Below are 144,179 nucleotides of genomic sequence, written 5' to 3' on the forward strand. Positions count from 1 at the left end.
TGTTGTTTTGCTACCGTGTTGTTGTTATGTTGTGTTGCTACCTTGCTGTGTTGTCATGTGTTTGCTGCCTTGCTATGTTGTTGTCTTAGGTCTCTCTTTATGTAGTGTTGTGTTGTCTCTCTTGTTGTCATGTGTGTTTGGTCCTGTATTTATATTGTATTTATTTATTTATTTATTTTAATCCCAGGCCCCGTCCCCACAGGAGGCCTTTGCCTTTTGGTAGGCCGTCATTGTAAATAAGAACTTATTCTTAACTGACTTGCCTAGTTAAATAAAGGTTAAATAAAGATAAATAAAGTAAATAAATACATTTGAACTGAAACTGATCCCACCACAGTAATATGAATACATTATCCATTTTGTTTTTCCTGTTGGGGAGTGGCCTTGACTTTCTGATGGAGTTTATTTGACAAGTACACAAAGACAAAGCCTTTGTATAACAGCATCACTTTCTCTGTTTTTCTGAGCAGTGTGACCAACCACAGCTCTGTTCCATGCCTCAGGTCCAAAACCGTCACTCCCTGACTTTGTCACCACTGCCTCAACTCTGCGTGTCAACTAGAATCAGGGATTTTCGGAAGCGAGGGGCAAACTGAAGCTATTCAAATCTATAAATACAAATGTAGATTTTTAATTTGAGTCAGTTTGCTACAGTAGGAAATTACTCCTACAGCAACAGGACATGTGAATGATCATGTAGATTATAATTAATGGATGTTTTTGTAGGGGTTGATACATTTGTCATTAGGGCAAATCAAATTAGAAATTTTGAAGTGTAAATTGGGAACTTTAGAAGTCTTTTTAAACCTTGAATCTTGAACCTTGAACAAGTTAGAATGTTCTGCTATGCAGGAAAATTCTCAGCAACAAAACAGTGATCAAATGAAGATCCTACATCTACAGTATATGTCTGAGCTCAAGCAGTCCCATTTCACAGTTTCTCTCAGAGGATAAATATTAGCTCGAGGTCAACTGAGAAGTCTGAATAAGAAAGTACATCTTTTCACAAGTAAATAAAGAGTTCCGGACAGCTATCCTGCCTTTCATCGGTTTCCCAAGAGCATATTACCTTCCTGACCTCAAAGTGTTAAGAAATATTTCAGAATGTATCTTATCACTCCCTTGGGACTAGCTGACGGTGTTATATGTTTAGATGAGGGGGTGGATGGAGGAACCAGGCCCCTGCACCAATACACTTATCTTGTCATCCAATATTTATGTTAGGACACAATCTGCCGCTCTATAACAATGGACCCAGGGCAAAACCGTGTGAAAAGTAGAGAGCAGCCACACAGAAAAACAACCAACAATGAATATTAAAACTTAGGTTGCAGCCACCAATTCGGACTCTCTTTATTTGATGTGCACTCTGTATACGTACTGTACCAAGCATGTGTATTATTGATGTTTATAAACTGGGTGGTTCGAGCCCTGAATGCTGATTGGCTGACAGCCGTGGTATATCAGACCATATACCACAGGTATGCCAAAAAAATTATTTTTACTGCTCTAATTACATTGATAACCAGTTTATAATGGCAATAAGGCACCTCGGGGGGTTGTGGTATATGGCCAATATATGACGGCTAAGGGTTGTATCCAGGCACCCCACGTTGCATCACACATAAGAACAGCTCTTAGCCGTGGTTAATTGGCCATACACCACACCCTCTCGGGCCTAATTGATTAAATGTATGTACACTATGTGGATTATTCATCAGTCGTCCTGACTGAAACTCACTTCAAATGTCCTTGAGTTGCACCGAATCAAAATACCCCTATAAAAGCATGCTACATATAATGACAACCAAGTGGAAAAGGGTCACGGTGACATTTATGATTCATTTGTAGTTCTATGTGGAATATACAATTAGGCCTGGATGAATACAGTATCCTGTGGGTTTCAAAGTGCTTCGGCCCTAAAGGAAAAATCCACCCAAAACCACTCATTCCTATAATTTATAGTCTTAAATAACACTAACACATTTCTTCGTTATAATACAGTTGGTAGTAATGTGAAAATCGTGGAAATTTGTTGCAGCTCAAGTTGACTACAAAACCCACAATGCAATACTCTCTCTATGGGCTGGCCTGCAAACATAGCTACACACAATAATACCAAAGTCAATACCAACATGTGAGTAGCTAGTTAGCTTTAAAATCGCCTAAACAAACTGGAGTCAATTTAGGAGTCTACAATCTCACCATGTTCAATCTGCAGATCGATGTGCCTTGCAGAGTGGAGTCTGACATTCACAACAGAACCATGCAAGGCACCCTGGACTGAAGAGGCAGACAAATAGGAGATATTAGGTGGACCTCCTGTTCAATTACACAATTCTCAAGGTAGGAAAATCGCTAAAATATGACCAATGGCTCATTCGAGAGAAGGCAACCTCCCAAGTTATTACATCGGCAAATATTGAAATCTGACATGTATGATAGATGTTTTCACTATCTAAAAGTAATATTCCTATTAACTTCGAGTGTAGTGAGAGCGGCTTTATCGCAGTGCTACATCTTATCGGCAGAATTTTTTCCTGCTTGAACGGCAATAGCTTCGATATACATGAAAACATGAAATGACCCCGGGAATTGATAGGTCATTGCTCAGAGATGCAGAAAAACAATATAACATTCAAAATGGGTAAATCTTTCATCTATAATTGACCAAAAAAGACCGTAAGTTAGGTCAGAATTGCGTGTCTCAGTGTTCCTCCTGCTGGGTAGCTTATGGGTTAAGCGCATTAGGCCAGTAACCAAAAGAATTGCTGGTTCGAGTCCCCAAGCTGAATAGGTGAACAATCTGTTGATGTGCCCTTGAGCAAGGAACTTAACCCTAATTGCTCCTGTAAGTTGCTCTGGATAAGAGCGTCTCCTAAATGACTTAAATGTAATGTAAATGTTAACTACCAACAACCAAAAATGTAAGACTAAATTTATCCCAGCCCAGTTGCAGGTGTTGCAGGTGTTCAGATGCAGGTGTTCAAAAGCCTGACAACATGGTCCTGCAGATGAGTGCAAAATTAAAACCATTTGTCCTTGAGCGCAGTTGAAGGTATTGCCCTCTAATGTACCCCTGTACATTCTTGTATTATATTGTTATACAATTCAGCAGTGAGCATGTCATTCAAGTGATATTTATGCAAACCCTGATTCTGGCAAACCTCCAAAGACAAATCCCTTGAAAAAGGCACAATATATGATTGCTCCAAGGGTATTTGCCCTTTTCAGAGTCCTTCTGGCTGCTGCCTGTGAGAATACAAATAGGCTAAAGCCTTATTCCAATGAAACAAAGGACATGGAACATTATATTGGGACATTATATTGGACGTGAGTCAGTCAAGACTGGAATTATGGTCCCAATAAGAATTCATCTGAAAAATGTCCTCTGCTTGAAATCTAACATCACTTGGATCTTTGTTTCAACATGCAAAGCAAATGCCTCCTGTTTCAGCCACCGTAGTAGGACATCCAATGTTCCATTGAAATGAACGTGTTATAATGTTCTCAATGACTGTACTGCAAAATGAATCAGCAATGTAGTAGGTTTATGTATTATTGAATCTATGGTATTTGTGGTCACCAATATACACAGTCCAATCAGTCAATTTCAAAGTTGTTTTCTGGACATACGTTTGCATATAGTTACCTCAAAGTATTTGTACTTTTAATTACTTTGACTTTCTGAATCAATTTGAAGTAAATCTCAATGCCATGCTCCAGAAGTCTATCCCAGTCCAAGTCAGACCCGAAGAGTGGAAGCCACAGACGGAATAACAACATCGTACACGTGCAGACGCCACCCATGCCCAAGCACATGGAGCCCCCTGAAACACACCTCCCCACGTGTGACCAAGCTTAGTGCATCAGCATCTTCCACTAGCTAAACAAACTCCAATAGCTCACAAGGATGGCCCTGAACAAATGAAGAAGTACTTACATTCAAGACTCTTTCGTGATCCTCCAACCGAGAACAGACAAACATAGGATGACCAACCTGGGAAAACAGTGAAGCACGGCACAAGAGAGAGACAGAGAGAGAAAGATGGAGCCACGTATCCAACGGGCACTCAAAACACAACATGAGTAATCAAGCCTCCACAGTGACTCTTTCTCTCTGTTGTTCTCCCCCTCCTCTCCTTCTCCTCCCCCCTTCCCCCTTTCCCCTGATTCGTACTTGTCGAGTTGCTCAGGAGAGCGTGAAGCAGGCTGGAGAGACCAGTGCTTTGAGTGCTTTATCATGTGGATTGGACCTCTCTTCCCATTAAGCGGAACATTGAGCGTTGAGCTGCCTACTCCTCCACCACTCCCCCCCACCTTCCCTCTTCCCACTGTCCCATTCGTTGACTTCAGACTGGGACACAAAAGAGCGGGAAACCTCAGGGGGGTGATGCTACTGATTGTGTTGACAGCAGACTTGGCACCAAAGGTTTGTCCCACTATCTCTATCACTCTTTCTCATAGACATGGTGGAGACAGTGGATCCAGCTCTTTCCTACATGGGCTTGATCCCTTTTAAATCCCTTGTTGACTCTGAACATTTATCATGTGCTTCTTATAAACCTACTTCTAAAACGACTCTTAACTGTGAAATCTTATAATGAACAGGTAAACCTTCTTAAAATATATGTTTTTGTAAAGTGTAAACTTGACTATACCTGAATATGAAGTGTAAACTCCCTCAACTTGAAGTGTGTGTATCATGAGGTATTCCAGACAGTCCTTGAAGGCAGAGGGATCAGCTGGGGTTTTCTTTCCATTCAAACACACAGCAGTCTCCCTTGTTGTTCCTGGTGATAATCACGCTCTCTGTAGCGTCGCCCATTGACTTGGAAAACATGATATTGGCTCTGGGTATATCTAGGCCAAAATATTTTTGCAGCAGATTGCAGGATTTTTGAATTACAAGTATGAGGCGCGCTCCGCCCCAGCATGCATGCAGTTTGGTTGACAATGGGGGTTCAGTATTATTCACCAGAGCTTCAAATGAATGTCCTGTAGTTATGGAGCGAGATCCAAAACGACCGCTTTAGACATCTGGGAAAAGCAACAATATTTTGTACCCCCTGATGACACAGGCTGGGGATTTGAATTACCCATAGCGGTGCCAGCAGTGTAAACCTCTTACAAGATCAGGAGCATAGGCAAGCTGCAACTAGACAGCCCAATTTCCCTAAAGGCTAGGCAGGACGTGTAACTGATTTTGCTAGTATCCCTCCACCCACACGTGCAGACACATGAGAGATAATCCAACAATGTGTTCAGTTAAATTGCAATTGGTTTAATTTTATCCCAACAAAGCTAACAGAATTGGCCCACCCAACTTAAAACTGTTGTTTTCATAATCGGTTTTAGACAGTAGGGATGCAACTGTCACGTCCTGACCATAGAGAGCTTTTTATTCTCTATGTTGGTTAGGTCGAGGTGTGACTAGGGTGGGTTATCTAGGTGATTAGAATTCTATGTTGGCCTGGTATGGTTCCCAATCAGAGGCAGCTGTTTATCTTTGTCTCTGATTGGGGATCATATTTAGGCAGCCATTTCCCCGTTGTGCTTTGTGGGATCTTGTCTATGTTGTGTCCCTGCGAGCACTACATGAGCTTCACATTTCGTTTTGCGCTTTATTGTTTTCTTTGTGTTTTCACTACCTAATAAAGAGGATGGAACCATACCACGTTGCATCTTGGTCCACTCATTATAACAAACGTGACAGCAACATGGAATCTGATAGCTGGATCGGTTGAGAAGTACTCTAGTGGCCAGCTAGACAAAGACGACTCACTAAGTTTACCATCGGGACAGTGATTGTATTGCTCTAATGCTAAACAAGCAGCATAAGCGAGCTCTGGTTAGAGAAAATAGATAATTGAACATAGCTGGACAAAAGCTCTTCAAAGAGACAAAACCAAGATCAGTTATGGTTAAACTGGGGGGAAAGGAGATTCACCACCTATAGATCAGTTATGGTTAAACTGGGGAGAATGGAGGTTCACCACCTATAGATCAGTTATGGTTAAACTGGGGGGAATGGAGGTTCACCACCTATAGATCAGTTATGGTTAAACTGGGGGGGAATGGAGGTTCACCACCTATAGATCAGTTATGGTTAAACTGGGGGGAATGGAGGTTCACCACCTATAGATCAGTTATGGTTAAACTGGGGGGATGGAGGTTCACCACCTATAGATCAGTTATGGTTAAACTGGGGGGAATGGAGGTTCACCACCTATAGATCAGTTATGGTTAAACTGGGGGGAATGGAGGTTCACACCTACGGATTTGCTGACATTAAACAGTGAAAGTGGAATCCTAAATGAAGTAACTGCTCATGAAGTTCTTAAATGAAGTAAACTAAGTAAAAGCAAAGGACAATATAGTACACAGATACTAGGGTAGCTAATCTCAGAGTGGTGGGCAGGGGCATAGGGACATTTAGGTCGTCCATCCTTATCTGCAAAGCCTTTTAAAGCTAGTATCAACAACATGCTGTTCTTATCTATATTATAGCAGAAGTAGAACACGTCCTGCTGAGACTGAGCCTGTCCTAACATGGACACCGTGCAGCAGTCATCTCCTGGGCAGAGGAATGATGGTCCCTCAGAGCTACTTCAGTAATACATAGTGGCGCCAAAAACACAAAACCCAGGGCCACCCAGTAAAGAGCCAGAGCAAAAGCAACAGAGCCAGGTCTAAACTCTAAAGAGAGAATAGCATCCCTCCAGTGAATTGCAGTAGTTTGTATACAAGTGGGTGTGACAGGTTCACTGTAATACAGCTTGCTTTGGTACAGGTCAGTGGTGGGGTGAAGCATAACTCTCCAACACCAATCTGTGTCAGAGGAATGGATGGGCAAAAGTGTCCACTGGCAATGCTGTTACCTACAAGCCATTGAACAAAGACTGCCTGATCATGACATTAATGCTTTGTGTCACAGTATACATAACGCGATTTCTGAATGTGGAGCAACACAAGCCTTCATAACTGTGGACCATCTTCAGCCTCCTCCCCTCCATCCTCCTCAATCTTATGTAATATGGGTCAGAATCAAAGATGGAGATGGCTTGTATAGGACAATACACAAATCCATCCAGCTAAACACTGTTCCTGAGGGTGTATCTGGATTTACTGGGCACCAATAGAATGGGATTTGAAATAATTCAGACAATATTTTCCCTTAGAATACATACATTTTATTCCAGAAATTGGTGAATTATTTGCTGTATTATTTTGTTGGCTTGGAAAGAATAGGTCAAATTTCTTCATGACTATTGTGTCTGTCACTGAAATTATTGCTAGATTGGTAGAGTTATGAAGCAGTAGCCAGGAAACTGCTAGTGTGATCGTTAACTACGGTATTGCAGGTTAAATGGAAAGATACTTCGCAATTTAGCGGAATATTGAAAGAGAATTGAGGAGACACCAATGCCTTTACACAACATACATCTCAAGACCATAGAACAATGCTAACCAACAGCCATTCACCCATGTCAGTGGCCATGAACTGTGCAGTGAGATACTGTACAGTGCATCCCAATAAAGCCATGTGCCTAGACGGAAGCCAGCGTTGAACTCTGTCAGTCTCTGCCCATTTAGTCAGTGCAGCATGCAGGCTCTCCAGTACTTCTGGAGCTTCTGTCATATGTAGGACTGCTTCTCCTCCGAGCCTCCTAGCCCGCCAGGCAATGCCTCCGGGCTTCAGTGTGGGCGAGGGTGGGGAAGAAGCATGCCACGACCACTTACCGCCTCATGCCACTGCGACTCTCAGAAACCTTCCATTCCCTTGACCCCCGGTCGACTTTGTAATTAGCGAAGGCCAAGTCAGCTGCGGGGCAAGGAGCAACCATGGGAAGTGACCTGGAAAAATGATTCATTTTTCTCAGCTGCCCCTGAGGGGTTCGGAGGGCAGGAGGCTGGGGGGGTTGGATGGGATCGATGTGTTAGCCTTATAGCCTCCATCAAGCCGGGTTAGGGTTTGGCCGGGGTAGGCCGGCATTGTAAATAAGAATTTGATCTTAACTGACTTGCCTATTTAAATAAAGGTTAACTAAAAAAATACAAAATAAAAAGCCTACAGTACCTCTGGAGGGAAATGTGGCAAATGTGGTGTCATGTAAAGGTAGTGAACTAAATCAATAAGCATGGCAGTGACTCTCAGAAGGCAACGGTAAGTACATCACAATGGCTGCAGATTGCGCTCTGAACTTTACTGTGTTCTTCCAGACAGATGTATATATTAACATTTTATCTACACATTCAGAGGACCCTCCAGGACCCTGAGGCGTCCTCAGAGCATAGTTTCCCTTGGATTCAGTTTGGAGCCACCGCTCGCTCACTGTGTTCTACAAGCGATTTCTCGCTATTTGCTTCTTTGGGGGGCATGCTAATTTTAATTACATTCACTGCCTGTTACAGAAGGCCAAGAACAAAACCAACACAATTAATGAGTGATTCCTTTTGCTCTTTGTTCCTCCACAGTTAAGCTAGCTCAGTACTCCCCCAAGCCCAAAACGATTAGCTTTGTTTTGTTTTACTCAAATCCGCCTCTGTCATTTTTATTTGCTAAGTATGAAGTAAATATATCCTTCACAAGTTCACAAACTCTTAAAGTTTAAGCTCTGAGCAAAGGGAATTTGTATGCAAGAGATTGAGTGTACACACTAATGTCTTCTTGGACTCTGAAATGCTGTCATGGTGATACTGTATCTCTTCCAGGACAGCTCACCACACAGTTGGATTTCTCCCCCCAAAAAATTTAACTGAATAGATTGCAGATGGCCTCCATCTCCCATGTGCCACTTCACTGCATATTGGGGTTAATTAGCTAGTGAGCGCAATGATCTGGAGAAGAGAAACCATCAGACGTGTGGATGGATGTAGAGAGTACTGGGTCCTATTCATGAAAACAAACGTTACTTTTTGGACACATTCAGGTAGACTGTCCCCGTTTCCATCCATTTTTCTTCTGTTTGGTGTCTAATTAACATGACCCTGCTGTGTGACCTTCATATGAGCAACATGATAATAGTCCACCCTGGGGATAACATATATAGTACGTATGTAGCTACAGGCATTAGTAAAAACTAGGTTATGACTGTATATTTCCATCATACTAATTAATCTATGGGACGATTATGGCGAAGGACACAGATTGAACCGAGAATACTTAACTATGGTATGTTATGTTGTTTTATATTACACTGCAAATTGCAACTTTTTGGGAATAATGGGTAACACCTGATCTCAAATTTTGAACAGACACACCGGGAAACAATTGTGTGGTTAAGGGCAATGGCGCATTAAAGAGATGAGCTGTTCTTCCTTTTCCATCCCTGGACAGGATTTGTGTAATTTCTAATTCGATGTCTTTATCGGCCCATGTGTGCCACACACAACCACAGAGCTATCCGTGACACCACTGCTACACATCAAGCCCGGTAGTAACTGTACTGTAACACACCCTGCATGTGCTTGGACCACTACTACATGTTCTGCAACACTATTTTATTACACCTCTGATTGGAGTGTTAGACTGGTGGAGGACTGTCCATCAGATTAGTGACACACATGTACAGATGTGGGATCATAATTTGATCATCCTGTTGCAGGTGAACTTTCCTGCGACTCAGGACATTTAAAACGTGTAGTGTATTTGTGACCCGGTTCAGGAAACTAGGTGTATGCCGCAAGTCACGACTTCACAGGAGAGCCATTTGAACGTAAAAAATATTTATCAAAATGCGTTTTTTTGCAGAAATGTCTTTTCGAATATGTGAACTTTCTTGTTCCTTAATAACAAACTTGTATGCCAACTGTAAATACGAATACAAATGTTAAATTACAAGCCTTGTTGGTTAAGCCACAGAAAAAGTTGGCAACCTTCCTACTAGCCATGATTGGCTGAGATGAGTGGGCTGGACATGTCGAGAGAGGAGTCCGGATTGATCTCGCCATATTGAAGGCTTCTGTCTTTTTGATCTCGTCAGTCTGTGTTGGTAATCATGTCGAACGCCGCTTTTTTTAATGTATTATATAGTGGAGCTGCATAAGTGCTGCTCTCCACTTTCTGGAGAATCAGGTTTTGAAATAAGTGGAATTAGAATATGATAGCTTAAGAGATGGAGAAAACACCTGTCTCCGAATTACATCTTCAAACTAAGGGCAACCGTGGTATGGCATTCCTGACAGGGAGGGAGACGTGTCCATCATGCATGATGATGTATACAGGTAAGAGAGTTGTCACGATCTTGGAAATGAGCGGACCAAGGCGCAGCGTGAGTATAGTTCCACATATTTATTTAAGTGAAACTAACAAAACAAAATACCAAAACTTACAAAGACCGTGAGGACATACTGCCCAAACACACTAACAAACAATCAATATCCCACAAAACACAGGTGGGGAAATAGCTACCTGAATACGATCCCCGATCAGAGGGAACGATAAACAGCTGCCTCTAATTGGCAACCACATTAGCACCAACATAGAAATAGATATACTAGATCACCCCCTAGTCATGCCCTGACCTACTACACGATAGAGAACCAAGGGCTCTCTATGGTCAGGGCGTGACAATAGTCTAGCGTTGTCTAGCTACATTTTCAGATATTACACATTTCTAATTTTGACAGAAACTGGTTTCATTTCAAGCAAAAGTGTACTGTTAGCTAGCTAGCTAATGTTAGCTGGCTGGCTCCCTAGCTGACGTTATTATTTGTTTCCCCGAGCTGTTTGCTTTTCTAGTTAGAGCCTAATGTTAGCTAGCTAACATTGAACCTGGTTGGTTAGGTCCCAGCACTATGGCATTGTTGGCACTTTGTTCATTGTTGTTTAACTAGCTAGCGTTAGCTGGCTGGCTCGTTTGCAAACGTTACGTGTGTACAACACCCGTTGAATGTGGCCGGTGTCAGTAAACGACTGCAAAAAAGCGTAATGAAATTGTAGAGATGGTTAGGCTGTTTTCATGTTATCCATAGGTAAACAAATCATCGGCCAGAGCATCAAGTGTGCGCTCCGAGAGCAAAACGAGATGGATGGGGCTAAAGCTTAAGAGGGTATGAACGATGTTGAATGGGTGTAGACAAAGAAGAACTCTTCACTAGATTCCAAAGCATTCAAAATCAATTTTCTCAAAAGTCAGTTTACAAGTTTATCAACTTTCAAAGCAGAATTACTTCCCCATATTCTCTCAAATGCAGCATATGATATACCATTTTGTAGCTCCAAGTCTCTACTTGTATCCAATGTAAAAAACACCATTTCACATTTTGTACACAAGACCAAATCCAGGTAGTGAGTCACATTTGAGGTTTAGGGAAAGGGGGATACCTAGCCAGTTGTACAACTGAATGCCTTCAACTGAAATGGGGATTCGATCCATCATCCTTTCAGTTACTGGCCCAATGCTCTAACCACTAAGCTACCTGGCATTTAAAAAGGCTTCTGAAGTTTGTAATTTCCCATTGGAAATTGCAGACTTGATTTTCTCTTACAAAAAATGTGCCAACCCCTACAAAAATGTAAAATTTTTATAATCCACAATTTCTGTTGCTGAAGGATTTTTTATTTTTTTATTTTTTTATTTTTTTGCTGTAGCAAACTGGCTCAAATGAAGATCCTACATCTGTAGCCTATGGACGGACCACTACCGCATCCCACATTGTCCACTGTCGTACTATGGATAAACGCCATACCTGAGATAATGCCTCTACACATGTCACAACAACACAGATATATTTAATAGTAGTCAGTAGTCCCAGTGGTCTTCTATCAGTGTTTAGTGGTGATGATTCCAGAGGGAACATTTACTTAACAACTGTAGGCTAATCTGTAGTCCACTGGCTCATGGTTTCTAACCTTTGAAAGGTCATTGGTTGGCAAACCGTCTCAGACAGACAATGTCCTGGGACTAAGGTCATGCTGATGGGCAACCAGGACCTTTCCATGAGAGATTAATGCTAGATAGAATAAATAGAATGTGCAGTTGTTTCTCTGCTGAGGGAGATGGAGAGAGAGTGGGGAGATATATTATCCCGACTCAGGATAAGACCCAGATGCAGACAGTTCGAATCACAGATGTTTATTGACCAAACATAGAGCAAGCAAAAGACAGGACAAGGGCAGGCAGAGGTCCATAATCCAGGGCAGAGTCAGTAAGGTACAGAACGGCAGGCAGGCTCAGGGTCAGGGCAGGCAGAGGTCAGTAATCCAGGGTGGTGTGACAAGGTACAGAACGGCAGGCAGGCTCAGGGTCAGGGCAGGCAGAGGTCAGTAATCCAGGGCAGTGTCAGACAGCTACAGAACGGCAAGCTCAGGGTCAGGACAGGCAGAGTGGTCAAAACCGGAAAAACAAGGGCTAGAGCGAAACAGGAGTACAGGATAAACCACGCCGGTAGGCTTGACGAGACAAGACAAACTGGCACCAGACAAACATAAACACAGATATAAATGCACATGGGATAATGGGGAAAATGGGCGACACCTGGAGGGGGGTGGAGACAAGCACATGACGGGTGAAACAGATCAGGGTGTGACATACAGAGATAAATAAATGAGAGACAGAGGGAAGAGAGAGGGGGAAAAGAGAGCGGGACAATGAGAACTATTCCCTGATTATATTAGAGAATGTCTGTCATCCTCTCATACTCCGTCACATTTAACAAACATGTGTCTTGTATTTCTTTCATTGATTTAATCCCATACTGCACAATAAATGTGTTCACATATAGTACAGTATATGCCGAGACATTGTTCATCTCCCTGAGAAGCACAAAAAACATTCATTTTATGTATCATTGTTTCATCGGGATAGGGATTTGTTTTATGAAGTGTTTTCACAGGCCTCTATAGATTTTTAGGAACACAACAGACCTCTGGTATGGAAATGAGAGTATCAGGTTTAGTAATTTCCTGAATATGTCAGCACATACCAGCGGTTGTTTTACATGGCACATTTCTTATGATTGGACAGCACGTTGAGTTGAGCTGGATCATTTTGGGAAATTGAGAATAAACAACGGTGTGAATCATTTGAAGAGGGACTGTCATTCTCCTGCAAGATCTGAGCAAAGACCTACAGTCTGATGATCTCACATCATTTGGTGTTCCTGAAATATCTTTGAAACTCTTGTCATTCAAAGGTAACCACCCTACTTCAATCACTGCTCATGGATAGTCCACCGCTGATGAACTATTCTCATCTGGGTATTTCCGAAGAGAACACGGACAGATTGTGTTCTCTGAACCCCACAAAGAGCCTAAAGAGCCTTTCTGTATCGTCTCTATCGGATGCATGTATTTCTCCCCAAGGAGATCATGTCGAGGGTTCTTCAAATAAAAGGGGAAACCGCAGCATCCACTTTTGTTGATGCATATTTCATAACCTCTCATTTTGTATATAAATATATATTCTTATTTGGCCAAGTGGGTCTCGGAACAATGCCGTTTCAGCTCTTAGGAGGCATTAAGAAAAGCCTTGTGCTCTCAGACGAATAGTAACAATCACGCTTTGAAGGAATTAAGGGAATTGAAGGCTTTCAGAGCCACATGAAAACTTAAACACATCTCTGGCACATTTTTTGGTTTAGTGACTAAAGCCAGCTCTCAGAGCAAGGTTTACAGAGAGTTTCAACGCTTTAGATTTGTAGTTGTTTTTTGAATGTAATCGATTTTTTTTTTTTTCACTGTGTGTTACTTGCGATGTGTGTCATCAATGACAAAAGTGTATATGTTAACACAAATGTCCCACTCGGCACACACTGGTTGAATCAACATTGTTTCAACTTAATTTGTCCAGTATTGTGACGTGGAATCAACGTGGAAAATACATTGGATTTGAATAAAGTAATCAACCAGTATTGTTTACTTCATTTCAACCAGGGTTGCAAACATTGAAATTAGGGTAAAAGAGATAAAGAGATACTTTGGGATTTTGGCAATGAGGCCTGTTATCTACTTCCCCAGAGTCAGATGAACTTGTGGATACCATTTGTATGTCTCTGTGCCCAGTATGAACAAAGTTAGAGGTAGTTTCGTGAGCCAATGGTAGCTAGCGTTAGCACAATGACTGGAAGTCTATGGTTATCTACTAGCATGCTCGGAAAAACAAAATGGTATCTACGAGTTCATCTAACTTTGGGGAAGAAGATAAAGGGCCTCATTGACAAAATCTCAAAGTATCCCATTGAAGGTAGACTCAGTGACATGACGTAGATGCAGAAAGTAAACAGCATAGTGGGTCACTTTCTGCACCGACGAAGAGCGTTGAAGCGCGAGGCTCATCTTCTCTGCTGTTTTGGTCCCGTGGCTACCACAAATTATGACAACTGTCTATTTCATTGACTTTTGGACAAGTCGTTATTTTCATTCTTTCATTTATTCCTGCCTTCAATTGTCTGTTGTGGTTGCCATAGCTGTTTATCATCCAAACACTACTTACCCTATTTTTGTTTTCACAACTCCCTGGCAAGATGGCTACGCTGCACATCAAGTGTCAGTCTGGGCAAGAAATGTGTTTTCGTGAGTTCCGTTACAGAAATTGCTCATGGCAGACTGCGACTGCTCCACCAAAACAACATTCCTTAAATACACCATCAGATATATAGAGATTCAGCCAGCTGAGATTTATGGTAATCTTGCACACATAGAGAGAGAGAGAGACACACCACACACACACACACACACACACACACACACACACACACACACACATCCAAGTCAATGTTTTTTACAAACATGTCGTGAGAGTGCATAAGTAGATTAACATGAGCTGATTTTAGGTCAATTGGCCAAGTTGAAGTGTTTTCAATCAATCAATGTTTGCCTAGTATTTTCCACTAGATAGTCATTGGATGGTCATTGGTCCCGCTCACTCTGGACAACTTGGGATGGCATAGCGGTAGTTACATACATTCTGCAACCTACTATCAATCAACTTTATCAACCAGCATCCACAGGGCTGCTGTATATTGTTACCTCTACTGTGCACTTGAATGAATCAAATTATACTTCTTCTAAAACGTTCCCAGTAAAGAGTTAGATTTTTACCAGCTGAAGATGTGTGTATTTTCCCTTCACATGGAGATGTAATTGTCAGCTGTTCATTGGAACATGTTGCACTCTCGCTTGAGGCACGAAGACCCAGGCCTGGTACGATACAGTGCACTTCACTCCTCTAAGAAAGTTAGCATTGAGGGCAGCTGGGACTCCTCATACTGTACTGTAGGCTGGAGCACTGGAGCAAGGCAAATTAACTAATCCAGTGATGATGCTCAAATCTGTGTGTGGAGAATGAAGCAGCTGTTAACCAAACTAATTACCACAGATAATGACTCTTAGTTTTCAGAACAAACTCTGTCATTTGTAACACGCACACAAACCCACACGCAAACAGTGGACTGGCTGGAGTCACAGTTTCCACTGTATGTCCAGGCATTATACCATGGTTCCTCAGCAAAGTTCCACTGTCTGAAATGGAAGGAGATCCATGGAACTCCACCCTGCTGTTGGACCTGGGTCCAGTTTAGCGCTGTGTCTGGGATTGCCCACGCAGAGGGCAGGGCAGGAGAGGAGAGGACCAGATGTTGATGAAGTTATTTCTGGCTTTGGCCACCGTAATCTTGCAATTTGTAGATTAATGCAAAATGGGACATACTTCAGTTGACAGCACTCAATGTGTTGGCAATGTTTCCCTATGTTGTTAATCTTAGCTTTCAATCATTTAGAAAACAACACAACTAACAATATGGCTGACTATGAAGTAATACTACACCCAGTGCTTTGGGATGAAATAAGAGCAGGAGCTGTCTTTTTCCAAGTCCATTAGACTATGTTCACCGAAATTCACAAATTACATAATACTATAGAGACCTCTGATTATTCACTGTTACGGGTTCATACAGCTATTCCATGACTTCTCAATGACTTTCAACCAAATTTTCATGACTATTATTATTAAAGCCTACATGAAAAAGTAAGCATTATTGACATTGGAAGTCTGCTGTGTCTGATCCCATATAGGCCGACCATCTCCTGCCATTGTGGCCTTGATTTAGGTACTTAACCCCCAACAAAGTAGTACTGCACTGTTAATCACATGTTGTCAACATGTGGTCAACCCTACATCTGGAGGCTTGGCTTTTGATCCAGCCCTGAAGGTCCTGTTGAGCAGCTGATGTTTAAGCTACAATGTGGGTAGCTATCCTGGAGGATATCCTGGAGGATTGTCACATTCTGACCTTAGTTCTTTTGTTATTTCTTTGTTTTAGTATGGTCAGAGCGTGAGTTGGGTGGGTTATCTATGTTCGTTTTTCTATGTTGTTTTTTTTTGTTTGGCCTGGTATGATTCTCAATCAGAGGCAGGTGTCGTTAGTTGTCTCTGATTGAGAATCATACTTAGGTAGCCTTTTTTCACCTGGGTTTCGTGGGTGGTTGTCCGTCTGTTCCACACGGAACTGTTTCGGTTTTAGTTCGTTCACTTTATTGTTTTGTATTTCAGTTTTCAGTTTTGTTCCATTAAATATTCATCATGAACACTTACCACGCTGCGCTTTGGTCCTCCTCTCTTTCTCCCAACGAAGATCGTTACAAGGATGGTCGCCACCCGTGATATAAAATATTGCAACATTAGGCCCACAAGCAAATTCTTTTGTCTTTATGAAGTAATTCCCTCATTCAATACATCAGGGATCAATGGATGAGGTAGGCTACTTCATAGCAAGGTATCTAGACATGTGTATAATGCTCAAATATTGTTACAGCAAGTTATTTGTCAATTAGGCCATTCTTAGAATATTTGTAACATTGGCGCAAGTACATGGGAATCCCAGTTTCCCAACGTTGCAGATGTATTTAGGTTATCTACAGTGCTGGTGGAAAGGCGGCAACGGCATTAATAGTTAGTTAGCCATAGTTAACTAGTGATAAATCTGCTTCAAGTTCTGTTTTGAATTGGCTATCTATTTAGTCTGTTTGTCATTGATTTATACCCGCTGCTGAAATGTCGTGCTCTCTCGCCTCGGGCAACGGCCCACTCACACTGGCACACACCGCAGGAGGTCGGTGGCTCCTTAATTGGGGAGGACGGGCTCGTGGTAATGATTGGAGAGGAATCAGTGAAATGGTATCAAGTACATGAAACACATGGTTTGATGCCATTCCATTCACTCTGTTCCAGACATTATTATGAGCCGTCCACCCCTCAGCAGCCTCCACCGGCACAGACAGCACCTACAGACACGCGCTGAAGGGTCATTCCAATGATGGCTGAAATGTAGATTTTTGTGTTAATCATTTTTGTGTTCATAATATTTGAAAGTGTGCCTTTATGAATTACATGAACAAAAATTATAAAACTAATTTCTATGACTTTTTATGACCTTACAAACCTTAATTTGACAACTTGGAACAGCGAATCATACATATTCCGGCTGGCGCATTTTCAATCTGCCCTATCTCGAACAGACGACTGTCACACACAGATTCACAGACTAGCGGCAAATAAACTTGAGCAAAGCGGAATCAAGAAATTAAATGCCCGCTGTCCGTTGCTGTTTAACTTGATGGGTTAACTTCCTGAAGAAGTTAACAGGGTTAAAAGTGGTGAAAAGTAAGTTAACAGGAAGTGAACAGGATTGGTGGGTTAAGTTTTTAGCCTACGTTGCCTCAACCGTCCCGCAGGGGACCCACCAAACCTGAAGAATTCATGCAGATCTCGCCTTTATTCCGCTTTGATCAAGCTTTTTTGCCTCAGTGTGTGAATCTGGGCTGGTGATGATAGAGAAGCCGGTATGACCAAAGTTGTAGGAGCTGGTAAGGCGCTCAAGACAGCTCCGGCCCACATCAAGCACCGACTACACCTTAATCAAAGTTGACAGTAAAGTGCCAAGACAAATTCCTGTAATCCATCATCCCATGTCAAACTGTGCCACCAAGACCATCATCTTTGTATATGTTGCGCTAGATGATTCCCAGCCCATACATTTGGGAGTGAAATATGCCATCATTTCAAAGGCAGGTGTACAAAAACTGTTTTTAAAAAATGTAATTGGTGTCCGTGTTTAATTGGTCTGTTTTACAATGCATTTGGAAAGTATTCAGACCCCTTGATTTTTTACACATTTTGTTACGTTACAGCCTTAATCTAAAATTGATGAAGTTGTTTTTTTCCCTCAATCAACACCCCATAATGACAAATTTATAAAAAATTAAATACTGAAATATGACATTTACATAAGTATTCAGACCCTTTATTCAGTATTTTGTTGAATCACCTTTGGCAGCGATTACAGCCTCGAGTCTTCTTGGGTATGATGCTACAAGCTTGGCACACCTGTATTTGGGGAGTTTTGAATAGCACACTGTTTTACTATAAAACCAATATAAGGACAGGACATGAGACGGGAGTAGAAACTAACGTGGGCATTGTTAAATGCGTTTCACAGGACAAAATATTCCAGGCATTACCTCGATCCTGACCAATCTCAGAGTCCATGCCGCTGAAAGACATCCAGACAACACGATGCTACCACCACCATGCTTCACCAGGGACGGTGGCAGGTTTCCTCCAGACGTGACAGGTGCCTTTTGGCTAACTCCAAGGGGTATGTCACGTGCCTTTTACTGAGGAGTGGTTCCATCTGGCCACTCTACCATAAAGGCCTGATTGGTGGAGTGCTGCAGAGATGGGTGTCCTTCTCCCATCTCCACAGATTCTTGGTCACCTCCCTGACCAAGGCCCTTCTCCCCCGATTGCTCAGTTTGGCCGGGCGGCCAGCTCTGGGAAGAGCCTTGGTGGTTCTAACCTTTTTCCTTTTAAAAATGATGGAGGCCACTGTGTTATTGGGGATCTTCAATGTTGCAGAAATGTTTTGGTCCCCTTCCCCCGATCTTTGCCTCGACAAAATCCTGTCTTGGAGCTCTAGGGACGATTTCTTCAACCTCATGGCTTGGTTTTTGCTCTGACATGCATTGTCAACTGTGGGACCTTATATAGGCAGGTGTGTGCCTTTCCAAATCATGTCCAATCAATTGAATTTACCACAAGTGGAGTCCAATCAAGTTGTAGAACATCTCAAGGATGATCAGTGGAAACAGGATGCACTTGAGCTCAATTACTTATTTTTTTATAAATTTCAAACAACCTGTTTTCACTTTGTCATTATGAGCTATTGTGTGTAGTTGGATGAGGATTTTGTTTATTTACCAATTGATTGTTACGGTCTTGTCCCATCGCTGCAGCTCCCATATGGACTCAGGAGAGGCAAAGGTCAAGAGCCGTGCGTCCCCCCGAAACACAACCCAGCCGAGCTGCACTGCTTCTTAACGCAATGCCTGCTTAACCCGGAAGCCAGCCACACCAACGTGTCAGAGGAAACACCATACACCTGGCAACCGTGTCAGCGCCCAGCCCGCCACAGGAGTCTCTAGAGCACAATGGGACAAGAACATCCCTGCCGGGCAAATCTCCCCTAACCCAGACGACGCTGGGCCAATTGTGCGCCCCCCCATGGGTCTCCCAGTGATGGTCAGCTGCGACCAACCCTGGACTAAAACCAGGATCTCTACTGGCACAGCAAGCACCTCGATGCAGTGCCATAGACCACTGCGCCACTCGGGAGTTCCTTGGATTTTGTTTTATTTAATCCATTTTAGAATAAGGTTGTAACATAACAAAATTTGGAAAAAGTCAGTATGTTTTCCAGAAGTTACTATTTCTGTCCCAAAATTGACAAAACAAACATATACTGGGTTAGTTTGTTGTATTGAGTAATCTTGGCCAGCATGCTTAAGTCCACTTTTCTCTCCTGTTGTTCATTGCTTTGATATAAAACATTCAGTTTGAAATAATGAACACAAATTAAAGATAAGTAAACCGTTTGTCAACTAGGATCAGTCAACCAGAGTTGACAGTACGCTTAGCTCGCCCCTGAGAAAAATCCATCACAATTGTCTGAACCACTTTTCTCCCAATTCAATTTCAATGCAAATCATTCCCAAAAGCAATATTCACACCAACCAAAATACAGAAAGAAATATTCTGCATTAAATTCAGACAACTGGCCCGTAGTGCATTAGTCGCTTCATGTATTTTGATAGGATACAATCATTACATAACCAATGCGCTTTCATTATAATAATTATGCATTATTCAAACATAATGTCTGGGCAAAACCAAGTCCTGATCTTGCCTTGTACATCTGTAACATTAGTAAACAGATTTGTGGGTTGCAGCATATGATCTTGTATATTAATCCATGCTGAATATTTATTTGCCCTGGACAGGAGAGGATCATGAGTGAAAATGACCCCAACAACTAAAGTTCTATGGCGATGGACAAAACGTACTGTACATAAGCCTTAGCCCTCCTAAGCTATAGCCATAAGTAATTCATAAGAAATCTTTATTTCAGTATAGCTATGAGAGGGTAACTGAGAGAAGCAGTGAGGAAAAGTATTTGGAACTTTGTCCTGGGACACAAAAGGGGGGGGGGGGAAAGCACCAGCTCTGAAACATTCATGTGGACAGGAAGGAACGTGGTGATGCCTCACTCACTTTTAAATGAAACAGATTTCCCAAAGGGGAAGAATTAAGTCATGCTTACACTGCACTGTGTAAATCAATCATACACCAACCAGGATACATACAGTATTCACACACTGTAACTTGTATGATGGGTGACATTAGATACTCTCTAACGTTTTGAAGAAAAGGCTTTTTTCCCCCCTGAAATTAAGAAGTAGGATGAATCCTTGGGGGAACTTCCAAAGAAGCCATCCACTTAACGACTTTAAAGTTAATTGTCATGTTTAATGATGCTGGGTTTCCCTCCAGCTCTACGCACAGTAGCTATGAGAACCACATAGAGAGGGAAGAGAGAGATCAATGAAGAAGAGGAGAGGGAGGAGTAGGGTCACTACTCTGGACGGTTCTGACTTAGAATATGTGGACAACTACAAATACCTAGGTGTCTGGTTAGACTGTAAACTCTCCTTCCAGACTCACATTAAGCGTCTCCAATCGAAAACTAAATCTAGATTTGGCTTCCTATTTCGCAAAAAAAGCCTCCTTCACTCACGCAGCTAAACATACCTTCGTAAAACTGACTATCCTACCGATCCTTGACTTCGGCGATGTCATTTACAAAATAGCCCCCAATACTCCACTCAGCAAACTGGATTTAGTCTATCACAGTGCCATCCGTTTTGTCACCAAAGCCCCATATACTACCCACCACTGCGACCTGTATGCTCTCATTGGCTGGCCCTCGCTACATATCCGTCGCCAAACCCACTGGCTCCAGGTCCTCTATAAGTCTTTGCTAGGTAAAGCCTCGCCTTATCTCAGCTCACTATAGCAACACCATAGTCACCATAGCAACACCCACCCATAGCACACATTCCAGCAGGTATATTGCACTGGTCATCCCCAAAGCCAACACTTCCTTTGGCCGCCTTTCCTTCCACTTCTCTGCTGGCAATGACTGGAACGAATTGCAAAACTCTCCCTCTCTATCTTTAAGCATCAGCTGTCAGAGCAGCTTACCGATTATTATCTGTAAATAGCCCATCCAACTACCTCATCCTCATATTATTACTTACCCTCTTACTCTTTTGCACCCCAGTATCTCTACTTGCACATCATCATCTGCACATCTATCACTCCAGTATTAATGCATTGTAGTTATTTTGCCTTTATGGCCTATTTATTGCCTTACCTCCCTAGTCTTCTACTTTTGTACACACTGTACATAGATTTTTACATTTTTCTTTTCTATTGTGTTATTGACTGTACGTTTGTTTATGTGTAACTCTGTGTTGTTGTTTTTGTCGCACTGGTTTGCTTTATCTTGGCCAAGTCGCAGTTGTAAACGAGAACTTGTTCTCAACTGGCCTACCTGGTTAAATAAAGGTGAAATTAAAAAATAAAAATGAAACGGGGAGGAAGAAAATATAAAGTCATTGCCTGACCCGTCCAAGATGGTGGACAAGAGAGGCAAGATACACACTTGTGTATAGCCGATAAGTCATGTGTCTCTCCAGAAAATCCCCACAACCTATCTTGCCTTTATACCACAGTTCCACTCAACAACTGCTAAGTACGGAATCAATATTTCACAGAGACGACTGAAGCTCAGACCTCTCCAAACAATAGAATATAATAATAGATGCCCGTCAGGCATTGACCTTGCATTATTCATTCATTCTCTCCTCTCCAAGTAATACACATCGCACACGGGGGGATGCAACTTTAACCAAACTTCAGAGAAGTGAATCTCAACATCCATCTTTCCTATCCACAAAACCTCTGCGGCGATGTATGATGTTTCAGGCCATCTACGGTCACTAGCCCACCCGGTAGACTGAGCGGGATGCCTTTGAAAAACATCACAACTTGGAAAAGATTTCCTGTGAATCTTATTTATTCATTCTAACAATAAATATGGAGTGGCATACAACTACAGATTTGGCAACCATGCCAAAGATGCACGGTGTACCACGGGAAAAGATATGAAGGTACCTCAAAATACATTCCGCTCGTCTCTTCAAGTGGGATTAATTGAACGTTTTTTTTTTAATATGCAATTTGGTACGGCTCTAAAAATATGTGCAACCGTTAAACTCGTCTAAGTAGAGCAGATCTGTGTCTCTCCCTTCAATCAAAAGTAGCTCAACAAGAACATCAGCATAGCATCCTGATTAATATTAACATGAGAACGCGTTATCTTAATTGGAAATGGACTATGTTATGTTCTAGTGCGGCAGGCAATCTGAGCGAGTGTTGAGCCTCGACATCCAAAGTCATCAAGCAGAACAAGTGAGTTGTTCTGTAAAGAGGAAGAGCGAGGGAAAGACAGAGAACATATCACCTGTTGGGACTATATTGAGTAGTATAGAGTTAAAAGTCAAGTTTGTTCAATCATTTCAACCCGTTACCTGCACAACTGATGTCAAATGTGTCTGTGTTTTGAGAAAAACATACATTAGTGTCTATACTTATGGCTTGTCTATATAGTGTACGATAGCTGATCCTTAAACGATTTGCCTGCTGCTATCTGCTGTGCAAAGTGAGTTCTCACAGTAAATGGTGCATACCACTCCCAGCAGTCTTTTTACAGACAGGCTCACTGAGAGAGAGGTACAGAGGAATGTGGAGGAGAGCCACAGGTTCTGCTTTTATAATACTGCTCATAGGGCCGAGGCCAAATTCAGTTCGGCCACCTCTCTGCCCCTGCTCTCACATGCTCAGGAATGTTCAGTGAATGGTTTACATTGACATTGTGTGTGTGTGTGTGTGTGTGTGTGTGTGTGTGTGTGTGTGTGTGTGTGTGTGTGTGTGTGTGTGTGTGTGTGTGTGTGTGTGTGTGTGTGTGTGTGTGTGTGTGTGTGTGTGTGTGTGTGTGTGTGTGTGTGTGTGTGTAGGCCCAAGATGACCCTGCCTGTACTCAGAGTCTTCTCTTCAGCAAATACACAGCCTACTTATAATCAGGACTTCTGCTTCAGCATAATTACAACCTGCTCTGAGAGCCTATAGTTATGTGGTTTTAAAGGCGGTCGTGCCCAGAACAGTCTCTACACTCTTCGAAAAAAAGGTTACATCTAGAACCTAAAAGGCTTCTTCAGCTGTCCCCATAAGAGAACCCTTTTGGAACCCTTTTTTCTAAGAGTGTATAGTGTAGTTTAGCTTTGCCCTATAGACACACACTGGGGCAAGATCAGGTTTGACGAACTGCAAGGTCAGCAGGAGGTACCACATTGTCCTCCAAAGCAGTCCTGTCATTTGTAATTATCTATGTTCCCTTTTAAATGATATGTTACTTGCCAGAGAGTTGTAGTTTAAATGTTTCTTACTCCTCCTGTCACGCCCTGACCATAGTTTGCTTTGTATGTTTCTATGTTTTGTTTGGTCAGGGTGTGATCTGAGTGGGCATTCTATATTGTATGTCTAGTTTGTCTATTTCTATGTGTTTGGCCTGATATGGTTCTCAATCAGAGGCAGGTGTTAGTCGTTGTCTTTGATTGGGAACCATATTTAGGTAGCCTGTTTTGTATTGTGGGTTGTGGGTGATTGTTCCTGTTACTGTGTTCCTGTTTCCTGTGTGTTTGTGTTCACTATACGGGACTGTTACGTTCTTAGTTCGTTTCTCGGTTTATTGTTTTGTTCGTTGTTTAAGTATTCTGATTAAAATGAATACTCACCATGCTGCATCTTGGTCCTCCGATCCTTCTTACTACTCCTCCTCAGATGAGGAGGACGACGAACGTGACAGAATCACCCACCACCAAAGGACCAAGCAGCGTGGTAACGGGCAGCAGCAGCGATCGCAGGAATCCTGGACCTGGGAGGAGATTCTGGACGGCAAGGGACCATGGGCACAGGCTGGAGAGTATCGCCGCCCCAAGGCTGAGCTGGAGGCAGCGAAAGCGGAGAGGCGGCGGTATGAGGAGGCAGCACGAAAGCGTGGCTGGAAGCCAGAGAGGCAGCGCCAAACATTTCTAGGGGGGGGGCACACGGGGAGTGTGGCTAAGTCAGGTAGGAGACCTGAGCCAACTTCCCGTGCTTACCGTGGAGAGAGAGGGACCAGGCAGGCACCGTGTTATGCCGTGAGGCGCACTGTGTCCCCGGTGAGCAGGCATAGCCTAGCCCGGTGCGGTACATAGCAGCGCCTCGGCCGGGCTAGAGTGGGCATCGAGCCAGGTGCCATGAAGCCGGCTCAGCGCATCTGGTCTCCAGTGCGTCTCCCGGTACCACCAGTTCAGGCACCACGCACCAGGCCTACTGTGCGCCTCCAGGGTCCAGTATGCCCTGTTCCTGCTCCCCGCACGTGCCCAGAGGTGCGTGTCCCCAGCCCGGAACCACCAGTTCCGGCACCACACACCAAGCCTACAGTGCGCCTCGGCAGGTCTGAGCCGCCCGCCTGTCCAAAGCTGCCAGAGTCTCCCGTCTGTCCTGAGCTGTCAGAGCCGCCCGTCTGTCCTGAGCTGTCAGAGCCGCCCGTCTGTCCTGAGCTGCCAGAGCCGCCCGTCTGTCCTGAGCTGCCAGAGCCGCCCGTCTGTCCTGAGCTGCCAGAGCCGCACGTCTGTCCTGAGCTGCCAGAGCCGCCCGTCTGTCCTGAGCTGCCAGAGCCGCCCGTCTGTCCTGAGCTGCCAGAGCCGCCCGTCTGTCCTGAGCTGCCAGAGCCGCCCGTCAGTCAGGAGCCGCCAGAGCCGCCCGTCAGTCAGGAGCCGCCAGAGCCGCCCGTCAGTCAGGAGCCGCCAGAGCCGCCCGTCAGTCAGGAGCCGCCAGAGCCGCCCGTCAGTCAGGAGCCGCCAGAGCCGCCCGTCAGTCAGGAGCCGCCAGAGCCGCCCGTCAGTCAGGAGCCGCCCTCCAAAAACAACCATCTCTCAACGTATTCTAAAAATGTTTGGAGAACAAAGCTACTACTGCGAGTTCAATGAAGAATGGGAGGGAATGTGTTGATGGTCTATCTTAAATCCATGCAGACATAACAGAGATTTCTTTTACAACCATTTTGCACCTGCAATACAAATAATGACAGTTGATTTCATAATTCCATGTTGAGTGACATCGTTTCCGGTCAAGATGGTGACAAGTGATCCAGAACATCACTTCAGATGCTTCTGCTGTCCCACTGTTACTTACTTTCCACTGAACCGGTCATATAAACGAAGTTATGAAAAAACCTGCACCTTGAAACAACTGGTTTCCCTTCTTCTGAGGCATGCTTGGATTAATATAATCTCTGAAACAGTGTTGCACAATCTGTCATAACATCTTATTCTTCCTGTACTTCCCATGTGGGACTACACCGTCATTGCAGAACTCCAATCACCTCCCCTGAAATAACAGAAAGGTGGTGTGAAGTCATGAAGTACAATACCAACCCTGGGGTAATATGCCTGCTGCTGAGGACGTGCCGACGACGTGGTAAAATGTGTGTACAATATGTTTTGACAGCTATTACATGTAATACAGAGCTTTGTTTTAGCAATATGAGTTTAGAACGCTATCAGATGGAGAGAGAACCCTTAACACCCCTCAACATATTACATAGATTTTATCTATATGCTTTTTAATATCCTGAGTGAAAGGTATGTGCCTTATCGTGGCTGTCGGGAAGCTAGCCTGGGTGCGAGAGGAGAGGAGAGGAGAGGAGAGGAGAGGAGAGGAGAGGAGAGGAGAGGAGAGGAGAGGAGAGGAGAGGAGAGGAGAGGAGAGGAGAGGAGAGGAGAGGACGGCTTATCAAACGTCATTTCACGGAGCTTATTGGTACCTGGTAACCTGGGGATATTTAGTTGATACTCAGCACACATTCTCCATACGCTTCAATGGTGAATGATGCATTTATTGGAGGCAGGTGATGGGGCATAGAATGTTGCATGATGTTTTAATAACCATTTAAACAGATAGCTGACTGTACCTGTCTCTAGTTACCCTGACCTTCCTGTACCCAGACACCTCCATTCGCTCATATGTCAACATAGGTATGCGAAACATTTCACTGAGTATGTCTTCACAGAAGGGCTGCATCCCAAATGGCAGCCTATTCCCCATATAGTGCACACCTTTTTACCAAGGTACATAGGGAATAGCCCACTATATGGGGAATGTGCTGCCATTTGGGACGCACCCATGTAGTCACAGTTCTTATAGGAGAGAACCAATCTGTCTGTCTCAGGTCTGTTGGCACCACGAGCCAAACTGTCTCCGTTTGGTTCGCTGCCAGTGCAGCTAAAATGGAAAAAAGGACAGCTTACTCATAACAGTCTGTCCGCTCTGCATGCAAACATCTGGACAAATGAGCTGCGTTGGAGTTGCAAGGCCTTTCTTTCACGGATGTAGTTTGATGTGTTGATTTAATGGGTTTTGACTGTTGGATGGCAGGTCCTATTCACATTGTGCGACTTGATTAACCCATGGTGAAAATGTCACGTGCGACATTCCATTACTGTAGATTAACATCATATTAAGGTCATACACGACACATGTGTGAGTATGTGTCGACATTTACTGTACATACAGTAGATGAATGTATGAAGTCATGTTTGTTAAAACCAAGAGCACCGGCTCTACAATCACAGGCGAGAATTACTCAATAAACGAAATGAATAGAGGCATTGGTTGTAGGACAAATCTCACCTTTTGCAAACAACACGCAGACACGTCACGAAGGGCAGATCCCAGCTGTAACACATCACATTGGCAGTTGGCATAGTGTTTGCATTGGGGGATGTTAGTTAGCGCCATACTCCCTGCCAGATATAACAATCTCCTAGCGGGCATCTCCCTGCTGCTGCCCCGCTGGAGGGACCATTCGACCTGATTGTCACAATCAAAACAAAACAGGAAATTGCACTCAGCCGGTCAGAAGCAGCAAGGCTGTCGCCTAGGAAACCGATGGTGCAGTGAAACAGAAAGACACTGTATGTGCCCCTGATGTGACGCGGTGCTTATCAAATTGGCTTATCACATCTGTTCATCCGGCAGAATACACGGGAACACCCTCGAGAGTGTCAAGATGATTGAGGAATGTTCTCCATCATTTGTTTCCTCTACAATTTCATGCTGGCATGGTTCGTAGACTTGACTGTGAACCGGAACGGTGTCGAGGAGAGATTGACTGCATCCCTACTTGTCTTTGTGAGAGGTATTGACATGTGGAAAACACTGAACTGTCTGTACAAACAGCTAACGCACAGCTCAGACATCTTCCACGTCAAGTAACTCATGCGAAGCCGTAAAATCCGATTTAAAAAACCCTGAATAAAACAACACCTCATGGCACGACGCGACAGCAACGCGGGAGCTAACACACAGCTCAGACACCCGTACAATACATACCACCAGTGGTCTCTTCCCAGTCCCCAAGACAGAACAGACTCTGGGAAATGTGCAGTACTTCGTAGAACTCTCTTCCACATCAAGTAACTCAATTTAAAATCCAATTTTAAAAAAACTAATAAAACAACTCTTCACGGCACAATGGGAACTGTGAGACCCACACACAAACACACACACAAACACACACACAAACACACACACACACACAAACACACACACGCGAATAAACACTCTAACACACACACACACACACACACACACACACGCACACACACACACATACACACACACACACACACACACACACACACACACGCGAATAAACACTCTAACATACACACACATACACACACACACACACACACACACACACACACTGTAATGTTATGGTATTGTAGATTTTCTATTGTAATTTGTAGTAATAGAGTAATAATGTAATAATGTATTGTATGTTGTATTGATTTATTCAACGATGTCGGCTGTTGTTCCTGTTCGGACCCCAGGAATAGAAGCTGTTGCTTTTGTAGCAGCTAATGGAGATCCTAATAAATACTAAATACTGCCATGTTTGTTGCAAAATGATTGTTTTTTTAACTTCAATTTTTGACCTTCCCGTTGCATAGTTGCATCTGAATGTTCGAGATCTGTTTACGTATATTTTGGCTATCAACAATGGACTGCCAGAGACAACTACACTTTGCAGCTCTGGGCTACTTCCAAACATCTAACAGTTCCTCATTCTCTCTGGTTCAGCACAGTAGATGCATTGGGAAGGCTAAAGGAGGTTTGAGGGTTATACCTCCACTTCCTCATTTCAGCACTTCCCGGGTAACATCCATCACACAGCGCTGAGCTCTGGAAAACATCTCTGTGGAAAACGTGACCGTGGTCTGAAGTCACTATTGTCACGCTTCACGGCTACTGACAGCGAGTGATCAATGACTGGGAAAGGATGTCAAGGGAACTCTGTATGACATGTATGACATACTGTATATGATCTATGTCTGTCATAGTTCTATGTCATCTCATCTGTCATAGTTCTATGTCATATGTTATATAGCATGTTGAGCGTTTGGGTGCTTTGTTTGTTTGCCACCTAGAAGAATGTAATTTATCTTACTGTTTCTCAGAGGCAGAATCTTGTTAGACCTACTGTATGATCCAGGTACACTAGATGTTGCCCCAACCTACTCTTACCATTGGAAGGTTAAAAACATATCTGACCTTATGTAACAGTTTAACTTTACGTCCGTCCCCTCGCCCCGACCCGGGCGCGAACCAGGGACCCTCTGCACACATTAACAACAGTCACCCACGAAGCATCGTTACCCATCGCTCCACAAAAGCAATGGCCCTTACAGAGCGAGGGGAACCACTACTTCAAGGTCTCAACGCGAGTGAAGTCACCGATTGAAAGGCTACTAGCGTGCACCACCGCTAACTAGCTAGCCATTTCACATCAGTTACATTCACCCCCCTTTCGACCTCCTCCTTTTCCGCAGCAACCAGTGACCGGGTCAACAGCATCAAAGTAACAGTTTAACTTCATGGTCGTCCCCTCGCCCAGACCCGGGCGCGAACCAGGGACCCTCTGCACACATCAACAACAGTCACCCACGAAGCATCGTTACCCATCACTCCACAAAAGCCATGGCCCTTGCAGAGCAATGGGAACCACTACTTCAAGGTCTCAAAGCGAGTGACATCACCGATTGAAAGGCTACTAGCGCACACCACCACTACTAGCTACCCATTTCACATCGGTTACACTTAGAACAGTTCTTTAGGTCCAACCGAATCACTTCACTATGCTTATAAATGTTATCTGAATCAGAGTCTAATGACCAGGTACAGCAGATGTTTCCCCAACCTACTCTTACTATTGAGAGGTAAAATGCAAAAGTGACCTTAGATTAGTCTAGAGGTGTGAATCAAAGCCAAATTATATTATAACCCACTGAACCAAAAACCAAGACCTACACAGGATACTGTCCCACAACATTGATTGCACCCAAACATTCAATATGTGTTCAAGGTGAGAGAGACAGGAAGGACATACCTGAGTTGGCCTTTATCTTCAGCATGCTCACACAGGCCTGTTCCATAGTGTAAGGGCCCGCGGCAGGCTTTGATCGGACAAAGAGCAGGATATGGAACACATGTGCTTTCACATGGCGAGGGATCACAGCTGTTTCAGGGCTATCGGTGTTGAGTTGGCCTCCTAGTCATCAAGGGAGTGTGTGTGTGTGAAGGGTAAGCAGGGTATCTGTGTGTGTTGGTTTGATGAGCATGAATACGATGTAAGCCATATGCCATGGCTGTCTCAGTCCCCAGATCTCAACTGAACATTTCTAGGAGATTCTGGAGCGGCGCCTGAGACAGCGTTTTCCACCACCTCAAACAGAACACTAAATTATGGAATTTCTCAAGGAAGAATGGTGTCACATTCCTCCAGTGGAATTCCAGACACTTGTAGAATCTATGTCAAAGCGCATTGAAGCTGTTCTGGTGGCTTGTGGTGGCCCAACGGCCTATTAAAACAGAACAAAGGAGTAAGGGAAGCGCTGCTAAGGTACACATTAGTAGATCTTGGCAGACAGAAGGTGCTCTTTGGTAAAGGGGTAAATGGGTCATCAAAAAGAAATGAGGACCGAGGCACTCTTCATGTACTTACATAAAATGCCTTTATTTGTATGGCATGTTCAATGGAAACAAAGTTTTAAAATTCTGTCGCGTTTCATGTTGGTGTTTCCATTATTTTGACAGTACGTTGCTCCCTTTCCTCCCATTATCCTTTGTTGTGCATGGGAGATGAACATTGATGTAGTTGAATGAGAATGTTTAAGGCTTTTCATATATATTGATGTGACATCAAAATACTGTCTAAAACATGGACACATTTTGTGTGTGTGTGTGTGTGTGTGCGTGCACATTTGTGTATGTGCACGCTTCTGCTCGTACGTGTGTGTGAATGTGTGTGTTTGCATGTGCTTCCATATGTACAGCACAGTATGTTAGCATCAGTGTGAACATGTGTAGTCCGTGTTTGCTCCGTATCCCCTGTGGACAATGTTACGGTCGGATGGAGCACTTTCCTTCTTCCTCATCTTTCTCCACCCCTCCTCCTCTTCCTCCCCTCTTTCCTACTCCTCTTCTTCTTCCTCCCCTTCTTCCTGCTCCTCTCCTTCCTCCTGCTACTCCTCATCATCATCCTCCTGCTCTTACTCCTCCTCTTCCTCCTCCTCCTTTCTCCTCCTTCTCCCCTCCTTCCAACTTTTCTTCCTCCTCCTCTCCTTCCTCCTCCTCTTCTTCTTCCTCCTCCCCTCCTTCCTCCTCTTCCTCCTCCTCCACCACCCCTTCCTCCTCCCCTCCGGCTGCTAACAGAGCTAACAGAGCTCTGAATCACCCATCTTCCATCCTACTTGCATCCCAGCCCCCCTGATGATGTGCCCATCCACTCTGGGCACTGTTGGCCTCCAGTCAAATCAGAGTTCCTCCCTGTCCCAACCACCACAACCTCAAGCATGATGCAGATGAGCCAGTGGTAAAACACATCTGGATGATTGTTTACGAAGTATTCCAGCATTCTTGATTCACAACTGTCTCAGGGTTGAATCAAAACGCTGGCCCAAGGTACACAGCGTTATGCAGGCTATTTAGTTCATGTGGAAAACGTCAGTGGGTCTCCGTGGCAAAAACAGTAACAGAACACGAAGATCCATGATATTTAGCATTTTCTCACTGTGTGATAACAATGACACAGGGATAATTGGGTCAGAGATCTCGATTATAAACAGACAGCTAGCTGCTGGTCCTTTTTGCTAACGAGGTCCTCCTGGGCTCAAACACCCTTCATTGTGCAATACACGCACACACACGCACGCACCAACACACACACACACAGTGATGGTGAGAAAAAGAGAAGTGATGGAGAGAAAAACATTAAGGATAAGAGGCTCATTAATGCATTGGGCACCATAACACATGCAAACATGTGTTATGTAGAAAAACAGATCCACATATGCTGTAACTAAACACTCCAGTACATCAACGGTTTGTTGACCTCCCGCAGCTCACACCACCGACTGTTTACCCCCCCTGCAGCAAGAAACCAAAGGCCAGTCGGCTCATTCTGTTAGGAGGCATGTCATCACGCTCAGATAGAAAGCTGCTTTGTATTGGCTATATTTGTTTTCACGGTCCACGCAAAGGGCTATTTAGAACAAAGCTGCTGTCCGGAAAACAGACATGTCCTACGGGCCAAAAGAGACAAAAGACAAAAGAACCGGGGCCTAATATTCACATCCCATTGGGCACACACTGGTTGAATCAAAGTCGTTTCCCCTTCATTTCAATGAAATTACGTTGAACCAAACGTGGAATAGATGTTTAATTGACGTCTGTGTGCAGTGGGATAGTCAAGCATCAGTCCCCATCGCTCTCGCGTTACTAAGGCAGATTGCAAAAAGTGAGTATTCTTTATATCACAGAATCTGTAAGTAGTCAGCAGCATAGCGACTTTTCACAGTGTCCTTTGGTGGGCTCATTTGAATAGCTAGAACATTGAAATCAAACAGAAACAATGCATGGGCAAGCATTCAGATAACAGAGGAAAGCTTCTAAGGAGAAAAGTAATTGTGTGCCATTGTTTGAAGTCATTGTTTGAGCTTCGATCTTACTGGGCTTGTCGGTTTTTGGCCACAAAAGAGCTTTTGTTGTACAACTCCTTTCTAGTTGTGATAGATACCAAACAGTTCACATTACTTCTGGAGGCGGAGAAATACTCAGGAGAGAATACAGAGTCAGTCAAACCTTCTCCCTGAAGGCACAGGGGTGTGTGTGTTCATCTCTTTGAAGAAGCGTACTTTCACTTGTTTTCTCTCTCTCCTCGGTCTCTCACAGTCCCCCTCTCTCTCTCTCCCTCTCTCTCTGTTCTCTCTCCCTCTCCTCTCTCTACCAGTCCCCCCCCCCCCCCCCCCACAGCTCTCCCTCCTTCCCTCCCTCTCTCCCACCAGGAGTGTTTTGCGTGGGCAGGGTAGCAGAGCGGTGTCGGACCTCAGAGACAGAACAGAACCATAGACGGGCGTGTTCCTTCTCAGAACCAGAACCACCCCTCCTCCACTGGGCTATGGATTGAGGTCAGCTTTGGGTCTGGCTCCAAAACCATCTGGTCCCCATGGTTCCACTTTACAAGAGCCAAACCGGAGACAGAGGGATTTACTGTGGCCTGCATGCGATCATCTGCCTCCACTGTATCTGCTTGTTCTGCAACACTGACAATCTATTACAATACATGGTTAATGTCAGATGGACAAGGGCAAATAGCTACAGTGCTCCATACCTGTAGAGTACGATCACTGCTTTCCATGAACTGAGATATCCACTGGAAACTAATAGAAAAATGTATCCCTCTCTTAAGTGGTTGATGTCGGTAAGATGTACTCATTGATAACTTGAGAAAAAAAATCCTATGGTCCTCAGAATATTCAAGTAAATTGATTCATTATGTGTTGTATCCTTTCTCTCCTTGTGTCTGTGCTTACATCATGCTAAGGGGAAATTGAGCCCATATTGAGTAAGGACGGTAAGGCCTACCGCTGCCTTCTCGGAAAAAGGAGGGAAATATTCAGTGGTCTACAGATACACAGTGATTGGAATTCCGATTGGGTGAACCACAGACTTTAAAGGAAATACTTTAATCACATGCTTTGACTGCTGGTTTGGATGGTGAACTAGAGGGGATTCTGAACAGTCCATGGGACACTGCACCATTGACTGTCAACTATCTTTGAGGAAGTCCGTTTTCAGGTCGTTATACAGTCGGATTGCACAAATCAGAATGATTTTGTTTTATGGAAGCTATTTTCCACAGAAAGCTTAACATCCCTTTTAACTATTTTAAGCTAGGGGATTATATTCATTTTTTAAATGCTCAAAATACTTATAGTTGATGGTTTGCAAATAATTGCACAAAATGAACTACTGAATAGCTTAATCAATCTTCAAATGATCAAATAGTAGAGCATGGTTCTATGGTGCTCTGAAGTCTGTGGAAAATCGTTGTCTCTTCTGACCGCGTCTCTCTCTGGCTGTACTTACACACCCGATTAGCAGGACATGACCAATTAAGATGTGGGAAATGATCTCCTGGAAGTTCATTTTCAGCTCTGTTCTGTGCCGTAAACAGATTTAGGACTTGTCCTGAGCTCAGTGGGAATTAAAGCCGCCAGCATGGAGGGTTCTCATCTCAGGTTTCTAACATGGAGGTCTTGGTATTCACTCTTACCTCCTCCCTTCCACACTCTCTATTCCGCCCTCTCTCCTCCTCTCTCGTTTCATATTATTTTTCCTCTTTCAAGGTGAAGAATTGTGAAATTGTGTGACTATATCCAAATTGTTTTAAGAACGTTCGGTGATAAAGGATGATGTGGATGATTTCGAGACCTTTAGAATGACCTGTGGACAAGACGACTAAGCAAAAAGATCTAGGGTCCCCTCTTTTGGTTCTATACTGTTATTACACCGTCAAACATTCATGCATCGTCGAAATCGGTGGTTACGTCGCCACTGGTAAAAGGTGTATAAGGGCACAAGCTGTTAACCAACCAAGTACACGAAACACCTTCTTTCACGTTTAATTCCACCATGGCATATTTAAGACGACACACAATACAAAAGCTGACATAAGGTCAAAACTTGGGCCTTATACATGTGTTTGTAGATTTTTTTGGAGTAAAAACTGTTATTTCATATGTTACAGTACTGAACAGACATAATAGTTATAAAAAATACATTTTTAAATCTTGGATGACAAGCTACAAAAAAATCATTGACAACCATAAAGCAATGTGGGGTATCAAATAATTTTCAAAGAGCATGGATCTATGGCATACTTGACTCCAAACACATTGGCATTCAGAATAGTGCTTAGAAACTGTTCAAAGCGCTTTTTATAGAAGTAAAGATGGGACGCGTTTTCGACAAGTACTGTCATTTTGTCGGACACTGCAAAGACATGTAAAAATGTGTGAATCCTTGTAAATAATTCCAATGTCTGTCACACTTCAAATTCCTCTGACATGCGGACGGATTGAAACAAACATAACCACCCAAACTACCATTTAGAAAGTGTGCAATATTTGCCAGCAAATATCCACAAAACTGGGAAATGATTGGAGACTACTAATGTATTTGGGAGCAAAAAGCAACAGGTAAGTTATAGAGGCAGACAGTGCATGTAATGACAAAAGCAAGAGACTTGTTTATTTTGTTGTTGAAAAGGAGGAATCAAAAAAGCTTTGTCAATTCCCAGAGTCCAGTAGAGTAAGTGCAAATATCTAGTAAAATCCCATATCAATCAGATAAATACAGTGAGAGGTAAAGCAATGAACCTGTCAGGCCAGCAATGAACTTGTCTTTTTAATCTGCTTCCAAAAATACTCCTATGCAGCCATAACCTTGACATCAACCACCTAATGGAATGAGGGAGATCATTGGAATGAATTATGTTGATATGAGCTTGTACCAGAAGCCATGCTGTAGCAACCATGGTGAAGTGAAATCCAAAAGCTAAAAGAACAATGTTAACTATGGAATGAGAGAAAGCAGATGAGACTTTATAGACGCCCAAAAAACATTTGATGACAAGAGAGTAAAGGAATTTTGGCACGTGGCACATTACTGTACTGATCGCAATAATAGTTTTCTTTTAGAACTCAACTTGGTTCAGTAAAGCTTTGACAGACGTTATCTTGTTAAAACCACACAACACAAACATTTAGACAGCCTGTAATTTCTTTTTTTTAGCTAGGTCGACATAGAATACATTAGAATGCTTATATACAAACTGTTGCAAAAACTATACTGTGGGCTCTGTTACTTGGTGATTGACATTGAATAAAACTCTGTTCGTACAAACTCGTACGATACTTACCGGGATATATTATCAGCAAGTAAATACTTTCTGAATATTTAGCAGCGATCACTAATATATGTGATGACTTCAGTAAATAGATAAGGGTAGGATTGGTCATGTAAATTGACTGTAGCTTATCAATTGTTGTCATAAACGTTAAACCTTCCTGTCTTCAAAAGTCACCTCTACATATTACGTTCAGCTCAATTTAAACTGGGGCCGTATCGAAATGTGGACATGCAGTAATAACTGTGAATCAAATTGATCAACTTGACGTTTGAGGTATGTCTTGCTGACAGTTCCTTTTGATCCTCTCAAACAGCTCAGAGAAAGTATTTAATAACAAGCAAAAGGGCCCCCAGGATACAACATCAATCCCGGATCAATACATAGCAAACAGGAAACACTAGTGACTCCGTACCAAGTCCGTAGTATAGGCAGCAGCTGCACATGTAAACAACCCCATGGCGTCCATGTTTGGGGGGGAAGGACGGAGGGGAGGACAGAGGGGAGGGATGGCTAACACTACCCCACGGTCCTATGGTCCAGCTTACACCAGTGTCTCTGGGAGTGTGTCTGCGTTTTCCGAGGACAAGAGTTGCCAGATCTGCCATCTGTCCCTCTGCCAGTCCTGCCACTCCTGGCTCATGGGTACCATGCTGTACGTGGTGGGGGAGGCTGAGTTCTGTGGCACCGTTGGCCTCCCACCCTGCAGGGGGTGCTGGTGAAGGGATGCTGCGGGGGAGGGAGAGACAGGCTGGGCTGGTTTAGAGGCAGCAGGGGAGAGCCTGGAGGACGAGCCGCTGTACGGGGGAGGTGGAGGACGCCCTGAGAGGGCGGGACCCGAGTGGGCATAGTTAGGGCTGGGGATAGCCTGGTGTCCAATGCCCTGGGGGAGGTCCTCCGCGCTGCTGGCTGCTGATTGGCTGTCGGGGTGCGGATGGGGTGGAGTCAAAGGGTTGAGGCTCAGCAGGAGGCGCGGCCGTCCCGCCTCGCCATGAGGGCTGCTGCAGACCCGTGTCACAGGGGGGTGGGGCCTGCACTCGGCCACGCCCAGCGAGGTCTGTGTCCGTCGTACCACCTGCCTGGCATCGCCTTGGAGACAGTCAAGTCCTTCCTGGGAGCTGCGTGAGCTGCCCTCTGACATGTTGCTATGGGAACCTGGAGATACAAATGTCAATGGGAAAAGTCCGAAAATGAAGATAAGTAAAAGTCCAAAAATGTGATTGTTACATTTCAACAGCTTACCTGCATAAGGCTGGTCCTTCAGCCCTGGTTTCAGAGTGGAATGCCAGGCTCCCCAGATATTAGCATGCTCCTCTGACATAATGAACATGACCGTGTTTAGGGACCGTCATACTCATCATCATCATCATCATCATTATCAAGATTATAATCATCATCCTCATCATTATCAAGATTATAATCATCATCATCACCTCCACCACAATCATCGTCTTAATTATCACCACCACCACCACGATCATATCAACCACAGCTAAGTAAAACTGGACAGTAGCCCTCTTACCTTTTGAGACCCAGGGATTGGACCCATGGGGGTCCCGTGTCCGTCCTGCCACCTGCCTCACCAGGGTGTACTGTTCTGGGACATGAAAGAGCCTCTCTGACCCTGGGCTGGTCCCTCCCCCCAGGTGCTCAGACAGGATGGGGGAGTTGTTGTCATAGGGGGACAGCTCTCCACTGGAGACCTTGTTGGAGTCACTGGATGAGCGCCTCTCGCTCAGGGAGAAAGGATCCTCCGATCGCAACACGTCTGGACTCCTGTGGAGTGGAGGGAGGGATGGATAAGGGAGAGAAAAGGATGGGTAGAGAGAATCAAAAGATATTGCCATAGATAATGGGTTCTTCCCTTTCGCTCAACAGACGTGAACACCTGGCTAAGCGACTACTTTCCATGAGTACTCAAAATGTGTGACTGTGATATGTGCCATGGAACCAATGTACTCACTGTGATGCCTTTCTCCTGAGCAGATAGTCTACCACATCAGGATCAGTCTCCAGTAAACTCATTAGGACCTCATTCTGCAGGTCCGGTGGAACCTACACACAGATAACCACAGACATAACCAAACATGTACAAAAAATGGTTTATGTATGTAATGGCATATGATCGAGCACTAGGGAGTGCTATTGTCCAAGCCAACCTCATGGTGAAAGTGAGTCTAACTTTTTCCATCTTCACGTTTAGTGATCACGAGCCAATCAATACATGAACACATAGTATAACATTGAATACTATTAAATACCAGTCTATGGATCCATGTTTAGCAGTGTAGGGCAACTGGTGGCCCACGGGCTACACCCTTTTGTAGGTTCGTGGACCAATTTCACACCAAAAAACAAACAAAAATACTTTTTGGGGGGAGGGAAGAATAATAGAATAGATAAGGTGCAATTTCGAAACTTGGTTGTCCATCAACAATCAGTGTTTTTTCTAGATTGATAAGTCAGTCTAGCGGCCAGATATCTAAACTTATCATAAGTATGGTTGAAATACTAACCGGGTTAGTGCTCATTGATGATCAGTTATCATATTAAAAACTGCAAACATTTCCCTCCATCCTATGGAAAAATATGTAGAATTGCAGGAAATTAGCTGTAAAACTGCACATTTTTCTCTCCGCCCCATGGCAAAATTAGTAGAATTACATTTTGTTGTTGCCCCCATCAAAGTTTCCCATTCCTGATGTATAGTGTCTGGGCAATGGGCAATAAAATACAAGGGTAATAAAATAAGTGATTTGGCAATGAAGCGCGACAGTCCAAACACATCCAACTAAAGAGCTACAAACATCTTTATTGGTTTACGTCAGGACCTTCAGCAAACAACCCAGCCCAGTTGAAAAACACGAGGGATAACATTTCAGAACCTAACAAGACCTCTTTCCAGCGTCCCGCCACTACCCTGAATTCCACGATCCGAGGGGAAAACCACCTCTGCAAAGTTCAACGAATACGACTTCTGTTCAGGGAAATGGCGGGGGTGGTGTCGGAACAATCAGTGCAAGGGATTGGCCCATAAGTCCCTCTGGCACCGTCTCAAAAGCCTGTGATCTGTAGTGGTCCGGAACTGGGCCCTAAGGCCTTTAATCAGGTCCAGGATCAGCTCTAACAGCACTAACAAAGGCCCACAGAGCTTTGTTTTCATTCTATAAGACAGAGCCATTGTCTGGTAAATCCTGGAGATTCTCTAACTTAAACACAGGCTCTGTCCCATATGGCACTGTATTCCCTATGAGCCCTGGTCAAAGGTAGTGCACTATATAGGGTACAGGGTGCCCTTTGGGATGAAGATATTTTACTGAGTGGCACTGCGAGGGAGGGAGGGAGGGAGGGAGGGAGGGAGGGAGGGAGGGAGGGAGGGAGGGAGGGAGGGAGGGAGGGGAGAAAGAGGACAGGCAGAGGTAATGGAAATTGAATGGATGTATATGGACCCAGGACATAGAGAGTTCATCAAATGTGTCAGTGCTAAGCCCATGTATTTGACATGGTAACTACATAAACAGATTGAGTTTGCACAATGTAGGTTATGTAGTTGTTACAAATTCTCTACAACTGCGTCACCTCACCTGTGTACAGTGTATACAATGAACTCACAAGGGAGTCTTACTTACTGGCCAATCTAAAGTGATAATTAATTGTAGCTGGCTATTACGAATACATTACTGTAAAAAAAAACAGTACCTGCCTGTCCAATTACCATACAAGTGCAAGGTTGTATTATAAAGAGGGACTAAACAGGAGAGTGGGTAGGATATCAACACACACACACACACACACACACACACACACACACACACACACACACACACACACACACACACACACACACACACATAGTATCTTTATTCAAACACACACATATGTGCGCAGGCACGCACACACAAGGAACCGCCCACACACCATGAAGAGGGAGTGGAAGGTTGCGATCATCCTCTGGAGAACAGCGATAACAGCGGTGCTCTCCTCCGCGCGGGCCGAACTCTGCACACTGAACTCCTTGTCTGAACTCTTCTGCTTGTGAAGGAGGTTGGGACCAAAGATGGTGGCCAGGTTCAGAGAGGTCATCTTGTTCCCCGTCACCTGGAGGAGATGAGGACATAGGAATAACAATAATGCCAGCTGCTTATCAAACAGTTATATCTAAACCACTGACAGTACAGGGAGTGCATTCAGTTTTAGTGTGTCCTGTAGGGGATTCCTGCATACAGTAGCATGGAATCACATACAGCAACACTAGACTAGGCAAACAAGTGCAATTGATTGTCATTAACAAAGAGACACACCATGGAAAACAGTTCCTTTTTCATTATACTTCCTGTTTGAAAAAAAAGTATTTGACCAGATATAGCAATATATTGACCTCATAGAATACCATATTAACCTCATAGACTACTATATTGGCCTCCTAGACTACTATATTGACCTCATAGAATACCATATTGACCTCATAGACTACTATATTGACCACATAGACTACTATATTGACCTCATAGACTACTATATTGACCTCATAGAATACCATATTAACCTCATAGACTACTATATTGACCTCATAGACTACTATATTGACCTCATAGAATACCATATTGACCTCATAGAATACTATATTGACCTCATAGAATACTATATTGACCTCATAGACTACTATATTGACCTCATAGACTACTATATTGACCTCATAGACTACTATATTGACCTCATAGAATACTATATTGACCTCATAGAATACTATATTGACCTCATAGAATACTATACTGACCTAATAGAATACCATATTGACCTCATAGACTACTATATTGACCTCATAGACTACTATATTGACCTCATAGAATACTATATTGAGTTTCCTTTTATTTTCATTGAGTGCTTCAGGAAAATAATTAGCTAAACAGATTGGACAACTACAATGAAGAACAAGAGACCAAATCAGTCACTGTGCGTCAGAGGGACACAATGACATGACAATGTGTTGATTGCGCGTTCCTGAGAGCTTGTGCCCCTAGTCTCAGTGCGTGTCAGGGAGGGAGGAAGCTATACTGTTGAAACGGCAGCTTGACGCCGGTTACACACCTATCCAATCCTCTCAGATCTAGTTTCTAGGGAGGTCTAGGGGGTAGGGGCTTGTGGTTGTTTTGGGAATCATGGGGAGTGGTGGGGGTAACGGAAGGGGTCTTTGCCTCACCTCCTGTCCGTCTTTGTCCTGGCTGTCGTGGGCGTGGTTGGCCACGGTAGAGAGGAACTGCAGGAGGCGGTGCAGGGTGTCGCTGTTACAGGCTGGCAGCAGGTAAACCAGGAGCTGGGTGGCACTCCGCTGCTCCTCACAGTCCAGCACTACAGAGGAACAGGACAGAGATCAGGGGTTAGAGGTTAAAGGTTAGGGTGTCGCTGTTACAGGCTGGCAGCAGGTAAACCAGGAGCTGGGTGGCACTCTGCTGCTCCTCACAGTCCAGCACTACAGAGGAACAGGACAGGGATCAGGGGTTAGAGGTTAGAGGTTAGGGTGTCGCTGTTACATGCTGGCAGCAGGTAAACCAGGAGCTGGGTGGCACTCTGCTGCTCCTCACAGTCCAGCACTACAGAGGAACAGGACAGGGGTCAGGGGTTAGAGGTTAGGGGTTAAGAGTGAGGATTCGGTCTAAATCATTATAAATATGTCACACTCTCACATACACATAGCCAAATATGTAGACAACGACAATCACATACACAACATTTGGCACAATGTGTGCACTCTGGTAGGCTAAAGCCCAACATTTACAGAGCATACAGCATGTCTGTGTGTCATTGACTCAAGTATACACTCTTAAGTGTGGGTTTAGTGCAATCTGAGGGTGTGTCCTACTGAAAGAGGCCAACCAAGGTGATTGGGCCTAGGGAAAAGAGTGAGTCTACTACTGCACACACAGAGAGTAGTATTCATAAGTAGTGAAGTTGATGTTTCCTCACACATGGTGTTGATGAAGGCAGTGTAGAGCTCCTTGGTGAGGAGAGGGTCAGGCATGTCTCTGAGGAACTCTTTGAGCAGCGCGGCCACGTCATGGACACTGTGCTCCTCATCCAACTGGACGTCCACTCCCCGGTCAAACTCCTCCCTCAGCTAAGAGACAGAGTAAAACAGAACATGAGATATACTGTGTAGTCCACATACTTTACTGCTTATAGCGACTACAGTTAGAAAGTGAACTCAGAGAAACACTCAAACATATTCACATAAATACATTCCACACACATTACGGGGACACGCAGATACACAGATATACACAGACATACACAGGTATGCACACACCAGGTGTGACCTTGGTGGTGAAAACATTCTCACAGGTAGTCCTGGTCCAACCGGTTCTGTTCCCATACTGTATCAACCTGCTACCTCCACAATCTGACCCCTAGCATTACTCAGGATTGAAATGGGTCCACTTAGTCCAGTAAGATAAGCATTATAACCAAGTATTGTATTTGATTAAGCATTATAGCGAAGTTTGATTATAGCTTGTGTTTTATATTTTTTTTAAACTTTGTAACAGATCTAAATGTTGGCAGGAAGTAGCCTACTAATATAGGTACTTCCTGAAGTGAGAGATGGTTGAGATTTAAGTAACTTTGAAAATACGATCTCTAAGTGATGTCGATGATTTAGTCTGTAAACTGTCTCACGTGGTGACATTTTGATTCAACGCGCTGATAGCATTGTATTCCGTCAGACGATGAGATGTTGAAAATAAAAAGAAATTCCCCATCATAGAACGGAAACAACACCATTTAAGACTGAGACTGAAACTGGCTGGCACCAGTGCTTGTTTTTGCTGACTTGAATGAAAGATTGAGATCTGCCATTGTGAGCGTTGCATATGAGCTACGCAAACAGAGAACACGAGAAGTCCAAACTCGGAGAACACAACTCAGAAAACACTCAAATCTCCTTTAAACAAAGACATTGTCCAAAAACAACACTAAAACGAATGGAGTTTTCTGTCACAATAACCAAAAGCAAATGTTCAACTGACATAAAAAAAAAGGAGGGAAAATTAATAGCGAGCAAAAAAAGACTACAGAGTGAAACCACACTAGGACGATATAGGCAAAACATACCTGTCCATGTAATCTGATTCATTATGATATAAAAGGCTAATCTGATCCTAGATCAGCACTGGGATGGAAATTGAATACAGGCCCTGGGATGGAAATGAATGCTAAAAGCCCTGCTTGAATTACAAATATGGTATTAAGGCTCGACTGCGTCCCTTTGTAGAGCAGGGCCACGACTACAGAAGAGCCTGGCTCTTCAGCCGGGGACAAGTTAATTCGCTCTGCTTCCTTTAATGACATACGCTGAACTAATGCTAAGTGGGTGTGTATTCTCCGAAGCGGCGGCAATATCAAAACCAACGCATGAATATAAATATATTCTGTCAATATATCTGAATTTGAATAGCTTCTATCTATATCACAGTATGCAGAAATATAATGTAATTAGCATGGGCCCCTGTAAAAAAAAAAGAGTACTTATAAAACCATATAGTCAACCAGAACAGTCAATTAATAAAATGTGTAGTTAATGACAATCGATGCTTCAACTAAGTTAACAATACAAGATCACCTACTAATTAGATTAATTAAGTTATAAGGTGTCGCCGACCACTCACGGTGAGCTGAAACAACAGCTTTGTGCAGCAATGTGTGAGAAGTATCAAAAAGGGCCTCTCCCAGATTCTCACCTGCCTCACTCTCTTCTTGGAGCTCCCCACTCGGAATATCCCCACCGTCTGTAGCCCTGTCAGAAGAAACAGCGGAGGACATAAGTGAGCATCATCCTCCACTGGCCAAAGAAACACTCAAGCCGAATGATCACAGATGGAAGAGACGTGAAGACGTAGCCGCCATAAGCCTCCTTTCAACACAGACATCATGAACCATCAAACCTAAACCAGTGCTACTGTGGCCCATTCACGCATTAGAGAACTTTAGCGCCTAATGCTCAGTCCAGCAAGTGAGGATTTAAAGACTGCGGGATAGCGGGGGGGGGGGATGAGCCCAGGGGTCGACGTTGAGAAGGATTGCAAAGTCGGTTCACTGAGTGTCAGGAATGAATGGCCAGACACTGCTGCCTTGTTTCTACATCATCTTGGTTGGGCAGTGCAGGGCGAGGTAAAGATGTGGGGTTGGTTGGGCAGTGTACGGCGGGGTAAAGATGAGGGACTGGTTGGGCAGTGCAGGGTGGGGTAAAGTTGCGGGGCTGTTTGGGCAGTGCAGGGCGAGGTAAAGATGTGGGGCTGGTTGGACTGTGCAGGGCGGGGTAAAGATGTGGGGCTGGTTGGACTGTGTAGGGCGGGGTAAAGATGTGGGGCTGGTTGGACAGTGCAGGGCGGGGCGGGGTAAAGATGTGGGGCTGGTTGGACAGTGCAGGGCGGGGTAAAGATGTGGGGCTGGTTGGACAGTGCAGGGCGGGGCGGGGTAAAGATGTGGGGCTGGTTGGACAGTGCAGGGCGGGGTAAAGATGTGGGGCTGGTTGGACAGTGCAGGGCAGGGTAAAGATGTGGGGCTGGCTGGGCAGTGCAGGGCGGGGTAAAGATGTGGGGCTGGCTGGGCAGTGCAGGGCGGGGTAAAGATGTGGGGCTGGTTGGACAGTGCAGGGCGAGGTAAAGATGTGGGTCTGGTTGGGCAGTGCAGGGCGGGGTAAAGATGTGGGGCTGGTTGGACAGTGCAGGGCGGGGTAAAGATGTGGGGCTGGTTGGACAGTGCAGGGCGGGGTAAAGATGTGGGGCTGGTTGGACTGTGCAGGGCGCGGTAAAGATGTGGGGCTGGTTGGACAGTGCAGGGTAAAGATGTGGGGCTGGTTGGGCAGGGCGGGGTAAAGATGTGGGGCTGGTTGGACAGTGCAGGGCGGGGTAAAGATGTGGGGCTGGTTGGACAGTGCAGGGCGGGGTAAAGATGTGGGGCTGGTTGGGCAGTGCAGGGCGGGGTAAAGATGTGGGGCTGGTTGGGCAGGGCGGGGTAAAGATGTGGGGCTGGTTGGGTAGTGCAGGGTAAAGATGTGGGGCTGGTTGGGCAGTGCAGGGCGGGGTAAAGATGTGGGGCTGGTTGGGCAGTGCAGGGTAAAGATGTGGGGCTGGTTGGGCAGTGCAGGGCGGGGTAAAGATGTGGGGCTGGTTGGGCAGTGCAGGGTAAAGATGTGGGGCTGGTTGGGCAGTGCAGGGCGGGGTAAAGATGTGGGGCTGGTTGGGCAGTGCAGGGTAAAGATGTGGGGCTGGTTGGGCAGTGCAGGGCGGGGTAAAGATGTGGGGCTGGTTGGGCAGTGCAGGGCGGGGTAAAGATGTGTGGCTGGTTGGGCAGTGCAGGGCGAGGTAAAGATGTGGGGCTGGTTGGGCAGTGCAGGGCGGGGTTAAGATGTGGGGCTGGTTGGGCAGTGCAGGGCGAGGTAAAGATGTGGGGCTGGTTGGGCAGTGCAGGGCGAGGTAAAGATGTGGGGCTGGTTGGGCAGTGCAGGGCGGGGTAAAGATGTGGGGCTGGTTGGGCAGTGCAGGGCGGGGTAAAGATGTGGGGCTGGTTGGGCAGTGCAGGGCGGGGTAAAGATGTGGGGCTGGTTGGGCAGTGCAGGGCGGGGTTAAGACGTGGGGCTGGAAACTCCAACAGACTGCACCCTGTAGGGTCAGATCGGGTAAGTGATCCCTGACAAAGACCAGGATTTTGACCACATTAATAGAGCCGTGTCCAGCACATAGGAAACGTTTTGAAACATGGAGGTGCTACCTGTGCTCGTTTTTGTTTTCCGTTGCAAAACCTTTTGCTATATTGTGCCCTACTGAACAGGCCCCAGGTGTGGTCAGTGAGAGGGGCTGTGTTCATTCGTACCATGCTTCTCCAGGTGCTGGCAGCAGCTGTCCACCAGGCGAGGCACCTGTCTGTAGATAGGGTTGAGGCTCAGCCTCTTGTCCCGGTGCTTCTCCTTCTTGCTGGGCGCTTCAGCGGGCAGAGAGAGCTGCAGCGCCTCCAACAGGCGGGATTGGTTATTGTCCAGGTCTGTGATGGAGTCCACCGACATGCCCCCCTGCAGACCACAATGAGAGCATTATCAAGCTGACGTCTACTTGAGGTCACAGACACAAACACAAACACACAACGATGGAGTGTGTGCATGGAGTTGGTACAGTAGGCGTGTGGGGGGAGACCCTCACCCTCCTGCGTGCCCGCGGGGCAGCCTCGGGCGTGTTGGGCGACGTGGACTCGTTAGCTGTCTCCGAGGTGGAGCTGAGGGAGGAGTTACTGCTGGACAGCTCCTTATTGGTGGACCTCTTGGTGGCAAACTGCAGGATGGACGACACCAGGTCCGACGGGTCCTTATGCTCCTCCCTGTGAGGAGGGTCCTGACGCAGGCCGTCCTGGCGCTGCCTGTGGGTCCGGTCGTTGGCGATTACCTGGGACAGGGCCATACCGAAGGCCTGGGGGATGCATTCTGGAAGGGGAGAGAGAGAGAGGAATGTAAATACCATATTCTCAGCGAGAGAGAGAGAGAGAGAGAGAGAGAGAGAGAGAGAAATGTAAATACCATATTCTCAGCGAGAGAGAGAGAGAGAGAGAGAGAGAGAGAGAGAGAGAGAGAGAGAGAGAGAGAGTGAGTGTATTTGGTCGTGTATGCATGAAAGATGTGTGCCGCCCTCCGTGTGAATGTGTTTGTGTGTGAACGATAGGGATCTTTAGATTACGATCGTTACTGTTTTGATTGTTCTGTGATTACTCATTGAATATTTGGACGCAGGTGTTTTTGCGCACGTATCCACGTATTCCACTACATCATATTTACTTTGAGACATTGACAGGCCCACAAGAGAAAATGGAGACATTCTTAACGTGAGATATACGAGTGAGAGAAAAAACATAACAAATGATGTTTTAAGGTTTCCTGATTCAGGGCCAAATCCTAACCGGAGAAATGCGTGTGTAGCTCAGACATTTGTGTAAATCATGCATTGATGTCAATGGGAGCTTGGCACGGAAATTCAAGTTACGTACTTGGATCTCCAGTGAGGAACTCAGCCCTTACCGTCTACCCAGCTTCTAGTGGACTAATGAAAAACAACAGTGAACTAATGAAAGATGGGTGGTATTTTGCTTTAACAAGATGTATCAATTCCCCTAACAGAGACAGGTCCCTGACAGTACACTCTTAGAAAAAAAGTGCAACCTAGAAGGGTTGTTTGGCTGTCCCCATAGCACAACCATTTGAAGAAACCTTTTTGGTTCCAGGTAGAACCTGCCTTTTTGTCAAAATGTTATTGACATAGCCTTGTTCTGGTCAACGTTCTCTACCTACAGTATATTGTACTCTAAATATCCCAATTCATGTTAAGTTCAAAAGAATATAAGACACAAATTGCTGACACACATGAGGGTTTGGAACTTCAAAGCCAATGATCTGAGAATCACCTTTTTGCAGATAGAACCTTATAGTCCCAAGCTCCCGATATATATAAACAATATTAACAATGTTATCATAGTGACTAAGAGACAACACAAGAGACATGACTGACATGTCTGAGACAGAGTGATAGAGAGGAAGGGAAGGAAGACAAGGGAGAAAAAATTAGAAATTCAATTCACACAACAGAAAGAGAAGGGATTAACGGAAATTCAATTCACACAACAGAAAGAGAAGGGATTAACGGAAATTCAATTCACACAACAGAAAGAGAAGGGATTAACGGAAATTCAATTCACACAACAGAAAGAGAAGGGATTAACGGAAATTCAATTCACACAACAGAAAGAGAAGGGATTAACGGAAATTCAATTCACACAACAGAAAGAGAAGGGATTAACGGAAATTCAATTCACACAACAGAAAGAGAAGGGATTAACGGAAATTCAATTCACACAACAGAAAGAGAAGGGATTAACGGAAATTCAATTCACACAACAGAAAGAGAAGGGATTAACGGAAATTCAATTCACACAACAGAAAGAGAAGGGATTAACGGAAATTCAATTCACACAACAGAAAGAGAAGGGATTAACGGAAATTCAATTCACACTAAAGAAAGAGAAGGGATTCATTAAAATTCAATTCACACAATGGAACGAGAAGGGATTCATTAAAATTCAATTCACACAATGGAACGAGAAGGGATTCATGGAAATTCAATTCACACAATGGAAAGAGAAGGGATTCATTGAAATTCAATTCACACAATGGAAAGAGAAGGGATTCATTGAAATTCAATTCACACAATGGAAAGAGAAGGGATTAGGCAACAACAACAAAAAATCTGTTTACAGAATTGGTTTATCGCAGCTCAGGATTATCAACATGAAACAAATCTCCAATTAAACATTTCAAGACCATCTGTGTTTCGACGAACACGCCAAAAAGAGATTACTACACATGCTTCGAATTAAACAGATTAAACTAAATCTCATAAAACGTCTCATCCAGCCTATATTATCCCATAAATAAGTCAACAAGGAACCATTTCTTAACAGTACGTCAGTTTAAGACTTCTCTGCACGTAAGCCCACCACATTAGCCAGGTGGTCTTTGATCCCAGTGAACAATAAAGCCTGCACAGCTACAAGTCATTTTTAGAACAGGCTCACGGCAGTCTCGTAAACTCAATTAACAGCGTCCGTGTGATCTGGCACTACTCTAGACCTGTTCTCATTCTCTGTCTAGGAGAGAAACTAAACTATTTTAGTTTGCGTACTCAAAATGAGCACACTAAAATCAACTAATGTTACAGCCTTTAGAGCAAGTGCGTCTCCAAACCAGAACCGAGAGAGATACAGAATACAGTAAATGTTAAGCCATGTTAGGTTCAACGTGGAAACCGTTGTTGACATTGGATGACAATCTATCTTCTGGGCCGCACAAACCCAAGGTCCACCCAATCACAAGACAAAGCCATCCCCCAGACAGACTTCTGTTTCAGTCCCCGAACACATTCTGTTGCTGCAGTGCGGTGGTAGAAGGCTACATCGTAAACAGATCCCTCTCAGGAGTGAGTTTGATGCAATGTGTACCCAAATGTAAGAAAGTTCATTTACTATGGTTGTCTAAACAGCTGAGAGAGAGGCTGCTCCAGAGGCCAGCATGGAATCACATCAACCCAATGGACCACAGCACATGCCACATCATCACATATGTCCAACTCTGGTGACAGACTGAGCCAGAGCTTTGAGACAACACAGGACAGCTGGGATAGAGAGAGGGGGAGAGAGAGGGATGGGGGAGGGAAGCAGAGAGAGATCGAGGGAGAGAGGGGTATGGAAGGAAGCAGGGAGAGAGGGAGGGAGGGAGAAAGAGGGATGGAAGCAGGGAGAGAGAGAGAGAGAGAGAGAGGGGGAGGGAGAGAGGGGGAGGGAGAGAGGGGGAGGGAGAGAGAGAGAGGGAGGGAGGGAGGGAAGTAGGGAGGGAGAGTAAGCGAGTAATCATGTACAAAACAACCATATACTGTATGCTAGGTGACACAGTCCACTCTCTCTACAACCACACACTTTGAGAATGTTTACTTAAACACACACATACACATGCAGGCATTCACACATAAATACATACACACACACCCTAATGACAAAGCATTTGGCAGCCTGCATGTTCACAGCCACTATGTTTCTAACCCAGTACCTCAAGGGAATGTTTCATCGACCGCCGACCTCTCCCACAGTGAGTTTACATGACATGAGAAACTGAGAATGGGACTGCTGCTGTGATGAATTATTTACATACAGTACCAGTCAAACGTTTGGACACACCTACTCATTCAAGGGTTTATCTTTTATATTTTCTACATTGTAGAATAATAGTGAAGACATCAAAACTATGAAATAAAACAAATGGAATCATGTAGTAACCAAAACAGTGTTAAACAAATCAAAATATATGTTCTAGATATAAGTAGCCACACTTTGCCTTGATGACAGCTTTGCACACTCTTGGCATTCTCTCAACCAGATTCATGAGGTAGTCACCTGGAATGCCTTTCGATTAACAGGTGTGCCTTGTTAAAAGTAAATTTGTGGGATTTCTTTCCTTCTTAATGCATTTGAGCCAATCAGTTGTGTTGTGACAAGGTAGGGGTGGTATACAGAAGATAGCCCTATTTGGTAAAAGACCAAGTCCATATTACGGCAAGAACAGCTAAGCAAAGAGAAACGACAGTCCATCATTACATTAAGACATGAAGGTCAGTCAATCCGGAAAATGTCGACAACTTTGAAAGTTTCTTCAAGCGCAGTTGCAAACCCATCAAGCGCTATGATGTAACTGGCTCTCGTGAGGACCGCCACAGGAAAGGAAGAACCAGAGTTACCTCTGCTGCAGAGTATAAGTTCATTAGAGTTACCAGCCTCAGAAATTGCAGCCCAAAGAAATGCTTCACAGAGTTCAAGTAACAGACACATCTCAACATTAACTTTTGAGAGGAGACTGGGTGAATCAGGCCTTCATGGTCAAATTGATGCAAAGAAACCACTACTAAAGGACACCAATAAGAAGAAGAAACTTGCTTGGGCCAAGAAACACGAGCAATAGACATCCCAGCTAGCACAGTGGATCTGGGCCGATTCCGGCTGAAAGTCGGGGGACTCGGTTGAGAGTCAGACTTGGCCAACATCATTTGGCCTGATTCTGGGCCGCCTTCGGCAGTATTACTTATGGCTAGGATGCAGGGATTGAGCTCGGGCCCATTCCGGTGTGAGTTATCTGGCCCAAATGTATTACTTGGTGCTCGGGCCGATTGGGGCTACTCTCTGGCAGATGATTACACAGGCTGCTTTACATCATTAACATTTCATTCATTATTTTTCCATATTTTCTCATTGTTTCTGTGATGAAAAATACAATTAACATTTAAATTACATTCTTTATGAGTCCTGTGTAGTATTTATGTATAATGTTGATACTTTGTGCAAGGCAATTGATTAGCATTAAAAACTTTGTGGCTGGAGCCTCCCGAGTGGAACAGAGGTCTAAGACACTGCATCATAGTGCAAACTGCGTTGCTACAGATGCTGGTTTGAGACCCGTGCCGGCCGCGACTGGGAGACCCATGAGGCGATGCACAATTGCATCGGGCCGCTTCTGGGGGATTCTGGTAAGATGCCTGCAAAGTCGGCTGAATTCCAGTAGACAGCTAAGTCCGACACCCGATTCCAGGTCGATTCAATCAGTTCGAGCCCCCCGAAAGAGGGACGCTTCTAGGCCGATTCTTCATTGCTAGCTGGGATTAGACCCGGTTGAAACCTGTCTTTTGGTCTGATGAGTCCAAAATTGAGATTTCTGGTATCAACCGCTGTGTCTTTGTGAAACGTAGAGTAAGTGAACGGATGAACTCCGCATGTGTAGTTTCCACCGTGAAGCATGGAGGAGGAGGTGTGATGGTGTGGGGGTGCTTTGCTGGTGACACTGTTGATGATTTATTTAGAATTCAAGGCACACTTAACCAGCATGGCCACCACAGCATTCTGCAGCGATACACCATCCCATCTGGTTTGCGCTTAGTGGAACAATTATTTGTTTTTCAACAGGACAATGACCCAATATACCTCTAGGCTGTGTAAGGGCTATTTGACCAAGAAGGACAGTGATGGAGTGTTGCATCATATGACCTGGCCTCCACAATCACCTGACCTCAACCCAATTGAGATGGTTTGGGATGAGTTGGACCGCAGAGTGAAGGAAAAGCAGTCAACAAGGGCTCAGCATATGTGGGACTGTTGGAAAAGCATTCCATGTGAAGCTGGTTGAGAGAATTTTTGGGTTACTACATAAATCCATGTGTTATTTCATAGTTTTGATGTCTTCATTACTATTCTACAATGTAGAAAATAGTAAAAAATAAATAAAAACACTTGAATGAGTAAGTGTGTCCAAACTTTGGACTGGTACTGTATACAACGGGCAGAGCTGACGTTGATGTTACCGTTGCCCACCAGCATCAAAGAGAACCTGACATACATGCATGTTTACATCGAATAAACTGACTGCAAGGAAAGTTCCCCACAGCTTGTGAGCAAATGTGTAAGATACTTGGAGTGGTTTATACCTACATCTCTATTGGAGAGTTACCTTCTATCAGATCTGTAGTTATCACATTGCCAAATATGCCGTCTGTGATGCAGACACAGTGGCTGTATTTCAGCCCAATCCCCTTACAAGGAGTCGCTCCACTTTGCTAAATATATCCCTCCTCCCCCAGTAAATATGTCTGTGTTTTCATAGCCACTCTGCTATTCACCTGGGGCTGCGGCTACACTTTAAAAAAAGGTGCTATCTAGAACCTTAAAGGGTTCTTCAGCTGTCCCCATACGAGAACCCTTTGAAGAACCGTTTTTGGTTCTGGGGCAAAAAGCCTTTTGGGTTCCCTTTCCACAGTGGGTTCTACCCAGAACCAAAAAGAGTTCTACCTGGAACCAAAAAGGGTTCTCCTATGGGAACAGCCGAAGAACCCTTTTGGAACCCTTTCTTCTAAGAGTGTAGGGCTGTGGACTGACAAGGTTCTGTTTTCCCTGGAAACTAAATGTTCAGGACTGGGAAAACGTCTTCATAAATGTAAGTGACAGCATAAAAAGAAAAAAGAAAAATCCCAAGAAAAAATGCAAACTAGAGGGCTCCCCCCTAACCCCTGGTTCTAGTTTGCATCTGAAAATACACCCAATCCTTATCTTTCCAATATTTCCACTATCCTTATGCCTCCATTTTGAAGCACCAATAGTGAAGGGACTGCTTTCAATGTCTGCCTTGTTAAACAGTGTTAATTGCATTACCAAGGAGGATGCTGCTTGCATAGCCTAGAGATCTGTTATATTAATTTGACCAGTTTTTCACAGCAGGAAAATGTACAGTACAAAGCACTTAGTCTTTCCATAAAATACCATGTTGAGGGATTTCCACTAGTTACCACAGCCACAAAGTCAAAATTGGCTATATAAAAATAAATAAACATTTAAAAATTGCTTTTGGTTAATTTAAAGTTAGGTTAGGTTAAGGTTAGGTTTAAATACAATTTTAACAAGAGAAATTGAAGAAATGGGCAGGGTTTCTGACTTTGTGGATGTGGTAACTAGTGATAACCATGTTGAGGGTTTCACGTCAATATACCTTTATCTTTATTTTTCTCTTTCGCCAAAGAGTCCAACTTCCTCCTCAGCGACTTCTTCCTTTTCTGTCCATCTGATAAAGAAAATAATGAAAACTGTCAGTTATCTGTACACACTGATAACAACCCACACAATGGCCTGCTGTCACATTAGGTGATCTCTTCCAGTAGCATGTATGTTGGCCATTTTGGAGATGATCGAGCCAGTGGCTTCAAAGAGCATCGGTTATCAGAACACCGTAGCGATAAAGATGACAGATGAGTGTCTCCAGCCTCTGGTCCAGTGGTTTCATCAATACAGGATCAAGAGGAAAGAAACATAGGACATTCTCATTTCCTCTTGATCCTCAGGCTTTCCTGTGAAGAGGGATTATTAAGGAATCAGCCAATCAGCATTCAGGGCTCAAACCACCCACTTTATAATAAGGAATCAGGGCTTCCAGTTCACCTGAGCTTAATCCTGGAAGTGAAACTTAACCCTGAGAAAAGTAGAGAATGAGCCCCTTCAATGTAAAATATATTTTATAGCATATTCTTATACTGTTATATCAAGGTTACAGCACACCACTTAAAAAGAAAAGACTTTAACAGCAGTGGACTATTTGGACAATTTCCCATCATGCTTTGAATTAGTGTGGATCCAAATATGAGTTTCAGTTTGAAAAGGACTGAATCGTTATGAGGAAGGGAAAGAAGTGTTTTGTCAGCTGTCAACAAGATCTATGACTCCTAGCAAGAACGTTGATTAATGCACAGGAAACCTCCGGCAGCTTGGACCAGGGGTTGGAACTCTTATTGGGGAAATACCTAAAAACTGTGTCTATAGCCAGAGCGCCTCTTATCGAACAGTCGATTGATCTGTCTTCAAAACAGTCGAGATGTTATGAACTGGGCACACACTGGTTGAATCAACGTTGTTTCCCTGTCATTTCAATGAAATGACATTGGACCAATGTGGAATAGATGTTAAATAGACATCTGTGCCCCGTGGGTATGCTCTTTTATGATTGGTTTATAATCTTAACAGGGATTGTTTTTTTTCCCCATTGACTAAGTCAAATCTGTTCTTGGAACAGGTACACAGAACCGGTTGCTAAGAAACTATGCTTTGACATATCTACAGATCGTTATGATGGAATATCTAAAGACAGAGTATGAGAGAACAAGAGTGAAGAATAGAAAGGGAGCGGGAGAAAGACAGCGGGGGGGGGGGGGGGTGAGACAGAGATGCTATGAGAGAAAGGGAGCGGGAGACAGTATGTGTGTGACAGAAAGTAAGAGAGAGGAAGGTGTATGAGAGAGAGAGAGAGAGAGAGAGAGAGAGAGAGAGAGAGAGAGAGAGAGAGAGAGAGAGAGAGAGAGAGAGAGAGAGAGAGAGAGAGAGAGAGAGAGAGAGAGAGAGAGAGAGAGAGAGAGAGAGAGAGAGAGAGAGAGAGAGAGAGAGAGAGAGAGAGAGAGAGAGAGAGAGAGAGAGAGAGAGAGAGAGAAGAGGAAATGGTTTGGATTCTTGACAGTTGACTCTGCAAAGTTGGACAGTAATCCCAGGAATCTCCAGTTCTCTCTCTCTCTTCCCCACTCCAACGACTCGTGAAACAATCCAACGAGCCATTTGCTTTTCTTTTCTCTATTTTTTCAAGGATCTCCAGGCCTCAGCGAAACACCGGCTAACCCAACCCCAGGCGCAAGATAAACAAAACCCACAGTCAGTGTGCTGAAATATCTCAGTAACACATGCCTGAGGGCTTCTGGAATTCATAAGGAACACAGACAAACGCATTAAATCATCCGGGGGAGAGGTAGAACTTTTGACTGGAATGCACGCCCTGGCTAATATACAGCTCTCCACAGAGCATGACTTAGAGCAGAGCAGCAGGCTACGGCCCTATGGTACTGAGTGGAAAGGTCTACACATCTTCATGTGTAAGTGTCTTACTGACACTACATAAGACAGGAAGTTCACTCCTGAGTCTTCTAGATGTACTGTATAGGAAAACATGTGTACTGAGGTTTACATCTCAAATCATAAGTGCTTACAGCTTCCCCAAACACACTCTGTGGAGGGGAAGTTCACGGTTGTCTGCTAGACAGTTTGATGTTGGTCTCGGAGAGGTCCAAGGTGGATGTTGATGGCATATGTTTGTGAAAATGCTTGTAGCATTGGCACAGGGACAAACTGACTAGCCATATGACCAGACAGACGGACAGGCAGATGGACGGACTAGAAAGGAAGTCAGACAGACGACATTTACACACGCACACAAAAACACCTCGCTACTTTACCTTTGGGGATGGTGATCTGACAGCCCAGGTCATAGTCTTGATGGAGCCTGTTGAAGGCTACCTCCTGTAGCCAGGTCCGCTCCAGCTCCGAAAGGCTCTGGATGGCCGTCGGCGTCAGCCGTACACTCCGCCCTGACAGGCTGTTCCAGGTGAAGTCACCCTGGGGAGAGATTTTTATTCTGTCACTTGGCAGAGGAACATTTGTCAGCTAGCATCAGCTGTTCTTACTTAAAGTAGCTAGCTTGAGAGTTGGTTATAGCGCCTAAGACTACTTCCACTGTTACCACGTTCATCACTGATACTGTCACCATAACCTGACCGTGTTGTCAGATTTTCTGTTCGAAGAATGGGTCTGCAATCACTGCAATTGACCGTGATGCCCATAATGATCGAAGGCTGGTTGTTTGTAAAGTTGCAACACCTTGAAAGGAATGGACAAGTCTCGACTATCGTCACAAACAGATGTTACAGTATCGGGACAGATTGTCCTTAGATTGAAACGTCCCCAGCTCAACCCAAAGCATTTTATGCCTGAGCAATAAGCCCTAAAGGCGCACTCCTTAACTTGAAAGAGAAGCCCAGGTCAGTAAAGCTGATGGATGTTTAGGCTCAGCATTTATTTCGTTTTTTTACCTTTATTTTAACAGGGACGACATATTGAGACCTAGGTCTCAATATGTGTATACAACATAAATATACACATTATACCCAAACTATATGTGTAACCTTTATTTAACAAGGCAAGTCAGTTAAGAACAAATTCTTATTTACAACGACGGCCTACACCGGCCAAACCGGTGCGCCTCCCTATTGGACTCCCAATCACAGCTGGTTGTGAAAAAAGCCTGAATTCAAACCAGGGTGTCTGTAGTGCTCCCGCGCATTGGCTAACCGGGCTATCTGCATTGTGTCCCACCCACCACCCTCCAACCCCTCTTTTACGCTACTGCTACTCTCTGTTCATCATATATGCATAGTCACTTTAACCATATCTACATGTACATACTACCTCAATCAGCCTGACTAACCGGTGTCTGTATGTAGCCTCGCTACTTTTATAGCCTCGCTACTGTATATAGCCTGTCTTTTACCTGTTGTTTTATTTCTTTACCTAATACATTTTTTACACTATTGGTTAGAGCCTGTAAGTAAGCATTTCACTGTAAGGTGTTGTATTCGGCGCACGTGACAAATAAACTTTTATTTTATTTTATTTAGTGAAGCCTCTAGCACTGAGATGTAGTGTCTTAGACCACTATGCCACTCGGTATATACAGTGGGCCCTAAAATTACTGGCACCCCTGACTGGCAATGCACAAACAATACTTTAAAAAATAGAAACAATATAATTATAGAGATAAACTCAAAATACCAACGTGAGAAATACTGTACTTTATTAATGTTTCAATGGAACCCACCAAAATCATACAATTACTTAATACAAAACAAATTTCACCAAAATCAAGGTTTCATAATTATTGGCACTCCTCATTTAGTACTTAGTGCCACCACCTCTGGCAAGGATAACAGCATGGTCTTTTCCTGTAATGTTTGACAAGGTTAAGGAACACATTTGGAGGGATTTTGGACCATTCCTCTATGCAGATCCTTTCAAGATCCTTCACATTCTAGCGTTTGCCAAACATGCCGATGCTGTATCTGACCAAAACGTTCAATTTTGGTCTCATCTGACCAGAGCACCTTCTTCTAATCATAATTTAAATGACTTTTGGCAAACTCCAAGAGGTTGCGTCTGTATCTTGGGGTCATTAAGGGCTTTCTTCTGGCAACCCTTCCAAAGAGCCTGTGGTGGTGGAGGTGGCGTCTGATGGTGCTTTTTTTTAAACCTGGTGACCCCAAGACCTCTGGCCTGCAATTCTTTCACAGTGATTCTTGGGGATTTTGCTGCTTCTCTCACGATCCTCCTCCCTATCCTGTTGGGCAAAATGCATTTGCGTCCTCTAGCGGGGAGGATTTCAACTGTTCCATATCTCTTTTTTTTCTTTTCTTCATGGTGTTGGATGACAAAGGGATATTGCATGCGTGTTACCTCCTTTTTATGCCCTAGGGAAAAAGGAAGTGATGTCATGGCTCAATATAGTTCCGTAACACTTAGATAAACTTAAATAATTAAATGTTGGTATTTTGAGTTTATCTCTAAAATTATATTGTTTATATATTTTTAAGTATTGTTTGTGCATTGCCAGGCAGGGGTGTCAGTAATTTTGGAGCCCACTGTATATACAGTATATATACATAGCGGAGCGGACAGGTTGTATATGGCAGGTTAGGGAAAGGGGAGGAACGAGAGTGGATGGCTTGACTAGCAGGCAACTCACAAAGAGCTTCAAGATGAACTCATAAATCACCTCAATCCCTGGTTCTATGGTTCTACATTCCCCTCTGTCATCCCTACAAGATGGTGAAGAGAGAGGACAGAGCTAGAGTACTGATGTATTAGCCAGAGATCAGAGCAGGTCAGCGTTGTTCATCATGAATCTTGTTCTGGAGGCAGCTCTGCAGTGGTCACTAGCTGGCACAGCCACAAAGTCTTAAATCTGACACACACACACACACACACACACACACACACACACACACACACACACACACACACACACACACACACACACACACACAGAGTCCTCCTTGAACCGGCCTTAGTACGTCATTGAACTTCATTTAGCTTGTAATTTGTTCTTATGCAAGCCTTAGTTTTGTGCAACAACTTTGAATTCACTCCTGCTTAAAGATACAACAATACCCACCTTGTGCTTCCAAAACGCCCCAGCCAGCAGAGAGGAACAACAGCATCATCCACCAGAACAGTGAAAAACAAGGAGGTGGAAATAGAAGATCTACACAGCTGTACTAAGAGGACAGAGGCTTCTCACCCGCCCTGATACTTCCTAGCTAACGAGCATGCAGAGGAACAGCCAGATGCACTCGCTCCAATAGTTAGTCGTTAGCGTCTAGCCCTGTGTGGATGAAACCACAGCACTGTTGTTGTGAGTTCCCCACCCCAGGACACAGCCGTAAGGGGTTGGGAAGGGGGACCTTTGAAGGGGGGGGGGGGGGGGGGGGGGCAGCTGGAAAAGCAGGGGCTGCTACTCTCTTGAGCTGTTAGGCATGGCAGGGGGGCTGAATGCGATGCCTGAGCTCCAATTCCCCCCCCGAGTCCATCTATGGATCATGTATGGAATGGCTATGGAATGCTGGTACCTCAGAAATGCTGCTCCCTCCTCACCACTTGGGAGTTCTCTTCAGACTCTAACTCTAGTCTCTATGAGCACATTTACAATACAGTAAACAGGAAAGCCAGTTGACTTTGACAGTGCTTTAGTGTACACAACTCATTTGTTACGAAACAATTCAACATGCTTGTCAGAGCCATGACCCACTGGGTGAATTAAAGGGGTCAAATATCTACTATGGCTGCTCCCTTAACTACCTCAGGTAGTTAAAAATGATCAAGATCAAAAATGATCAAAAATGATCAAAAATGATCTTGTCCAATTGTATCCTCTCCGCTGTACGTACCGTAAACCTTTGCCAGAGAACCAATCAATATTGGTCAGTTTGTGTTTCATAATCTCTGTTTTCACACTTGGCTAAGGACTACAGTTGACTAGGAACTACATCTCCCAAACCCGCGAACCATCTCAACTCCTGCTCCACCCCCCAGCTCTGAGGCCCACACGGTCCTCCACACATGGCCTTGTCATTATATAAAGACAGGATCCGACCAGGCTGCCTCCCTCCACACTCTTAGTGTGTTTTAAACGTCTCTTTTTCCACTACTCACATATTATCATATGCACTCTGCCCCTGAAAACGCGTTTCCCCTTGACACAGGCAGACCTCATGGCCAGAGATACTGCTAATAGGATGAGCACCGACTGTCACTCAGAATGAGTTGTCCTCAACACATCAATTCCATTTGATTCCCCAGTGAAATCAGGAACTCAATTCAACTCCCTTGCCAACTGCGTAGAGCTGAAATAACAAGCTTACTGTATGCAAGTTGATTCTTCCCTTGCCTTTCAGTAGCGCGTTGTCATAGGTGTCAATCACGTTTGAGCTTGTTTTAGTAGCGGGGATGAGAAAAGAATTGTAAAATGGTTGTGTACTGCAATCGAGTTCTTCCATTTGCTTTGAACATCTCTATTCGACCAATCGTCAGAGGATGTGCAAGAAAACACGTTATCTAACCATAATCATATTCAGGTTGCCATGCTGCTGTGACTAATCATATCACTTAAACAACTTGGCTTATGTAATTCAATTTCGTTGAAAAGTGTGAAAGTCTTGCAAGGAGAACGGTTAACTGTAGCATACCAATGACTGTCGTGTAGGGTGGGCTATTACTGTACTGTGATTTACAGGACACGTCTACAATGACGCCTTAATTGGCAGACTGACCATTCGTTAAGCAATGTATAGAATGTATAGAGGGAGGATCAACATCTTAATCCAATCATGGCTATTCCAGACTCTCAAATCCGAACTGAGAAAATCTACTGACTCATGACAATATTCAACCTATAGGTTCTGTTCTCTCCAAGATACCTATGTGATGTATTGTGTGGGAGTGTTACTGTTTGTCAGGGCAGCCCTTTTCGAAATAGCTTTGGGGTGGCTCGGCTAATAAGGTGGGCGGTATGCGCCTTTTTAAACTCTGTTCAATGAGCGAGGACAAATTGCACAAATTGAAGCAAAAGAATATGCTTGTTTCCGTGGTAACGTATACACAGAGCCTCAAGTGTTCCGGGATACGCAGAAAACATCACCATGGCAACCATCGAACGAATGCCCAGGAAACATCACCATGGCAACCATCGAACGAATGCCCAATCGCTAAACTTGCACACGCTACCGACCTCACTGAATGGACGTATAGTAAAGAAAGTGCATCATCAGTGGAATCAATGAGCGGGTTCTCATATTAGAAGACCAACTGGAATGTTCCATCCGCTCTCTCTCGTTTCTCAGCTAAATGCAATGACCTAAAATCCTCTTCAACAACTCAGCAACCATCAGCGGTAGCAAACTGCACAGTAACTTCAACTACATCATGCAATCGAACATTTCATGGTGATCTTCAGAACACGCTGTCCGCATGAAAACCAGTGAATTTAAAGTCGGGGAGCCACAATAGCCCTGGTTGGCACTCTGCCAAAGACAACATGTTCCTCTCTCTCTATTAGATTCATTCTATTGAGACCCTGGCGGGTACAAACCTACTGCTTTAATTGAGAACACATTCATCTGATCCAAAGGACCAGGAGAACCTGGGCCCAGAAATGAGGTGTAGGATGTCACTCTAGGGATCAACACACAGTCATAGCCTATAGGTGAGAGCATAGAAATAGAGGTACGCTCAATATGGCCGCCTGGAATGTCGACTTGAACGTCCGTTCTAGTCATTCTAATTCAATTGGTAGGAGAGTGTATAAAAAGAATGTTGACTTGAATAGGAATCTTCTGATATGACTGTATTGACAACACTTGTCCATAGTGTTGGTTGCAGGACAAAAGATCACGACATCACCCCTTAAACCACAGCAAACAAACAATGCAGCATACTCTGAACCTAACTAAGCAATTCACCAGTTAGATGAATTAGTGGGCCACAGGAGGTTGGTGGCACCTTAATTGGGGAGGATGAGCTCATTGTTATGGCTGGAGCGGAATAGGTGGAATGGTATCGAACACATCAAACACATGGTTTGATGCCATTCCATTCGTGCCATTCCAGACAATATTATGATCCGTCCTCCCCTCAGCAGCCTCTACTGCAGCGGGCCGATGCGTAATCTCGCTAACGCCGGGACAATAATAGGTTATTGACACCGCCTCTGGTCCCTTTCAAGTGGTTTCATATGCATATGCCTGTACAGAATCATGTGAAGTCAAACTTTAGAATGAGAATCCAAACCTTACAAATGAACCAATTTGATCCATCTACAAGAACATTTTAAACAACGTGGTGGTTTCTTATGCTGAAGGTACAGTAGCCTATCACTCGTTATACAGAGTATTAAAGGAACTGCATACATCATACAATAAGACAACCACCTCATATTGCCAAGTGAACTTTTGCTCAACCTTTCTCGCACCACTGACCAGTACGCTACAGACCTCACTTGAGGATTTCTTTTTATAACAACAACCCCATGCGAACGTGATCGTGAACAGATGAAATCAGTGACAGCTGCTGTCCCTGTCACCAACTCTCGCCCCTCCAATTGTCTAACTCCATTGTTACTGCGTGTGTATTCTATGTGGTATTATGAACTAGAATCCAATTCATGTAAAAACAAACCTTGAAACACCCCAACACCAACATATCCCCACCACAGAGAGAGGACAGGCCCTTGGGCTCCATTAATACAACAACAACAAAAAATCTCAGTGGAGGAAAATGCACTCCGTCCGCACATGTAATTAACGGCAACATTTGTTGCCTTTGAAAATGACGGTCGGCTCTCCAACCCTCTCAGATGAGGATACCACATCACACATCTGGGGATGAAACATCCCAATCCCAAATAGACCTCCCAATCCCAATTTTGCATAGGGATACCGCCTGATACCGTGGCCAAGGAAAAATCTATTTTTTAAAGAGGGAGATGTGTTAAGAGATTGCAGCAAAGGAATGTTCCTTTTTACGTCATTGTTTTTACTCTTTATGTTTTTGTTTTACAAGTCCCGTTGACTCTGACGGGGTAATGGATTACTCGTGTAGCGCTGGAACCACACCAATGTTAACATCTGCTTGTAATTACAGCGCCGCTGGGCTAGCGAAACTCTGGTTGGCCTGTCAGAGACAAAGGATTGATGGACCCCTCCACCTGCCGTGGTCCATCCGCCTCGCTGCCTGAGAGAAAATAGTCCGGGAAACATCCTGATATGTCAACGAGCAAAAGTCAAGTTATCAGAAGACAACTGGGGGGGCTAATGAGGACGATCATATATCATAAACATTCAGTAAGAAGCAAAAACATGCCTAACTATCCTAGCTATCCAAGCACAGATATTGTGAGCCTTCATCTCATCTCGAGCATGGCTATTCACTGCAAAATAACCACGGTGAAGCAGGTGAGGTTACTACCACTGGTCTTATCAACAATTACAAAATATTTAGTGTTTCAGGGGATGGTGTGCTTCCAATGTACTATTCTAATTTGCAAATATGTGGGACTGTGACAACACACCAGCTCCAGCTCGTGACAAACATACTTGCTTGCTAATCAAGTGGAGGGGGGTCATATGAGGTAGGTTATTTTGAAGACATCTGGGTAGCACAAACTCCAAACTGTAACTACATAAGAATGTGTGCATTAGGGTAACTGAGTTCAACCCCTGAGGTTGAGGATATAGATGACGTCATTGTTACATAACATATAGAACCAAAACAACTCTGGTATCAAGCAAATGTGACTGTTAAGGTGAGGTTGTAGACATTACCCCAGTCAGGCCAGTAAGACAACATGGGTTCAATTAAATCAAAACCACATTGGCCCTATTTTTCTCCTGACAAATTCAATCACAGAATGGTTTATTACTGTAAAGTTTTATTTGTGTAAGTTAAGTACTGTAACGTTTTCCTTCAGCTATAACTTTGTGTGTGCGAGTGGCCCCTGTGTGTGTGTGTGTGTGTGTGTGTGTGTGTGTGTGTGTGTGTGTGTGTGTGTGTGTGTGTGTGTGTGTGTGTGTGTGTGTGTGTGTGTGTGTGTGTGTGTGTGTGTGTGTGTGTGTGTGTGTGTGTGTGTGTGTGTGTGTGTGCGTGTGTCATATATTTTAATCGTATAACCTCATGTAAAACTAAACCACCTCCTCCCACTGCTCTATTCAGCCTATAGCATGACCCAAGATCACTCCCCTCTCTCTCCTTCCTTCTCTCTTCTTTCCCATCCCCCTGTCCATCCAGCCAACCAGCCCAAACACTAAGGGGCTCTGGTGCAAGCGCTGCCTGCTCTCTCTTCCCCTACAGCCGAGATCACCACCGCCAAAGAATGTGTGTAATCTCCCATGTCTGCCAGCAAGCAAATCCTCTAGCCTTTAACCTCAACAGCGCAGTGAGCTAATGAACGCTCTTAATGATTCCAATATTATATGCAGAGCTTTCAATGATTAGTCAATGAGGGAAAATATGTGGAATAATGTGCAATTTTAAATGTGCAATTTGACTTGAGTGCTGCTGCGTGATTACAACTAGAGAGGAAGGCAGACCTTTCCTCGACTCTTGGTGAATTGGATCCTTTTTAAGTAGTAGTTTCGACCTCCGAATGGGCGCACAATAACAAAAGATGAAGATGTCACAGCAAACACGTAAATGTGAGGCAGGAATGCAAAGAAGTGTGTGGCGCTGGATATTAGTTTCAAAACTTGAAAAGTGGTAGCCATAAACATCGAAAATACATACAGATTGTGACTGTATGTTCTCACATCTCCTTATTCAATGTCAAGGGTCAATGAATGGATACATATTGCTACAACATAGCATGACTACTCTTTGTTTCCCCATTTTTACCACTGCATATACTGCCAGGGACCTGTGTCTTTTAAGGAAACTGATGCATAATGTTAAGGGAAAATACCACCCAAAAACGATCTTTTGGTATTTCTTTCATTAGTCCACTAGAAGCTGGGTAGACAGTGATGGCTGAGTTCCTCACTGGAGATCCAAGTATGTAACTTGAATTTCCGTGCCAAGCTCCCATTGACATCAATGCATCACTTACACAAATGTCTGAGCTACACACGCATTTCTCCGGTTAGGATTCGGCCCTGAATCAGGAAACCTTAAAACATCATTTGTTATGTTTTTTCTCTCACTCTTATAGCTCACGTTAAGAATGTCTCCATTTTCTCTTGTGGGCCTGTCAATGTCTCAAAGTAAATATGATGTAGTGGAATACGTGCATATCATACGCAAAAGCACCTGCGTCAAAATTACTTTGACTAATCACAGAACAATCAAAACGGTAACGATCATAATCTAAAGATCTCTATCGTTCACACACAAACACATTCACACGGAGGGCGGCACACATCTTTCATGCATACACGACCAAATACACTCACTCTCTCTCTCTCTCTCTCTCTCTCTCTCTCTCTCTCTCTCTCTCTCTGCTGAACACATGCATATCGCAGCCTATTGTGTTTCAAAGTGGGCATGCATCTCTGACCTCTGCCCTGGGAGCTGCACACTGATGAGCCACTGATCATATAAGGTACAGTGCTTTTTCAAAGGCTCCACAGCTGCAGAAAGTATTCCATCTCCCCTCAATTGCTGCTTCTAATCTACACAGCTAGAAGCTCCTGAGTTAAGGCAGCCAGGACAATGCCATTCCCCTTTAAAGCAACCATTATAGTAGGATTTACACATATTTATTGACTGGAGGGAGGAAACCCTAAAGTCCTAATAGTCCCACTTTAAGACAGCTTATGTAGGTTCCCTGACACATAGGTTGATTGATTTTGCTTCATACTCAAGCACTTGTTACTCGAGGTATGCACACAGTAGAAACTGGAGAGTGTTTTTTGCAGAGTTAAAATTATTTTCCTCTCGAGTAGTCAAATTAAATAATTTTAGAGTGTAATTATTAAACAATTCCAGGTAAGTACCAGTTTTTTTTTAAATCTGACACAGCCGTTGCATTAAGGAGAAGTATATCTTTAATTCTGTGAATAACACTTGTATCTTTTATTAATGTTTATTATGAGTATTTCTGTAAATTGATGTGGCTCTGTGCAAATTCACGGGATGTTTTGGAGGCAAAGCCAAATGTAAACTGAGGTTTTTAGATATAAATATGAACTTGATCGAACAAAACATACATGTATTGTGTAACATGTTGTCCCGGGAGTGTCATCTGATGAAGAATATCAACGGGTAGTGATTAATTTTATCTCTATTTCTGCTTTTTGTGACTCCTCTCTTTGGTTGGAAAATGGCTGTATGCTTTCTGTGACTAGTTGCTGACCTAACATAATGATATGTTCTGCTTTCGCCGAAAAGCCTTTTTGAAATCGGACACTGTGGTTGGATTAACGAGAAGTTTATCTTTAAAATGGTGTCTAATACTTGTATGTTTGAGAAATTTGAATTATGAGATTTCTGTTTATTGAATTTGGCGCCCTGCAATTTCATTGGTTGTTGGCGAGGGGAACCCCGTTCTAGCGGAAACCCGTTCCCAGACAGGTTAAACAAAATATCTGTTAACATGTCTCTATGCCCACCATCTCTGCCATCTCTCCTAAGCTCAACTCTGGTGGTATAAAAGCCCAGTTAAGTTCTGCACTGCAGGGGGCAGACCTGTTGAATGAGCAATTATTAATCTATGGGCGCATCTGTAGTTTTAAGGATAAAAATGAATATGAAGATATTTAGGAGCATTATTACAGTGCACTTTAGGAGCATTATTACAGTGCAGAAGATGGGAGTGGATATCTAGCATGGAGACTGACATTTGTTCAAAGGGAAGCATCAGAGGGACGACAGAAGACCAAGTGATTTTGATTATAGTTAGTCTCATTCAGACACATGAACAGAGAATAATTGTATGTGAACATCTGTATAAGCAAGTGTTTCTTAGTCTCTTACTCTTTTAGTATGTCTTAGTATTAATTCTGTTTCTGAGTCAAATCAACCCTACTTTTCATCTGGTGACATAACTGCATGCATGGCCATCCTTGCAGAGTTTCTGAGCCTTGTTTTTCATATCTTATGACACAATATTGTATACTTGTATAGAGCAGACAAACCCAGTACTCTGTAAATGTTTCACCATGTTACAGGTGGTCCAAAGGCTGATAGAGACACCTTCAGAGAGGAAACCTGTCCAACAACAGAAAGCCTGTGTTGTGAGGCCGTTGCACTGATGAAGCATACAGCTGATGAAGCAATTGTAAAGGAGAAGATGAAGCAGACCTTTGCCTATAGCCAAAAGATGGTTCATGACCCAGTGAAGTCCTCTGAAATATTCACCGCGTTTCCAAGATTCCAAGACATAGCAGGAATTGTATGTGGATCTTCAACTGCCTTGCCTTGAAACTGTCAGGACAATTGTGTTCTGTTCTACAACAGTCTGATTAGGACTGATATATTACATGACGATAGTGCCACACCATAATGTTTACTGTTCTGTCTTGACTTATTCCATCTTGTCTGCAGATTGAGCAAGATTTTAGTCTGATGTTTGGTGATGCAACCTCTGCAAAGTTCCTGGAGAAGTGGCCTACTCTCTACAAGCAGAAACCCATTGGCTGAATAGGTCCATCGGACAATTTCTTGGGCCACTATAGCTATTCTACCAATTGGACTGGTCCCCTTTACCACACGGGACCCTACAAATCCATTACGACTGGTCTACCGACGTAAACGCACGAGGAGGCTCCACACGGGGAGGCTATAAACAGACTTCCCCCGTCACGACGTCCCTCTGAGGCCCTTCTGCTAGCTTGCTACCCCGGCCCGCTAGCTGTCTGAATCGCTGTGTCTCCAACCAGCCTCACTACTCACTGGACCCTTATGATCACTCGGCTACGCATGCTTCTCCTTCATGTCAATATTCCTTAGCCAACCCTTTAGTTCCACCTCCCACACATGCGATGACATCACCTGGTTAAAATTATGTTTCTAGAGACAATATTTCTCTCATCATCACTCAATGCCTAGGTCTATCTCCACTGTATTCACATCTTACCATACCTTTGTCTGTACATTATGCCATGAATCTATTCTATCGCGCCCAGAAACCTGCTCCTTTTACTCTCTGTTCCGGATGTACTGGACGGCCAGCTCTTATAGCCTTTAGCCGTACCCTTATCCTACTCCTCCTCTGTTCCTCTGGTGATGTAGAGGTTAATCCAGGCCCTGCAGTGCCTAGCTCCACTCCTATTCCCCAGGTGCTCTCATTTGTTGACTTCTGTAACCGTAAAAGCCTTGGTTTCATGCATGTTAACTTCAGAAGCCTCCTCCCTAAGTTTCTTTTATTCACTGCTTTTGCACACTCAGCCAACCCTGATGTCCTAGCCGTGTCTGAATCCTGGCTTAGGAAGACCACCTCTGCTGTTTAAACCAAGATCTCAGCGATCACTGCCTCACTGCCTGAATCCGTAATGGATCTGCGGTCAAACGACCACCCCTCATCACTGTCAAACGCTCCCTAAATCACTTCAGCGAGCAGGCCTTTCTAATCGATCTGGCCCGGGTATCCTGGAAGGATATTGACCTCATCCCGTCAGTAGAGGATGCCTGGTTATTCTTCAAAATTGCTTTCCTAACCATCTTAAATAAGCATGCCCCATTCAAAAAATGTAGAACCAGGAACAGATATAGCCCTTGGTTCTCTCGAGACCTGACTGCCCTTGACCAGCACAAAAACATCCTGTGGCGTTCTGCATTAGCATCGAACAGCCCCCGTGATATGCAACTTGTCAAGGAAGTTAGGAACCAATATACACAGGCAGTTAGGAAAGCTAAGGCTAGCTTTTTCAAGCAGAAGTTTTCATCCTGTAGCACAAACTCAAAAAAGTTCTGAGACACTGTAAAGTCCGTGGAGAATAAGAGCACCTCCTCCCAGCTGCCCACTGCACTGAGGCTAGGAAACACTGTCACCACCGATAAATCCACTATAATTCTATAATTGAGAATTTCAATACGCATTTTTCTACGGCTGGCCATGATTTCCACCTGGCTACACCTACCCCGGTCAACAGCCCTGCACCCCCCACAGCAACTCGCCTAAGCCTCCCCATTTCTCCTTCACCCAAATCCAGATAGCTGATGTTCTGAAAGAGCTGCAAAATTTGGACCCCTACAAATCAGCCGGGCTAGACAATCTGGACCCTCTCTTTCTAAAATGATCTGTGGAAAATTGTTGCAACCCCTATTACTAGCCTGTTCAACCTCTCTTTCGTATCATCTGAGATTCCCAAAGATTGGAAAGCAGCCGCGGTCATCCCCCTCTTCAACTCTAGACCCAAACTGCTACAGACCTATATCTATTCTACCCTGCCTTTCTAAGGTCTTCAAAAGTCAAGTTAACAAACAGATTACCGACCATTTCTAATCCCACAGTGCCTTCTCCGCTATGCAATCTGGTGCAATCTGGTTTCAGAGCTGGTCATTGGTGCACCTCAGCCACGCTCAAGGTCCTAAACGATATCATAACCGCCATCGATAAGAGACAATACTGTGCAGCCGTAGTCATCAACCTGGCCAAGGCTTTCGACTCTGTCAATCACCACATTCTTATCGACAGACTCAACAGCCTTGGTTTCTGAAATTATTCCCTTGCCTGGTTCACCAACTACTTCTCGGACAGAGTTCAGTGTGTCAAATCGGGGGCCTGTTGTCCAGACCTCTGGCAGTCTCTATGGGGGTGCCGCAGGGTTCAATTCTCGGGCCGACTCTCTTCTCTGTATACATCAATGATGTCGCGCTTGCTGCTGGTGATTCTCTGATCCACCTCTACGCAGACAACACCATTCTGTATACTTCTGGCCCTTCTTTGGACACTGTGTTAACTAACCACCAGACAAGCTTCAATGCCATACAACTCCTTCCATGGCCTCCAACTGCTCATAAATGCAAGTAAAACTAAATGCATGCTCTTCAACCGATCGCTGCCCGCACCTGCCCGCCCGTCCAGCATCACCACTCTGGACGGTTCTGACTTAGAATATGTGGACAACTACAAATACCTAGGTGTCTGGTTAGACTGTAAGCTCTCCTTCCAGACTCACATTAAGCATCTCCAATCAAAAATTAAATCTAGAATCGGCTTCCCTATTTCGCAACAAAGCATCCTTCACTCATGCAGCCAAACATACCCTTGTAAAACTGACCATCCTACCGATCCTCGACTTCGGTGATGTCATTTACAAAATAGCCTCCAACACTCTGCTCAACAAATTGGATGCAGTCTATCACAGTGCCATCCGTTTTGTCACCAAAGCCCCATATACTAACCACCACTGCGACCTGTATGCTCTCGTTGGCTGGCCCTCGCTTCATACTCGTCGCCAAACCCACTGGCTCCAGGTCATCTACAAGTCTTTGCTAGGTAAAGCTCCGCCTAATCTCAGCTCACTGGTCACCATAGCAGCACCCACCCGTAGCACGCTCTGCAGCAGTTATATCTCACTGGTCACCCCCAAAGCCAATTCCTGCTTTGGCCGCCTTTCCTTCCAGTTCTCTGCTGTCAAAGACTGAAACGAACCGCAAAAATCACTGAAGCTGGAGACACATATCTCCCTCACTAGCTTTAAGCACCAGCTGTCAGAGCAGCTCACAGATCACTGCACCTGTACATAGTCCATCTGTAAATAGCCCATCCAACTAACTCATCCCCACACTGTATTTATTTATTTATTTAGCTTGCTGCTTTGCACTCCAGTATCTCTACTTGCACATTCATCTTCTGCACATCTACCATTCCAGTGTTAAATTGCTATATTGTAATTTCTTCGCCACCATGGCCTATTTATTGCCTTACCTCTCTTATCTTACCTCATTTGCACACACTTGTATATATACTTTTTCTCTTTTTCTACTGTATTATTGACTGCATGTTTGTTTATTCCATGTGTAACTCTGTGTTGTTGTATGTGTCGAACTGCTTTGCTTTATCTTGGCCAGGCGCAGTTGTGAATGAGAACTTGGTCTCAACTAGCCTACCTGGTTAAATAAAGGTGAAATAAAAATAAATAAATAAAAAATTGACCAAAGCCGTGGCCTCACACAGACAGGCGACCTGCAAGACCTGGTTCAAAATGCTGAATCCACAACAGAAGTGGAAAATGGTTTGCTGGAATAAAATGATTATACTAATGGAAGGGATCATTGTTTTTGAAAGCAAAATGGAATGACGTAACTTTCCGTGAAAATGTGTACTTTCAGGATGGGACAGTGACATGTCATCCATTTTGGTCCTTGTCCACCTTCTGCCACCGTCACCTCATGGCCTCAAGAGTCCAGGAAAAATCTCAGCCAGACACGCCAGTGACCACATTGTGAAGTTTATCAAGGTGAGGTTACAGTTTACTATTCTGTCCCATTCCTATTCCTAATTACTACTTTTAAGATTATGGACAAATCCTGGTAAGATCATGTGTAGCTGTAATTTACATTTTCACAAACTGTTTGCGAACCATGACTCATTTTAATAGCACACTAATGAAGTTCCTGTGTCACAGACTGGGACCAGCATCCAGGGGCATCTGGAGAGCATCATGGAAAGCCTTCAACCTTATCTGCTTGCTGTGGGGACCCAGAGGAGTGGGATTCACAAGTACTTCATTGTGATTGACAAACATGCAATACCTTGTAAGTCACCAGACTCTCTTGCCTATTTTGATGAGCTTTTCAAAGCTCATTTTGTCTACGGTACCTCGTACAACCAGGATCTGATAAATGTGTACAACTTCTTGCAAACCACAATTTATGAAATTGATGTTGACACCGCTAAGGTTAATCCTAGGGTTGCAGAGTTGAGGGCTCGGATGCTGCTTTGAGTTACTAAAAGTTTTGAGGTTACAAACGGTTAAAACGCAGCATAGGAAATAACGTTTTTCATTTCACACAGAAACTTTTTCATATCGTTCATCTAAAATGTTGTGTTTTGCTTGCAAAAGCCCCCAGGCAAATACTAATTCCTTGACAAAACACTTGAAGTTGGTCCACGGACTTTGTCCAGGAAAGACACTTGGTCTTAGATGCGGTCAGGCTGGTTGTTCACTAGTTTATGGCACTTTTTCTGGGTTCAGAAGGCATCTTTATAAAGCACATGAGCCTTGTTCTGATCATGGTGAAGGCCCCTCTACAGCTGAATATGGAGCAGTAAGTCATTTTGATGACTTGCCATCAACAAGTTCCCCTTCTGACTCAGTCCTTGTCGATAAGAATCTTGTAGACATCTGCGCTGCAACCATAGTTGAACTTAAAGTGGCAGGTGTAGGTGAAACAACCATTAACTCTTCGGTAATTTCCATGGAAGAGATAGTTGACAATATTCATAATCAAGCTAAAGAATATGTGAATAAGTGTCTGTCTATACAGGAGCCTATTAAAAGTGACATTGAGTGTAAAATTGATCAGTGTTTTGAAAAAAATGTAAATCCTTTTGCTGTATTAAATTCTGAAAGTAAGAGAAGGTAGTGTTATACAGAAAAGTGGGGAAGGGTAGACCCAGTTGAATAGGTTCTTGGTACAAGATTTGATACACGACGCAATCAGACTACTGGAGGCTATGATCAAATTGTTGTTACTGATAAATTTGTTTACATCTCAATTTTGAAAACATGACAGTTTATTTACAAACACCCTCATATAAAGGAGATGATGCAGACCGATTCCAGTTCAAGAAAACTTTATGATTGATGTGATGGAGATGTGTTCATGTGCCGCGCTCTATTTTCAAAACAGAACCCATTCAGATACAGCTTCTCTATGATGATTTTGAAACTGCATATCCTCTTGGATCAAAATGGGGAAAACATAAATTAGGAGCAATCTATTTCACCTTACGGAATCTTCCTCCAAAGTTCAACTAATTTATGCTTAATATTCATTTGGTTGCTTTATTTCATGCCCAAAGACATTCAAACATATGGCTTTTTCTAAAATACTTGATCCAGTTGTGCAGGATATTAAAGTACTTGAGAAGGATGGAATTATGGTCCCCTTGTATGATCAACCAGTGTATGGAACTATTGTCCAAGTTACAGGTGACAACCTTGGTCTTCACTGTTTATTTGGTGTTGTTAAATCATTCAGTGCCAGATATTGTTGCCGCTTCTGTCTTGCTGAGAAAGAGGACTTTTAGACTGAATTTGATCAAGATTCACCCAAGATAGTTATGCGAACTCGAGCACTTCATGCAGAACACTGCCAAAAAAAGGAGACAAATCCCAGTCTTCCCTCTGTGATGGGTGTTAAACGTTCTCGCATTCTAACCTCCTTGCAGTACTTCAATACATGTGAAAATTGTCCTGTCGATATTATGCATGATTTCTTGGAGGGAGTGGCCCGATATGAAATGAAACTGCTAATACTGCAGTTGATAGACAAGTACACAACATCAAATGAAATAGACAGGAGAATAAAGAGCTGTAACTATGGTTACATGGAGTAAAACAACAAACCTCCTGCAGTGAAGTTAGGAGAGGACTGATGACTTGGGGTTAAATGCTATCAAGTCCTGGTGTTTACTTCTCAATCTACCACTTCTCTTTGGAGACTTAGTTTGTCCAAATGATCTACACTGGTATTTACTGTTGCTGTTGCTTCAGATAGTAAACATAGTATTTTATCCAATGATATCAAAGGGTATTACATTTTTCTTTTAACACTTAATCGCAGAACACCACAGGTCATTCAAGCAATTATTTCCAAAAAAGAGGCTGCTACCGAAGCATCATTTTATGGTGCATTACCCCACGTGTATGCTTAAAAGTGGACCGGTTTGCATAGCTGGTGCATGCGCTATGAAGCAAAGCATAATTTCATTTAAAAACTATTAAAAAGCTTTAAAAATGTAACTAAAACATTGGCAAAAAAACACCAAAGTCAAATAGCATACAGTTGGCAGACATTTGACATGAACAGTCATGATTGGTCCAGGTAAAATGTTATCTTTAAATGTGGTGGACTGTGGCTGTAAGATGGCTGAGACTCTTCAGGTACCAATTGACACCACGGTTTTAAATATTAAATGGGCCAAACACCATGGAAATATGTATCGTTGAGGTTTAGTTGTTTGTCTTACAGTTCATTGTGAGATGCCAGTTTTTCAGAAGATCCACCATGTTGTTGTTAAAGATGAGAGGTTACTTGTTGGTTACATTTGCCCTACAGACAATATGTCTTGATGAGCACTTTAATTGATATAGAGTTGGGTGTACAACAGAGGGACCTTAAAGTAGTTGATGTTAAAGAGCTTTACTGTCACAAAGCATTTGATATACAGATGTCTTACAGTTGTGATGATTCAACTTTGCTTATTGTCCCATACTCTTTCCTGTGATTCTAAAAACTGCACAGTAAGCTCTTTAAAACCAAGATGTATTGTATTGCAATATTGACTTTTTTATTTACTTTTAATAAAGGGGGACAGATGCCAAAATGTCATTTTACTGAGGCCACAATTTTATTTTATCATCAGTGTTTTTTATATGCGAGATGTCAGTTTCACAAAATCCTCCATGTCATTGTTAGATGTATTGAATTGCAATATTGAGCTTTTTTCTATGTACATGTATTAAAGTGAACAGAGGCCAACATTTCATTTCATGTCCACAATTCTATTTTATTATCATCAGTATTTTGATGTACTGTATGTATTGCAAATGTTTTACATTTAAGAATAAAGTGCTTTGTTAAATACTGACTTCTGATTTATTGACGTTAAGTTTAGTTGTACAAATGCCAATCTTGACTGATAATATTACATTCTATATTGAGTGAATTGGCAGAGTTTTCATTTTAAGCAAAATTGAGTAAATTACAGTTTGTAGAGTAATATAAAGACTGAATAGAATAGAAATAACTCAAAAAAATTAACTCTGCAACAAGAGTAATTTTCCCTCTATTTAGACCGGGACCAAACGTTATCTTTGTTGAGTAAAAATGTATTCAATTTGAGTAAGAAATGACACTTTCCACAGATAATATTCAATTCTATATTGAGTGAATTGGCAGTAGAGTTGTTTCCATGTTAAGTTAAATAGAGTAAATTACAGTTTGTGGCGTTAAATATAAGTACTGAATAGAGTAGAAATAACTATGAAAATTGAACTCTGCAACAAGAGTAATTTTTACTCTATTTAGACTGGGACCAAATGTTATCTTTTGTAGAGTATAATTGTATTGAATTTAAGTAAAATTTACTCAGATAAATGTACTGTGCATTCCACAATGGCACCGCCGTTCTGTGTTTACAACAGAGGATGTGCTCCATTAGTTTTCAATTGTTCTTTGATGTCAAAACATGTGACCCGAGGCAATACATGAGGTTTTGGTTAGGTGAAAAGGGAGTGGCTGATCTTTAATGAAATTACCTTTGTCCAACTTAGTTAATTATAGTGCTGTGAGTTACAGACTATGCCCAAATCAGAGGTGGTAATGGCAGTATAGCTGAGGCATGTTATAAGTATGGCCTTCCAATGTGTGTCAATAACTCTAGGAACTCTTAACTGCAGAAGTTAGCTTCAGTAGTCAGCAGCTTCTGGTCTCTTTCTCCCTCTCAGCTGCTTTGTCTGTCTAGGAGGCAGCGTGTTTGCTAGCTAGCCCACTGGGTATTGGTTTCCCAAAGAACGCTCCGAGAGAACACTCTGCCATACCCACGGCATGAGAACATATCACTACATAATCCATTCCCCAAGAAATAATGTGCCACTCAATCATCCTCCTCAGTCGGGACGTCTGGAAATAAATAGAGAATCAATCAGGAGCAATCAAGCTGAACGACCATGTTGAGCCACATGATCCACTAGTTGGTTTCGGAGAAACTTTGGTTTCTAAGGTGGTTTTCTTAGGACCAAGAACTAGAGAAAAACAACAACACAATATTTCACAATATTCCACCATCAAGACTGGAGGTTTTCGGTGGGGGCCAGAAAAGTGAAACGTTTTATTTCCCTCTCTCCTCTCCTCTTTGTTCCCTTTCCTCTCTTCCTTCCCTCTCTCCTCTCTCTTTTCAGGAAACCAGTGTTTGTTCACCGGATAACAAACACACCGGGGACCTCCGGACGCGCTACACTCGCTGTGACATTTCACACCCCCTGCGAACCACTCGCAACATTTCTCCAGCCCGGACAGACTAAATCTGTGGCCCTTGTGGCCTGTTAATGTGATGCCACGGCAGCTCTGGCTCTTACGAGAGCTTCTTTAGCAAAATGGCATGGGCCACTCTTTAACAGCGCTTAAACAACGCTCAAACTAGCCCACTGTGAGCGAGCCCCAAGCCACACTGCATTCCATCCGCTACTTGGTCCTCATTTTGACAGGCCCTGGTAAAAAAAAACAGGGATTACAACACTGCTTGGTTCCACTGGGCTGGTTTAAAGCTTTGGTGACAAGGGGGGAGGCTGAGCACCAGGCAATGCCCCTTTACGAGACACATGGCACCGTTTACACTCGCTACGCGCTAAGACTCTAAGAAGCCATCAGACGTTCATGAGAATGTGATTGATGGTTACAGAGTGTTATGGCTGTGCTGACTTAAGTAGGCTGGAAATGAAGGCGATTCATAACCAGCATGGTTACGCAAGGGCCTGTAAAGTTGTTTCTCAGATGTCCTGATGGAGAGGTTATTACAGTACATTTATCCTGTCCTGTAATTCTCCTGTCAACTTTCGACGGGCCATTATTCATTCAACATACATCATGGTTTCTTTAAACTATGGTTCGGGACCCAAAGTGGGCCGTGGGCATGTGAGAGGTGGGTCGCGAGTTCTGAAAATACATCACACACTATTTCTTCTTAATTTGTGTTGTTGGAGGAGGATTTGGGTCACGGGAGGACGGTCAACTACGCATTTGGGTCTCGAGATGAAAAAGTTTAAGAACCCCTGATCTATAGAATGGAAGAACCATTGTGTCACTTGAAAACCACCTCAGGTACTTCACACTGGGCACACACTGGTTGAATCAATGCTGTGTCCACGTCGTTTCAATTAAATGACGTTGAACCAATGTGGAATAGACGTTGAATTGACGGCTGTGCTCGGCGGGTTGCTGTTGATGCATCACCACTTTGTCATGAACTGTGTCATGAATGCCTATGTAAAGGAAATGTTTGTCTTTGAACCCTGCCAACTGTACACTCAGTAGGTGATATGACCAATAGGAAAGGAATTCTTACAGAACTTTCTCTTGGACAAAGAGAATCTCCATGGCTGAATGAGAATGCCTGGCCCCGGTATGACCTGGATGATATCTGACCGTGGCACAAAAGGTCACCATCACTTTCTTCCATCTCAGAGAAAAGCTTTTCAAAGTTTGTTTATTTTTTTGTTAGACTGTGTGTGTGTGTGTGTGTGTGTGTGTGTGTGTGTGTGTGTGTGTGTGTGTGTGTGTGTGTGTGTGTGTGTGTGTGCGTGCGCACGCGCATCTGTGTATGCATCTGTGTGTGTGTGCATCCATGCATGCAAATATAAACAGGCCTGTGTGTGTGGCATGTATGTTGAATTTGCCGAAAGATAATTATGTCCTTATCTCTACCGCAGTTGAGTTGTTTTGTGCACAATAACACAACCACAGTTTGATTTACCAGTTGGATTTGATTTAACAATGACTCTGCAACGTCACAAGCTGCCACAGTCAGTCATTGCTGCTAATTTCTATCAGCTCAGGAAGTGTGAGACAAGTGTCACTTCTGGCAGGTATGCGCGTGTGTGTGCGTGTGCGCGCGCGCGTGTGGTGTGTGCGTGTGTGTGTGCATGTGTGTGTGTGTGTGTGCGCGTGTGGTGTGTGTACATGCGAGCGAGCGAAAGAGTCCTTGGCTTTTAAACACCTTCAAGACAGAAAAGCCACCCAGTGCCCAGCTTTCCAGCACCAAGGCAAGTTAGGTCGGTTCGGTCACGGAGTGGGAGGCTGGTGCTTTATTGATTTTCCTGGCAAATTATTGAGCCGAGTTGCCCGGCTCTACCTCCTCCCTCCAGCACTGTAACCTTCAGCTGACCTCTTCGGAGTCCAGCGTTGTGGACAACTTTCCCTTTTAGCCGAGTGTTTCTATGGGAATTTGAACTGTAGGGTGTAGTCAGTGTTCTATCCAGTCAATTTATTTGTTCATGATGATTAATGTCGTTCAACAGTTTGAATTCTTATTGATGAGTGTTAATGAGGCATTTTTTAATAGCATACTGTACGGTATCGCTCCACTATAAACATAGTCTAAAACTGGTAGGCTGTCAAGTCTACACATGCACTGCTTTCCTTCCACACATGCACACACACACACAATAGTTCCCCAGATAGTGATGTATTGGTGTGTTTATAAGACAATGACTTAATTCTGTTCTCCTGCCCTCACAACTTCCCCCTCACAGTGACAAATGACTCCCAAACTACCTATTAGACAGACTCCACCACTAAAAGTGTCATTTCATAACGACACAAATCCTGGAGAGACCCGTTCCTCAGTGAATCATCGACTGGCCATAATACAGCCTAAGCTCTGAAAATTAGAGAGCACTTCTGCTGTATAAAGAAATGACAACCCCTGTTGCCCATTTTCTTTGGGTCCACGCTTTCTAAAAGTACAATTTAGTCAGATATTTTGGAGTTTCTTAATCACACCATGTACTGTATCTGTATACTTAGCTTGTTTTCTGGTATGATTTCACCTTCTTTTTGGACTTCTTTACCACAATTAAAATAGATTCCTCTTGGAAAGCATCTGCTGGCTGTCACCAGAACCATCCAGCCTTTCATACTCTGTAGGCCTTGGCAAGGGAAGAGATAAAGTGCTGGACCTTAATGGTCTTCACTGAATGTTTTCTTAGACAAGGACCCTCTAAGTCAAACGGGGCTCTATCCTCCTGAGGGTCTAAGAGAGAGGGTGGGGAGTAGCCTTGCTGCCTTTTCACAGACCTGAGACACAAAAAGAAGGAACACACTATCGTTTTGTTCTTTCTCTCTCTTTCGTTCTCTGACATCACAAGAACCATGGTTGATGTTGTGACGTCACTGGCAAAAGGGAAAGGTCCATCATGGCATCACCTATAGAACAGTGCTTTGACTTCGCCCTGACACCTCCTTCCTCTTGAACTCAAAACATGGAATAAGTGACAAACAACTTTCACTTCCTAAAGGAACTTGCTCGCTCAGTCCATTGAGAGAGAGTCGCTCAGTCTAACCACACGAGGCTGTCATAACACAAGATAAATGTCCACATGCTGGAGATAAGATAGAAGAGAGACTGAAGGCAGAGGAGACAACCCTCAAGCCCCACATAACTTCTGATGGATGGTTGTTCGGCCTCCCGTTCATCCCGTTGGTGTTTCCTCCGTGCCATGCACCTCTGACCCTGCCTGTTGGAATCCTCTGATGGAGAGAGGAGCTATCAGCTCATAGTCACAAGACACGACCAGCAAACATGCCAGGAGAGTGGGGAGATAAGCACGTGCTGCTGTTTTTTCAGCCACATACAATGTTTACCACCACCAGTTGAAAGTGAAGGGTGAGGTCATTCAGCTGTAATGATGAGGAATGTCCTCCTGATGTCAGAGCTTTGATGTGGTAAATATAATATATTGAGTGAAATTTCAGTGTAGTTGAAAATTCACTAATCAGTGATGCTTAACCTCGTTCGGCCTCAGTGTATGATGTCACACACTGGGCTGTGTGTGTGTGTGTGTGTGTGTGTGTGTGTGTGTGTGTGTGTGTGTGTGTGTGTGTGTGTGTGTGTGTGTGTGTGTGTGTGTGTGTGTGTGTGTGTGTGTGTGTGTGTGTGTGTGTGTGTGTGTGTGTGTGTGTGTGTGTGTGTGTGTGTGTGTGTGTGTGCGAGCGAAAGAGTCCTTGGCTTTTAAACACCTTCAACACAGAAAAGCCACCCAGTGCCCAGCTTTCCAGCGCGTGCGTGCGTGCGTGTGTTGTATGTGTTGTATCCGTAGACACACTTGTCGGCCTGACATTCCTCACCTCAGCATGGAAACAAGCTTATCTACTCTTAAAGGGAAAATCCACTCAAAAACGATCTTTTGGTGTTTTTTATCATTAGTCCCGAAATGTTTTGCATGTCAGCTGTCACATTTTCAAGATATTGGACTTTCAAGAAGCAAAGTGTCACCGGCCACATCAGCATGAGATAAGAGGTCACACACTGGGCTTTAATTAACTATTGCCACCCATACACAGACCTGTGAATGCCACAACACACAGACACACACACACACATTCACTTACACGAGCACTCAAGCATAGACACCCATTTACACATAAAATCACCGCAAGCCCTCTTAGGCCTGTAATCTTCTGTGAATAAGTAGTCTGCAGAATTCTCCTTATATGGTAGAATATGTGCTCTTCATCATCTAGATTGGCAGTGCTTCTGTTTCCAGGAATAGAAATTGAATGTAGAACCATTACACTCACTTTACAGTCTACAATAAAGTGCTATGTTCATTCGCTCTTTGCAACTATAACTCTTCTGAGCATTCAAGTGTCCATGTGAAATCAAGTGGGAATGTCCTTTCTATCCATTCAATCTCTTTCTTGGGCGCTGCAGGAAATTGGCTCCATGTAAGCAAAGAACATGAATTTGTCAAGGAGTTCCAGGTTTTTGATCAGGGAAAATGATATAAAAAGCTTTTTATATCTACATCATCAAGGGGAATTTACAGGGAAGCAGGGAATCTTCCAGAGTTCATTTGGACATTTGGACACTATTTCCATCGGAAGCATATCCCACTATTTTTCCATTTCATCTAAGTTTTTCAGTGTAGGTGCATAAGCTTTTTCTTTGAATGTTCCTCTCCCCTGGCTGGTTGAGTTAGCCTGGCCACACTCCCCCGATCCTGAACATTGCCTTGGCTGCAGTTCAGTGAGCTCCATGACCTTTGACCGCACACAGAGAGACATATCAGAAAAGTTAATCAGATGACAGAGATGTGCTGACCCCTGTCTCACCTTTTGACCCTGTGACCTCTGTAACACCACAGGATTTTCCAGTCCCAGGCTAACTGGGCACTGGAACAAAATAACTGCATCCGATTGTAACGACCAACATTTGACCCCCGTTGGGCTGTTACGACGGTTTTAATCTTGCAATACAACCTAAATCATGAGATAAATAAAATAAGAAATCGGTCTAGGCCTCTTAAAATGTTTTTTGAAAATGATATTAAACAGTACAGCTTATTCCTTGTATTTACATGTGAGGTTCTGGTCAGATTACAGAACCGTAAGTAGAGATCCAACACACTGAATCTGTTTCCTCAGAGTCCAATACAACGTGTTATACTGTATCATTAGTTTGACCATGCTGGCTGAAATCACTGAAATCCACGGCAACTGAAAAAAAGTAAAGCATTGATAGAAATAGATATGTTAGAACTAGAACAGCTCTAACTCAATCAGAATCAATAGAAATCTACTCAAACACTGTTGGAACTGGGCACCATCCTGGATGCCATAGGATCCGACTGTGTTTAATCATGGAGTCAGGTGCCCTGAAACAGCCTTCTTTGTGTGGTCGATCACCCGAGTCCTATTTGCAGAGGGAGTGGTTGTGGTTGGGGCAAAGCAAACAGCCTTCAGGAAACATCAAGGACAAGGTGAGCGGGAAACAGGTAAAGGGGCCAGACCCCGTTACGAAACATCTACTTAGTACTAGAACAATGAGAGGAATTTGGAGTCTGTCTGGGCAGGTACTTGGCCCTCAGACTGACGAGGTTCTCTGAGTGTCTCCAGGATTGGGAAGAGGGTGGATGCGGGTTCCTTTTGGCCAGTGATGCCTCGGTTAGGGGGAGAGGAAGGAGGCAAGAGAGAGTGTGTGGACAGGGGGACAGAGACAGAGGCCCAGCCACTGTGATACAGAAGTCTTTTGAAGGTCGGCTGACAACACCAGCACGCATGTAATCAGTCATTCAATTAATCAACAATTAAACAATCGGATCTGTAGTCAATGTGTCTGATTTTCTGTCTGCTTCCTCTCTCTGAGTCAGTCACATGCACGCAGTAGCCAATAGGTCTGTTGCTACATCACATAATGTACCATGTCTGTAGTCCTTTCCTGCAGTCATATGACCAAAGCGCCATCTAGTGGCCTCATGGGTGGAATGTTATCAATATTTTTCATAATCTCATAATTAATTTTAAAAAATCAAAAAACATTTATGTTTCTATGTCAAACAATGTTGTTATATTTCAGGCTCCTGTGATGGATAAAACATGTAATATTGGGATGCAAACTCAAAATTGAATACATTTCAACTCTATATCTGACATGGTTCAGGTGTCTTCTATTTTTAAGCCCATAACCATGTGTGTGGGGTATCTACTTTTTTTATAATGTAGATCTGTTTAAGACTATCAAGCAAAGACTACCAAACACTCTGTGTGACCCTGAGTTATCCCACTGCAGTAAAAGGTGAAAGGACACAATGGAGAGCCAGGGGTGTCACACCCTGACTTTAGTTATATTTGCTTTCTTTATCATTTGGTTAGGTCAGGGTGTGACAAGGGGTGGTTTGTTTAGTTTTTGTATTGTCTAGGGGTTTTTGTCGTTCTAGGGTTTTTTGTTATCTATGGGGATTTTGTATTGTCTACGGGTTGTAGTTTTATGGTGGCCTGAGTGGGTTCCCAATCAGAGACAGCTGTTTAGCGTTGTCTCTGATTGGGGAGCCTATTTAGGTTGCCATTTTCCATGTTGGTGTGGTGGGTACTTTTCCATGTTTAGTTCACTGTGAGCACTACGATGGCTTCTTGTTTCGTTTCTTAGTTTGTTAGTTTGTTAAGTGTTCTTCGTTGTATTAGAAGATGTATTCCAATCGCGCTGCTCCTTGGTCCACTCCTTTAAACGGCCGTGACAAGGGGAGAGTAAAGATGCAGCTTTCGGAAAAACAGTGATACAAGCCGGAGCAGCAGGAACCAGCCTTAGTAGAGTGAGTGGCAGCTGAGGTTGACATCACTTCCCCTAACCCATGCCACAAACACGTGCCATCCTGTGTAATGCCGTGACACTACAACCAGCCATCAGATGACATCCAGATGCCATTATCACCATTTTAGTCAAGGAGGAAGCAGGCAGCGGATGTTCGGCCAAATGAGGAAGAGATCATCCATCATGGATTCTCAAACCCCAACAAATAGAAAGCATTGGGGGGGGGGGGGGAATCCAAACACATTAGATAACAACCGTGTAATAACACACGTCTGGGAATGGTCCGAAACAAAGGGGTAACCGGGTGAAAACCAACCCAGCGGGGTCTGATCATTTTTTACATTTTTGTCATTTAGCAGATACTCTTAACGTAAAAAGCAATTAGGGTAAAGTGTCTAACTCAAGGACCTTTCAGTTACTGGCCCAACGCTCTAAACCGCTAGGCTACCTGCCGCCCCAGTGAGGAGTTGGGTCTTGGTTGAGTATTGGGTTGCCAGCTCTAGTACACCTGGAGGAGCTAGCATCACTCCGAAGCGAGCAGAGCCTATCAGAGCCTAGCAGAACCTATCAGAGCCTAGCCGAACCTAGCAGAGCCTAGCAGAACTTAGCAGAACCTAGTAGAGCCAAGCAGAGCAGAGCCACATGGCTGCCTACAAGACAGATTCAAAGTTTATGCCTTGGCACCAGGCATGGTGCTGCTCCCTCCTCTTCAAATCCTCAACGTCTCCAACCAGTTTAACACTGGAATCTGGAATATTTATACACAGTGGACAGAATGACGGAATATGGAATTTGTTTATTGGAAGGCTGATGGGGAAAGCTTATGCGGACCTAATCCTCCTTTCCACGCTTTGTCTCCAACTTTGGGATCCTTCGGCAGTGGTATTAACCTTGGACTGCATCGTCAGAATGCCAGAGTTCACTACCAACAGCCAACCATAAACCACTCCTACACACTCAAGGAAGCAGCACTCAAGTTGCTGTGTCTAAGGCTAGGTGGAGTCTGCTTAAACAGTTACAATTAAAACCAAGGCACTCTGCAATATGATATGTGCCATGTGTTGCTTACACTCCACATGACATTCATAACTCCAGAGAGTTGAAGTTGAACGGCCAATTAATTGCGGGCTAGAGAAGCGGACATGTTGTTTATCTAAGTAAACTGTGTGTGAGTGATACCACAAATGAGAGGCTACACACTTGCATGGGCTTTTCATACATACTACATTTCATACCCCTCAAGAAAAAATGTCAGTTGGTAGACCACAGTGTGGGCCAGCGAAGCCAAAGAAAACTGTATTGTTTTTCAATCTTTGGTTGCGCTTTTATGAGTCTTCACCGCAAAAACATGGCTCATAAAGTGAACCGCCTCGGTGGGCAGTAGATTACTCACACACGGAGAGAAATTACCCCACATCATTTCCAAGGGGAAAGACAGCAACCCGCAACGCTGATCTTACCACCCATGAGTATTTACAAGCAGAAGAGTTCTTTGTCACTCTACGATTTGGTTAAGACTCCACTACGTAAACAAAAGACACCACTCACAATTGCTAAAGAGGCTATAGTTGCATTAGTTCAGGTATTTTCTGTGATCGCCGACAGCATAGATTTGATTTGGCCTTATCTACCACCTCTGTGGTGCCTGATGGAGTCAACCACTTAACCACATCAAAACACAATTGTGGCAACACGGGGTCATTGGGCCTCAGAGCTCCTATAATGTATTACGTAACCCACTATCTTTTGAATCCCAGAAATGTGTAAATAAACCTGTTTCTGAAGGGTTATCTCCATATGTGTTACTTTGGAATGAGCACCAATGCATGCTGGGATTAAGCAAACATGCAACACATTCTGACAGGTGCAAGGCGTGTGTGTGTGTGTGTGTATGTGTGTGTGTATGTGTGTATGTGTATGTGTGTATGTGTATGTGTGTATGTGTATGTGTATGTGTATGTGTATGTGTGTGTGTGTGTCTCCCTCTCTCTCTCTCTCTCTCTCTCTCTCTCTCTCTCTCTCTCTCTCTCTCTCTCTCTCTCTCTCTCTCTCTCTCTCTCTAATAAGAAGCATCATAGAATGTGAAGTTAGCGAAGAGGGAAGACTGTGGGCTGATGGTAGGAAACAACAACATTTTCAGTTCATGAAATATTGGAACACTGAGGTTCCAAAAGCACAGGACGTTGTAGGCTACACAAAACCTGTTGCTTTCTATGCTCGGAGCTCTATGTGAAGCTTGAGTGCACTCACTGCACTGGAACCCTGACCTGGCAGTGAGAGAAAGAAGACTTATAGACTGGCTTTGCTTGTACTGTTCTTTCTTCATCTCTGTGGTAACATCCACTCAGCCAGCCACATAACTCTCCGGAGTCATGAGGCAGCCTACCACTGACCTTAGCTGCCTCTGGCTTTCTCCTCTAATGTTTTGATATCGGGAAGGACACTGGATGGTGTGACACTAACAGACTTTAGTTGCATGGTTCTATGGGAATTACATTTGAATAGCAGCGGAAATGAGGTGAGGCTGAAACACTACTGCCTGGAGGAAGAAGAAAAACAAGTGTGCAAGGCACATAGCCTGGATTCATGTCGATGCTGCACAATGTGTCAGTCATTTCCCTTCTGGAAACCAATATCCCCCCCATCTCTGTCCTCTAACATGAACAAATACAGGAGGAAGCCTATTTCTCAACTACCATACTTCTTAACCACAGGCTGTATCGAGAGAAGCATAGCGCAGAATACTTACAAGGTGAGAATTGTGCCTCTCCAAGAATACGGAGTCGCCCATGGTTCAGAACAAGTATCCACATATACAGTAGCCTATCCAAAAGTGAACGAGGAAATCAAATAAATGTTATTTGAATCCTTGCAAAAGTAACGGAACGAGGGTTGTCGTTATATCCTCACAACTCGCTGTATCATCAATTTCGATTGAAGAAAAAAGCTACAACAACAAAAAAAACACTTGTAACAGGTTTATGCTGAATAGTCAAATCCCCGAATAGGACAACGCTTCTACGGTTGGAGGTTATGCATGCCACGGAGGACAGCAGTGTCAGTGCGCAACAGCTCCCGCTCCATGCTGGCTACTCCGCTCTGTAGTGGACCTACTGCTGAAGTTAGCGATGTCGCGCCGCCGTTCTGAACAGAGAGGAAACGAGTCAGGGAGAGGGGCTAAAGGCGGGGCACCTCAAGGGAGCACACGGAGAGCGAGTGGAGAAAGTAAAAGTGATGAACGACCAATGCAACAACAACATACCGATTTTCAGTGCATTTCCTGCAATTCTACACATTTTGCCATAGGGCAGTGAGACACTTTTACTGTTTTACAGCACATTTATTGCAGTTCTATATATGTTTCCATCGTGTTCATGATATTTGTGTTCCATCGTGTTCATGATATCTGTGTGAGAGTGACTGGGGGTCAGGGCCACAGTAACCTAATGTAGCGTGTGTAAAAGAAACGCCTGAGCGGGTCCCCACATTCGGTTTTCTTGGGAAAACATATAGCTAGGTTGAAAATACTGTGTCCCTGAAAACCGATTGTATATTCAGTTGAGGATGGGGCCCTGAGCAGATGCCCTGCATGTCAGGTAAGGTAAACGGGTGATGGTTAGGCCTACTATATACAAGGTCTATATAGCTGGCTAGACTACTTTATCTAGCAATCAACAACAACAAAAAAGCTAGCTGACATGGGCTAATTGAGTGACTGACATAACAAGTGGAAAACTGCTGATGCACTACGAATTTTTTTAATTGCACCTTGTGCATTCTACTTTTCTAACTCGCATCAGTAAGTTGAGACCCTGACTGAGTTCCCCAAAAACATTTACAAAACTCACACATAGGCTAATGAAAAGGTGCCATTTCCAGTGCACCCCGGTCTAGTTCATTTTCCCCTCTATCAGCTGGAACAAGCTCTCGTTCCTCAAGCTGTTATAAGCTGTTATAAGCTGTTTACTCAATCACCCTCCCGTTGTACAATTATTGTAGGCTGTATTAGGAATGGTTGTCACAGCGGTGTGTAATTGGGAAAAACAAACAAATAAACAGTTCACCCCATTGCTTCTACAGAAACTTACAAAGAATCAACAGCCTTTGGGGTATGGATGCTGGGAAATGACTGTAAACCAATGAATGTGTTGTGACCTCATCACTACGCAAAACCCCTTCTGTACATTGTTTGCGGTGGGGGGGGGGGGGGGGGGGGGCTATAGATGAGACCCTCAGACTTTACAGTTATGCACAATGGCTATGTGTCACACTACCGTTAAAAGGATATTAAAGACAACTAGTGGCTAAAAATAACAATAAATGAAAAAGCCCATTAGGGCTTTAGGGGGACATTGCTGAGTATGTGCAATGCTTTGTGTGAGACCAGATTTGAGCAATCCTGGCCAAGGTTTGCCTGCAATTTCTACAAACACAAAAATGAAATAAAGCAGTTTCATCGGGTCACGGTGCACAGGGACTAATACTAGCCTCCTGTGAGGGGTTTACAATACACTTTCCAGACTCATATTCACTTGACCTATTGCAAACCATTTGCTTTGCTCTCTATTGGCTAGCTGGCCAAGGGCTTATTGGGAAACTTTCTTCACTGTCCGTCTCTCATGTACAGAGGTCTTATAGGGGACATTAATACTGAACCAGCCCGGAGGCATGGTTAAACCTCAGGGGACTCGATTGAAAATGACATGCAGCACATGATTAGGGTATGTAGGCTATACGCACATTCATACACACACACAAACAGGCTGAACACCAGTGTAATCAGAACGAGGCGTGTAAACATCTGAGGAATGTGTGAGGCACAGCAAAGTGAAATCCGCCGACTGGAAGGAAAGGAGGGTTTTTGCGTTACACTACAGTATAGCTATATCAAAGTGCATGATCACGATCAACTGACGTCATCATTTGTTATAATCTGAGTACGGAACCTGGGAAACGTGTTAGGTTGGCCAACCCCTGCTCCCTGATAGAAACATAGACCTTGTGGCACTGTCCTAATTAAACAATTATGAAGTCATTTATTTACGTTTTTCCCCCAATGCCACTCATTGAGTTCACTCCACTGGGTAAACATGAGTTCATATCTGAAGGAGCCACTTTGTGATCCCCCTGGAGAAGTCCTTTGTCTCCTAAAATGGCAGTTTGATAGTCCCAGTGTGACTGTAGCCGACACGCTGACACAGAGGCCTGTGCTGCAGAGGAGGAAGAAGGAGGAGGAAGGAACGTGGCAGAACATCCCAAAACTCCAGATGTGTTGCGTCACACAACATGGGGGCGCTTTGTCCCAACCGAGCAGAGCTCTCACTGTTCAAGCCCTGGCAGTGAGAGAGAGAGAGAGTTTAACTCCAGAAGGAAAGCTGATCAAAAAGAAAAGGTTAGCAGCAGTGGTTTATTAAGTGAAACAGGAGATATGTTTAAGCTCCCACACCTCTATTGAGAAAAGGTTGCCAGTTCAATTCCTAACTGGACCCTGGTATGTTATGTGGAGCAATCCACTTCATTCTGCTCACTGGTTAGTGAGTAGGATATACTTTGAGAATGCTCGACACTATACATTCCATCTTCAATTTGCTGTAGAACAAATGCCTCATAAATGTGTCTGCAAATGGCAACCTAACCAAAAGACCATAATGTTACATACGGTCTGGATGAAGCCTACATACATATTATCCTGAGCTCTTCTTGCAATTTACTCACAGCTCGTCAAAGAGACACATTGTAGGCCTAATCCAACAAGTGAGAAATAATCATTAAAAAGTGCAGGTCCCTCCCTGCTCCCTCCCTCACAGCGTAAAACTTTGAAAGTGTACGGCTTCGAGATTGGACCATGAGAGTCATCATATCCAGTCTGACCTGAGTCATCCTGAGCACATACATCCTGAGCCTTGGGATTTTCTCTGTGACCTTTAACCTGCTCTTCCTGTGCTAACGTTCAGCGGGCAGAGACGTTTTTTGGGGGGGTATTGTATTTAGCACTGCGCTTGATATTTTCCGCTGTTGATTCTGGCGTAGAACAATCCTATTGATGAGCGACGTATGTCATAGTCAAGTCATTCACATTTGTGGCAATGAGAGGAGAAAGGTTCAGAGGGGAATAACAAAAAGACTAACCGTTGGACAGAATGTGGAATGTTACTACTCCCCAACACATGAAACATAAACACACACGTCTAATAATATTTCCAACTTCTTCGTCCATTATGCTTCACACCTCTGATATTTCTGGTTGTGTGTACATTGGTTGTACGGACAGTAGCTCATTGTGATTCAACTACAGTACAACGTACAGTGTATGTATATGTAACCCTGACATATTCTACTGTCTGCCACGTGTCTGTCGTTATAACTGGTAGTTGAATTGTTTATTCCTGTGCCTGATCCTGTGTGACGTTATTTTACTACCTCCGCTATTTCTCCCAGGCTATGCATCTGGAAAAATACTAAAGAATGAAATGCCCTCATCTGAGGACATCCAAATACCTTCTGTCATCGTCAACTCAGAGCATGGAGCAAAGTGCAAATGTTTACATCGCTCAGTGACTACGTGCCCGCCAGTCAAAGTGACTATATGCCTCTGCACTGAAATCACTGAATCGCATGGAAAATCTCCCATGAAAGCCTTTATGACAATCCAATAAATGACAACATATCCCATAAGTGGTCACGACCTGTCTAATAAACATTCACGGAAATGGATGTTGCGACATCAAACTCGACATGAAATACCTGCGTGAGTTTTGTTGTTTCCCTTTCTGTGATCGTTTGGTGGATTCGTTTTGTTTATGTGACTCTCTTTCCTCATCTGTATATCTCCCATGATACAGGAAAAGAGCCAATGAAATACTGCAATAGAAAAAGAATAACATTTAACCCTGGACAAATTCACAGCACTTTTTCACAGCCGCTTATTACCACTGTGTCTCTCGCTGACATCTTCAAGGACCTCGGACAACGTCACCCTTCTTCGCATCCGCCACGCCTCTGGTCTAGATTCAATCACCAGGCTTCAATCAGCAGGCAACAGGGACCACTTGCCCTGAATCCATTTCTATCCTGAGGGTGAACAGGACTTCTATACATATTGTTTACTCCAGTTGTCCCATCCAAGAGCTATTCAAGACCTATGCTAAAGCTTAAATGGGCAGAATTTATTTTCTAAAATTCCAAGTTAAAAGTAAAGTAGGAAGGAAGTAAAACGTTAATCAAATCCAAGCATTTCAGAAGACAAAAGACTATGGCAGTGAGATGGAATCCAGACCTGCATGCTTTTTTGGGGGGTCAGTGTGTCCTAGTTACACCCTCTTCGCCTGAATATCTGGCTGCTGATGGCTGGCTATACTTCATCACATGCCTCCCAGTGATGTCGTCATGAAGCTAGGCTTCTCTGGCGAAACTGCACAGCTTGTACTCTCCAGCACAGTGGTATGATACAAATTAGGATTAAGTTGGTCTGTGACGGATTGGGAGTGACGTTTATCAGGGTACACGCATAACACGGTGCTCTATTTCTCCCCTTAAGTTTTACATGTAGACAGGCCACTCACATCAACTATTCCTTGTTTAGCTCACTTAAAATATGGCATTATCTATTTCCTGTTTAGCTCACGACACAGTTTAAGAAATGTCTCTATTGTGCCTTGGCTTTGTGAGGCTTTCAAAACCATGGCAAATGATGTAGTTGGAATGGCATTCGTGTGAACTGTTAAGGACCTCAAAGGTCATTTGAGAAGGCTTGCACCTTCTGCGAAGTGTCCTCAATGTCTCCATGTCAGACTGTCCTTAAGGGGAACACTAGTCCCGAAGAAACCAATGTGGACACAGAGGCACTGAAGGCAGGCGAAAACCAGACCTAGACAGGGAAATGTGACGTGCGGCTCACGCTGTTTTTACACAGCGACAGAGACAGACATCCTCCACCTACGCACCTACATGTTCTCCACTGACCACCGTTGATGACTGTTGCCATGGCGTCGCGGCCTGCCAGCTGTGAGAGACAGCACAATGCTACGGATGTCCATACAATGTCAGTGTCATGCAGCGCATTGTTTGTCACATGAAACATACACTAAAGCTGATAGAGGACTGACTGAGGGTTACTTGACTGAAATTAAACACAGCAACGGGCATGCATTGCATCTGGTACTGACAGTTTGACAGATGGTATTTGCTTGAAAATGATGTGGTAAAATTATACTAGCTACAATTATCAAGCACTTTAGACTCTACATCCCTACCTCCATCCGTCCCCTTCTCTCCCTTTCCCTAAACCCCTTCTATCTGAGTCCTACTGTTGGCTCCAATGCTTTCCTGTGATGCTGTGTCTAAGAAGAGAAAGATGTTTAGGGCTCCTTGATGAATTCCTCCCTCAATAAAGCCAATGTCTCACCCTACAGTAATCAGAGATGGCAGACCCAGAGAAAACACCAACTCACTGCCGGCTAATGTCTCTCAAGTGACTCCTCTTCTGCACAGCTAAATATCCCTTAATTGCCCTCCCTCAAAATAAGGGTTGTCTAAATGGGCACACAGCAAGAAGAGGAATGGCTACTTTAAATTAGAGTTTTATATTGCTCTGCACAGAGATAAAGCCAGAGTGAGACGACCGCATACACAGGTACTCCTTGTCTCTCCTCCTCCTTGTCTCTTGTCTCTCCTTGTCTCTCCCCTCTCTCTGCTGGCCTTGACAGGGTCACCAGGCCTCTGAAGCCTGACCCAGTAGACATAACAGAACAAGTAGAGTGACAATGTCTGGAACGGCTGTTCCGGCGTGACCACCCTCTCTTTTTATAATTTTTTATTTAATTTACCCCTTTTTTCTCCCCAATTTAGTGGTATCCAATTGTTAGTAGTTACTGTCTTGTCTCATCGCTACAACTCCCGTACGGGCTCGGGAGAGACGAAGGTCGAAAGCCATGCGTCCTCCGAAACACAACCCAACCAAGCCGCACTGCATCTTAACACAGCGCGCATCCAACCAGGAAGCCAGCTGCACCAATGTGTCGGAGGAAACACCGTACACCTAGCGACCTGGTCAGCGCGCACTGCACCCGGCCCGCCACAGGAGTCGCTAGCGATGAGACAAGGATATCCCTACCGGCCAAACCCTCCCTAACCCGGACGACGCTAGGACCACGCGGTCGCGGCCGGCTGCGACAGAGCCTGGGCTCGAACCCAGAGTCTCTGGTGGCACAGCTAGCACTGCGATGCAGTGCCTTAGACCACTGCGCCACCCCGGAGGCCCGACCACCCTCTCTAAAGGAAACACAACCCAGTGAACCCAGTCAACCCACTATATTATACTGAGAGCTGAGAACAACCCACTACTCTACAAAAAACATACAGGACATATTTGGTGACTTTGCTAATAATACATTTCTCAGATTTCTTTGTTTAACACATCAAAACCCTTATCTGTCCCACAACCGAGAAGCTCCAATTCTTTTGCGCTCTCGTCCTAAATATTTATGTTGGATTCTAAACACATGGTTCTGAGAGCACGGCCTGCAAGCTGTAAAGACGGGGTCATTGTATGTGTTAGAAGACGGACAGGGAGCAAGCAGAGAGAGGGCAAGCACAGAGTATATCGTTTTGGTTCCATGCCCGCCTCTTCTGTGTCAGAGTGCCCTAATTGTCAAACATAACGTAGACTGGACCATGACATTGCTATCTCACCTCCTACACCACACTAGGCCACCGCAACACACGCTCACAAACTCTCAAAGCCCCAAAAAACATTCATGACGTTTCATCTTAGCCTACCAATAGTATAGCTTTGTTGTGTATGACCTCGTTCACCTGACCTTTGAAGCAAACACGACCATAATGGGTTATGCATTCTCTCACATCAGCTTGTGAGGAATTCCACTACATATCATATTATAGTGTTATACACGTCATACTGTATATCCATAGTATGAAGCATGTGGCATTAATGATGAGTGAACACAAACTACCACTGTTTATATAGTCTATTGGCAGTCGGCGTAAAACTTCTGTAAACAATATTGAATTCATTGTTTGCAGCATTAGGTCCTAACTGTACTTTCCCAGACGTTCTGCAAACATTTACACTAACCCACGGAGGATTTGACAATTGAAACATCTACATTTTGGAGAACGATTCTAAAGGTTTATCTCATGAATTGACTCTCCTTCCAAAAGTTTAGTTATGTGTTCCGTTTTTGAGCTTCTGCAGGCAATTGTGGGAGAGAGAGGGATGAGGGAATGAGGGAGGAGGGGAAAAAGGTGGAGATTGAAAGATCCATCCCGGCTCCTCTGCCCTCCCTGGGAGCTCCGGAATGCGTCTGGAATCCTACCCAGACTACCCCATGTGCCCCACCCCTCAGCTCCAGCCTCCCTCCATCTCAAACCAGCAGGCTCCACTAGCACTGCAACAAAACACACCGAGATGAGATCTTCAACTAACTACAGCACAAGAGATGGTTCAAACTGATGTGGATGTTACATTGTGTATTGGAGGTGGTATTCTTGAGGTGGTATTCATGGTTCTTTAACGGACAGACACTGAGGGATTTATTTGCCAAAGGAGGTGGATATGTTTGTTCATCACAACCAAATGTAACCCCTGTTCATTACAGCCTACAAACCTATACTGTAAGCTATGTGTATGAGCCTTTAATATTCTCTGAGTGTAAGCGGTCCACGTTCTGGTTTATAGAACATGTAAAGATGCTGTAACCACTCTGGGACTAAATGCAGTATAGAGACATCTCAGAGGCTTTAGTCCAATACCGTTCTTCTGCATTACCCTACGTACTCACCCTCCTACAGACAGGGTCACGAGAAATGTTTACAACACTCCATGGTCGCCATGGCAGCAGCCGTGAGACACGCAGGAGGAGGCAGAGAGGAGTGTGTGGGGAAATATCACCGTTGGGATTACGCAATAGCAAAGCCTATATCTGGCAAATTGTACAGTTATAGGTCCTACCATTGCTCGGCTATTGCAACATTCGATGACCTAACCACATACAAAATGTTACATTATTATCAGAAGGAGAATCAAATATTTTTGTTGGATGCAACACAATGAATATACATAGAAATATTTTGAAGAATTGCCCAACTGAGTGCTGTCCTTGGATTTCACTCCTTAGTCTGCCCTTTTCACACTACCATAGTTCCTGGAACCGTACAGTATGGTTCGGGTTGGCATGATAGTGTGAAAAGGGTACTTCATTTTAGAACCATGTCCTTTAACCCTCCATCTATTGAGTCAGAGTGGATGGTCAACCTAGAGGACAGTGGTCACTCACTGGTCGGTCAGGTTCCCTGAGTCTTAATGCACCACAGGCCCTCGCCACGAGTGTCCTCTCAGTGAGAGTTTAGCAGAGTGTGTCCAGCTTCCAGCTGCTCTTGGCTCCGTAGGGGTGAGCCGACACAAAGTGAGAGAGTGAGAGAGAAAGTGAGGGAGCGAAAGTGAGGGAGAGAAAGCGAGGGAGAGAGACAGAGGGAGGGAGGGAGGGAGGGAGGGAGGGAGGGAGGGAGGGAGGGACACTCCAGGGGTGAGGTAGAGAGGTCTGTCTGCTCGGTTGCATGAAAGGCCTGCCTGTTGTTATTACAGATACATGTGTATCCAATGACAACAGAAGTAAAAGTAGTGGCAACAGTATCATTTGCTAGTGGTGAAAGTAGAAGCACTAGCATGAAAGTGGTAGTGGGCTAATATCAGCAGTTTCAACATGGTAGAGGTGGCTTGCAGATGAGCATACAGTAGCAGGCTGATGAGGTTATTAAGTTATAGAAACTTGGATGGACAGCCCCCTGAGAGAAGAATGTTGGGCTGCTGGTTGGTAGCAGTGTTGGCCAGTAGAGGGCATATTCTAGTTGCTCTGCAGCTGTATTACAATGAAACAGTGTTGGCTACACAGTGACGATGACAAACCCACATGCTGCTAATCTACGGAGTACAGGTTTAACCCAAATGTGCTTTGTCTGTCGGAAAACAGAAGAACAGGAGGTGAGAAGGGACAGTTTGGTATGAGTGAATGCAGTTGTGTGTGTGTGTGTGTGTGTGTGTGTGTGTGTGTGTGTGTGTGTGTGTGTGTGTGTGTGTGTGTGTGTGTGTGTGTGTGTGTGTGTGTGTGTGTGTGTGTGTGTGTGTGTGTGTGTGTGTGTGTGTGTGTGTGTGTGTGTCTATCTCTCTGTCTGTGGGTACAGCACAGTGTCTGATATGAAACCCACTGTCTTACATGGAAGCCATTGTCTCACACTGAACCTAGTAAGACAGTGCTTTGCTCCTCACACAACGGCAGCAGCAGTAAGTCATTTCAGAGCCTATTAAGTCTCCATTAGAGGGAAGCCCTCCCTGCTGGCTCAGCTAATATGACACAGGTGTGGCTCCAGACAACCACAACTCTCAAACAGGCCTCAGGCTGCGCAGCTCCTACCCAGGACTCCGTTTCCCACGCTACCCCTGGGCTTTGAGGCTTATAAACCGCCCTCCTCTCAGTTTAGGGCAAATTATGATTAATTCATTGCCTTGACGACTCAAACTGAGGTCTTCCACTGTTCTATGTTCGCTCCATACTTCAGTCTGAGACTGCCATCGTTGAAGTCATTTGTGGTGATGTCAAAATGAGGAGTGTTGTACAAAACAAAGTCATCTGCAATTGGGTCATTTCTAACCAATCAGAGAATCAAAGCCAATGACACATTTTCAAAATGCTGCTTTAACCACGTGTTATGGCTCTAGCCCAACCCATCGGTTTCTGGTGCCAATCAGAACGGTTAGAATGTGTTTGCGTTCTAGAAATCGCCTGGAAGGTACTCAGACCCAGACTCATTGCGGAGAATAAACTCATGTTTGGCCTAAGCAAGTTTGGGTAGCCAGGAAAATGAATTCAGCCTTTTGCAGCAAATTAGTAGGAGACGTCCATTTTTACGATCGTATTAAAGCTCAGACTAATGTCTTAATATAATGATCTAGACTCCTAGTTAAAGTGCTGGCTCCTCTTTGTTTTAGATTGACCACAAGAACCTCCCCTCTTTGTTTCAATAAGCCTCCCGAATGTATTTCCTTCATTCAAATTATCCAGAGACAATTTGGCTATTCTAAACTGAAAATCACCCATCATTTGGGCTTCTTAATGTAAATGACCCCATGGGGGTCTTGATTCACATGACTCTGACTTTTGAATAACGAGAACTCAGCCTTAGCTCAGCCTCTTTTCCCTGCAGTAACACCCTCCTCTCCCTACTCCTTCCCTGCCTCTCCCTCCCTCTCCTCTCTCTACCCCTGAAGACGTCTGCCTCTCTCCCTAATACTCCTCCATTGCCACGGCAGCTCGAGTTTTCCGAAAGGGCCCGAAAGAAAAATGCTTATTCCTGTAATGTCTCCATTCCAGCAGCAGAATGTTCTCGTCTGAGGGGTGTGGGTGTAGTGATACAACATGACAAAGGGATGTGGAAGCAGAGAGAGACAGGAGCAGCAGCATGGACAAAGCCAGTCAGACTAGGCACAGTAAAGTGGCCACTAAGGGGACTCTTTCAGTGTGTTTATTCTGCACACATTCCCACAGTGCACTGGGCTCTGGGTAGAATGATGACATTTTAGACTCTAGAGCAATCTATGGCTCTAGTCTTTTCTAAATCATAACAAGGGCATTTAAAGGTTTATCAAGCACTTGGCCAGGAGATGAGCACATCATCAAGTGTATCCAACTGCTAAAACACACACACACACACACACACACACACACAGAACACTGAAGTGCGTCAGTGCTCTTCAGACCCTGCTCTGGTATGACGAGGGTCTTTGCTCCCTTCCAAAACAGTGTGAGTGCAAGGGAGGGAGGGAGGGAGGGAGGGAGGGAGGGAGGGAGGGAGGGAGGGAGGGAGGGAGGGAGGGGGGGAGGGAGGGAGGGAGGAATAGACACAGGCGCTATGTTTACCTCTGTAACCAAGATAACAAAAGGACAGCTTCTTTCTGCCGTCTATTTAATTAGCTACTAACATGGAGACTGTGGTTATGTCCCAAAGGGCAGCCGATTCCCTTTACAGTGCATTAAGGGGCCACAGGGCTCTTGTCAAAAGTAGTGCACTATATAGGGAATAGGGTGCCATTTGTGGCACATCCTGTGACTTAAGGAGGACACGCCATCTGAATAAAGAGAGATGAAAGGAGGAAAAGGAGAGATAAAAGGTTTGAGAGGAGGAGGAGGAGAGGGAAAAAGGTGGACAATGAAAGAGTGTTAGAATACAATGCAACACAGCAAGGTGACGTATCCATACATTATCCTAAGTAAAGCAACTAAATATTTCAAGCACCCATATTAGAATACATACAGGGTTCCAGACCATACCATGCAGAGTGTGCCATATCGCTTATTTTCTATGTTGACATAAGAATATAGCCCTCCATCAGTGTTAGTAAAACAACATACTGAAGGTTGTTGGTTTGTTACCTCAGCTCCCCTGCTCTTCCTGTTTCAACTGACTCCCCCACCCCTCATTTGTGCAATAATAATAGTCACTCTCCTACAACGTCCTCCCATGTTACCTCTATTCACCCCTTGTGAACTCAACCCTAACCCTGGTGAACTCAACCCTGACCCTGGTGAACTCAACCCTAACCCTGGTGAACTCAGCCCTAACCCTGGTGAACTCAACCCTAACCCTGGTGAACTCAACCCTAACCCTGGTGAACTCAACCCTAACCCTGGTGAACTCAACCCTAACCCTGGTGAACTCGGCCCTAACCCTGGTGAACTCAACCCTAACCCTGGTGAACTCAACCCTAACCCTGGTGAACTCAGCCCTAACCCTGGTGAACTCGACCCTAACCCTGGTGAACTCGACCCTAACCCTGGTGAACTCAACCCTATGCTTGGGCTGGGATTACCAAGGACCTCACGATATGATATTATCACGATACTTAGGTGCCGATAAGATATGCATTGTGATTCTCACGATTATATATGTATCGCGATTCAAAACTGTGATTTTATTGCGATTCGATATTCCAAACATATTGCTCACCATATGTCTGCTGCAAAGGGACAAGAGAGTTTTTTTTATCAGTCATGAAAATAGAAGCGCTGAAAATGAATTGGCTCCCCTATTTAAAAATAAAATGAAGAACAAGCTATGAGGGAAAAATACTGACGTTTTGGTGCAGCTACAGCCAACTAGCGCAATAATAATATTGCAATATTGTCAAAAATAATATCCCGATACGTAACTGTAGCGATCTTTTCCCCCATCACGACCCTACACTGCTCTCACATTTGGAGGCCAGGATACACACCACATTTATATATACTCTCACACACACACACACACACACACACACACACACACACACACACACACACACACACACACACACACACACACACACACACGTCACAGCACCAGGCTTCTGGGAAGGGACCCAGCAGTAGGGTAAGGGATCCATGCCTGGACTTGATGTCGAAACCCTCTGAGTAACTCGTCAGTACTTTATTCTCTGGCCACAGTATTACCATAGTTCACACTCTTCAACAATAATATTATGTTGTAACAGCATGATCATTTATAGGGGTTACGATCCAATGAGTCATTACCACCACCAAGTTAGAGCAGGGAGAAATATTCATGGCAGGTTAGCCAGAGGAGGGGAGGGCGGGCAGCTGGGTACCACTGTAACCACAGGCCACCCGGGAGCTCAGCTCATTCACACTGACTGTGTTTTGCTGGGTTGTACCAAATGTCATTGCAGCTGTAGACTCAGCACTCAGTTCAGCAAGCTTTGAGTGAGGCTGTAACAGGGGATGGGGAAAGTCAGTAGCACCCCCGTCTGGTTAACACAGCAACCTACACCTCCGATTTCTCAACATTTCATTTTGTTTCTTGCACTCTGGATGCGCTCCAGTCAAACTCCCAACTCAGCCACATTGAAATGAATACCACTAGGTGGAGTTAAAAGGTTGCGTTGCCAAATGAGAGAAAAGACACTCCTTTCAGTGTCACAGAGGAGCACTCCAGAAGAGACTATCTGGGATTGGTTAATCAATTATTGTAGAGGGATAATCTCCTCGAATTATTTTTTGTGTGACAGGGCATACATGAGGTGTTCTTTTCCTGTCCTACTCACATAGCCTCCAGTGTGTACTGGCCGGCGACATTAGGCAGACACACAACTCTACAAAGAAACACCTACTGTATATTGATACCAACTGCACCACTACCACGTTCACATGGTCATGCACTATGTAGTTGGCACACACACACACACTAAACCCATTGCCCTGTTTCTCAAACGTAGGCCGTCCGGAGAGCAACAAAATAGTCGAAAGCTATTTTCCTCTTGCCTCATGTTTTGTTATGCTTCCTTGCTGTCTGACAGAGTTTAGGGTGAAAGGTCTTCTGGTTAGAGAGTCTGTTTGGCCTACATCTGAGGCGCCATATTTACACAACCATTACTATTTTTTTCTGGGAGGCATTCAGGTCAGACTTAAATTAGAAAACCCAAGCAAATACGTGCCTCTTATTTTTTAAATCCCAAACACTTTTGCACATTTCAGTTTCACATCGGACGCCATCTTGCTTGCACGCAACTACTGTTGGATGTTTGAGTAGAATTCACATAACGATTAGGCTACGATAGCTACAATAGCTACTACAATACTTTGTCATGGTCTCTAATGACAATCCTACTAGTTATTTAAATTATAAACTGGGTAGTTCGAGCCCTGAATGCTGATTGGCTGATAGCCATGGTATAACAGACCATATACCACGGGTATGACAAAACACTTATTTTTACTGCTCTAATTACGTTGATAACCAGTTTATAATAGCAATATGGCACCACGGGAGTTTGTGGTATATGGCCAATATACCACGGCTAAGGGCTGTATCCAGGCACTCCGCGTTGCGTCGTGCATAAGAACAACACTTAGCCGTGATATATTGGCCATATACCACACACCCTCGTACCTTATTGCTTAATTATTTCTAAGACCAAGTCTGTACAACAGCAGATAAACCTGTCTCCTCTGAACTCTGCCGGCCAAGGGGAGTGAAGGGGGAACACACTGATCTCAGGAGCGATAGAGTTAGCTACACTGTAGCCTAGCTGAGTGTCACGCCCTGACCTTAGAGATCCTTTTTATGTCTCTATTTTGGTTTGGTCAGGGCGTGAGTTGGGGTGGGCATTCTATGTCTGGTGTTCTATGTTTTCTATTTATGTGTGTTTGGCAGGGTGTGGTTCTCAATCAGAGGCAGCTGTCTATCGTTGTCTCTGATTGAGAACCATACTTAGGTATCCTTTTTCCACCTGTGTGTTGTGGGTAGTTGTTTTCTGTTTTGTGTCTGCACCAGACAGGACTGTTTCGTTTCGTTCACTCTCTTTGTTGTTTTTTGTTGTTTCAGTGTTCAGGTTATTTTATTAAATTACATTGAACACTTACCACGCTGCGTTTTGGTCACCTTCTTTCCAGGACGATCGTTACACTGAGTAATGTCTTGTCAGTTCACTAGCTCTGCAATGTCCCGGTGTTTAAATGTGGAGCTTCTTCAGCTGCTGGGCTCTGCCTGTCTGACACATAATTTCACAGAGTTTCTATCTCCCATCATTGCTTAGGATGGATAGGCCTACAAGAACGACAAGTTAGTCAGGCTCTGTGATCTGTTCAGGTAGGATATATGGGTGCAATAATTTCTGGGGTCTAGCTATATGTTGTCATACAGGGGTTGCTGTTAGCTTGTTTTGGATTGTACTGGTAGCAGTGGGGTGAATTTAACTGGATAGAGCTTGTCAGTTAGCCGGACTATTTGATTTAATAAAACTGCCTCATGGTTGATGAGTAAGGCGGACTCTGATATTTCTCGACCCACAACTATGGATTGTTTGTGAGCTTCGTCCATGTGATTAAGTGCAGTGAAGAACGCTACGATACGGAGGAGGAGGAAGGCCCAGCCTAGTTGGCTGCCACGGAAACCAGAGGTCAGGTCACAGCACTGAGCAGACAGAACGGAGAGAGTGAGAAGAGAGAGAGAGAGAGACACTCCAGGGGTGAGGTAGAGAGGTCTGTGGTCTCGGTTGCATGACGGGCCTGCCTGTTGTTAATACGGATACATGTGTATCCAATGACAACAGAAGTAAAAGTAGTGGCAACAGTATCATTTGCTAGTGGTGAAAGTAGAAGTAGTAGCATGAAAGTGGTAGTGGGTTAATATCAGCAGTTTCAACATGCTGGAGTTAGCATGCAGATGAGCATATAATATCAGGCTGATGAGTTTAGACAGGGTTCCTCACTTGGGCCTCATGCCTCCCCACGCTGACTTACCCCTCTTTTGACCCGAGTCAATCAGAGAGCTGTCTAGGACAGAACATTGAATTCTATGTTCACTTGGATAAGAACGCACTGAACCATATCACAGGCTGTGGAGTTTGTTTAGCTATTAATTGATGCCCAACTCAGACATCTGAATATGGAATCCGCGACATGACAATGTTGCTAGGCATAACTGTCACTTATTCCGGAAAGCTCATTCTGCGGACTTGATTTGAGTGTCAACATGATCCTATATCGATATAGGATTAAACTGAAGCCACTGTATCCACTCGTCTACATCAATCACAACACCAATGAAATGGTAAATTCAAAACGATCCATATTTATCTTTCTAACAGTGAGCCAAGGCTCCTATAGACATGACTGAATGGAGGGGACCTAGTAGTTCTATAGGATAAACGTCCGTATGCCATTCCGACTACTGTGTGTTTCTGACACCACTGCCTTGGTTATTCTAGGTAACAACAGGCCTGGGAAAGCAGGGTGAAAAAAAATAGAGCAGAAATAGCTGGAATTTAGCTGAGTGTGAAGCCAGAGGATTGGGAATTGTGGGCAGTCACCCTTTTTCGACAGGGTCCCATGCATCAATGGACTGGAATTCCAAACAACTCTTCCACCCTTCTATGAGGCTGAAGCTAGTAAAGAAGCCGTGGACGAGCGAGGCGAAAGCTAGGAAGCAACCAAGGACGAGTGTTGCTGGAAAGCAGCCATGGGTCCAGGAAGCAGTAATGGACGAGCTTCATTCCCTCATCTACTATGAAAGTGTACAGGAAAAAAACGGAATGATTCGGACACGTAAAACATAACCTACTGCACCCAAGAACACTTTTTCTTTCTTCTTGTTAGGAATGACTGTATTAGGAATTATTGTATCTCAAAAAGTTAAGCACAAAAAATGAAATTCTTGGATGTGGGAGTGGTAATCCCGTCCAGAAAGTGATTACTTTCTTCTCCCTCGGTGATACTGAGTCTGGGTAGGAACGGCATGCGCACGGAAACTAGATGCCAAACTTCATGTTCTGGAAAAACATGCACAAATCATTTCTGCCTGCGCTGATCTCATCTCATTTGAGCAGAACAGTACCAATGTTGAGAGTTCTAACAGACAAATCCTAGATGGAAATTAAAGCATCAAATTAAGACTTTATAGTTGTGATCATTTGCTGATGACACTTGTTTTCAGGCTTCTCTCTCCAAGTAAGACAGAATTCACGTCGCAAATAAATTCACATGTAAAAAGCAATTTGAAACAGTATGTGAATCCCAACCACCAGTAGACTACAGTGAAATGGAAACTTACTATCCAACAGAAGTAGACCTGGCCTCTAAAACACTTCCTTCCTTCAGGCTCATTCTCTAGTAGAGACAGGAAATGAAAACGGCTCGACTTCCTCGGCCTGATAGTCTACAGGTCCTGCTGGCAGAAGGACCGGCCCGCACGGCCCTCCATTACAGATGAACAGAGGCACAGAGAAACAGCAGCACCTCTAAACTAGTCTCCAGGTGGCATGCAAGACGGTAATAACCGTAGAGCAAAATACTTGAGTCTAACTCTCCAAGCTTTGTGATCTTGAGCAAGTGTGTAGGTAGTCTATAAGGTGTTCTACTGAACAGCCACAAACATGGTAAACAGTGATATTGACTTGAGGGGAATGGAGGGCCTCTTCCACAGCCACTATTCTATTTCACACGGGCTGAAAGCCCAGTGACCTCATTTATGAAACTGTTCGGAGGATTCACGTCAAAAGGTGGTTATGCACAAAAATATTCTGATTCATAACACAGTGTGCACGCACGTCCCACGCCGGTTCCCCTTTATAAATCACAATCAACTCGAAATTTGGCGCACGTGAACGAGCGTCTTGTCCCACCCTTTTAACACCCATAGTTGCCTATAGATAGTCAGTGAAACGTCCCTAATTAATATTCATCCATACTGACTGCATGACGAGACAATGACCGCACATCCTCACAGAAAGACTAAAAAAAGAACGTTATTGTAGGGGAGGTTGAAGCAATAAAAACATATATTGTTTGGTGGACACAGAGTGAGCATTACAAATGCCAAAAAGGCGTTAGAGTGGCAGCATGTGGCGGACGCTGTGAATGCTGCTGGTTCAGGTCGGACCCCCTCAGAAATAAAAAAGAAGTGGTCCGACAAAGTGGAGGCCAAAAGGCGCATAGCCTTACACAGACAAAGTGTTTGTGCCACCGGCGGGGAAAAGGGGATACCGGAGCTCAACCCCCTTGACTTGCCGGTATTATAGGGGAATCTCTCCTGAGTTTACATAAACAATTGTGACATGTTCTATTGTTTTCAGTCGCTGCGTGTTCCAGCGGGGTCGGTGGTGCTGCAGCTGAGCAGGAGCTGAGTGCGCCCTGCACCGGCGTCTCCACTGCACCTCGTGCGTCACAACCCTCCGGCATCTGTGTCCTCACAGATGCAGTCTACAAACGCAAAGAGACACCATCGACGCTATTAACGAGGTTGCCAAGGAGTTGAAGTGGGACAGGCACGGCTTGGTTTCTGCGGGTGCTTCTCTGTAATGCTGGGCCCACTACAACACAGAAATCCAAGAGAACAGCTCTTGGTAATCGGAACCGGCTCATAAGGCACTCCTCATCATTGTCCAGTAAATCTTGCTGGTCTCCGAAAATTCGCTCTCTCCAAATTCTTCCAATCGCCAAATCTTCCAACAGTGCCAAAGCAGCCATTGTGCGTCATTATGCATTGTAATTGCATGCCATTTTATACCCACCCATTTGATCGTCAAAGCCACCCAATTGCGTAACACCTTCAGGTGTGGTAATTACCCTGATTGTAACTGACAATGACAGGGCAATTATCACATTGACAGTTCTGCGCAACGAACATATATGAAATATATGGAACTGTGCACTCATATCTGCCCGACTGAGGCATCGAAAACGGCATCAGTTTAATGTAAGTTGTCCTACTGTTCACCTTATTATTTATGAGAATAACTGTCATAACATGCAAGTATTGTTTAATAATTACAGATCCAATGAAATATGATTCCCGATTAAACTGTATAACATATTTGAGGGGTTATTTTTTCGCCGTTTGTATTTATTATCCTAAATCATGTTTTTTTCTGGCCGTTTTTGCGTGCACTCCAGGGAACTCTTCATATATAATATGCGAGAAGTAATATTTCGATTTATTTTACCCACTGGCATAAAATTCAAAGCGTTTCTCGAGTTTCATCCTTCTGCCACCGGAGTCGCAGTTTCTCATTTCTCCAGTTTATGTGCGTACGTATGGATCAAAGTGTCCATGGAGGACCGCACATTCTCTCGTCAAGTTTGTTTTTTATAAATCCCAAAGTTTGCTTAGGAAGTGGCATACGCCTTCTTTTATGCCTACGCAACGTTTATAAATGAGGCCCCAGGTCTGTTGGAAATCTATCACTTGTGAATTTCTCCATGTGAAAATGTAGCCTTTGTATATCAGAATGCCACAGTTTATATTCAACAAAATGAATAAATACATTGGATTCATATACCCAGTACAAACACTCATATCGGAGGAGTGTGAGGGTTTGAAATGGCTTAAATCATATACATGCTTTTCCCATGACTGACCACATTAATGTGTGTGTCCTTGTAGGAGAGACTTAATTGGCAACAGACACTGAGATTTGGCAACGAAACGAATGTTTACTTTACATGTGGTTCTATTTCAGTAGATACCCCTTTTTCTCAAAGCGGAGAACCCTTTCCATATAGACAAATAATAAACCAAAACCATGCCCTAAAATCCCATTTGTTTGGGGAAATGACTGCTAATAAACAGTATACATTTCCCACTACAGTTGTGAAACATAGCACCCAAAAAATGTTTTAAAAGCACTGAAAATCGTACAAAAATCCAGCATTCGATATTACAAACTAACAAAATGATCACCCTCAGCCAGATCGTATTTGTCATGGAACCCTTTGTGGCATCCAACTCCTGTGTTTGAACAAACCCACAGTTTGGAATGTTTTCCTCTCCTGACAGGGAGATCAGATGAAGGCTACTTTCATTTCTCCAAGCTGCAAAACATCATCCTAGTATGAGATGTGTGATATGATTGTCTACTGCATAAACATTCCACTGTTTCTCTCACAAAGACAGCAGAAGCACTTCACTCTGTGTATCTCCTGAGGGAGCCATCTTGAGATAATGCAGAAGCCAAAAGTCAATAGCCTAGTGGTGATGGTGGGCTAGCAGTAGTTGTATAGCCTGGCCCCAGATCTGTTTGTGCTGTCTTGTCATAGGAGAAGAGTCAGAAGAGCAGCACATAGATCTGGGACCAGGCTAGTAGTTGTAGGAATGGTGTGTCAATGTGTCTCCTGATAAACCAACAAATAGTCCCCTTCATACACAAATCCAATAACATGCTATTTTTGCTTCTAGGATTTCCTTTGTCTTAGGGTCCACTTTTTCAGTCAGATAGCATCTGTAATTGATTGATAAATCATAGAGATATGAAATGCAAGCAACAACTCTAAAAAACAATCTGACCTAGATAGGATGGTGTCGGTCGACAATAACAACTACCACAACGAATTACATTCTGCGTGAAATCACATTAGAACTCTAGTGGCAGCAGATTCGCAGACGCAAATCCACAGTTGATTTCCCCAAGGAGACGTATGTGAGGGGAAAAAACTGCGAACCAGCTATTTCTGCTGGTGTAGCGTGCAGACGCACTGTCTTCTTTCTACAGTTAGCTTCATCATTTGATTGAAGTCCGGCCAGGGAACAAGACTTGTCAGATGACATTCACTGAGACTTATTTTCGAGCTAAAACAGAGCTGCGATTCAACACTGCGGGAAAAAGCGAAGTGGGCAAAGGGATGGCAGGTTGAACCAATCCAGACTCTACTACACACACTCTGAAAAACATTCCGGAGATGTCTCTGTCAAGGTCGTCACCCTCCGACGCATCTTTAAAAACTGTGTGTGTGCGTGTGTGTGCGTGTGTGCGTGCGTGCGTGTGCGCATGTGCAGAGTGTAAGGTGGGGTAGCTTTTAGGCAAGATGGAATTGAAATCAAAACCCTTTCCTAAAAGATCCCAGTGTGATCCATCACAATGTGGTGTCAATCAACTGGACTCGCCTAAACAGCACTATAGCCTGAAGACAGACCTCACGATGACTATACTGACGAGACACACTCAGCACACGTCCAGTACAGTATATCTACCTAACCTTCTTTGAACACATGCATCCAGTAAGGCCTGCAGTCTGCAGTCTTTGAACAGGTACAGGAAGTTAGGCCTGCAGTCTGCGGTCTTTGAACAGGTACAGGAAGTTAGGCCTGCAGTCTGTGGTCTTTGAACAGGTGCGGGCAGTTATCAATGGTCTTTGAACACATGGTCTTGATTGTTTTGACTGGAGGTCTTCTCTAGGTCAGTTGACTGAAGAATGTACCTCTGGGTGTCTGTCTCTGTCTATGCCAGCTAGACTAGAACACGTGCATTATACAGTGAAAACTGTCTTTAGCAGCACTGACCATCAACCAACCTGTAGCTCAGAGGAGTTTTCCTTATTCAATCTTACGCTAACAGTGATTGCACAAACTTAACCGCACCCCTAACCCTAACCTTAAACAATTGTGATTACATGTCTAAACTTAACCTGTCACATTTCTCGCTTAAATAAACCATTCACATTTGTTTCTGCCCTCGAGGCAGAGCTGCCATCAGAACAAGATTGAATAAGGACAACTGCAATCTGCCATCCTGTATATCAGAATACTCTGAAATCCTACTGTGACCTTGGGAAGAAACCATTAGGTAACTGCAGCTAAATGGACCAAAAGGTTGCCAGTATAAATCACAAATAAGGAGGGAAGGGGTAACGACATGGTGCCAGTTTGTGAATACCTCTTTGAGATAACGTCTAGGAACTAAATTAATACATACTTATCCTAAATGAGTATGATGTGGACATATCAGTGAAATGCACATGCTCCAACCAGAACTATATGAAGAGTTTCATACCAAAATGCTATATGGTAATTTTTCTGAACTGTTGGTAAATGAGGTTTTACAGGCACTGGGATTCTCTGCCTCAAACCCTATTACAGGGGCTGAGTCACTGGCTCACTGGTGCTCTTCCATGCCGTCCCTAGGAGGGGTGCGCCACTTGAGTGGGTTGAGTCACTGACGTGATCTTCCTATCCGGGTTGGCGCCCCCCCCTCCTTGGATTCGTGCCGTGGGGGAGATCTCTGTGGGCTATATTCGGTCTTGTTTCAGAATGGTAAGTTGGTGGTTGAAGATATCCTCTAGTGGTGTGGGAGCTGGGCTATGGCAAAGTGGGTAGGGTTATATCCTGCCTGTTTGGCCCTGTACGGGGGTATCGCCGGACGGGGCCACAGTGTCTCCCGACCCCTCCTGTCTCAGCCTCCAGTATTTATGCTGCAATAGTTTATGTGTCGGGGGCTAGGGTCAGTCTGTTATATCTAACATTGAGTGGCTGCTGCCAATGTACTGACACAAATCTCTAGCCACTTTAACAATAAAAAATTGGAAATGTATCACTAGTCACTTTAAACAATGCCACTTTATATAATGTTTACATACCCTAGATTACTCATCTCATATGTATATACTGTACTCTATGCTATCTACTGCATCTTGCCTATGCCGTTCAGCCATTGCTCATCCATATATTTATATGTACATATTCTTATTAATTCCTTTACACTTGTGTGTATAAGGTAGTTGTTGTGAAATTGTTAGATTACTTGTTAGATATTACTGCATGGTCGGAACTAGAAGCACAAGCATTTCGCTACACTCGCATTAACATCTGCTAACCATGTGTATGTGACCAATAAAATTTGATTTGATTTGATTAGAGAATTTCTCCTGTCTTATCTGGTGTCCTGTGTGAATTTAAGTATTCTCTCTCTCTCTCTCTCTCTCTCTCTGAGGACCTGAGCCCTAGGACCATGTATCAGGACTATCTGGCCTGATGACTCCTTGCTGTCCCCAGTCCACCTGGTTGTGCTGCTGCTCCAGTTTCAACTGTTCCGCCTGCGGCTATGGAACCCTGACCTGTTCACCAGACGTGCTACCTTGTCCCAGACCTGCTGTTTTCAACTCTCTAGAGGCAGCAGGAGCGGTAGAGATACTCTGAATGATCGGCTATGAAAAGCCAACTGACATTTACTTCTGAGGTGCTGACCTGTTGCACCCTCTACAACCACTGTGATTATTATTATTTGACCCTGCTGGTCATCTATGACCATTTGAACATTTTGGCCATGTTCTGTTATAATCTCCACCTGGCACAGCCAGAAGAGGACAGGCCACCCCTCATAGCCTGGTTCCTGTATAGGTTTCTTCCTAGGTTCCGGCCTTTCTAGGGAGTTTTTCCTAGCCATCGTGCTTCTACACCTGCATTGATTGCTGTTCTGGGTTTTAGGCTGGGTTTCTGTACAGCGCTTTGTGACATCAGCTGATGTAAGAAGGGTTTTATAAACACATTTGCTTGAATTTGATTGTTATTTTTTAAAGAAGTGATAAAAGAGATTGGTGTGGTTTTTTTCATGGCATGTGGTTGTTCATTGACAGACATGTACAGTATTTGGTTTCATTTCAAAGGGAGAAATAATCATATTTTTTTCAAAATGCTACATATACGCATCACTCTCAGATAAATAAGTAGTGTTGCTATGTTTCACACAGTCAAATGTAACACATAAGACAAAAGAAATTGACATCAATATTTAAAATATACATAATTTTTGTCGTTGTTGATATATCATTAAATACAGTAATATGATTATATATAATATGATTAATATGAATATATATAATTTAAAACATTTACATTTGAGTCATTTAGCAGATGCTCTTATCCAGAGCGACTTGCAGTATTGGCATTTATCTTAAGATAGCTAGGTGAGACAACCACATATCACAGTCAAATATACAGGATACGAACATTCCACTCCAGCTAAACAATGGATATATAGCGTTTTGCCAACAACAACAAAAAAGATTCTTATACACATCTAAAATCTATGAATTGAACATTTGAGAACAGTAATATATTACACACACACGTGAAGGCACCCATTAGCAATCATTTCTGATGAAAAACACAAAAGTGAAAAATAGGTGGATATAGCGTATTGGAAATAAACTCTTCATATGCTATACTGTACAGAATGTGCATTCAATTAAGTAATATAGGCCTGGATGAGTCTCAGGGCTACTTAGCAACAGCGGAACATAAAGAGTAAACATACTCCAGTAATGGACTTTTCTTGTTATAGCCTGACTGAAGCTTCAAACTGGCGTCTTTAGTAGAAGGACTCAATAAGATAAACTAAGACACCCTAGCTACTGCTTTTCTCCTTCTCTTCCCCCTTTTTCTTCTTTCCACTCGTTCACTCTTAAAACATGAATATAAGTGATGTCCAAAAATAGTTCCTGAATGTAAACCTTCTAGTTCCTCACAAACGTCAACAAACTGGTCTCACTTCCTGTTCGTGGATCACATCGGAAAATAATAATGACTTTATTCTGAATCTCTTAGCTGAGCAGTTGGTCGAAATGTTCCATTCGGTATCTTGTGATTTCATTAGGCCTATCTGACACAGAATCAATGCAGAATCAACACCCACTAATCAACACCCAACACCCACGAAGGGAATCCAAAGATAGACCGTCAAATGGCAATTTATTACAAGATAAGCAAGCTACAAAACTAAATATGATATGACAAAAACATGTTGGAAAAAACGGAAAACACGACAGCATGAATCCACTAGTTGCGCTTGCCAGTGTCTGTAGGAATAGACTAGTGGGAGACCACTACCGTATCTGAATAATGTGGAGAAGAAGAAGCAACCCTGCTTTATCTCAATGATACATCATGTATGCAGTGGTAGGATATCCAAAAACAGAGTTACGACCTTGTTAGTGTATGATATGATAGGACTTTGGAGTGATCCAAAAACCATCAATCCCAAACCACCGTTGCCACTTTCGGTTTGCAATTAATGTTCCCTGTACTCTCAATAGGTGCCCTTGTGGTTTTAGGCTGGGTTTCTGTATAAGCACTTTGTGACATCTGCTGATGTGAAAAGGGTTTGATAAATACATTTTAATAGATTTATTGATTGATTGGTTGAATTTGTGATGGGAAATTACACACCCAGGAGGCAACACCCAATTACACCCAGGTAGACGATTGATTGTAGACTTCAAAGGAGCATTCTAGAGATATTAGATAGCAGATCAAACACACTTTTCATCACCCTAACTGAATCAGAGACCCAAAGTACTTTATATGTTACATCATATGCTGTTGATGTCAATTAGTTTAGAACCTCTGGTAATGATGAACTAACAGTCCTTTCCGTTGCCATATACCTGACAAACCCAGTAAACCTGAAATGCTGGTTTTGGAAGTGAGTATTTTAAACAACGTGACACCGTCATAAGATGCCACTTTTCCAACAAACTTCTACCCTGCTAGAGCTGCCCCGGTCAACTGTAAGTGCTGTTATTTTGAAGTAGAAATGTCTTGGAGAAACAACGGCTCAGCCGCGAAGTGGCATGCCACACAAGCAGAACGGGACCAGCGAGTGCTGATCGACACCATTGGACTCTGGAGCAATGGAAACGCGTTCTCTGGAGTGATGAATCACGCTTCACCATCTGGAAGTCCGACGGACGAACCTGGGTTTGGCGGATGCCAGGAGAACGATACCTGCCCGATTGCATTGTGCCAACTGTAAAGTTTGTTGGAGGAAGAATAATGGTCTTGGGCTGTTTTTCATGGTTTGGGTTAGGCCCCTTAGTTCCAGTGAAGGGACATATTAACGCTACAGCATACAATGACATTCTAGACAATGCTGTGTTGCCAACTTTGTGGCAACAGTTTGGGGAAGGCCCTTTCCTGTTCCAGCATGAAAATTCCCCCATGCACAAAGCGAAATCCATACAGAAATGATTTGTCGAGATCGATGTGGAAGAACTTGAATGGCCTGCAAAGAGCCCTGACCTCAACCCCATCAAACACCTTTGGGATTAATTGGAACGCCAAATGCGAGCCAGGCCTAATCGCCCAAAATCAGTTCCCGACCTCACTAATGCTCTTATGGCTGAATGGAAGCAGGTACACGCAGCAATGTTCCAACATCTAGTGGAAAGCCTTCCCAGAAGAGTGGATACTGTTATAGCAGCAAAGCGGGGACCAACTTCATATTAATGCCCATGTTTTGGAATAAGATGTTTGACGGGCAGGTGTCCACTTACTTGTGTAGTGTAGCTCGAAGGGATAGGCTATGCTGCATCCTAGAGCATCAAAGTCACCCTAGTTTAACTGTCAGCACAAAAGGGGAATCATTTCTGTTGCCTCTGTTTAATGGATTTAAATATATATTTAATTCAATTATATTATATTCAATCACATTCAGGCATGTTGGAAATTCCCACCATTCACACTGACTGAGTTTCCTGAATCATAGGCCTATGTCACATTCATTGCCCTGTTTGGGGAACAACAACATAATGGGGAGGGGTCCGCAAATCGAGACAGCTCATTTTTTTTATGTGTCTGTCTTTGACCCCGTGACAGTTCAGTTCACACTCTTGAGAACCAACTCAGTGCCATCAAAACTCGTCGTCACGTGCTGCCAAAGCATCGCTACATGAGCTTAATTCCAGGGTTAATGCTAAGCGGGATCCTTGGGACGTCCCAACACTAACCCTAACCTTAACCCCTACATTTACCCTAGAGCTCTCCAACCCTGTTCCTGGAGAGCTATCATCCTGTAGGTTTTCGCTCCAAAACCAGTTGTAACTAACCTGATTCAGCTTATCAACCAGCTAATTATTAGAATCAGGTGCGATATATTAGGGTTGGAGTGAAAACCTACAGGATGGCATCTCTCCAGGAAGAGGGTTGGAGAGCCTTTACCCTAGCCTTAACCATAACCGCAGGAGTTTGGTGGAACCTTAATTGGGGAGGGTTGGCTCATTGTAATGGCTGGAGCGGAATCGGTGGAATGATATCAAATACATAAAATACATGGAAACCATGCTATTCCATTAACTCCTTTCCAGCCATTATTATGAGCCGTCCTCCCTAAATCGTTCTCCCTTACCTAACCATAACTTTAGTCCTTACCTTAACCATTTTAAATGTAAACTTCAAGTATGAGCGTCCCAAGGATCCCAGTTAGCAAGGGAGTCCACAAGAAATGAGGGAAAAACATCATTATACCTTTCAACTAGACTGGAGCATCTGTACAGCTGCCAAATATGCGGCCAATAAAGCCGCTGCTAAAAATAAGTCCCTAGTATGTTTTTGTAAGGATTTCATTATGGGTCTGACTGCTGCACACACCCTGCAGACCCTGCTAAATGCAGGCTTAATTTGGAAGGCCTAATATTGCAGGCACTCTGTCCTTTATTAACTGAAAATATTAAACGAACAATCTCTAATTATTAAAAGACAAGAAATGGAAATAAAAACACATGTAGCCTTTAGGCCTACTCCGGACCGTTATACAGTGCCTTCAGAAAGTATCCATACCCCTTAAATTGTTACACATTTTGTTGTGGTACAGCCTGAATTCAAAACGGATTCAATCTTCTTTTTTTCCTACCCCTCTACACACAATAACACCATGATGACAAAGTGAATACATGTCTTTAGAAATTTTTGCACATTTATTGAAAATGAAATACAGAAATATCTAAATTACATAATTATTCACACCCCTGGGTCAATACATGTTAGAATCACCTTTGGCAGTGATTACAGCTGTGAGTCTTTCTGGGTAAGTCTCTAAAAGCTTTGCACACCTGGATTATACAATATTTGCACATTTATAATTGTTTTACTTCTTCAAGCTCTATCAAGTTGATTGTTGATCACTGCTAGACAGCCATTTATAAGTCTTGCGGAGATTTTTAAGTCGATTTATGTCAAAACTGTAACTAGGCCACTCAGGAACATTCAATGTTGTCTTGGTAAGCAACTCCAGTGTATGTTTGGCCTTGTGTTTTAGGTTATTGACCTGATGAAAGGTACATTTATCTCCCAGTGTCTATTCCGTTTATTTTTATCCTAAAAAACTCCCTAGTCCTTGCCAATGACACGCATACCCATAACATGATGCGGACACCGCCATGCTTAAAAATTTGAAGAGTGGTACTCTTTGCCCCAAACATACACATTGCATTGCAGTTTTATTGTAGTGCCTTATTGCAATCAGGATACATGTTTTGGAATATTTTTATTCTGTATTTGTATTTTGTATTTATTAGGGATCCCCATTAGCTGCTGCTCTTCCTGGGGTCCAAACACACCAACGCGCGCACCCACATTACATATACAACCAAATATGAAACAGTGAACTATGTTCGTACTGAATGAGCTAAAGATAAAACAGTACATCATATAACATACCTACACCGCCACATATCCACAATGCAAAACGTTTAATAATACCACCATACAACAATATCACAATGTGTACGTATGCATGTGTCTGTACCTTGCCATAACAAAGGTATTGAATACTTATTGACTCAAGACATTTCTGCTTTTCATTTTTAATTCATTGGTAAACATTTCTAAAAACATAATTCGCGATATATTGTGTAGGTCAGTGACACCAAATCTAAATGTAACACAACTAAATGCGGCAAAAACGTCAAGGGGTGTAAATACTTTGTGAAGGCACTGTAAATCCTCAAAAACAAAAGTAGGTTGTCATTATGTCATTCCTCTTAAATACCGTGAATACTTATATTTTTTATTGCGTGGAGTGCACGCGTCGTCATATTTACCTCCGACTTCCAAACGACATAGGCGTGAGAACTGGACTGTTGCTGCTTCTTCTGAAGCCATCTCCGCGGTGAGAATAATGTGTTCGTGCTCCCAGTTGGAGTGACGCTGGGGCTCCTCACCAGAAACGGTAAATCCCACGCGGTATTCCGCTTTGTGCCCCTCACAGACGCGTCATAGTCAAAGGGAAAGTTTGATGTCGGGGAGAGGTCCAGGGGTGTGGAGGGACCAGATAAAGACGAAATAGGTTGTTTCACCCTGAGATTTCTGGACCGGGGATCTGATTTCAACGCAACCGGGTGCTCAGGGGAGCTTGGCGAGGATAAAAACGCACCTGCCTCCTCAACGCGCAAACCCGGTAAACCCAAGCGGTCCCCATGGGTTCCAACTGTCTCTGTGTCACATTTCCTTATAATATCAGGGTCCAGGCTCCGAGTTTGTCGCAACTTCCTTTTGGAGATGGCTTTGGAGGCTGGAATGGAGCAGGAGAAGACGTTCAGTATTCCTTGTCCAGATGACATCTCTATCTCCCCTCTGCACAAACGCAGTAGCGTTTAAAAATACAACTTTTCTCAGAAGTTTAGTTTAAGCGCCATAAAGAACCAAACCACGAGATAAATCCCATCAATATACTCTTACAGTGAACCCTTGGTCCACGTGTTTTGACGCTGTCATCGCCAGAAAGCCTTGCTTCAGATAAAGCGAGAAAGACAGCGCGCAAATGTATCCAATTCTCGGTGCGGTGTTATTATGCATGCAGCTCAACTCATTCCCAAACTGTAGTCAGAGCGGACGGCAGGATGAGAGAAGTTTCGCAACTGATGACCCTCGCCGCCGCTCCTCTAATCCGTCCAATGCGCTCCTGTGGCCGTTAAGACTGCGCACTCATGTTGCTCCAATGAGGAAAACCAGTGCAGGTCTTTACCTGCATCTTTCAAGTTTGTATCATACATTCATTGTATAGCCTACATATGTTGGGCCTATGTGATGTATAGGCTGATGATGTATATAGCTGCATAGCCTAACTTTCACTTTGTTGAAATAAAGCACCACTAAAACTAGCCGATTGAGGACATGGCATAAAGGTTAATCATCGACCTAAAACCATAATCCATAAATGAGGTTTAATCCTATAGTCTAGCCTATCCTACTATAATTCATTTTTTTTGCATTACATTGGGGCACACTTGTGTCTTACTCTCGCAAAATAAATATAATGGTCTGATTATCTTGCTCTCTTCATTTTCGCACCACAAGTTTCTCAGAAGTCGTGAGAGACTGTCAGGCACAATGTTGCTATATATGGGTTAGCTGCTATGCAGAACGTTTGGCCAGAAGGCGCTCAGACTTGGCGCTTTCTTCCAACTCAACTCTGCTAGTGTTTCCATTGTAAATGGACATTTCGATTGTGTCTTTTGAGAATCTCAGGGTTATAGGGTCATGGCTTCCTCTTTCTATAATTCTCTCAGCGTTCTCTCACTCTCTCTCTCTCTCTCCCTCTCTCTCTCCCTCTCTCTCTCTCTCTCTCTCTCTCAATTCAATTCAAGGGGCTTTATTGGCATGGGAAACATATGTTATCATTGCCAAAGCAAGTGAAATAGATAATAAACAAAAGTGAAATTAACAATCAAAATGAACAGTAAACATTACACTCACAGATGTTCCAAAATAATAAAGACATTTCAAGTGTCACATTTTGTCTGTGTACAGTGTTGTAGAGATGTGCAAATAGTTAAAGGACAAAAGGGAGGAGCCCCAGCGTTTTCAAATTCTTTGTGGATCTCTCTCTCTCTTTATCTCATCCGTTCCCCCCGTCTGTTTTTAGGCTGGTCAAATCTGACTGAGCTGTTATCAGTGTCATGCAGTGTAGCTTCATAAGCAGCTTTATCAGGGCAACCCCCTCCTCCAGTCTCCCATGATGCAGCATTTTCCCCATACCTTCACACACACATACACGCAGGTACACACGCATGCACACATACACATGAATGAACGTATGCATGTACGTACACAGAAAGGCAGGCACACACACACACGCACACACACGCACACACACACACACACACACACACACACACACACACACACACACACACACACACACACACACACACACACACACACACACACACACACACACACACACACACACACACACACACACACACACACACACACACAAGCAAGGCAAATATCCATCCCTTCTTATCATTTTGGGGTCCCGAGTGGAGCAGCGGTCTAAGGCACTGCATCTCAGTGCTAGAGGTCCCACTGTAACGCAGGCACATTTTCGACTTCTAACCCCTTTTAAACAGCAATGTAACATTGGATCCGTCTATTTATTCTGAATACGTAGATACCAACCATTCGTCTGTGTGATTATTAAAACTACATATTTCATTAATAGAGGAATGGGGCTAAAACAGCCTGCAGGGGATAAATTAGGATGGGATGGGTGCTGGGAAGGGACCAAGTAGAATGGTTTCTAATATACTTTAGTGGGCATCAGCCACGAGAAACCAAATATAATATACACTTTTATAAAAATGTGTTCATAGATAATAGCAGTACAATTGACTGTACAGTTTTAAAAAAGGAACAAAGAAACTGTTCTGCTCTAATTCATTATAATTGGAGAACTCTGTCACTTGTCTAGCCATAAGGCAAGAAACAGGTAGCCTACTTCATCAGTAACCTACTCTGGCCAGCAGTAAACATATGTAGTGTGTAAGGCTAATTAAATAGGCTATGACATACAATCCTGACCTTGTGAGTTGACTGAGCTAAATGTGTCACTCATTAGAATTGCACAGTGAATGCAGGTCTTCTTCATGTCACACGTCAGTGTGGTGACAGATGTGACAGCAGAGATAGCCTGGTGGTTTCAGTCAGAATGGAAAAAAGCACACACTGGCACTGATAAGAGGTTGAGCATACAAGGCATCATACACACAAATGCAGCTAGGCTATACAAAGAGGGATTTCATTCAGAGTCTCTCTCTCTCTCTTTCTCACACTCTCTCGCTCTCTGTTTTCTCATCTGAAAACTGAAATGGTGCTAGTTCAGTCTCCAAATTTAGAAAAGAATGAGCCCCATATTTGTTTTTGTTTTTCTGCTCTTTTGCACACCAGTATTTCTACTTGCACATCCTCATCTGCACATCTATCACTCCAGTGTAAATTGCTACGTTGTAATTACTTCTCCACTATTGGCCTATTTATTGCCTTACCTCCTTACTTCATTTGCACACACTGTATACAGATTTTTCTATTGTGTTATTGACTGATTGTTTATTCCATGTGTAACTCTGTGTTGTTTTTGTCCCACTGCTTTGCTTTATCTTGGCCAGGTCGCTGTTGTAAATGAGAACTTGTTCTCAACTGGCCTACCTGGATAATTGAAAGGTGATTTTTTTTAAAATTAAGCTGAGTAAACATTCACAATCTGAACCCTATCAAAATGTTTTTGTTTGCAATATGTAATAAAAAGCATGAGCTGGCGCACACGCAGATAATATTATTTAGTGTAGCGGTGCTGACTAACAGCGAATAAAATGTAAGCTATAAAAAAATGTATAATAAAGAGAGTTGCACACTCTATATATACAGTATTTATCTAAACTCCCAGTCATTTATTGGGTAAAACACCAATGTTTCAGCATCACTTTGCCTTCTTCAGGGTGATGTAAACAGATGTACCTTGGTTTTAAACAAGCTCAGGCTGGAAAAAGTGTATTTTGTTGACATAACTCTTAATTGTTACTGATTATCCTTTGTTGCGTTATTTATTAGCTACATGGACAAACTTTTGCTTTATTATATTGGGGGGCTACGTGTCACCTCAGCACCCTGGCAAACAGAAATATTAATAAGGTCATCTTTGAATAACGGACGCCCTCTGCTGGTCAATTTATGTACTGTTTATTTCTACGGCGTCCACGAAGGACCAAACTAGAAAATCCCTTTTACGGATTCGTTTGATGAGTTGTGTCCTAGCGCCATCTCCATATTTTTTTCAAGGACCCCTTTGGATACAGCCCGGCAGGGAAAGGGTTAAGGAGCGGGGGGTCCAGATGCCTCCTCTCCTGCTCGCTATGACGAACAAATGAACTCCCGGGGAATGAAATTTAAATTCCACAAAGGAGAAAAAGTTCTATGTTTCGAACCTGACCCTACGAAGGCTAAAGTACTCTATGATGCTAAGGTAAATGACCGGTTGTTTAACCAAGAGTTTGTTTGCGGTTACGAGACTGATACCGCATGCAATTCCCAAACATTTTGATTGCCGGTTTTTATGGCTTTATCCAATACTGTAGCTAAGTTAGACCTGATGTTTATTTGATATACTGTATCCGGACAGACCACAGAAGGCCCGACCGAGGTTGTCATGCTAGCTAGCTGCTAAAAGGCTAACGTTTGCTATTAGGCTAACGTACCGTTAACTGGTAGGTTTATGGCAAAAACGAGGCCATCAATAATGGCTGCAGCCGTGTTATTTGTTGCTAATCTCTGCACATGTTGTAGGTAACCAAGTTAGCTCGGGCATATTTTCTTAGCTAGTTCGTAGCTGCTACATTTAGCCAACTAAGTAGCTAACGTTAACTGTCATAACAACTGTCCGCTAACGTTGGAAGTGACGTTAAACTAGCTAGCGTTAACGTTAAACACCAACTGTGAATTAACATAGCATGAGTTAACGTTAGCTAGCCTGTGTGCAAGGCCAGGGCAGCAGATTACAATCAGCCAACCCGTTGTTTACATAACATTAGCTAGCTAGCGCCAATTAGTAATGTCACGTTAGCTAACTAATGCGTACTGTTAGTTAGCTGTCTAGATGTGGGTATACATTTGCCTGCTGTCTGTTACACGCTAACTTGAGTTTTGTCGGTTACCGCTAACGTTAATTTCAGGAATTGTATGTTTTAGGTCGTCGATGTTGTAATTGGCAAAGATGAACGTGGAAGGCGAGTCCCAGAATACCTGATTCACTTCAATGGTTGGAACAGAAGGTAAACTCATACACAATACACAGTCTGAGGTGGTGGGCTTGAAGAATGGATACTGGGGAGGAGGATGGGTGGGACAGGTAGGAGGGTTCTCGCTGTGTTCCTGGGGGGTGGATGGGATGGGTGGGTTATTCCCTGTTTCTATGAGTGGTTTAGGTTAATTTCCCCATCCTTTGTGGGCTCTGCATGTCGAGCAGCAAAAAGAAATGTCCAACAAACTGTTAGCTGGTAATGTTTACTTTGCAAGCTACTGGTCAAAACCTTTTACGGTTGGCTAAACATAGTGGTAACTTTTATTTAACAATCCCTTAAACTGTACATAGTTGTCTATGGTTTTAGCTGTCTATATGGTGGAAATCATTGAGTGTGGAAAGAAACATTCAGTGGAGCTTTGTCCTTGATATCACTTGGACAATACTGTCATGCCGACTGCATGCAGCTTGAATTGGAAGGGGTGGTACTCATCATCTGTTGCTTTGTGCTATAGTTGGGATCGATTGGCAGCAGAAGACCATGTGCTCAGGGAAACTGACGAAAATCGCAAATTACAACGTAAACTGGCTCGTAAAGCTGTGGCTCGCATGTAAGTTTGTTTCCATTGGAGAAGATTGGAAAAGTAAGCAGTGGGCGTGACTGCAGATTTTGGTGCAAGTGTCCTGTCTAACTATGTCCACTTCAACCCACAGGAGGAGAAAGGGATGGGGGAAGAGACGTTGTCGTCTACCCGGTGTTGAGTCAGCTCTGAAGACACTTCCTGAAGAGAAGGAAGAGAGTGATGACGCATGTGAGTTTGACTGTGCCATCACACTCAAACTAGTGCTGGTGCAAAGTAGTTTATCGGAATAGCTTTTCATTGGAAATGGCTTGCAAGCTAAAATGACATATACTTTTTGGTGGGGGTATCTTTCAGGTTTGATTACGTCGTCAGACAACAGTGACGCGGACGATTCCGAGGATCCTGAATCTTTGAAAAGCGAGGAGAGCGACTCTTCCGAAGATTTGGACAAAATGGTAATGTGTTTTGAGTTAGAGTACGACAGACACATATGTCTTCTTAATACATAACCTATCAACTCGGTTGTTCTATTGACATTGTCCGAAATACACATTTTGACAAAATGGCTGGATAGATCTGAATGTTTGCCCATCTATCTCCAGCAGGAAGAGCAGGAAGCTCACGCTAAGATGGAAAGTGAGGACAAGACCATCAGCATAGACATCCCTGAGGTTCTCAAGAAGAAACTGGAGGATGACTGCTACTACATCAACAAGAGGAAGAAGGTGTGTCATTAAACAAAGATAACACCCGCTTTATTGTAGTTCCATATACCTATTCCTAACCCTCCAAATCCCGAGATATTGGTCATGTTCAGTAGGGACAAAACGTATAAAAACAGGTAGGTACTAACTGAACTAGTCCAATGGGAACACAGATTTGTAATTTTCTGTTGCAATTTATTTTGCTTCACTGTACCCTACTGAATGCAACCCTTGACTTTTGACAGTTCAACATCTCACTGCCAATGAGCTGTGATCATGAAGGGCCTTGTTCTTTTTCTCCCCAGTTGGTGAAGCTTCCGTGCCAGATGAACATATTGAACATCTTGGAATCATACGTGAAGCACTTTGCTTTCAACGCAGCCTTCTCTGCCAATGAGAGGTACAGAAGTCACCAGAGCACCGCCCAGACCAGCCTCAGTCTTCACTATGTTCCTCCGGAGAAGAAGTGAGTCCCCAAAGTACAAAATTAGCCTTTTTGCCTTCCATGGGCTACATAATGTTTTTTTTTTACATTGCAGGCACCTGCCAACTGACTGATCTACAAATCACCTTGCATCATAAATAACTACTCAGTGTTATTTGTAGATCAAGTATGTCAGTTACAATATTACCAATAAATGCATCACAGATTCGATGCTCTCGAACATGGTCATCGTGGATGAAATGATCTTTGTGATAGTAGCTAGAAGTCACCATTTTGTTTCAGTGAGGAGCTTTGCAAGGAGATGGTGGACGGCCTGAGAATCACCTTTGACTTCACCCTTCCCATGATCCTCCTGTACCCCAACGAGCACGCTCAGTTCAAGAAAGTCAGCTCCTCCAAGTTTTTCCTGCCTATCCGGGACAACACAGCCAGCTCTAGCAAGTAAGACCGACCATCAGGCTATGTATGCAATCCTCTTGAATAATTAACATCGGGTCATTTTCAGGTCGGAAGATGAAACAAAATGAAGTTGAAAACGTTTCACTGTTGGAAGACGCTAAGTACATCATGCCATTTGTTTAGTTTGTATATCTGACCTAAGATGAAAATGCCATTGACAAATGATTGTACCTTTCTTTGGTTTTGTAATGTTGGATGTCATTATCAAACTGGTCTTTCTTTGATCATCTCCACCCTCCCTTCCTGTCCCAGGACCCTGCGTGAGCGCACCCCCAGCCCCTCGGGCCACAACCCCTCCACCCCCCAGTCCACGGACAGCCAACCGGCCCTGAGCGAGGCCTCCACCACCACGGCAAACCCCACCGCCACACCCAAACGCCGGCGCTGTGCCTCCGCGGCCGACCCCGACGCCCCCCAGTCCCTGCGGCGCTCCACACGCCACACCTCGGGTGGCGAGCGGATGGCGGGCGAGGGGGGCAGCGGCAGCGCTACGACCTCACCCCAGCCCAAACGGCGCCTTGACACGCCTGCCCAGCTGCCCAAGTTCTTCCTCAATCTGGAGAAGAGTGAGTGGAAAGAAAACACACTCAATCACAGAATAAACAGTTGATTGTGTTATGCTTTACTTTATGCAATGTTATTCTTAGCCTCTGTTGTTGTAATGACCATATCCATCCGCTAGATGGCACTCTTCCCTGTTGTCATACCTTATAGTACTCTCCCAAACACATGGAATAGTCTGCGCACAGCTTCTCAATGCTACAGCACACAGTAAATGTCTGTTTCTGAAGTGTCCATGCCAATGTTGTCTTCCACCCACGCTATCAGTTGATTGACCGCCGTCTGCCCTCCTGTCCCCTTCCCAGAAACCCCTGTCCACAGTGGCTCGTCCTCTCCGTTGCCCCAGACGCCCAGTAAGGAGGGCAGCGGCGTCTTCTCCGGCCTGGAGAGCCGACGGAACAACGAGCTCAACGAGGTCCTGAGTTGGAAGCTGACCCCTGATAACTACCCCCAGAGTGACCAGCCCCCCCCACCCTCCTACCTGTACGGCTCACAGCACCTCCTACGCCTCTTCGGTAGGTGTCCTAAGCCCTTTCTCTCTGTGTGTATGTGTGGGGAAACAGGGATTGTTGTTTAGTTCAATATAGCCTCCAGTCACTCGTTCTCTTTCAATCTTGTTTCTTCCCCTCATACAGTGAAGCTGCCAGAAATCCTAGGGAAGATGCAAATCCCAGAGAAGAACCTAAGGGCCCTGGTCAAACACCTGGAGCTCTTCCTCAGGTACCTCCAATCTTATTATAGAATAATCCCGTTTTCTTTACTTTCATTCTTCTTTTAGTGATCAGCCACACACCATAACTAGGCTACAACCAGGGCTACAATAATCTCTTATTTTGGCTGCCATAGCTCACCTCCATACAATCTAGGCCTGGAACGTTTCCTTGTGCTGCCGTAAAGCCAATGTCAGGTGGTTATTTAAGCAGGAAATGTCTTCTCAATAACCTATAACCTTCCTGGTTAAATAAAGGTCATAAATCACATTTTCTAAACTGGGTGGTTTGAGCTCTGAATGCTGATTGGCCGAAAGCTGTGGTATACCACGGGTATGACAAATTACTATTTACTGTTCTAATTATGTTGCTAACCAGTTTATAATAGCAATAAGGCACCTCCGTGTTTGTGGTATATGGTCAGTATACCACAGCTACGGTCTGTATCCAGGCACTCCACGTTGCGTCATGCATAAGAACAGCCCTTAGCCGTGGTATATTGGCCATATATCACACCTCCTCAGGCCTTATTCCTTTAATAACCCCTCAAGCCAAATTAACGCACAGTGGAACCGAAGATGCACAAGAAACCAGTCTCCAGGATTAGTGACACTGACTGGGCGAAGCCCGTTATCCCCCAGTCAATCACTGCCTGGTGTGTAATTGGGCCGGCCGCCTTGCAGGAAGGGACAGGCTGCCATTTAGTTGCCGTGCCGACGACAGTTCCATGATAGACTTCCTTTGATCACTGCAACGCGATACTGCCCACGTCAGCATTTCTTTGGACGTGCTCACTTAGCTAGCCTGGTGAGTGGTTCCCACTAGATGGGCCTCTGACGTACTAACGTTAGCTTAGCATGCAGAAATCTTTGGACACTGCGCCAGCTTGATGGGCCTCTGCTGTAACATGAACATTAGCCTATAAAAAAAAAATGGTTGGACAGCGTAGCCGGAGAATAGAGAAATGGGTCTTTTCCCCCAGGTGGCTTTTTGTATATCTTAGAGAGGGATGGGAGTGCATTGTGCATTGATCTGCTGACACGCGCACACAGTCCTCTCCGCCTATCCAGTGTTAGCCCCGTCACCTGAAGTGTAGTGCATACACCTGGGCAGTTAACTGTGGTGCAATGCTATTACTTAGCAACTCTCTGTGTGATTCATGCAGCTCACTGAGTGGGAAAAAGTGCTCACTGACCTGTAAGCTGGCTCACCCTGCATGCCTGCCACGGTTATTGTAGCCATAATATCGTGTAACAGGATGTGATCAATCGACGATGGCTTGAGATGTTATTTATGCAGAGGGATTGATTTGCTGTTTTTGTGTCTGTGCGTGCGCCTCTCTCTCTCTCTCTCTGTGTGTGCACCTGCATCTGTCTGTGTGTGTGAGAGACTGTCGGACTACATTAAAGTGAAGGGAGTTGAGTGGGCGTTACACAAGCCTGCAATTCTAATCTTTAAATCCTGCCCAGCGATCTTCAGCTGTCCCCAAACCTAGGGGATTTATTCTCTCTCCTTTATTAATCAAATGCCTGCAGTTTCCCCTCCAGCCACCGCTCTGCGCTGTTGCACACGGAGGGACATATGACTCCTTCTCGCAGCTGGGTACGTCTCAATAGTCTATTAGGGGCTTCTTCCACTAGTGTCATCTTTTTATTGACAATAACCATGTTTCCATCCACAATGTTTTATGCAAGTGATGTCATTCCGTATAAAAATAATCATGACGGCTGTGATGGAAACAGGAAGTTTCTGTATACTTTTATGAATTTGTTCATTAGATATGGTGGGATCTTTTTCTGTCCGTAAAATTAATTATGTGAGAAATGGTGGTGGAAAGGCCTTCATCCAGAAATATTGATATAATAACTAATCTCGAAGTAAACTTGGGAGTCACGCGATGACATGGTGTGGGGTCCTCCCAATACGACTCTGGGGAAACCATGCAGTTTATTAAGCTATGATGAACTTCACAGGATGGTGAAAATGTACGATATGAGCTTGATGCTTCTTTCCAATAAGTATCAAAGGTATTACTCTGGTGACATGATCGATGCTTGACTGCCATTTGACAAATAAAAATATTATTCTCATGTAGACTAGCCTATCAGCACTATCGGCAATCTGTTGGCTTAACCACACGTGCCAAGACCAGACTAGGCACATTTGCTATTTAACGCAACCGTTTTTGTCAAAACTATCGACAAGGTTGAAAATGTGATGAACTTCTGATTTTTATTCGATACATGAAAACATAAGCGGAAAATACCCTTTTTGTGCATTGGTTTTCGTCCGCGACAAGTCAATTTGGTGGAAACACACCGCTGGTGGGAAAATGCACATTGGCTTTCTGCAGATTTTGGAATATTCGCATGAAAATCTGTCGCTAATTGGATGGATACCTGGTTACTTGTCTGAAAATACAGGAGCGTTCAGAGAAATAATGTTGGATGCTTTAAGCAATATATTGATGCCTGCCCACGATGGGATTTAACTTCAGTTCACGCCCATTTATTTTAGTCTGCTACGGATTGAAAACTAATATCTTTAGAAAGGAGGTCTCTTCAGACTAGTGAGAGACAGGAAGGGAAAAAACCTGACTGGATGTTGACTGTAGCAAAGTGGAGAAGTGCATGCCGGGATCGGGCACACGGACGGATCTCTGGAAGAATCGTGAATCGTCTGGTGTCTTTCTGTGATACAGAGGGAGGGACAGTGGTGTAAAAATACTTTAAAGTACTACTTATGTTTTTTTGGGGGGGGTATCTGTACTTTACTATTTGTGTTTTTTACAACTTTTACTTCACAACATTCCAAAGGACAATAATGTACTTTTTATTCTATACATTTTCCCTGACACCCAAAAGTCATAATTTCATTTGGAATGCTTAGCAGGACAGGAAAATGGTCCAATTCACACACTTATCAAGAGAACATCCCTGGTCATCCCTACTGCCTCTGATCTGGCGCAATCACTAACACAAGTGCTTCATTTGTAAATTATGTCTGAGTGTTGGATTGTGTCCCTGGTTCTCCATAAATATATTTTTTTAAATGGCAATTGTGCCATCAGGTTTGTTCAATATAAGGAATTTAAAATGATTTATACTTTTATTTTTGATACTAAAGTATATTTAAAACCCAAATACATTCAGACTTTTACTCAAGTAGTATTTTACTGGAGTCATTTTCTATTAAGGTATCTTTACTTTTACTCAAGTATGAGAATTGGGTACTTTTTCCACCACTGGGAAGGGAGAGCGAGAGACTGCCTAAGGTGTATGAGAACGAGGATGCCTGTGTCCGCCTAGCTGCACTCCCATAAAAATGTGTCCATATCTAACATCTGCAGAGAAATGTGGTTCAAGTTTACAGCCTTTGTTCTACATATGAATAAATAGATAGGACGACCAATAAATAATGAAATATATCTGTGGCCACGGTCCCGTGGTCCGTACTGACTAGTACGGTGCTCCACAACGATGATAATAATTTGTGGCCGGTTAAAGCGCCTCTTAATTTCTCCCTCTGATGAGGATAATTTGTTTGCAGACCAATTAGAAGAGCGGGTAGAGCTAAGATGAGATGGCAAGATTTAGAGGATTTGGCTGAGCAGCGGTTACTAAGAACATTCCGGATTATTTTCCCGACTGATTAGATGGGGAGATTTTCCCTCTCCAACTCTGGCGAATTGGGTTATTTAAGGCAAGTTACTAAAAGCACTGACTGACTGCAAGTCTGGAGGGGGGTAGGGGTGTTAACAAGCCCCCTGTTGGAAGGAAGGACACCAGGATTGGGAGTGCTGAGTAACTAGTCTGGTCCGTGACGTCCACAGTAGTCGGGGGAGTGATGCATTTCCCAAGGGTGGTCTTTGCTTCAAATGCATTAGCTGTCTGTTGATGGCTGTGTTAACTAGCCTTAACTTCAGACTCTACTCAGTGGGGTGAATTAGACCCTGTTATGGTGTTATATCTTCTCTCTCTTTACTCTCTCTTTCTCTCTCTGTCCCTCTTCCTCCATCTCTCTCTCTGCTCCCCAGGTTTTTGGCTGAGTTCCACGAGGACTTTTTTCCGGAGTCGGCGTACGTGTCGTCATCGGAGGCCCAATACTGCATGAAGCACCCGCGGGCTGTTTACTGAGGCCGTTTATCTCACCCTGAACTGCACTGCTGAGAGGGGAGCTCCAGGCTGATTCCCAAACCATCCCTTTCACATCCTCTCGGAGACTGCGCCATTATCCCTCTCTATGTTCTCCCCTTGCCCTCCTAAATCCAACCCATGCAGCTATGTGGTTTTGCCCGGGCCTATCGTAAAGAAGTAAAGCGAGGTTCTTGGCTTCTGATCGGCCCAGTACCTCACTCTCTCCCCAGCCCCCAACCTGGCAGTCTGGCCTTAGGAACAGACCCCCCTGGATGCAATGATTACCTAAAGCATGGACGTCTACTGTTATGCTAGGCTGTAGACCCTAACCCCTTGCTGGGGTCTTTCCCATGATGCTGACTTTGTCTTGCTTTCTCTCGCTCTGCGCTCAAGGACCACGTTTGGCCATCTCTTTCTCTAGCAGCATCTGCGTCTGATCCTTCTCTCTCCGTCCGCCTAGACAAGCAAACACAGAGAGAAGGGCTATTTGATACGTTTGCTTTATGTGTGACTATTGGAGACTGTTGGCTTCTCCTCGGTTCGCCATGCTTGCTGCCCCAAGCCACGCTTCAGCGTGCGTTGTCGATTTAAGCTATTTCTAAGTGCTTGTATAATGTCATTACTCTAGTAATGTCTACTATCTGTGTTCCTCTTGCTTAGAGGGGCTGTGACGTTATGGCCACTGTGTGTTCATATTTATATTTGTCATGGCATTACCCTCAATGTTTGAAGAAGGTCAAGTGTGTTGAATCAGTTGATGTATAAATTCCGTATTCTGTTTTTGTTTTATTATTATTACACTGTTAACTTGTAGACTCGAACAGGAACACACTGCGGAGGTGGAAATGTAAAAATATAAACTTTCAGTCTGTTTTCTATTAGTATTATCTGAAATAAAAGTCGGAGCAATGTTGTTTTTTTGCATGTGGTTTATGAATATTGCTGTTCTGTTGATTCACAAAGACCAACGCCGGGATTCAATGCAAGGCGTGTTAAACGCAGCACAATATTAACAGGTAATTGACACTTGAGCCGAACTGCACAATGTTTACCGTGAATGCAATCTCTGCGAATGTTGTTGCATTTTAAAAGGTGAATTGTCGGCTGTGTAGATCGCTGTGCTATGACGCCCCATGCGTTTAATCCTGGTCCTATTCTCTGCTGTTCTTCTCTCCTTCAAGTTGAGTCCCTTTTCCTTAAAGAAACATTCTTCACACTCTATAAAGGTTGTTCTAAACTACAGCGAAGTACAAGGGCAGATCGTTGGGTTTATCCTCGTGGTGAATCGGCTACGGTTTGAGATTGAACAGGGCCTTTGGTCTCAGAGGTGTGATATCAGAGAGTTGGGAAGGGCAGCACAGGGGAGGGAGCCTGGACCGAAGGTAGTGTTTTTCAGAGGATGACTTTAGCCTCCTTTGATGGGCACACAGCTTTTTGTGTTGTGACCTGTCTGTCAGTCACTGGATTTTGGTGCTGCTCTGTTGATTTGAGGTGCCAGAGGTCCTACCAACACACTACCCGTAGACCAGGGATCATAACTAGGTTCAGCGGCAGGCCATTTTTTTATTTTAGATGATGGACAGGGACGGAACATCATTTCTAAGAATTTGTCGACTGCAAATTGACCTCAAGAAGCACAAAACAGATCTAATATTTGTCTAAAACAATCATTTCAACCCTTACTTACATTTGTATACAATCACATATACGGTATGTCTGTTATGAGTGGGAATACTTTGGAACAGATTTGAAATAAAATCACTTTAAGCTGATTTGCTGGTGTTTTTAGTCTTGTGACCAACAATAAAAAATGTAAATAAAACTGATGGGCCAAATAGAATCACCCGCAGGGCCAAAATCACCCGCGCACCAGTTGGAAACCTGCCGTAAACAATGCCTCCCTTCTGTCAGCTTTTGCCGTAGCTGCCTGCTGTAGAAACCCTCTTAACATTGACCAACATACACACTGCCTCTGAATATGGGTTCTTGAGTGTAAAGGCCAGTGTTGCGATCAACGTACAGAATATTTTTGCCTCTGAACAACTCCAGTGGTTCTGGTTGCTCTGACTGAAACCCCTCCCTCAAGCTATCACATTGCCTCTAAATCAGGGCTATTCAACTCTGACCCTATGAGGTCTGGACTACTGCTGGTTTTCTGTTCTGCCTGATAATTAATTGCACCCACCTGGTCTCCCAGGTCTAAATCAGTCCCTGATTAAAGGGGAAGAATGATAAAAAGGACGAACTGGCTTCGAGGCCCAGAGTTTGAGGACTCTAGATGGTGTGTTTGGGGGGTTTTCTGAGGGAAAATGATGAGGGTGGCCTTTGACTTGTGATTACAGTCTTATTATGTGGTCAACATCTCTAAGCCCTGAGGGTCAGAGGGAATGACTAGAGCCTCAACTCGCCACCGGCTAGCCTAGCCCTGACCCTCCTCAGAACAACCAGATAACTACACCAAGGTTCCGGAATCTCTGGCAAATGTGATGGATTGCAATGATAGGATACAGTATGTAGGCCTAACCAACGCAGTTGCCTTGTGGTTAGTGTCTGCCCAGAGAATGGGAGGTTAGGGGTTCAGTCCTCGGAGTCATACTTACAATTTAAAATGTCACTAGTTTGCTGGCTGTCCTCCAGTGATATCTGTTGATGTATTATTCCCCTACATATTTTTCATATCAGATTTCATTTTGAAAATACACTGCTTTTTTCATCCCAATACTGCTTTTTTCATCCCAATACTTTAAAGTGTGTCGTACACATTGACACTCACCAATGAAAACAGGGACAAGTATATTGTCCACATTTCGAGTCAGACACATACTGTAGTTTGTTTTCATTCAGGATTGCCATGTGGCAGACTGTCACGTATTATTACTTTGGCTACAGTCGGTGCAGTGCTGACGCTTTCTACTCAATACACTAGGAGGGTTTCCATAGCAAAACGATGCTCTTTGATCCCTCAGCCATAGGGAGGTTATCATTGCTACCATTACAGAGGCTAAGTGGGTTTAGCGGTAAGCGCTAATGCTTTTTGGATAGAATGGAGTCCTGTAATCAACCACTTCTAACTGGAATCCGAGATCAACACCCTGCTCCGGTGCTATCATATGGCCAAGGTAGAGCTTTGTGATCAACAATCTCCGTCTCCCAGCCGCAATTAATCGATTTCTGTTCCACCCTCTCGATATCCACTTACCGACTGATTCAATTGGCTGGAGAGCCGTGTGTGTGTGATACCACCTGAAGAAGATAGCAGCGCTCATCTCACACAAGTCCTCACCTCTTTTTTTAGTTTCTTCTCTCTCTTAGTCTCACTCCTTCATCTCGCCATCATTCTCCAGCGTGGCTATCTGGGCATATGAAGGGTGGTGATGGAGCGCAGGCGGAGACAATAGAGAAGATGGACACTAACCCCAGTGTTGACGTGTTAGTGATGGATGTCGGGTGGCAGGAGACAGCCATTACCCAGTAGCCTGCAGAGTGAGTAGCCTCTAGCTAGCACTTGATGTTTGGTTTCTTCTCTAATGACAGAGAGTGAGGACGGCCCTACTTTCTTCAGTCTGTTTTCTCAGTAGATGCTGGTTCCAAGCAATGCTAATATTTAGGAGTAGACATCCTCCTCAGTAAATTTCCTAGAAATAGCGAAACATTTAAAAAAGTTATACTTTTTAGATAAAACTATATTAAATATATTTATGTCACCAAATAATTGATTAAAAACACTGTTTTGCAATGAAGGTCTACAGTATCCTCAGCAGCACTCTGTAGTGTGGCACCATAGTGTAGCCGAAAGACAGCTAGCTTCTGTCCTCCTCTGGGTACATTGACTTTAATACCAAATCTAGGAGGCTCATGGTTCTCACCCCCTTCCATAGACTTACACAGTAATTATGACTACTTCCGGAGGACGTCCTCCAACCTATCAGAGCTCTTGCAGCATGAACTGACATGTTGTCCACCCAATCAAAGGATCAAAGAGTGAATCTAGTACTGAAAGAATACGTTACAGCTAGCTTGCAGTGCATCGAACGTGGTGAGTAGTTGACTCAAAGAGAGAGAAAGATAATAGTTGAACAGTTAACTCATTATTTTCTTCCAAAATCAAGGAGAAGCAAGAGAGAGAGAGAGCGAAAGAGAAAGAGCTAGCTATATTTGGCTGTATTTTTTTTAAAGTTCACTTAGCTAGCAAATGCAGCTAGCTAGTGTAGCATACTCAAACACCCGGCTCAAACAGAGAGGGATGCTACGTTAGCTAGCTGGCTATGGCTATCCAACACTGGAACTCTTCCAAGTCAAGGTAAGCTTTTGGTTTTATCATTTGTTTTCCTACCGGGGCCCACTGTACACTGTACTGCATGAGTGTAGTGGGTTTACTAACTTGTTAGTTCTAGTTGACATAACGTGACAACGATGTAGGCTGTGCGTAGCGGTTAGCGGTCAAGATATAAAGGTTTGACTTGGAAAGGTTTTTTCACCTGGTCACAGACAGCTGATGTGTTGTGCACTGAAGTCCACAAGTGAAGGGAAAATGTGAGAGCAGGAGAGTGCGTAGATAGCTGCGAGAAGGAATTATATATACAACGAGCAAAGTGATCATGCTGTTTTTATGGGAATCAGGGGTGTATTCATTCCAGGGACAAACATACTTGAATTTGTCCAATAGAAACTAAAATTTGCAACTGTTGGACTAATGATTACATCCTAGATGCAGGCAAGAGTGTGCAAGGCAGTATGGAATCTGTAACTGTCTGTCACCTTGATTACTCAAGATTCCCTCGACCTGTGCACCTGCATTGTAAACTTTCATTCATAGGCTAGGTTGTAGCAACCTCATGATGGGTACAGGGAAAATTTGACTATCATGTAGTAGCCTAACCCTGTCGATGTTACATTGAACTGGTTTAATGGAATATGAATGAGAGTCATCCAATATGCTGTAATAGAAATAAGGCCATGCTCATAATAAAAATGATCACCCTCCCTCATCTTAAACGGCACCGACCGCCACTGGATGTGATATGCGCCTGAATAGTTGATGCTGATCCAGAGTCTACTTTGTGTTTTTTCTATTCAATTCCATTATAAAATACTTAGAACATTGTGAAGTATTATGGTGGGGATGGAGAGCATACGGAGTTGGGTGTAAGTATGGATATTGGGATAGACTGTTAGAGTTAAGGTTTGGCAGAGTCAAGCAACTAACACTTGTAGGCCTCAAAGAGATGTCTCGCAAATGACCAAAAAAAATGATGTGTAAAGCAACGGATCTGGTGTCAAAATCTGATTTGGGAGTCAGATTCCCAAGCCACCTCTGTAGGTAGTCCTGGACACTTCTAAACCACATACCCCCCCCCCCCCTTATTGGGTAAAGCAAAGAGAGAAGAGCAAAAATCAACCGTCACTCAACATCCTGCTCTACATTCCAATTAATTTCATCTTGCTTTAATCACTTTTCACCCCACACCGGACGTCAGTGATCATTATTAGAGAGGCGTGTCCAAGCATAGCCGGACGCCACAGGGGTTTAGATAGCTCATACATCATGGCGCAGTTTGTATTCATCCACGTACGCCCCACTGCCCCATGGGAGGACCCCACTCAGTCTTACTGAGACAGGAAAGCTGATATAGTGTAACGCGTTTGGCGTCGTTGAGTAAAATACCGTATTTCATTGAACTCCAGATTTGACTATTTGTCATCCCTCTGACAGGTTATGTCATGAAGCAGTGAGAAGGTTTTCAATGTAAAATGCGTACAGTTTAAAGTGCTGTGTGGAAACGGGGGGAGAATAGAGATTGCAAATACCTTGATGGCTGAAAGGGAAGACGTCAGTTGTTCTGTTTACATCACAGTGGTGTATTCATTTCAACACGTGTTGACATGAAGCTTTCAAGAGATGTCTGTGAAGCACATTGCGGCTCTAATTTGAACAGAAACTTTTGGGGTTGTACTCACCACCTCGCCACCACTGCTTATGATCGACAAGTACAGTCATTATTGACCCCTGAATGTCAAATATCCTACATATGTGAATTCAGTACACATATAGCTCCTTCAGATCTCTGATCAATGGGGTCGATTCAACCATTGACCTCTCTTATCCCTTCAAAGTCTACCCTTATTGCAGTCATTCATTCCCACGCATCCTCACTTTCCATAACCTTGTAGCAATCTTATCCTCTTCCTCCCACTACTCTCTCTCTTTTTCTCTTTCACTCATCCACCCCTTGTCCCACTCTTATGCCCTCCCCATTCCCCCACCTCTCTCTTATCTCTCTCTCTCTCTCACGCTCTCTCTCTCCCTCTCTCTATCTCTCATTCTGCACACTCATTCACTCTATGAATTTCCTTGTCTTGTATCCAATGCTGAAACAGATAATGTGACAGAGCAGTATTCATCAAAGCCTGACTCTCTCTCTCTGGCTCTGTGTCTAAACCCCAGCACAAGGAAACAGTTAATGTTCTTGCACTGTATTTAAAGTCTAAAGAGGTTACAGTGGTCGGGAGAGTTTAAATCTGATTGAGCCATCTGGAATGTGCCTGTACCCACAGCTGGCTGGGATGAGCCAGGTGAAACGTTCCCACTCTCTCTCTCTCTCTCCAGATGTGTCCGTGGAGGGATACCGCCCCGCCTCACACCGCGCCCCTAACTGAATAGTTCCCCCTGACACCCACCTAAGCCCTCCCAACGCACCAGAGCCCCATCAGCTCTCACACAAACACACTTACCGCACATTTTCTCAATCATACTCGTGCATTTATTTTCCAACACTTTTTGACATCCGTTGTAATTACTTAATCTCCTTCTTGGGCTCAAGCAGAGTAATTTTGCTGCTGTAGTTTTTTTTAATGTGACGTGGCCTTTTGACCAGCCCTGAGGATCAGGGTGTAGAAGCTGGGAGCGCTGCAGGATGATACTGTGAGTCATGAGGTAAGGATACATCTTTACTTGGAGTGAGGGATTTTTGTTCTTTAATGATGTGAAAATGTGTGTATGTGTGTGTCTCTGTCTGTCTGGTTGTGTTGTGTTCAAGACCACCTAAAGCGAGACCGGTTCAAGACCGGAGGAAATTGAGTCCGAGTCAAGACCAAGACAATATTAATGTGTCATAAAAGGAGTGTGTATATTTGGCCTGGCGAAGTGATTTTCTGACTGAATAGGAACTGATAATTGAGTTTTTGTACTCCACTGGACTCAGCTGGTCCCAGGAAGAAATTAGCGGCCCTCATTGTCCGAGGCCGAGTCAAGACCGAGTAAAAATGTAGCCAACACCAAGACAAGCCGAGACAATAAATGGTTTGGAGACCTAGAACACTGCTGTCTGTGTGTGCATTTCTGTGAATGTGTGCCTCTGCACACGCAGGTCGGTCCCACCCCACCCTCCGCTCTTGGTCTTGACTCTGACTCTAATTTCTCCGGTCTTGGTCTTGACTCGGATTTCGATTTTCTCCGCTCTTGAACAGGCATGCCTTAATGAGCTACAGTGTAGAGTAGTACTGGCTTGCGGGCGTAGGCAACACGTAATGACATCGAACATGTGACAAAGGTTCATTTGCCAATTAACCTGGGTATAATCTACAAGCCATTTTTGCCAGAAACTACCGGAGATTAAACTTGAAATGAGGTGTGGAAATCAAATAATTAATACAACAAACTTGGTCACATCGGTAGGCCACATCATCTCATTAAACATTGTGTGCTCATAAAACATGGAGCAATTATTAAAAAGGAAAACAGTTTCTTTCTGTAATGAAACAGCGGGTTCATAGGTCCTCTGGGTGTACTGTCTTTAGTTCCAGCTGATCCAATAACCCATTACCTTCCATAGAGACGGTAATTAAGCTTTTAATTGGTTTTATACAACATGAATATTACATGAATACTGCCAGATCTGTGTCCTGTACACCAAATCAGGAGTAAGTTACATGCCTGTTCTTTGAAACAATTTTGGAGGTAGTCTATCAATTTCAGATAAAGGGCACAGTCATGGGCACTGTCGTGCTTCGAAGTAAAATCGATATACCTTTGTGTCTGTATGTAAATATTGATCAACTTTTGATGGATCGATGATCAGAGGGTTTAAGCATGGTTATTTTCAATGTTTCTGCATGTTGTCCATACTGTATGGCTGTCCTCTTGGTCTATGCCATGTAGTAGAGTTATTTCAGTAACCTTATGTGCATTATGCCAATGTCAGCCTGCTGTCCTCCACACATACACACACACCATTCAATCGTGTTGTTTGTATGTCATGGGAAAAAATGGGGCTTTTACCTCAGTGGTGATCCCGCCCCAGAGTCCAGTGGCAGGTCACATGACCAGATGAGTTCCGGTTGGAGCACTACTTCCTGATGGATAGCATGCTATAGAATTCTGGCTTGTGCTCATTGGCTAAAATAGTCAGCTTTCAACGGTAAAGCTGGAGTGCTTGTGAGCTGAGCCCCCTTACCTTTACACAATGGCAATATATATATATATATATATTTTTTTTTAACAATGTCAAGATGATGTCATGCAGCAGCAATGTCAGAAAGTATAGAAACCTGCATGTATGACATTAACTATGGACAGATTCGCTAATCTATCATTTTAGATTAGAGGCAGTCAGCTTACTGCAGAGATGCCCAGCATCTGTCCCCTTAAGACAAAGCCCTGTAATAGGCAGGAGCAGAGATCACCATACACACAGCGCCATCCACCATGTCATCACATCAAATTAGCATGGGCCATGAACTACAGCATGTTAATAATACTGTGTTCATGTTATCTACTCAACATGTAAGTCACATAGAGTGAGGAGGACTTTGAGAAGTTAAAAGACATGTACGTTTGTGACCCTGTTGGAATGAAGATCTGAACAATAAATGTCATTTAGGTTGCCGAGCGATATATAGGCCAAATCAGGAAATGCATTCCCAAGCCAAGCCACATTATGTAAAGTAGGCTCATGGTTCAAATAAGTGGATCAAAAATAAATAGCTTTAACTTACTAGACACTTCATCTTGTTTTTCCTAGTAAACGGCCAGTTACGTAAGGGCCTAGCGAATCCAGATGGATGCTGCCTGCCACAGACTAGAGGCACAGCAATTTGGTGTACAGTCAATGCGGCGTGTTGCATGGGGCACCGCTGAGCTGCGTTAAATGAGAGCTCTGCTCAGTGGGAGTGGTGTTAAGCTACAGAGTCCATATGTAGGGTAGTGATGTTCAGTCATCCTAGTTCACAGATCACAGTTTAGCCCCGGTTGACTGACGCTGTGTTGATCTTTTCACATGCAGATTTGTTTTAATTGGTTTTATACCGTTAGCAATAGCTGAAAATAGCCAACTCATTTAGTTGTTTTTCCCTTGTTCCTGGAGGTTTGTCAATACAGTATGATCTATGTTTGATTATTTTAGGTACTGTGTGTGGGAGGGAGGCAGCGATTAAGAAAAACAGTTATCTAATAACCAATAATACTGGCATCAGACAGCTGTCTCTAACTGCCGCTCCTGTCTCTGCCTCTGGTAGCGGCTTTGGAGTGTGCTGGCTGGCACACATCTGTTCACGCATTGATCCTCTCCCCGTTTGTGTTGATCTCCCCATCACTCTCCCAACGTTCTTTCTCTCTGTTTTCATTGTGCTCTCTCGCTCTCTCTCTCACTTGCTCTCTCTCTCTATCTCTTTAAGCACTGGCCTGGAATGTGATGATGTTGTGTCATTATTCAGGGTGGGGGAGGTTGTCTCCCCAAGGGCACTGGCCCCTAACTCGCACAGCATGACACTGTGAGTGCGTGTGCGTGTGCGCGTGTGTGTGTGTGTGTGTGTTGAACGGTTTATCCCAGCTAGCCCAGATGCCCAGGCTAAATCCATCACCAGCGGTGCTGCGCAGCGAATGCTAAGCTGGAACATTTGGCGCTGAGCTGAGGAGCAATAGGGAGGGAGGTGAACAAAAAACACACAACATTTTTTTTTCCGCAAACACCAGGCAGTGGAGGAAGTGGATTTTCAGAGGGACTCTCAGGGAAAGGGACTGGAGCACTTTCCCCTTTGAGCCTTTAGCGGGCTGGAGTGACCGTCCGTCCGTCTGAAGGGATGGAACGGTGTGATGATGAACTAGGGGTCTTCACCATCATCCAGTGAGTACCGTACTCTGGTCTTTCTGCTTCACAGGCATGTGTTGTTGTCCTCCTTTATGCCTTGAATGATCTTTGTCCAGCTATTATCTTGTTTGAACTACTAGGTAGAGTAATGGGGAGGTTTGTAGGCCCTCTGAGGATGTGTGGCGGTGGAGACCAAACAGTCGTGCTGTATTCAGTAGAACTATAATTGTTTTTTCCTCCCCTTACAGAAAAAAACATGTGATTTCACATGAAATTTCACATGTGAAAACGTATTTTTTTGGAAATGTTCCACATGTGCAGTTTCATGTTATCACATGTTTCCCTACATGTTGTCACATGTTATCACATTAACTTCACATAAGATCACGGGTTACACATGAAAATGTGTTTTGGAACACCTCACCTATTCACATTTTTCCGTACGGGTCTTTCCAAAATGTCAGGTTGTGCTGGATAGTGAGCCTTCTGTTGCCTGTGCCAAGATGGAGAATGTTCTGTTTTATCCTTGAGTTGGATCTCATGGTGTTGCTGAGCTTTGAGAAAGATGGCAGCAGTATCGAGTTGGATCTCATAGTGTTGCTGAGCTTTGAGAAAGATGGCAGCAGTATTGAGTTGGATCTCATGGTGTTGCTGAACTTTGAGAAAGATGGCAGCAGTATTGAGTTGGATCTCATGGTGTTGCTGAGCTTTGAGAAAGATGGCAGCAGTATTGAGTTGGATCTCATGGTGTTGCTGAGCTTTGAGAAAGATGGCAGCAGTATTGAGTTGGATCTCATGGTGTTGCTGAGCTTTGAGAAAGATGGCAGCAGTGTTGAGTTGGATCTCATGGTGTTGCTGAGCTTTGAGAAAGATGGCAGCAGTATTGAGTTGGATCTCATGGTGTTGCTGAACTTTGAGAAAGATGGCAGCAGTATTGAGTTGGATCTCATGGTGTTGCTGAGCTTTGAGAAAGATGGCAGCAGTATTGAGTTGGATCTCATGGTGTTGCTGAACTTTGAGAAAGATGGCAGCAGTATTGAGTTGGATCTCATGGTGTTGCTGAGCTTTGAGAAAGATGGCAGCAGTATCGAGTTGGATCTCATAGTGTTGCTGAGCTTTGAGAAAGATGGCAGCAGTATTGAGTTGGATCTCATGGTGTTGCTGAACTTTGAGAAAGATGGCAGCAGTATTGAGTTGGATCTCATGGTGTTGCTGAGCTTTGAGAAAGATGGCAGCAGTATTGAGTTGGATCTCATGGTGTTGCTGAGCTTTGAGAAAGATGGCAGCAGTATTGAGTTGGATCTCATAGTGTTGCTGAGCTTTGAGAAAGATGGCAGCAGTGTTGAGTTGGATCTCATGGTGTTGCTGAGCTTTGAGAAAGATGGCAGCAGTATTGAGTTGGATCTCATGGTGTTGCTGAGCTTTGAGAAAGATGGCAGCAGTATTGAGTTGGATCTCATAGTGTTGCTGAGCTTTGAGAAAGATGGCAGCAGTATTGAGTTGGATCTCATGGTGTTGCTGAGCTTTGAGAAAGATGGCAGCAGTATTGAGTTGGATCTCATGGTGTTGCTGAGCTTTGAGAAAGATGGCAGCAGTATTGAGTTGGATCTCATGGTGTTGTTGAGCTTTGAGAAAGATGGCAGCAGTATTCCACATGCTTTAGGTACACGTCCTGAGAACACAAACCAGCAAACTAAAACATGCGCAAACCCCAACCTCAACCATCTCAAACCCCAACCTCAACCATCTCAAACCCCAACCTCAACCATCTCAAACCCCAACCTCAACCATCTCAAACCCCAACCTCAACCATCTCAAACCCCAACCTCAACCATCTCAAACCCCAACCTCAACCATCTCAAACCCCAACCTCAACCATCTCAAACCCCAACCTCAACCATCTCAAACCCCAACCTCAACCATCTCAAACCCCAACCTCAACCATCTCAAACCCCAACCTCAACCATCTCAAACCCCAACCTCAACCATCTCAAACCACAACCTCAACCATCTCAAACATCTCAAACCACAACCTCAACCATCTCAAACCCCAACCTCAACCATCTCAAACCCCAACCTCAACCATCTCAAACCACAACCTCAACCATCTCAAACCCCAACCTCAACCATCTCAAACCACAGTTGGTCTTTGAAGGCGTTATTAATCAAACTAATTAACAATCCATAAACCAATTAACAATCCATAGGAAGGCAGCATGTAGGGTGGTGTATTGGCACTTGATATCTGAGCGGTAACAGTCAGCATGGGGTACAATCCAACCCCTCACTAGTCAATATGCCCCATATCAACAGTAGGACTTTTAAAGCTTGTTAAGAGCTATTCTGTGGCCATCAGTACCCAAAACAATCAGGGCAGGATTGTTGTTGCATGGCATGTTGGGCAAGCGAGATGGTCTGATGGTAATTTCATCTGTCATTACGTTTTTTCCTGAGCTGCATTATAAGTGGCTAATATTGATCAATGATACTGTCTATGCAGGCAGATGCACACATGCCTTTCCTATTGGAAAGTGAAAGCAAATGATAGGAAATATAATGGAGTCTCATCTAGCGCCGAGGGACTGCATGCTAAAAGAAAGGACGGTATTCTCAAGTAGAAGCTTAATAGTATGTAGTGTGAGGGGTGTTTTATCAAATTCTTGGTGTGAATATAATAGTTATGTTAAGGTTTTGGTTACATTGTTTTAAGGTTAAAGATGAGTTGGACATGTACAACAACCTATAGCAACATTGCAGACTACAGAAACACAGATAGTCTATTCACCTAAGCCACGGAGGAACAATGGCATCAAGGTGTGTAAGTCCATCCTTGCTTATTTTTTGGTCATTCAATTAAATGCGAAATCTCCTTCAGGTTTTTTTATTTCGTTTTTTTTTTTTTTTACCCAGGATTGAACATCTTGAATTAATTCTATGCCGAGCTGCCACAGTACAACTAACCAGCATTTCCCAAACTCAGTCCTCGGATCCCCAAGGGGTGCAGGTTTAGTTTTTTGACCCGAGCACTACACAGCTGATTCAAATAATAAACTAATCATCAAGCTTTGATCATTTGAGTCAGCTGTTGTAGTGTTAGGGCAAAAAACAAAATGTGCACCCCTTGAGGTTCAGAGGACTGAGTTTGGGAAATGCTGCACTACACATTGCCATGTTTCTATAGTGGGAGGAGTCAGGGGACTAAGAAGAGTCCATGTTTCTGTAACGGATGTGAAATGGCTAGCTAGTTAGCGGGTACGCGCTAGTAGCGTTTCAATCAGTTACGTCACTTGCTCTGAAACCTAGATGTAGTGTTGCACCTTGCTCTGCAAGGGCCGCGGCTTTTGTGCAGCGATGGGTAACGACGCTTCGTGGGTGACTGTTGTTGATGTGTGCAGAGGGTCCCTGGTTCGCGCCCGTGTCGGGGCGAGGGGACGTACTAAAGATATACTGTTACATTGATGCTGTTGACCCGGATCACTGGTTGCTGCGGAAAAGGAGGAGGTTGAAAGGGGGGTGAGTGTAGCGGATGTGAAATGGCTAGCTAGTTAGCGGGTACGCGCTAGTAGCGTTTCAATCAGTTACGTCACTTGCTCTGAAACCTAGATGTAGTGTTGCACCTTGCTCTGCAAGGGCCGCGGCTTTTGTGCAGCGATGGGTAACGACGCTTCGTGGGTGACTGTTGTTGATGTGTGCAGAGGGTCCCTGGTTCGCGCTCGTGTCGGGGCGAGGGGACGTACTAAAGTTATACTGTTACATTGATGCTGTTGACCCGGATCACTGGTTGCTGCGGAAAAGGAGGAGGTTGAAAGGGGGATGAGTGTAACGGATGTGAAATGGCTAGCTAGTTAGCGGGTACGCGCTAGTAGCGTTTCAATCAGTTACGTCACTTGCTCTGAAACCTAGATGTAGTGTTGCACCTTGCTCTGCAAGGGCCGCGGCATTTGTGGAGCGATGGGTAACGACGCTTCGTGGGTGACTGTTGTTGATGTGTGCAGAGGGTCCCTGGTTCACGCCCGTGTCGGGGCGAGGGGACGTACTAAAGTTATACTGTTACATTTCTATAGTGGGATGAATCAGGGGAGGAGTTAGGGGACTAGAAGAGTTCATGTTTCTATAGTGGGAGGAGTCAGGGGACTAGAAGAGTCCATGTTTCTATAGTGGGATGAATCAGGGGAGGAGTTAGGGGACTAGAAGAGTTCATGTTTCTATAGTGGGAGGAGTCAGGGGACTAGAAGAGTCCATGTTTCTATAGTGGGATGAATCAAGGGAGGAGTTAGGGGACTAGAAGAGTTAATGTTTCTATAGTGGGAGGAGTCAGGGGAGGAGTTAGGGGACTAGAAGAGTTAATGTTTCTATAGTGGGAGGAGTCAGGTGACTAGAAGAGTCCATGTTTCTATAGTGGGACGAATCAGGGGAGGAGTTAGGGGACTAGAAAAGTTCATGTTTCTATAGTGGGAGGAGTCAGGGGACTAGAAGAGTCTGTGTTTATATAATGGTAGGAATCGGGAGAGTCAGGGGAGTAGAAGAGTCCGTAGCTGTGTTCGAATACCCATACTAACATACTGCATACTTAATGAGTATATACTACATACTATTAGTTCATTTTAGTGTACTGTAAACAAACGGTATTCTTTCAGTTGAGCATACTTCGCCTGCCTACCGGAAGTTGTTTCTGTTGCTATGGAACCTCTTGCTTGTTTGTTAGCATAGCAAATTACTACCTAGATAATTTACGACTTCGGTTGTATTTGGAGTGCTCTCTGGGCGTTCGTAAATTCAGAGCATTGTCAGAATGTCCGTTCGTAAATTCGGAGCGTTCATACTACAAGCCTTCCAGACAAGCTAAATTACTTCTATGCTCGCTTCGAAGCAAGCAACACTAAAACATGCATGAGAGCATCAGCTGTAATGGATGACTATGTGATCACGCTCTCTGTAGCCGATGTGAGTAAGACCTTTAAACAGGTCAACATTCACAAAGCCGCAGGGCCAGACGGATTACCAGGACGTGTACTCTGAGCATGCACTGACCAACTGGCAAGTGTCTTCACTGACATTTTCAATACTCTGAAATACCAACAGATGATGCAATCTCTATTGCACTCCACTCTGCCCTTTCCCACCAGGACAAAAGGAATACCTATGTGAGAATGCTATTCATTGACTACAGCTCAGCATTCAACACCATAGTGCGCTCAAAGCTCATCACTAAGCTAAGGACCCTGAGACTAAACACCTACCTCTTTAACTGGATCCTGGACTTCCTGACGGGCCGCCCCCAGGTGGTAAGGGTAGGTAACAACACATCCGCCACGCTGATCCTCAACACGAGAACCACTCAGGGGTACGTGCTCAGTCCCTTCCTGTACTCCCTGTTCACTCATGACTGAATGGCTCGGCACGACTCCAACACCATCATTAAGTTTACAGACGACACAACAGTGGTATGCCTGATCACCGACAATGATGAGACAACCTATAGGGAGGAGGTCAGAGACCTGGCCATGTGGTGCCAGGATAACAACCTCTCCCTCAACATGATCAAGACAAAGGAGATGATTGTGGACTACAGGAAAAGGAGGCCCGAGCATGCCCCCATTCTCATCGACAGGGCTGTAGTGGAGCAGGTTGAGAGCTTCAAGTTCCTTGTTATCCACATCACCAACAAACTAGAATGGTCCAAACACACCAAGACAGTCGTGAAGAGGGCATGACAAAACCTATTCCCCCTCAGGAGACTGAAAAGATTTGGCATGGGTCCTCAGATCCTCAAAAGGTTCTACAGCTGCACCATCGAGAGCATCCTGACTGGTTGCATCACTGCCTGGTATGGCAACTGCTCATCCTCTGACCGCAATGCACTACAGAGGGTAGTGCGAACGGCCCAGTACATTACCGGGGCCAAGCTTCCTGCCATCCAGGACCTCTATACCAGGCGGTGTCAGAGGAAGGCCCAAAAATTGTCAAGGACTTCAGCCACCCTAGTCATAGACTGTTCTCTCAGCTACCGCATGGTAAGTGGTACCAGAGCGCCAAGTCTAGGTCAAAAGGCTTCTTAACAGCTTCTACCCCCAAGCCATAAGACTCCTGAACAGCTAATCAAATGGCTACCCAGACTATTTGCACCCCCCCCCCCCCCCCCCCCCCCCCCCCCCCCTTCGTTACGCTGCTGCTACTGTGTTTATTATCTGTGCATAGTCACTAACTCTACCTACATGTACAAATTAACTCAACTAACCGGTGCCCCCGCACATCTGTACCGGTACCCCCTGTATATAGCCTCGCTATTGTTATTTTACTGGTGCTGTTTAATTACTTGTTACTTTTATTTTTTACTTATCTATTTTTTACTTAACACTTGTTTTTCTTAAACTGTGTTGTTGGTTAAGGACTTGTAAGTAAGCATTTCACTGTAAGGTCTACACCTGTTTTATCCGGCGCATGTGACAAATACAATTTGATTTGATTTGATCACACACTGGACCCTCTGGCCAAGGAGTCGGGTTGATCCGAGCGTTCTGACCTCACAACGGCAGTCAAGCACCCAATCTAACTGGCTAACATTAGCTAGCTACTTTCAGACACAACCCCTCACTCTGACCATTTTACTCGCCCTAGCAGAGCTGGTTAGGCTGTTTTCATGTAACTGTGCTGCTGGCAACAATTTAATCATGCTTTTTTCCCGACGTTAACCGGCACCGGCCATATTCAACGGGTGTTGATTGTTTGTAAATTCGTTAGTTGTTCTGCGCTCCCTTGGCACACTCAGACGAGAATGCTCTGAAATCGGAGTAGATAGCCAGAGCGAATTAACAATGGCCATTGAGAACGCACAACGACTATACCACTTAGCTAAGCTAAGAATTACATATAGTTAATATACTGGCAAGTTTGATGTATTCGTACTAGCCAACTAACGTTTTAGGAAGCTAGCTAATATACCGGTACATACTGCTGTAATGATATGTTGTGGTTTGTAAGGATAGCGTAGCTAACAAATTGTCAGCCAAAGTAACTTATTTGAAAAGTCATTACATTATTACATTGCTCAAAATGTCTTAACATTTGTCATAATTAGTTAAAGCAATGGAATTGTATCCGCTCTCGTCGGACTTCGGCCGCACATTTTCCGCCATTTTCTTGAAATCTGAAACCGTTGTGAAGCCACGTCCATTCTCTGAAGAATTGTGTTATGGGCCCTAAAAGCACAGAAATAGTGTCCACTGCTTGAATACTTCGTATTTTGGCGAATTGAGAACGACATCCGGGGACTTTTGGAATTCTAACTATATCCATTCTATGACCAATAAGCACACGACATTGTAACGGCTTTCCTCTTCCTCTTCATCAGAAGAGGAGGAACATGGATTGAACCAAGGCGCAGCGGAGTTGGTCGACATGATTTATTAAAGAAAAACACGAACTCGACTAATACACTAACAAAACAAATAAACGGTGTAGACAGACCTAGACGACGAACTTACATAAAACATGAAGAACGCACGAATAGAGAAAATAGGCTACACAAATGAACGATGAACAAACAAACCGAAAACAGTCCCGTGTGGCGCAACGACATACACAAACACAGGAGACAATCACCCACAACGAACACTGTGAAAACACCTACCTAAATATGACTCTTAATTAGAGCAACGCCAAACACCTGCCTCTAATTAAGAGCCATACCAGGCAACCCATAAACCAACATAGAAACAGAAAACATAGAATGCCCACCCAAACTCACATCCTGACCAACTAACACATATAACAAACTAACAGAAATAGGTCAGGAACGTGACAGACATACTCAATTTACGTCACAAATAGTACGATTAGAGCGGTGTCGTGTCTTTGGCTATGCCAGATTAATTGCTATGACATGAATTGCTAAAATAATTTCTCCTTAATTAATATTACCTGATTGAACTAATCATGTAAATGTAATTAACTAGAGAGGGACACCACAAAATAATATTTATAGAGCTGTTATCTTCCGAATAAACTCTTAAAGATTTAGTAATATTTTACATCCATAGCAGTCACATTAATCGTCATTTTATTCAGTCTCATCTGAAAGTTGTTAATCCTTGGTTATCTGCCCTTGCATTTTGTGTATAACTAGTGTATAACCCTTATGTTATACTAGGGAAATGGAATTTCCATAGCTAGGTCTGACAGTGAGGACTTGTGAAGATCAGAACCATCAACCTCTGCATAATCAAAACAGTTCACAGTTAGCCATTGTTGTGTAACTGCCAGCTGATCAATACCAGTGGCCTGACACAGGTGCCGGCCTGCGCAGATGGAAACAGAGAAGTCTGAGCCTTTTGGGTAAAACACTGGGTTAAATCATGTATGGAAATGTGGCACATTCTCAGCAATTGCGTAAGACACAGAAGTCAAAACCACAAGACTTGCCGGCTTTGTAATTACAGTGCACACTTTCGTGATTACATCATGGCATTAGGGTTTAGCCCACAAGTCGGGAAGCATTGACAGGTTACAGGGTCAGGGTTGGCTTGGCTTGGGTTCAGAGGGGCAGTAGTTTTGAGTTAGATTTACAGTGAAGTCACAGGTTGGATTAAGGTTACTCACATAG

At 44.0% G+C, this 144,179-nt stretch overlaps 3 protein-coding genes across 7 annotated transcripts in view; 1 reads left to right on the plus strand and 2 right to left on the minus strand.

Moving 5' to 3' along the window:
* LOC129859653 (E3 ubiquitin-protein ligase Midline-1-like) overlaps positions 1 to 4,119 on the minus strand; it is a 56,221-nt gene extending 52,102 nt beyond the window's left edge. Inside the window, exon 1 of the mRNA XM_055929696.1 lies at positions 3,944 to 4,119. The gene's annotated coding sequence lies outside the window, so the exon portion shown is untranslated. The remainder of the gene's footprint in view (positions 1 to 3,943) is intronic.
* A 30,339-nt stretch (positions 4,120 to 34,458) lies between these two features.
* Positions 34,459 to 113,877, minus strand: LOC129859654 (rho GTPase-activating protein 6-like). 3 transcript variants are annotated; one of them, XM_055929697.1, is made up of 13 exons: positions 112,918 to 113,877; positions 55,146 to 55,305; positions 52,868 to 52,939; positions 45,951 to 46,228; positions 45,628 to 45,823; positions 43,494 to 43,549; positions 41,725 to 41,875; positions 40,961 to 41,109; positions 39,679 to 39,858; positions 37,724 to 37,815; positions 37,283 to 37,536; positions 37,003 to 37,074; positions 34,459 to 36,915 (listed from the first exon to the last, which is right to left on the minus strand). In XM_055929697.1, exons 1-13 carry the CDS (start codon positions 113,434 to 113,436, stop codon positions 36,305 to 36,307), a joined length of 2,790 nt encoding a protein of 929 aa, XP_055785672.1. In that variant the 5' UTR covers positions 113,437 to 113,877; the 3' UTR covers positions 34,459 to 36,304. The 3 variants fall into 3 exon arrangements, with proteins under 3 accessions (XP_055785672.1, XP_055785674.1, XP_055785673.1); XM_055929699.1 differs by lacking the exon at positions 112,918 to 113,877 and adding an exon at positions 84,513 to 84,982; XM_055929698.1 differs by lacking the exon at positions 37,003 to 37,074.
* Positions 113,878 to 116,883: 3,006 nt separating this feature from the next.
* LOC129859655 (male-specific lethal 3 homolog) lies at positions 116,884 to 126,405 on the plus strand. Of its 3 annotated transcripts, XM_055929702.1 has the most exons (13): positions 116,884 to 117,119; positions 117,842 to 117,924; positions 118,409 to 118,504; positions 118,608 to 118,705; positions 118,832 to 118,932; positions 119,080 to 119,202; positions 119,487 to 119,647; positions 119,909 to 120,067; positions 120,338 to 120,651; positions 120,952 to 121,161; positions 121,282 to 121,366; positions 122,892 to 122,962; positions 125,393 to 125,469. In XM_055929702.1, the coding sequence occupies exons 1-13, from the start codon at positions 117,021 to 117,023 to the stop codon at positions 125,467 to 125,469; spliced, it is 1,677 nt and encodes a 558-aa protein (XP_055785677.1). In that variant the 5' UTR covers positions 116,884 to 117,020. The 3 variants fall into 3 exon arrangements, with proteins under 3 accessions (XP_055785677.1, XP_055785675.1, XP_055785676.1); XM_055929700.1 differs by lacking the exon at positions 122,892 to 122,962 and having other exon boundaries at positions 125,393 to 126,405; XM_055929701.1 differs by lacking the exon at positions 122,892 to 122,962 and having other exon boundaries at positions 119,083 to 119,202; positions 125,393 to 126,405.
* Positions 126,406 to 144,179: the final 17,774 nt, after the last annotated feature.

This window comes from Salvelinus fontinalis, chromosome 7 (assembly GCF_029448725.1).
Source record: "Salvelinus fontinalis isolate EN_2023a chromosome 7, ASM2944872v1, whole genome shotgun sequence".
Taxonomy (NCBI): domain Eukaryota; kingdom Metazoa; phylum Chordata; class Actinopteri; order Salmoniformes; family Salmonidae; genus Salvelinus; species Salvelinus fontinalis.

What these genes read in the sequence shown, in the direction of transcription:
- LOC129859654 (XM_055929697.1), bottom strand. Translation starts at nt 113,436, where the DNA reads ATGTCATCTGGACAAGGAATACTGAACGTCTTCTCCTGCTCCATTCCA. An exon ending in CTCAGGAGAAAGGCATCACA is followed by an intron (nt 37,537 to 37,723) that starts GTGAGTACATTG and finishes TCCACTCCACAG; the next exon opens with GAGTCCAGACGTGTTGCGAT. An exon ending in GAAGGACCAGCCTTATGCAG is followed by an intron (nt 36,916 to 37,002) that starts GTAAGCTGTTGA and finishes TTGTATCTCCAG; the next exon opens with GTTCCCATAGCAACATGTCA.
- LOC129859655 (XM_055929702.1), top strand. Translation starts at nt 117,021, where the DNA reads ATGAACTCCCGGGGAATGAAATTTAAATTCCACAAAGGAGAAAAAGTT. An exon ending in GCACCTCCTACGCCTCTTCG is followed by an intron (nt 121,162 to 121,281) that starts GTAGGTGTCCTA and finishes CCCCTCATACAG; the next exon opens with TGAAGCTGCCAGAAATCCTA. An exon ending in TCCTTCTCGCAGCTGGGTAC is followed by an intron (nt 122,963 to 125,392) that starts GTCTCAATAGTC and finishes TCTGCTCCCCAG; the next exon opens with GTTTTTGGCTGAGTTCCACG.